This window comes from Cibotium barometz, chromosome 43 (assembly GCF_041138505.1).
Source record: "Cibotium barometz isolate CiBa-2024 chromosome 43, ASM4113850v1, whole genome shotgun sequence".
Taxonomy (NCBI): Eukaryota; Viridiplantae; Streptophyta; class Polypodiopsida; order Cyatheales; family Cibotiaceae; genus Cibotium; species Cibotium barometz.
The window spans coordinates 32,704,728-32,848,906 of NC_141088.1; the positions used below are offsets into that span (position 1 = coordinate 32,704,728).

General features: G+C 43.0%; 2 protein-coding genes across 2 annotated transcripts; both read right to left on the reverse strand.

Moving 5' to 3' along the window:
- Positions 1-15,159: 15,159 nt before the first annotated feature.
- On the reverse strand, positions 15,160-76,513 carry LOC147613833 (uncharacterized). The gene is made up of 4 exons (XM_086781802.1): positions 76,093-76,513; positions 17,356-17,409; positions 17,038-17,097; positions 15,160-15,545 (listed from the first exon to the last, which is right to left on the reverse strand). The coding sequence occupies exons 1-4, from the start codon at positions 76,444-76,446 to the stop codon at positions 15,384-15,386; spliced, it is 630 nt and encodes a 209-aa protein (XP_086637928.1). The 5' UTR covers positions 76,447-76,513; the 3' UTR covers positions 15,160-15,383.
- A 43,297-nt stretch (positions 76,514-119,810) lies between these two features.
- LOC147613834 (uncharacterized) lies at positions 119,811-120,886 on the reverse strand. The gene is made up of 2 exons (XM_086781241.1): positions 120,596-120,886; positions 119,811-120,454 (listed from the first exon to the last, which is right to left on the reverse strand). The coding sequence occupies exons 1-2, from the start codon at positions 120,845-120,847 to the stop codon at positions 119,978-119,980; spliced, it is 729 nt and encodes a 242-aa protein (XP_086637367.1). The 5' UTR covers positions 120,848-120,886; the 3' UTR covers positions 119,811-119,977.
- Between the last annotated feature and the right edge of the window lie 23,293 nt (positions 120,887-144,179).

Sequence of the window (144,179 nt, forward strand, 5' to 3'; positions counted from 1 at the left end):
TAATGGGTGCTTGCACTATATTGTAAATCATGTCATTTGATGAGGAAATCACCCAAATTACTCTCCCAAGTATTGAGCTTCAAAGGATAGACAAGAGGATCTTGATTAGTTGGCCAAACCATAGAGAAAAGCCTTGTTAACTATGTTTTGGCCTCGGGGGGTCACTTACTCCCGGGCTCAAGCTCAACGGATTGGTAACTTCCCATGACACGTTAGGGTGAGCTTAACAATATCCCACTCATGCATATTAGATCTTTGTGTGTGGCTTAAAAATGGGTTCTAAATTGAATGAAGATACAATGTGTAATGACATTATCTCAAATTGAATGGAGATATAATGTATAAGTTATTATCTCAAGGGTGTGAAGGTTTTAAGAACCATACATGGAAGACATATATATGGAATAAGGGATAGCATGGATGGAGCAAGGATTAATGTGTTTGTTTGTGTCTACATAAGTAGAGGATTTAATGACCATTATATTATGACAAACTTCTAGCAATTGAGGATAACCCCAAAAAAAACACCAAAGTGCCTTGAAACTTTGAAACACATTATGGGGTGAAGGGGGGGAAGAGAAAGGGGCTTGGGAGAGGTATGTTTAAAGAGCTTTAAATACTACCCCCCAAAAAAACACCAAATGCCTTGAAACTTGCAAACGTCTCGTAAAGAAAATAAAATATATTTAAAATTTTAATTTTTAAGATTACAAATATTTTTAGTTTGAAAAACTAAATGATACCCAAAGGCTCAGAATGATCATTCTGTTCGATTTGAGTACAAATTTGACCACATTCTAATACTGTATAAGAAAGTTATGGCAATTTGAATTTTGGCCAAAATAACTTGAAAAGAGACCCCATTGATGCGGCCTCATTTCAAGGCATTCCTGCGAAAAAAGAAAAAAATCAAAGTGCCTTTATGAGGCCTATTTTCAAGCCATTTGAAAACAACTCTTTATATGAAGCTTGTTTTCAAGCCATTTGATAAACTTTTTAAGTGATAACCTTTTCATAAAATTTTGGAATGTGGTCAAATTTGTACTCAAATCAAATGAATGAAGCATTTTGAAATCATTGGTTCCATTAGAGTTTTTAAATTAAAAATATTTTGATGTCTTGTGTGTGTGTGTGTGTGTGTGTGTGTGTGTGTGTGTGTGTGTGTGTGTGTGTGTGTGTGTGTGTGTGTGTTTCAATTTTCAAGCCATATGGAAAATTTTTGGGGACGTATGTGAAGATCTTCTTCACATACCTCCTCCTCCACCACTCCTTTACTTATTGGTGCTCATCTTGTCCATCTACATGCCTTCATACCCATCTTTTATTGAAACCCATATAGATAGATGCCTTGATACCCATATTGTTCTTAATGAGTTGGAAAAAAGCCATATAGATGCCTTGATACCCATATTGTCTTTAATAATGAGCTAGAAAAAAGTGGCATCTTTTAAAGCTCTTGGGGATTTTTTTTAAAAAATCCCTTGATACCCCTTATCTTTATATACATGCCTTAATTCCATAAGGCCTTAGTGTGCATGCCCTTCCTCCCCTTCATGCATTTGATGCCCATCATGCTAGGGAGGACCTGGCTTCCCATCCACAGGTGTCTTAGCTGTAGATTACTCTATCAGTCCTCATTAAGGAACTCGAGGACTACCAACACAAATACTAGGGTTGGGGAAAAGGGAGCGTGGATCCTCTCAAGGAAGTATACCCGCCAAGGATGAGTCGATCTCACTGGCTAGACATGCAAGACCTATGCTCTACACTATCTACCGTGCTCTTTGACCACACCTAGCACCACTATATCCCTATAGGCCTCTCGCTCGCACCACTGTATCCCTATAGGCCTCTCGCTCGCACCACTATATCCCTATAGGCCTCTCGCTCGCACCACACCCACCACACTGACCACTCACTCACCTCATGCACACCCCTCACTCTCACACTGACAGATAGACAAAACTCACTCACATTGAGAGATCAACAAAACCCCACAAGAGCGCAACGTTGTCTACTAAACTGTAGACAAGAATGATACAAGAGAGATTGTGCTCCAACACAGAGAATGTCATACAGTAGAGAATGTGCTTTCTGTCGAATGTGCTAGAGTGAAGGTGATACAAGAGAGAGTGGCACCCACTGCCGAGAGAGTGCTCCCCTTAGGTGTCCTCCGCGAGTGTCCCAACCCTCATCATGTAGTGTAGAGGGAAGATCTTCCATTCGGGAAAAGGGAGATGGTGCTCAAGAGGATCTCATCGTGCCTCTGGAAAGGGAGAGGGGTGTTGCTTCCATGAGTGCCATCAAAGTTGGCCATGCACGTCAACGATGTCAGAGGGCACTGACAGTGACAACGGTTGGAGATGTCGAAGGGCACCGACGGTGATGGCGGCCGGAGATGTCGAAGGGGCACTGGCGGCGGTGACAGCGGTCCAAGCCATCAGAGGGTACTGGATGACGGTCAGAGCCATCGGAGGGCATCGGCAGTGAGATGATGGCAGTCGGAGATGTCGAAGGGCACCGGCAATGATGGCGGTGCCGGCATTCAGAGGTGTCGAAGGGCACCGGTGGTGATGGCTGTCGAAGCTGTCAGAGGGCACCGGCAATGATAGGGCGGCTGGAGTGCACCGGTAGTCGAAGCAGCCGAATATGTCAGGGGTGATGGTGGGAAGCTCTTGGTGTGGAGTGTGGGGGACATGGCTTCCCATCCACAGGTCGCCTACTACTACTCAATTCACCATCCCGGTGAATGGCATAGAAAAAACACAAGTGGTTCTATGGAAAGATAGACTCCGGGAAAAACATCTGGCAGCAGCCGGGCTCCTAGACATACCTTATATAATGATCTTTCCAGGAAAAACCTACTAGAGAGATACACAAATAATAAAAATGATTCAACTAGGCTCCTGGGCAACTTCATCTAGCAAACAAGCTATGGGAAAAATGATCGATTGAGAGCTCCTGGGCACTTAATCAGCAAGCTATTTTGCTCCTAGGCACTTCATCCAACAAGCCATTTTTGAGAGCTCTTGGGCACTTCATCCAACAAGCCGTCACTACCTGTATTACCACTGTCACCCCTGGGCAAAGCATCCAGCAGGAAGGTTACTTTGACACCAACAAAAGCATAAAACCAACTAAACAATCACTAGCCACTTTGTCCGGGTAAAACTTCCGGCACGAAGTCCAGGCATACAAAGATACAAAATGAAACTTGGCCATGGCCAGTACATAAAAGATCCACTTTTCAATAACAGAAAAGATCCACTTCTCCCAAGCATCATTAACATGTGCCAAAGCAGCCTCCAACATAACTTTTGCTACAGTGCCAAGACTGCTCATAAATTACCATGGAGTGGCCATCCCAAGGGCTTTGCAGTCAAAGGGTTAAGAAGAGCTACACATGTTGTGTTATGGTACTTCATAGCAATGAAGAAAGGACTATACCCTCGGGAGTTTCTCTGCAACCTGTCGGCACCCCATGCTAGAATCTTTGGTAGACATTCAGTTGACCCTCCTCGGTCTGCAAAATGCAAAGGTGTGTTTCCAAATCCAAGGCTGCTTCTTCAAGATTATATGAAGGCAGGGGAGGTGCCCACTGTTTGCAGTGTAGTGCTTGTGCAAGTCCTCCCATAGGATGCATCAAATATGAGGACATTAGCACCCCCTTCCACCACAGCTCACTGCAAGCTACTCTTCCATGCTTGCAAAGAAAACATCAATGGTGTTTGGTTGTGATGAATCAAGGCATCCCCCATAGCCCCATTCTCCAAAACCAACAAAAGCACATTAGGTTTTGGTCATGGGAAGCTGCATATGGTGGAGAGGAGAGAGGGGGGTGGCATGAGTGAGAGAGAGAAGGGGGGGAAGTGGTCAGTGAGAATGGCTAGGTGACTAATGGGTCTTGCCACATTAGCGTGGCGTCACGTTCACGACCTAGCTCTTCATGTTGGACAATGCCCTGGATGACCCTAAGGAGCTGGGCAACAATCCGGCTACGCGACGGGACCTTCGGGGGAGGCACAACCAGACGATTCTCCCCTTATCGCTTTCTTTACTTAGTGGTTGTCAGGGAAAAACGGGGAACGTTGGTGTTGAGATGTGCTTGCTTAAATATCGATGGTTGTGCGTCTTCTCCTTGGTTGCTTCATGCTAGTGGTGGTTTTACCTTGTTACCTTTGGTGCACTGGTTGCATAGTTACAGTGCCGATTCTCTGCAATGTGCCTACTTTTCCGATCAACAACTCCATTTTGCTGCAGAGTGTATCTACGTGTAAATTGTCTCTGAATGCCATAAGAATTCAGAGAAATCATTAGAGAAGTATTCTCCCCCTCCATCTAACCTTAGGCACTTCACATGCTTTCCTGTCTGTTTTTCACTCTGAAATTCTGAAAATGAATGAACACTTCACTCTTCTCCGTCAAATACACCCACACTTTCCTCATGTGGTCATCAATGAATGTTACGTAAGTAGTACCTGTAGCCACCCATAGATATAGTCTTCGCAAAGGATACCATACATCTGAATGCACAACAGCTAGTACATTCCTGCTCACATTTCTGTCATGTGAAAATACATGCTTTGTTTTCTTTCCAAATTGACATGCTTCACATACCTTCAACCTTAAACTTAGGTAGCCCTGTCACGATTTCTTAAGTTTGCATAGACTTCATTCTTTGCACATTTACATGCCCAATTCTCTTATGCCAAATGTCTGTATCTGCAACAACTCCTGAACCATTTGCAAACATTACAACCACTCACTTCAGGTATATTTACATTCTATGTAAACATTATGCCCACTCTGTTGCCTTTTGTAACCAACCTGCACTTATCTTTAAAGTCTTCTACATAACATCCACATCAGGGTTAAACCGGACTTGCAAACCCTACTCAATCATCTGGCCAACTGAAACCAGATTCTTTGTAATGTTCAGAACATGAAGTACATCTGCAAGGTACTTAACCTTACCATCCTACATAGACAATGGCACATCTCCAACATGGGCAATCGGATAAGAAGTGCCATCCCCTCTTTCAACAAAAGTTGGTCTTTCAAGACTCTTCATTTCCTAAACCACTCACCATGACTTTTCATGTGGTTCAGGGCACCTAAATCAACATATCATACATCATCCTTACATGCTGCTACATCATTTCCAGACACAGCGTTAACTACATGTTACATAACAAACAACCTCTCATTATCCTCATTATTTCTGCTAGATAACGCATAGTTATTTTGCTTCACTTTTCCATTTCGCATGTCACTCTACTTCTTATAACAATCTACCTGCACATGTCCAGGCTTACCACAGTAAAACCAGCCTCGTGTATCATTATGCTGCCTTTGCCAATTACGACCTCTTTGACTCCCCCTGCCTCTAAAATGGCCTTTTCCACCTGTGTGTTTTTGTTGTGAATCTTGGAATTGTTACTACTGTTGACCATAATTCTGATTACCTGTTCGGCCACCACATTGGCCCCACGTCCATGACCTCTACCTCGTCCTCTACCTGCACTTCTGTAGAAGGCCTGCTGCTTTGAACTGTTTTTGTTTTGTGAAGACTATTGATCTTCACCCAAATTCTTCTCTTCAATGATCGACATTGACACCAAATCTGTGAAGTTGGGAATGTTCTCCTATCATGTTTGAATATAGACATCTTGAACGCCTTGTATTATGGCCCGAGACTATGTAGACACACTTCCACCTTATCATCATATCAATAGAAACACCAATTGATGCAAGGGATTCCACAATGCCCTTGATCTTCAAGGCATAATCATTCGCAGACATATTTTTCTTCTCCACGGTATGAGGCTTATTCTTCAACTAAATCTTTCGTGCCTTAGTGTTGGTTTCATACAGCTTCACCAAGGTGTCCCATGCCTCCTTAGGTGACTTGGCATCCTATATATGCCTAATCATGGTGTCATGTATACTAATAGAAAGCCAATACATGGCTTTCCTTGCTCCTTGATTCCAATCCTTGAATTCTTTTACATTTGCAGCGTTGGATTAATCTCCAGTATCTCTGGTGCCTCCTCATGTTCACCTTCAATGTAGTCCCAGTAACCTTTTCCCATCATGAAATTTGTCAATCTAAACCTCCAAGCATGGACATTGTTCTTGTCAAGCTTCTCTGCAACAATCTGGTTTATTCCATGATTTGACATCTTGTCTGCAACACAAGAGCATGACATGCCGCCCGGATGTGCTCCAACGACAAAATGATGATGAATCCAACGTAGGCAAATCTGGCAGAGGAGCTGAAGGATCTAGAGGAGCTGGAGGAGCTCAACAATCTAGTTATATTCAGCAGCAGCTAGCCAAAGAAAGTACACAGAAAAATTAAGGGCAGTCTACAGGAAAGGCAAAGGAGACCAAGCTGGCCCATCTGAAGATCTAGCGCTAGCTCAACTCCGAATGCACAAGTAGAACAATTTAAAAATGAAGCTGAAGCATTAAAGATGGAAAATCAACAACTAGAGGAGTGCAATGCTCAATTGGAAGATTTAGCAGCTCAAGATTTGGCCAGAATTAATAAATTGAAGGAAAAATCTGCATCCACTAAAGAATTAAAAGACCGTAAGAAGTTAGATGAATACAAGATAGATCTATAAAGACTCCAGCATGAGTATAACAAATATGTCAAAGAAAGTTAAGAGGTAAGATAGAAGAACTCCGGGGATCAATGCAAGTGCTGGAGAGGGAGATACAGAAGTGCTCACGGTCAGTAGTCTTCTAGAGGAGCAACTCGAGGACAACGCCGAGCAAGATAGAAGAACTCCGGGGATCAATGCAAGTGCTGGAGAGGGAGACACAGAAGTGCTCACGATCAGTAGTCTTCTAGAGGAGCAACTCGAGGACAACGCCGAGGTGCCATTACCTAGCTATATGGTAAGGATAACCAGTCGAAATAAGAGGCGTAGACAAAAGATGAACAAGAAGCTGGCAATCCAGATAATTTGAGTTTTCCTTCACATTCTTTTTCAAATTATTTACAATCTCAATTTCACTCTTATAGGCAAGCACATCCATCAGCTCATATTATAGATATAAATTTTAGAAACCCTTTAGATAGAACCGGATTAGGTTTTTAGGAGGATTTCTTTGAAGAAGTTACAGAATTCGGTTTTACTTTTATCTATCCTCATCATCAAGTGGGTTCTACTTTCGTCCTGCAGGGCGGACCGCCCGCCAGGTGTGCCAGGTGTTAACCTATAGTTTTATCCTTGGTCATTCAATACTTTTTTGCCAAATAGCTACGAGGATCCAACCGACATACTGAATGTATGTGATGCTTTGTTACTACACCTGTTAGCATCTTAAGGCGCAAAGCGCACCACTTATAAATTCATTCTTTCATTCATTCAGAGAAGCAACAATATACGCATGCACACTGATGGTTTGTTGATTACCTATCTTTCATTTACTTGTTTGAACTGTTATCTTTTGATGTTTTGTATATGTTATACATTAACATGAGTATTTGTGTATATTGGCTTTTCGTCAACAGAGCCGATAGCCTATATCTGGACCGACCAATAGCTCCAACGCGATATATAAAAGCGCTTCATAATTCTGCAACAATAAATACATCATATCATTAACAATCGTCAACAATCAGTGCTCCACTCCCTACACAACAACAGTAGCCTAGATTGAACACACATCTTCATCAATTCTACTACTACAGCAGTCGGCTACACATTCATCATTGCATCCTGCAGAAGCAAGCAGCCCGACAACCTCTTGCAGTTCATCGTCTCTATCTTTAGCATTGTGTCTGTTGTACCTACTATGTGCAGTACTCCTTCATCATCTTCAACAGTCTCCTGTTGCTACATGCTCATCTTCAACTTCTGTGTTTTTGCTCATGCGCAGTCCTCTGGCAGCACCCAGCCATGCACCCCTTAGGTACAATAGCACCCTTGTCACCAAAGTTTGCACCCCTCACATACAGCAACGCCCTTGTCACCAGAGCCTACACCAGTGTATTTTTTCTGCCCACTATAGACATCTACTACCTCAAAGTGCCACCGCATCCACCAACACGAGCCTTCAACACCAACCACCTCATGGAGTGCCACTGTTGTCCTCGATGTGAGCCTTCGTCGTCACCAATCGAGCCCTTTGCTTCGACATCATCTTTGCTTCTTCATCAATCTACTAATCCACCTCACATCAGAGGACCTCTTGTAGTGGATTTCATTCAGCATTATACATACACTCATTCTTCATACATTTCATGCTATGTTGATTTTCTATTCTCTCTCGCACATTTGGTCCTTTCATCATTTTTCCCTCACATGCTATCAGAGCTATCATGAGCAGGACTGAAGACCTTGAGAACACACAACAGCAGGACTGAAGACCTTGAGAACACACAACAGCAGGGATTGTCTACCCATGATTCCAGAGGACCAACCTTTGTCACCAAATGTTTATTCGCCTTACTCAGATCTAGACCACACGGAGGATGGGACTTCTTAATCTTTGGAGAGCCATGTTCGAGATCTTACATTGGGAGATGACCAGCCCATCTACACCTATTCAACCTCTACACCCTTGGCATCTCAACCTTCATCTTCGATCTTATCAAACTTTGCTTCTAAAGGAGGATACATGCCCATAGCCAGTGTGCCAGTATTGGACCCTGGTATCCCACCTCATCTGGAGAGCCATGCTGCACAGTCTAGCCGACAACCTGGACTTCATTTTGATTCTTTCTGTCAAGGAGGACAAGTACCACCATGGTCGTCCACCGAAGATCCATTGTCATCAACCCAGCTTGAGACCACATCAAGTTTGTATGTACCTTTGAGTGCTTATGCTCCTAATACTCCTTGGGTATCTTCTTTTGCAACATAGGTTCAACATATGGTACCAACTACCCTCGATCCCTGGAGTAATGTGAACCCAAATAGAGAAGGGTCTAGGAGCAGAGTACACTCCCATACTACTGGTGTACAAGGAGGTAACACTGTTTTCTCTTCTCGTTCATCTTCTATTCCTGCTCCTAATGTGTTTTGGAATAATGCACAACCACAAGCACAAAACCCTCCCACCCAACCCATGTTTCTTCCTGCTCTTACTGGTGTTGGTATGCAGCTATTATCGGCCGCACCTCCACAGGGACCTCTATATGGGTTTTCCCCAACACAAGGATCTCTCGGCACTATGCTCCCTGGCACACTGTCACCACCTAGCATTCCGAGGTATTAGGTAGTTTACCAACCCATCACAACAGGGCACTACACCAATACCAGCTTATGCCAGAGTTTCATTCACAACTCCAACAGTTTCCCTATGTCTCTAATAGATGGGCACACCTTGCAAAGAGATATGCAGCACGTGGTTGTACACATCACATTGATCTTGAGCATCAAATACAAATATTATCTATCAAAGAGGGGGATGACCTAAACGTTAAGGTTGGTGAGTACCGATGCCTTAATGCGGAGTACGCCACCACTGGCTTCGCCAAGTCTCAGAGGAAGACCAGGTCATCACATTATGGAACAAGTTTCCACCTAGTTTCTTTAGTTTTGTCAAACGAACCATTATTTTAGAACCTATGCATAGCCTATATGAGTATGAGTGCCAACTCCTGCACTTCACTTAGTTGCATGACCAGTTTCACCCCAAGGAATCATCTTCTTTCTCCTCTAACTCAAGAGGAGGCCCTTGTGTCCAATACCACCTCTACTCACAAAGGGCAACAAGGGAAGGGGAAAAGCAACCCAAGTAATCAAGGCAAACCCCAAGGCAACAACACTGATCCCAAAGACCCTACCTCGACACCCACTCATATTGGTTAAATATTCCCAAAAAGAATAGATATTGCACTCATTACCAGATGTCTGGACATGACGATGAGTGCGGCATCAAAGCCATGGAAAACAGAGGTAACAACCCCAACACCAACAACTCGAATCGCCAAGACAACCAAAGCGGCAGCAATGCCTCAAATTGGCAGTCGAGAGGGGGTAATACTCCAACACCTACTCTGCAAGGTCCCCCACCAGGGAACCAGCAACAAGGCACTGATATGAATTAGCCTAGATCTTCTCAGTGGCAAACCACTAGTGAGGTTGCTCAAGGTCCTCCCTCCTAGTCAGTGTCATTTGTCACCCCGGAAGGGATGTCTAATTGGTCTTCTCTTACACCTCATCCCGACCCCTCAATCAATGTCTCTCAAGCCACATCTGAGGTTGACTCTGGCCACTCTCCCGAAAGGAAGAAGAAACAACGAGCTAAATGAGGCAGTCACGAAGTGGAAGCTTCTACCCTCGTTCAGATTTGTCAATTACTTGATGATCCACATGTGCCCATCGTCGAAGCTCACCCAAGTCTTCCATGTGGCCATCTGGTCACTTGGATAGTTGGCAGTGGAGCTACACACCATATAGCACGCAATGCCAACATTTTCATCTCTCAGCGTCCTGCTAAGGGTGAATTTTGATGGCAACAATACCCTCATGCCCATCAAATCTGCTAGCACCGTTTTTTTTAACACCAACACAAGCCCCAACCATGTAACCTTGGACAATGTCTATCTTGTTCTCCTAACTTGGGCCTCAACTTACTTTCTGTATCCCAGCTGACCCAACTCGATCATGGAGTTTACTTCAACAAAGCGAGTTGTCGAGGTGATTGATGAGACTACCGGTCTCGTTGTTGCCTAAGGTCAAGCATAGAAGGATGGCTTATATCGGATGTCTACCTTTCTATCTGAGCCATCTTCCGAGGGTTCTGAGTTTCATCGGGTTTGTGCCTATGTGACCAAAGCTCCTTTGGACAATGAATGACTATGGAACTATCACTATGGTCGCATGCCCTATGACACGCTCTAGTTGTCTAGGGACCAGTTGGTTGAAGGCATACCCTGCCTCAAACTAACCAAGGATGTCTACCAGCCATGTCAAATGGCTAAGCAACCTCGTACACCATTCCCACAGCATGCTACTCATAGTGCTAAGGCTACTACTCATCATGCTGAGGGTATCCTCAAGTTGATTTACTTCGACTTGAGTGGGCAATGCCCAACCACCTCCTTGATGGGTCACAGGCCTACAAAGTCTTTGATCCACGATCGAACATAGTCTTCGTTCGTCGAAACAGTGTCTTTGATCAGCAGGACTTACTTCGCCTTCCGCTACCCATACCATCCAATCAAGAAACTCCAACTGTGCCACATGAACCAATTAGTTGACTATTACTCCACCACTTGAGAAGCCTTCCTCCTCCCGACAGCCACCCAGGGACCCTTTACCCCGCTAGTACCAACAAACCATGTGGGATTCAAGCATGCTTCCCCGGCGATACCCCCTTGGACGATCCTCATCGGTCCACTAGGCTCACTCCTCGTGCCTCAGTTGCCTCTGAATTTTCAGCAGACTATGTGGTGCATGATGAGCCAACACCGTGGAAAGAGGAAATCAAATAGCCCACCTGGAAACAAGCTATGGAACAAAAACTCATATGGCTCACAAACTCTAGACCTAACATTTCCTATCGCACATCCATCTCAAGTCAGTATTTCAATGCTCCAAAGGAGCCACATCGGAGTTCAGCAATCGGGGTTGTTCCCTATCTAGCGGGTACCTAAAATGTTTGCACTTCATTACAGTCATGGAATCACCCTACGTGGTTACACGGACTCCGTCTGGGCCGGTGATATCGATTCCCGACGTTCTCATGGTGGTTATTTGTACTCACTTGGATCTATCCCTTCTCTTGGTCTAGCAAAAAGCATGATACTATTGCAGGTTCTTCAGCTGAGGCCGAGTAGCGTGCCCTTTATGATGCCACCACCACTGAGGCTATTTATCTCCGTCAGTGTCTTGAGGATATGCCTGTTCCGATGGACACCGCTTCTACCATGTTCATCGACAGTCCATTTTTATTTTACCAGGGAACAGGTTGAGCTTGGTACTATCAGGCGCGAGTAAATTCCTACGACGGACAACCATGCTGACATCCTTACAAAGTCCATCAACTGGCCCATCCTCAAGCGTCTTCGTGCGGATCGTTAGCATCAGCCCTTCACCATCACTCTCATCATCTTGAGAGGGGGACCATCCTCTCCATTAGGATTATTTATCATTGTAATGGATGCATAAGTCAGTGAAAACCCCATGAGGGCACTGCTCGTGTGAAAACCCACTGCATAGCATTTAACATCTTGCATTCCCTTTGCATAGCATTCTGTTTTTGGTGTTTGGGACGCATGTATGTTTGTAAACGCAAAATGGGCATTCATGCATGTGAAAACCCTTGCATTGTGGCATTGATCTAGTACAACCCAAACTCAAGAGACTCTACAAAAGACGAAGAGCACATGATCTACACCCGCAACAACCAACCCTAGCCAAAGCCAAATATTTCTTCATGATCCTCTTCACCCAATTACCATCTTCCACATCTTCTTTTACGGTCCTTTTTGGCCCAAGAGGGGGTGTGTGAAAACCTGCCCAAAATTGGCATTTAACCAACCCAAAAAGGTATTTTATGTCGGGCTACTGGACTGCCTGTATCTGGCCAACCAACAGCTCCAACCCCATATATAAAAGTGCTTCATAATTCAACAATAAATACATCATATCATCAACGATCATCAACAACCGGTGCGCCACTCCCTGCACAACAGCAGCAGCCCGGGTTGAACACACAGATCTTCATCGATTCTACTAGTGCAGCAGCCGGCTACAGATTCATCATCGCATCCTGCAGCAGCAGCCCGGTAACCTCCTGCAGTTCATCGTTTATCTTCAGCATAATGCCTGTTGTACCTACTCTGCGCAATACTGGTTCATTATCTTCAACAGTCTCCTGTTGCTACAATCTCATCTTTAGCTTCTGCGTTTTTGCTCCTGTGCAATCCTCTAGCAGCCGCCCAGCTCTGCACCCGTCAAGTACAACAACACCCTTGTCACCAGAGTCTGCACCCCTCAGGTACAACAGCACGTTATCCTCGACGCGAGCCTTCATCACCGATCGAGCCCTTTGCTTCAATATCGTCTTTGCTTCTTCACCGTCTACTACTTAGAGTCACCTCACATCAAAGGGCCCCTTGTACTAGATTTCATTCACCATTATATGTACACTCATTCATACATTTCATGCTGTGTTGATTTTCTCTAATCTCTCGTCGACCAGCAGAGAAGAGGATAGCATTGTTGTACGGCCAACACTGGAGCAACCAGAGGGAGAAAAATCTAGCACTATTGTCAACCAGCCTAAGGGTGACCAGCAAAAGCAAGGACAGTACTGTTGTTGACATGTTCAAAGACAAGAGAGAGAGAGAGAATTTGCTATAGTCAGCATGTGTCTTTGTGCGCATGTCAACAAAAGAGCAACCCTTTCTTCTTTTCAACAATTCAGCCCTAGCCTCCTTTTAGCTGAGTCAGCCAGCTTTAAAAATATGGCCTATGCTTTTCCTTTTTCCAAAAGCGGTTTTGCTTGCTAAACATATCCAGGATTTTGCTTTCTTTAGCCAAGGACTCTATAAATGACAAAAGTTGGCCTTTTTTTAGTATCCATGCTATAAAAATCACTCAAAAGTGGGCGCCTAGCTTTATTGTCCTTGTGGGCCCAACAAGCTGGCCCACATGTCTATGCAGGGCAGCCATGAACCCTTTTTGTGATAATTGAAGCCCATAAAATCCCCTATTACGTGCTCAAGGGCTTCAAATATCAATTTAAGCACCTCACATCTTAGAGAAATGCTTTATCCTTTAGCATCTCTCTTCTTTTGTGGAAAACCCCCGTTTTCACCTTGGTTTCGTTTTGTGTGTGGACTTCCTCCAAAACATTGATCAGAGGTGGTAGAAGGCCAAATGGTGACATCTCCAAATGTAGATTGCTCTTGGTTGTCTACATTATCTTGTTACAATTAGTCTCAAAGCAGCTCTTGCATTGTATTAAGCACAAATATGGAACATGCTACAATTCTCATGTGTTGTTGATTTAAAAAATCTCTGAGACACAAACTAACCCGTCATGCTCTCGGCGATATGTCAATGAAGCTAGACTATCCTGAGGAATAGTGCATAAGAGGTTCCTATCTCTACTTTTTGTGTAGAGAAAAAGGAAACAAACATACAATTGTTATGTTCTGCAGTTTTGAGCTCTTGATAATGAGCACAATTATTGAGAGACCTTTGGGTCCAACAATGCTCAAACATTGGTGTAAAGGCTGGTGTTCAAATTGAGAGGTTACTGAGTTTTATATGCAAAATTGAATTCAAAATGAAGTTTGGTTTTGATTATAGACACATGGCATCAATGAGTGACCAAGTGTGGCAATAATTTCTAGATAGAAATAGCTTGCTTTGGGGGTGACAAGGCTTCTAGATAGAGAGAGTTCGGATTTTTACTTTGGATACTGAGACGAGGTTTATTTCCAAAGAGAAACGGTCATTGCAAAGTAATGATAGGTTTGAAAGCATGTGAGATACATGGAGTCAATGATTAGTAAAGATAACCTAGAGGGGTTGATGCAATTGGCTTTGTCTCTATGGAGATGAGCTCTAAACGAGGGAAGTATGTTACATCCTTGGCATGTATTGGCAAAGGGGTATAATTAATACTCCATGTGTCACCCAAGGTGCAACGTGGATAAGCAATATGCTTTCAGTGAACTGATTAAAAATACCATTATGCGCAATTAATTGTTGAGCAATATGCTTTTAGTGAACTGATTAGAAGCACTATTATGCACATAGTTAAATGTTGAGCATATATTGTGCGTTCGGATGCAGGTTGGCCCTAGAGCCTGCTCAAAGGGTGTTATAACAGGGAGGGGGTTTGCAAAAATGGGTGGTGAACAAGTATGAGATAATTAGTATGACCTAAACCAAAAATTATCTTACTCAAGATAGGTATTATGTTTCATGACTTGGATGTACCAATGGCCAATGACCTCAGACACCAGTCTTGTTTCGTTTGGAAGAGTACGTACCCAATCAACTAGGCTGTGGGAATAGCCCCCGTGTGCTTCTCATCCATGATCTCCAAAAGCATTGGATCACTCAACCATGTCAACTCCTTGAATCTCCTCTACCACAAGAACTACACAGAACCTAGACCAGAAACATAATTCTCACCATAATTTCAAGACTTTCAGCAATACGAAGAACAAAATTTGAGGATAGTTTTGTGTTAATTAAGCTTCTCTCACGAATATATATTAGAGACCAGACTCTCAATGCGGCCGGCAGAAAAACTTCTGCAAAACATGTCTCATGCTAGAAAACAGAATTTCAGCATTCAGGAATCAGCAGGTAATTCAACCACAATCTCTTAGTGTACAATAAACTTTTACAGATTTTGTGTCTGGCTGCCCCCTGATTTCCAAAGCCTGCCTTTCTTTAGGACGAATTCTCGTATTCATAAGCAATATCCTCATCGGCATCAGCAGCAGGATCATCGAAACATATACTCAGGTTTTGCATCTTAAACCCCTCTCCCTGTATCGCCTCCAGTAAAGAAGAAGCCTCACCAGTTGCTTGAATGGTTGTCTGCTTTGCCAGCTGCAGATCACCAAGCAAAGAACAAGAAAACGTGTGTCACTTAGACTTTCACATGTAGAGGTTCAATTTCATGCATCATTCCATACAAAACCGACAAGAATAGATGACTTTGAGGCCTTCAATACACACAGTTACAAGTGAGCCAAGCCAGAGAAAAGGATTGTTTGCTTGCAGCAACAAATACACTCCTATATTGAAATGCGCTTTCACTGATGGGAACCCACAGTCATGCCTACAATCTTCGGACAAAATCCAGGAGCTTGTCTTGCCTTGCAGCCCAAAAAGTGGCAGCTGGACATGCCAGATTCAATAGAATCCTTCTCGTCTGAAAAATGATATAGGCTATCAAGAGACCTTTGATCTTGATCTCATGTGACATCTTGAACAACAAATGTTGCTTGCGTCCATAATTTATTAGTCTGTGGCATGCGCTGTAGCTTAGCTTGAGTAGCTTGAGTGAACTGGCATGCAGACAATCTGGAGTGACTAAGGACCCCACTGAACCTTGGACCGGTGCCATTCATTGAGTGGCAACAGTTGCCCAGAGAAAAAGCCAGTAGTGCATGTTGGGAATTGTGTAGCAAATACCAGAGTGTAAGTCATGGATTTCTTGAAAATTAAAGTGCATTGTGCTAACTCCTCCACCATGTGGACCTGAGCTTGTATGCAAAGATGGTAACCTGTTAAGAGGCTGCTGGTATAGCGCATGTAAAACTTATATCTCAACAGCTAGCAGCATCCCTTACTTGAGCCTGTAAGCTATCATTCAATTGGTGGAACTCCTAAACTTCTGTTAGGATACTCAATCCTTTGTAATTGTCTAGCAAGGCTTACGCTTGCAATAGATTCCCCTACAATGATGTTGGTGTCTGTCTGCCTGCCGTAGTCTCCGTCATTGTTTCGGTTCAAGAAAGAAACCTCATACCTCAAACCAGAAGTAATTAAAGCCCTGGTGTGATGGAAATTACACACCTACTTAGTAAGAAAAAATGGAGAAAAGGAAGGGGTAAAAATAAATAGCTGCAGGCAAGCAATACCAGACACAAGACACACCGACACGTGAAGCTCCACAAGAAATGAGTGAATATAAACCGCAAGCAATCGGGCTCACTGTGGAACTTCTTCTAAGAGCTCACCCACTTGCTAGTGCAAACCCTTCACATCAGTAGCCAGTGTCATGTTGAATGACTCTGTGTGCGCTTCTCACCTAAAACTAGATCAAACTAGCCAGGCACCCATGGCAAAACAGCTAGAAGTAGGAAAACACCCAACTTACAAATACTTGCATTTACTTCATTGTACTCCTAAACTCTTCCAAAATTGACTCTCATAAAAAAAAGGGGAAAATTTGCCAGACAAAATAGCTGTGTAATAAGTTCCTATTTTCAAAACAACCACCTTTGATTTTTTCAAGTGGTAGACACGAAACTTGTTGAAAGGAAACTCAACCAATGTATATTTTTGTAAAGAGTCCATGTGGTTAGGGAGTGACCTCTACTGTTGCAACTCCCTCAGATGTATACACCTTGAGATTGGAAACACCCTGAATGTTCTGCATAATATTTTGACAAAGTTAGAGGTAGAAATTTTATTGTCCTTCTGTACCTCAAAAAAAGTGTAACACACACACACATGCAAGCGCACTACCACACACGTGCACACACAAGAGTCAAGACTGCCTGCATGAATGCGCGCGCGCGCACACACACACTGTTAAGACCATATCACCATAAGTAGGTTCCATATGGAAAAGAATGTATTAAAGGAAACCATTTGCAAAACCTTATTAGCAAAGAGAATAGGGCATTACCTTCAATGCCTCTGTAACCTTGGGGATCAAGGAATCTGCAAGAGTACCTTCTACCTGCAAAGATCAACACCCTTTGCGACATCATGTACACCACCAAAGCAGTAGACAAACAGCAATAAGCTTGTAAACCTTTCCTCCCAACATTCTGAAGGACACAAGTATGTTGCAGGTTGATTAATAGAGATAAACAAGAGAGAGAGAGAGAGAGAGAGAAAGAAAGAAGAAAGAAAGATATATTAACGTCTACGAGAGGCCAAAGTCGGCCTATGAGACAAAAAATAATACAACTGTGTTCTTCCGGTCATCGGAAGAAAAGGAAAAGAAAGAAAAGAAAAAGTGTGCATGTGTCTGGATACAACTGTGAATCATCATGGATCGGTGGAGCCCATATACAAACAATATAAAGGGGGGTGGGGATGTGGATGGAGTGCTAAAGCCTAAGACAAGATGCATCTCTATATGCTGAAGGGGTAGTACAAGCATGCTATGCAGATCTATGTCTAACTCCATCCAGTGCCATAAGAGGGATATAAGATATCATACATCGCCGATGCTGAGGCTGTGAGTGGCGTGAACATGTACCCTGAGTCTGAATGAAAGCGAGCTAGCCTCTCCTGTGTCTCCATCTGGTGTCTCATCCGGATAGCTGCTATCTCTCGGTGACAGAGTCGGGGTGCTCTGTGTCCAGTCTGTCTAAGTCTCCTCCTGGCTCTCAATTCCTCTGCTCTCTGTGCGGTCACCCCACGTGGCACATCAGCTGGCACTGGCCTAGCTCTCTGGAAGAAATCTGTGAGCTGGGACTCTCTCCCACCCCTAGTAGGAGCGGGTGTCTGGAGGAGTCTCTCTCGAGAACTATGAAGCTCTAGTAGTAGTCTGCCAAGTTGTTGCTGGTCCGAGGCCTCCATCAAATGATGTAGTGAAGAGTGCTCCTCAAACAATCCTGCATAACTATCTCTAACCCCCTGGTGGGCTCTACATCTACATACAAAGTGATCCTCAGTCTCCACCTCCTCGTGGCACAATCTGCATATCCGCTCGGCTCTGGGAACCCGTGCCACTCTCCCAGCCTCTATCTCTAGCTGATGTGATGAGACTCGTTGCTGTCCAATAGCAACGCGAGAGCTGTGTGGCATGTATACATCCATATACCGCGGTCACTGTATAAACCCATCCCCTGAGATGCTCATAAAGTGGTCTCTGTAATACAGCATCTTCGGTGGTAGTGGGCTCTGTGGTGCTGTCCATGTCTCCTGTATGTAGCGTTGCCATATGTCCTGTCTCATCACTCTGTTCCTCTCATTGAGAGAGAGGTAACCCCGTGGAGCAGACTGATCATACTGAAAAGGTGGCAACCGCTCAATGTCTATCCCATGATGTGAGAACCACTGTAGCATCTGTGCATACCAATATCCAGTGTGTCCAGCCTCGGCCAGCTGTTTGGATGCCTCAAAAGCTCGGCGGGATAATCTCTCCGTGGGCATCTCCCTCATCCTGTATATAAAGGAGATCGTCTGGAACAGTGCCTCCGCTGCCATAGGTGGTGCAACAAACTCAGCTCGAACAATGTCGTGCGGGACGGATGGTTTGTTGCGTATCATCCTCGAGAGCATCAAGATCTGTGGTCTCTCCAACTGTACCCATGTGGAGGCTGCAAGCCCTGGTGCCCAAACCGATGCTGCATACATCAAGGCTGGTGTCACTAATGTATCAAAGAGCCACCCCTTCGTGCGGGGTTCCTGAAAATGTGCCTGATGACACTGACGCTCAAGGCCAGCAAGAGCTGCATACCCCCGGGTCACTCTGTCTCGGACTGCCTGAGCCATGGAGAAGCGCCTAGCTGAGCTAGTAAATGTGATGCTAAGGTAAACATAAGAGCTCACCACCTCGACCCGCCCTCCTGCTAATGTGAGAGTAGTGTGGCTCCTGACTGCGGGTGAGGTGTGGAAGATCATAACCTTGGTTTTCCCAAAGTTCACTGTGAGACCCTGCTGTGCGCAGAAGTCATCAAGAGCCACAAGGTGTCTTTGAAGCCCAACCTGCGTGTCGGATACCAAGACAATGTCATCAGCATAAAGCATAGCATGGACACTAATACCTGATAGCTCAACCCCAGAGCCTACTCCTTGTGTGATGTAATCGACCACCTCATCAATATAGAGCCCAAAGAGCGTGGGGGAGAGCGGGCACCCCTGCTTCACACCAATGGTGCTAGCCACTGTGTCGGACAAGCCTCCTGGGCATCGGACTCTCCCAAAGACCTACTCATATAGCCTGTATATGCCCCACATCATGTCTGAGGGTATGCCTAGTGTCTGTAGTCGCCGAAAGAGGCGCTCTCTTGGCACAGTATCAAATGCCCTGCGGAAATCCACAAAGCAACAATAGAGCCGTTGCCTCCGTACCTTGGCCTGATCAATCAGGCACCTCAATGTAAAAATGTGGTCGATGGTCGGAAGGCTCGTCGGAAGCCTGCCTGACCTGCTGCTCTCAATCCCGCATGAGTGCTCAGCTCTGCCTCCAAAACTGCCCCGTGATGGGGAGAAACCTGGCAATTAGGGTTTAGAGTTCATTCATGGGAGACATACACAGAGAAGCAAGGGAGAGAGAGAGAGAGTTGTGGGGATAAGTCAACTCATGAAAAGCATGAGTGTGTGACTCCCCTATCACACATGTATATTGCACTAGTACACATAGTGCACTTAGTACATTAAAAGTACTAAGTGTACTATGTACTATAACTTATGGGCTTGTACACACTATAAGGGTGGGCATAACGCCTTTACCCCAACAACCTCCCACTTAAAGGCAAAGTGCCCTTAAGTAAAGGAAAAGAAAAAATCAGCATGTACATGATAATATACAAAGCCATATCAAGGCTGAAAATGGCCTCATCCAATGCCCATCAAGTGTCTGCAATGAGCAAACCGCTCCGGAGGCAAACTCTTCGTCAACAGATCAGCCGGGTTGTCATCCGTGTGAATCTTAACAAGCTGAATTTGCTTGTTCTCTATCACCTCTCTGATGAAGTGATACTTCACATCCACATGCTTCGTCTTTGCATGAAAAACAGGGTTCTTTGCCAACTGAATGGCACTCTGACTGTCACAATGCAACAATGGAATATCCCCTGTATAACCCAAATCAACCACTAACCGAGATAGCCATAATGCCTCCTTGCAAGCCTCAGTGGCTGCAATATACTCGGCCTCTGTAGTAGATAAGGCAGTGCACTTCTGCATCCTGGATATCCATGACACAGCACCTCCTGTGAATGTAAATACATAACCGGTAGTAGACTTCCGGTTATCTGGATGACCGGCATAATCCGAATCCGTGTAACCATGCACTAATGCATCCTGTTTGCCAAAGCAAATGCACAAATCCTGTGTGCCCTTCAGGTATCTCATGACACCTTTCACTGCTTCCCAATGCTTCTTGCCAGGGTTGGCCATGTATCTAGAAACCACTCCCACTGCAAATGCAATGTCCGGCCTAGTAGCAACCATGGCATACATGAGACTGCCACAAGCTGAAGCATACGGAATCTTGGCCATATCAGCCCTGTCTCTATCTGACTGTGGGCTGTCCATAGCACTGAGTTTCACATATGGAGGCAAAGGAGTACTAGCTTTCTTCCCCCCGTCCATATTGAACCTCTGCAAGACCTTGCCAATGTATTCCTTCTGAGACAAATACAACACATGCTGATTTCTGTCCCGAAGTATCCGCATACCCAAGATGTGATTTGCATCACCCAAATCCTTCATATCAAAGGTTTCATGCAGCCTCTTCTTCAAAGCATCCATCTCTTTACGAGATGTCCCGGCAATCAACATATCATCAACATACAAAATGAGAATCAAGAGACTGCCATCCAAGGCTTTCTTGGTGTACAAGCAGTGATCTATGTCACTTCTCCTGAATTTCTGAGATTTCATGAATGTATCAAATTTATGATACCATTCTCTTGGTGCCTGTTTGAGCCCATAAAGACTCTTTTTCAGCTTGCATACAAGCTTCTCCTTTCCACTCACTGCATAACCCTCTGGCTGCTGCATATATATCTCCTCATGGAGATCACCGTGAAGAAAAGCAGTCTTCACATCCATCTGAATCAAGTCCAGATCATCATGCGCAACCAAAGCCAACACAGCTCTAAGTGTGGTCATTTTGACCACTGGAGAGAAGATCTCATCAAAGTCCACACCATATTCCTGCTTGAAGCCCTTAGCCACTAACCTGGCTTTGTATCTTGGCTTAGCATCTGATGCAACTTTGAGCCTGTATACCCACTTGCATGGCAAAACCTTCTTGCCTGCAGGCAAAGGCACCAACTTCCAAGTTCCATTTTTGTGCAGAGAATCCATCTCTGACTTCATGGCACGCTCCCATAGAGCTTTGTCTGCCCTCTGTAAAGCCTCTTTATAACATGAGGGCTCCCCACAGTCAGTGAGCATCAAGTAGTCAACCCCTGGAACAAACCTGTCAGGGACTCTGGAGGGTCTAGTGGACCTCCGTACCCAATGACCATCATTTGCAGGTTGCTGTCCAGCCTGCATATCACCCATTGGTGGCTCCTGTTCCATGCCATAAGGCTGAAATATCATGCCCGGTATATCCTCCAACTGTGGTATATCCATAGGGATATTTTCTGCCATGTCTGGCTGTCCATTTGGACCATTTTCAGCACCATTTAAGGGCTGGTTTTCCTGCTGTAATGGCTGATTTACAGCCCTTTGTTGTTGTCCATGATGTCCATCATCATCAAAGATGACTCTGCCAGGCTCCTGTTGCCTTGCAGGCTCCTTATACATGCATGTTTCATCAAAAATGACATCATTGCTGCGTATGATCTTTCTATTCATGGGATCCCAAAGTCTATACCCCATTTCACCTCTGTCACCATATCCTAGGAATATGCATTTATGAGACTTAGGATCAAGTTTGGTGCGCATTTCCCTGCGTATGTGCACGTACGCAACGCAACCAAACACTCTCAAGTGCTTGTATGACGGAGGCTTCCCTGTCCATACTTCTTCTGGCACTTTCCCACCAAGCCTCGTGTTAGGTGACCTGTTTATAAGGTGAACGGCTGTCATAACAGCTTCAGCCCAAAAACCATGAGGTAATGCAGCATGTGACAACATAGAACGGACCTTCTCCTGTATGGTCCTGTTCATCCTCTCTGCTGTCCCGTTTTGTGGAGGATCATAAGGAGTAGAGAGCTCCCTCTTGATGCCTTTAGCATCACAAAAGTCCTGAAACTGTTTGGACGTATACTCTCCACCATTGTCGGAACGCAAAGCCTTCAGTGTTTTGCCAGTTTGATTCTCAACAAGAGCAACAAACTTCTCAAACACTGAGAATGTATCACTCTTCAAACGAAGAGGATAAACCCACACCTTGCGTGTGGCATCATCAATAAAAGACACAAAGTACTTTGCCCCTCCCAAAGAAAGCTGAGGCATCTCACATACATCTGTATGCACAAGCTCTAACTGAGCATCTTTCTGTCCAAGAGCTTTCTTGTGGGGGCACTGTAGTTGCCTACCATATATACAATGCTCACAAAACTGAAAACTTGAAAACTTTAGAGAAGGCAAGTAACCCAAACGAGACAATTGCTCCATTCCTTTGACACTCATGTGTCCCAACCGGCTATGCCACATAGAAATTTCCGGCAGCTCGGTTGCATTTACATTAGCATGGTGACAAACACCTGCATGCATAAAGTAAAGAGTGTCCACTTTAGAGCCTCTGGCAACAACCAGTGAGCCCTTACTAATCTTCCACTTTCCACTACCAAATGTGGTAACATAATCAGCATCATCAAGCTGTCCAGTAGAAAGCAAATTCTTCTTGATCTCAGGCACATGCCTGACATCATGGAGCATAAGCTGTGAGCCATCTGAAAATACAAGCCTTACATCACCTCTGCCAAGAATTTTGCATGCATGGTTATCACCCAAATAAACAACTCCTTCATTGCCAGCAGTGTACCTGACAAACAAGTCTCTGCAACCTGTGACATGAAAGGAGGCACCTGAATCAATGATCCATGAGTGCATACCATGACCACCTGTAAGAAGTGAATGGGCATCAAGTGAAGACGTAAAGAGGACCTCATCCTCACTGCCACCTGCATGTGACACATTGATTTCTTCGATCTTGACTCCACTTTTGCCCTTTGGCTTTGCATCTTTGGCTTCATCTTTCTCTTTGTCTTTGCCTTTTCCCTTTTCTTTCTGATCATTTTTCCATTTGTAGCATTGCTTTTTAATGTGTCCCTTCTTGCCACAATAATGGCATTCCAAATCCTTTTTGGAGCGAGACTTGCTCCTTCCCCTTTCTTGGCTTTTACCCCTTTGCTGGGATCTCCCACGTGCATTCATTGCATTGGACTTTCCAACAGAGTTGTTCTTCCTGTTCATCTCTTCTTGAAGAAGAGCACCCTCAACATCTGCATATGACAGCATAGCATTCGAATTGCTAGTGGCTGTCCTGAATGTGTCCCAACTCTCTGGCAAAGTGCATAACAAAAAGGTGGCTTTGAACTCATCGTCCATTGCCAACTTTTGATTAATGACCTGGCTGACAATACCATTAAACTCATTGAGATGGGCTGTCATAGAAGCCCCTTCCTTCATCTGAAGGCCTATGAGTTTCTTCAACCAATACACTTTGCTTGAGGCACTTTGTTGGGCATACAAGTCCTGCAATCTCTGCCACATTCCCCAAGCTGTCTTCTCTTCACGAATGTTGAAAAGTAATGAGTCTGACACAGACAACATGATAGTAGATCTTGCCAGCTCATCCATATCTTCCCACTCTTCAGCTGTAAGAGAAGCGGGCATCACACCCCTTTCTTTGATAGGCTTGTGCTGCTTTTTCTGGAGCAACACATTGTAGCACTGGGTTTGCCAAATATCATAATTATGCGAGCCTTCAAGCTTCTTGATGTGAAGCAATGAAGAGCTCTCACCTGTGGTTGCCATAGCAAAATGCAACCTGTAATGCCTGACTCCCTGCAAATGTGCAAACACTGCACCCAAGATGTGCAAACACTGCACCCAAAGCACACAAAGTGCTTACAAATGTTCTCCCAAGCTTTATCTCCCACTGCGGAAGCAAGAATGCAACTTTTCTCCCACTTTTTGTGATGAAAACACCAAAATCTGGTTGCTGCAGATTTTGGACAGCACCTTAAATGTCCTCTTTTGCCCTTCCAAAGTACTGTACAGCAGTACTAAGCGCTCTCCAATGATGTACCAAACCTGTACCGGCAATTTCAGCAGCTGAATTTGAACCTTTTGATCACTCAAAACAGTGTACAGCCATGTTAAAACATGCACAAAGCTGTGCCAAATCTGTACCAGCAGGTACAATAGCAATAAATGCTCTCCTGGCTGTCCAAATGAGTGAAAATCAGACTTTTACAGTCCTGTACACTGCATAAAACAGTCCCGAACAGAAATTGGGCAAAAGCCCCTTGACTGCAAGCTGATTTTTGAGGATTCAAGGCATAAAAGTCTCGCCTGCTGCTTTGCCAAGCTCAACAAGCATACAAACTTGAAAAGCCCCTTGATTTAAGATCAATTTCTGATCATACATGGTACATTGACGCACATGAAGGCATCCAAAGTGTTCACGATGCTTCCCCCTGGCCACATATACATCAAATACATGAAAGCCCCTTGATTTACAGGCACATTGAGTGCTTGTAAGGCATCAGCACATTAACCACAGCATCAAATGCGATTGCCTGCATGCAAATCAACCAAATCGGCACAAAAGCCCCTTGATTTGCACTGCAATTTGCTGTAATTTGCTGCAATTTTGCCCAAATGTGCGATTTTTCACATCATACAGCATGTATGAGTGCTTAATTGCACAATTACATCAAAAGCCCCAAATTTCGACATCCAATTTCCTGCAAATTGATCCTGATTGTGACCAATGTCACCCAATTTTGCCAATTTTGCTCAAAAATTGAGCAATTGGGCACCTGTACCTGCTCAATTGTTGATTGTACTTGCTCAATTGCAAATCCCAAAAAAAATTGAGGCAAATACCTTGTAATTTCTGATTTTTGTTGATTTGCAGGCGAATTTGGTGCTGATGCTGATGCTGATGCTCCTGCAGCTGTGTAGGTAGGGGGGGGGCACTTCTAATGCTGGTGAAACAACACTAGGCAGACAGAAAACAGAGGCGATCTTCGAGACTTCAGGGGAGCTGCTGCCGAATTAGAAGACTCTGACAAACCAGACTCAGCCACCCGCTTGGGAGTGGCATTTGCTGGCCGACGCGGCATGTTGTGTGATGGCACTTGGACAGGAAGTCCTTCGTGAACTCGGGAGAAGAGAACAACTCCAGCAATTCGATTTCAACCTAGCGCGTCTACGCCCTTGCAAGCGTGCTCGCTACCTTCGCCTTCGCGCTAGTATTCGATGGAAATCTTTGCTTAGCGCCTTGTACACGTCGACGGGCTTCTTCGCTTATGTTTCGCTCCACGCTTGACGCCACGCTGCTTTGGCTATGCGCCTTCGCTTCACTCGCCTAGCGCCTATACGCCCAGCGCTAATGCGCTTTGCAGCCACTGCTGGGAGTTCAGTGGTCTGCGCTATTTGTTGCACAGAACCCGCTTATGCTGCCTTGGCTCACGCCTGAAATTGACGGTTTATCCTCTTCGTTCGCTGGCCCTTCCTTCAGCGTGAGAAACGAGCACCTGGCAGAAGCGTTTGCTTTGCTGCTGCCTTCGTTCACGCCCAGCACTCAGCTAACAGAGGTTTCTTTGCTCGATCAAACAGAGAGGACGGGTCTGCTCCAGCTCAAGCTCTGATACCAGTTGATGGGGAGAAACCTGGCAATTAGGGTTTAGAGTTCATTCATGGGAGACATACACAGAGAAGCAAGGGAGAGAGAGAGAGAGTTGTGGGGATAAGTCAACTCATGAAAAGCATGAGTGTGTGACTCCCCTATCACACATGTATATTGCACTAGTACACATAGTGCACTTAGTACATTAAAAGTACTAAGTGTACTATGTACTATAACTTATGGGCTTGTACACACTATAAGGGTGGGCATAACGCCTTTACCCCAACACCCCGTATAGTTTGGCCAATATATGGCCAATCATGATGGTCCTGTAGTTCCCGGGGTCTAGTACATCTCCCGCTTTATGGATCGGCACAATAGTGTGCATCGTCCACTCAGCCGGAAACCCCTCTGACAGAGCTCTGTTGAAGAGATGAGCAAGAAATGGTGCCAATGTATCAATAGCATAGATGAGAGGCTCTCCCTGTAATCCTGTATGATCTGTCGCCCGTCCATGTGGGAGTCGGTATATGGCCCTCCTAACCATAGGTGGGGTGAAGAAGGTGGAGACTGTGGAGCATGGCTCTGTGGGCTGTGGTATAGGGGGCTGTGCAGGCACATCATAGAGTCTCTCTGCATATGTCTGCCAGGTCTGAGGATCGGTAATAGGTGTGGGAGGACGGGGTTCTCTGAGTCTCCTCCAAGCAGCCGCAGCATCTCTGCTGATATGTGTCCCATACTGAGCCTCCTCATAAGCTCGCCGCTTACGGCGGGTGAGAGTATGCATCCTCCTGCCTGCCTGCTTGTCTCTGGGCGATCTCCCCGCGAGCCCTCTGCACTCGGAGACTGCAGTAAAGGTTTCTGCACTCATCATCATACCATCGGTTCTGGGGCATGCTCCCAGATGTAGGTGGCTGTCCTGTCTGTATGTGGTATGGAAAACTCCTCGCGGCTGCGGGGTGCAGTACATGTGAGAGCTAGGAGGTGAGCATAGCCATGGGTGCCGATGGGTCTAAGGAAAATAGCTGATCATGAACATGATAGGCATACACATCGGCTAGGTCCTGAGTGAAGTGGAAAATAGTGCGTGGTGGCTGTATGATGGGTGGGTGGGTCTCCAGTAAGCTCCTGAAAGTGAGGGATAGATATGTATGATCCGCCCCAATGGGGCATGGTGGTACGGTAAAGTGAGACACCATATCTGCTGCCTCCGAGATCCCATCACATAGTCCACTGTACTGCTGCCACCCCCCACTAGAAAGCAAGTCAACCCACCTGAATCTGGCCACTAAGTCATCCCGTTATAAATAACGAGATGGTGTCGGGCCCCAAGCTCTAGCAAATGTTGCCCATATCCAGTGCTGTCAGCTCCTCCGTCAACGGAGATCCGAGTGGCCCCTGTATCCTCTGTAGCTAGCGGCTCTAGTCTCAAGGGATCCTCAAAGTCATAGATCTCGCATTGTCTGCTCTGAGTCCGTGCATTGAAGTCCCCCATCAAGAAGACTTCTCCTAGTGTCGAATAGTGTAAGATCTCCTCAGATAAGACAGAGTATGGAGACTCACTAGCCTCTCCTCCACCCGGCTCCTCGGTGGTAGCAAACCGCGACCCCTTCGGAGGAAAGTAGCAAAGGGCGATATAAATCCATCTGGTCTCCGAGAGGCGTAAGCTAATCCACATGTATCTCGCCTCCGAGTCTCGTGCTACGACTCGAACATGCTCATGTAACCCAAGTTTGAAAAGCACTACAATACCTCCTGAACCTCGAGAGGTGGCCTGTCTCATCCCCTATCGGTGAGCTGACTCCCACTGATAACCCTCAACCCGTGGTAAGCCCCTCTCCGGGCTCTCATGTGTCTCTGTCATCAAGATGATATCCCGGCCCTCCATCACCTCCTCAAGTCTCCCTGGATGTGTCCATAGGACTCCATTATAGTTCCAGACTGCTATGTGTATCTCTTTGTCTTCATGTTGTTTCCTCCGTGTCTCATAGGCCAGATGGCGCTATTCGACCCTCTTCCCATCAATGTAGATGTGACCATCCCTATAATGTGCCTTCTTCTCTTCTTTGTGTGCCGCCTTGATCTTCGGCATGCATAATCTTCTGTGCTCCAGCTGCATCCATGTGAGGTCATCATCAAAGTAGATGGGGTCCCCTGGCAAGCTCCTCAAGATAGCCCGTCTTCTCATAAAGCTCATCCTACTCTCCTCGTCCGGGAACTGTAGCACTGAGGCCTTGCCTTTGGTCGAGTCCTTTGGGGTTATCCTCCATACTCTAGTGAATGGGAGCGGCTCATCCTCCTTTAGTCCCAGCTTGGTACATAGGTTCCACCCGTCAATCTCGGGCGTGGAGGCAGTGCTCTCTGGTATCCCTGTGACTCGGATGTTTGGGCGCCGGATCCGTCGCATCTTCTCTTCATCAAGAGTAGACTACATCATGTGTACATCTTCTTGTACCTCCTTCTTGATGTTCTTCTTCATCACTTGTACATCTTCTTGCACCTCCTTTTTGATGTTCTTCTTCATCACTTCTACCCATCCTTCGCGGGCCGCCTCCATTTTCCCCTCGATTGTGTGGGTGAGGGTTTTGGTGATCTCTTCTTTGATTGCCTCTCTGTCCACCTCAAGAGTCTCTCCTTCCTCCCGTGGACGATCGTGTAAGGATGCCACTTCGCCCTTCAAAAGGTTGATTTCCTCCTGCATATGGCGAGCTTTTCCTTCTCCCACTCCTCTTGCATGGTAAGCTTCTCTTCCTTCCATATCTCCGCTTCAGCCTCCAACTTTCCCATGCGCGTCAATAAGTCCTTGATGGCGGTGATGGTGTTGTCCAATGTCTTCTTCTGATCCTTGATAAGATCCCTAAGGATATGATCAAGCTGGCTGATTTTGTCATCTACGGACCCTCCCATTGTAGAGGAAGGGAATGTTTGAAAGGAGCAGGTAAATATGTGGGAGAGAAAGAGAAGAAATGGTGAGATGAAATAGGGTGGGATGAAATAGGGTGGGGGGTTCAAGTCCCCATTAGGGCCCTAGGGATGGTGATCGGGGTTCACAGGCAGGGAGGGGGGGGGGGGGGGGGGGGGGGGAGCAGAAAAATGATGATGAAGGAAGGGAAAGAGGGAGAGAGAGAGAGAGAGAGAGAGATGGAGGGGACAAAGGGCGGGGTGCAGGCGGGCAAGAGGGCGCACAGGCGGGGAGGAGGGGAGGGAGAGATGCGCAGGAGAGAAAGACGGGGGGAGGGCAGAGAGAGAGCGAAGGGCAGGCAACGTGAGGGGGGGGCGCAGGCAGGCAGCAGGAGGGAGGGGCGAAGGGCAGGCAACGGGAGAGAGAGCCAAGGGGGGCGCAGGCAGGCAGCGGGAGGGGGAGGGTGTCAAATCCCCACGGATCCCCTCGTGATCGATCTTGGTTCGAACTCGAATCCTGCAAACAAACGAACAACAAACAAGCAAGGGGGTGCAGGCCTGACTCACCTCCCAACCATGACAGCCGTGGGCAAGCCCACAGTCTTGGCTGTCCCCACCGAGCCACGAGCTGAGCTAACTAGGATGACGCACCGACCAATCTCCTCCTTGCGACGTCCCATACCGCCACAAAGCTGCCCTCGCGGGCCTCGAGATTGCTGCCGGGCTCGGCTGCATAAAGCAAGTGCACGTCTGCACTAGATCCAGGCTCCAAGACCATAGAGCTCTCACAAACTCGCGAGACTCTCTATATCAATAACTAACCTTGGCCACCCTTTTATAGGCTCTTGGCCCGTCATCGGGCATCCACACTTGGCCGCCCGCCCGTCCAAACTTGGGTGCCGCCCGTTAGTATATCCCTAACTCAGCTCGTCAATCAGCCTGCCTAGTTCCAAGCTTCCCCAAGCCTCGAAACTAGTCTTGCATGCGTATAGCACACGGTAGATACCCACTGTGCACATGACATACTCCCCTTCCTCTAAGAGCTCCCTCCTAAGCTCACTAAAAAGCCAGGGTAATCTCTCTGAAGAGAAGTCAATGTCTCCCATGTAGCGTCCTCCTCAACACGATCCTTCCACTTGATCTTGTATTCCGTGATAAGCGTATGACGCAATCTTCGTTCACGAAAGCCAAGAATCTTTTCAGGTTCGTGCGGAACAAATGTCATGTCTTGGACATCTATAATTTCTTGAGTAACTAACTGATCTACTCCACCCAGTACTTCCTTAAGTCTACTGACATGAATACAGGATGAACTTTCACATGAGAAGGCAAATCTAATTCATATGCAACTGAACCAATCCGTCGTGTAACACGAAATGGTCCACAGTATCTAGGGGATAATTTCGGAGATCTACCTGTTCGTAAAGTCTCGGAATCTTTTGGAACTCGCAAATACACCATCGTTCCTTCAGAGAACTCTCTGGGTGAACGATGTCTATTAGAATAAAACCTGTCTCGGTCTTGAGCACTTCTAATAGATTCCTTTGCAACTTGTAACATTTCCTGCATATCTTGCAAAAAATTACGTGCTGCATCATGCTGAAGTCCTGAGAATCCTACTGTAACAGGTGATCTTGGTTGAAAACCATACATAAGCATGAAAGGACTAAACCCTGTACTCGTATGCTTAGTACTGTTATATGCAAATTCTAACATAGGAAGATAATCCTCCCATGAACTCTGTCTTTTGGATACATACGCTCGAAGCATATCTTCCAAAATCTGATTCACTCTTTCAGTCTCGCCATCAGATTGAGGATGATCTGAGGAACTCAAATTCAAAGTTGTTTCCAACTTCTCAAAAACAAGTTTCCAAAAATCACTCGTAAACTTAGAGTCCCTATCACTAACTATGTCCTGCGGTAACCCGTACAGTCTAAACAATTGCTCGATAAACTGCCGAGCTAATTGCGTAGCTGTAATAGTCTTCCAGGTCGGTAAAAATCTAGCCATTTTTGTCAAGCACTCTACCACAACCCAAATAAAATCGTGGCCTTGATGTGTTCTTGGCAATCCGGTAATAAAATCCATGGAAATACTTTCCCATTTATTACTTGGGATTTGCAAAGGATGCAACAACCCAGCCTGTCTAAAGCATTCAGCTTTATTTGCCTGACAAATCTAACACTTGAGAACATAATCTTCTACATACCCTTTCATCTTCGGCCAAAAAAAAGTGTGTTTCACTAATGATAGCGTCCTATGTACCCCAGGGTGTCCAGCAGAAGGGGCGTCGTGACACTCCCTCAGAATCTTGGACCTAATGTCCGGGATCTGTGGTACACAAATTTTGTCATTACGGAATAGTAAACCATTCCGAATCATCCACTGACCTCCTGCAGCCTGAATAGTAGACTGCTCAGTCACCGAGTCTTGGTCAATCAATGAGCTCCCGTCTTGGATCTTCTGCCAAAATGGACCAAAATAACTATCAGTCCTGCAAAGCCCTCTCAATGACTGAAATAAGTCAGTAAAAATCTCGGTGAACGACAAAGTATTCACCTCTCTAATCCGACTAAGCGCATCTGCAATACTATTCATGAACCCTTTCCGATAACGGATCTCAAAATCAAAATCTTGCATTAACTCCGCCCAACGAGCTTTCCTGCCTCTCAAATCATCCGCATCACACACATACTTGATTGACTGATGATCAGTCAATACCACAAACTTGGAGCCATATAAATAATGTCTCCAAACCTTGAGAGCATGAATCACAGCATAAAGCTCCTTCTCAAGGGTTGGCCAACGAGATTGAGTGTCGTCTAGCTTTTTACTTTCAAAAGCAATCGGTCTACCATCTTGAAATAAAGCAGTCCCGATAGCATAGTCACTGGCATCAGTTTCAAGAACATAAGGCCGACTAGGATCAGGCAATGCTAAGATAGGTGCTTCCTTGACTTTATCTTTCAAAAGTCTGAAGGCCATATCCAAATCGTTATTCCAAGTGATAGGCTGATTGAACTTACGTCCACGACTTTTCAATAAGTCGGTCATCGGTAGTGTGAGCTGAGAGTACTCCCGTACAGATTTCCGAAGAAAAACTACAAAACCGAGAAAAGAACGAAGTTATTTCACTGTTCGCGGTATAGGCCAGTCCAAAACCTTCTGAACTCGGTCATAGTCAATGCTCAATCCATCTCTAGTGATCTTGTGTCCCAAGTAAATGATGTCGGTCATAAAAAACTCACATTTACTCAACTTAGCATATAGTCGATTCTATCTTAAAATAGCTAAGACAATCGTGAGGTGTCTGACATGATCCTCAAGAGTACGGCTATATATCAAAATATCATCCAGGAACACCACCACAAATTTCCCCAAATGTTCACGAAAAAGATCGTTCATCATTTGCTGGAAAGTGGCTGGAGCATTGGATAACCCAAAAGGTAATACGAGAAACTCGTAATGGCCATACCTAGTCCGAAAGGCGGTTCTTTCGACATGCCTTTCATGAATACGTATCTGGTGATAGCCAGTACGTAAATCTATCTTCGTGAAATATTTCGCTCCTGCTAACCGGTCAATTAGGTCATCTGATCTAGGGAGAGGATAACGGTTCTTAATGGTCAACTTGTTCAATCTTTTGTAATCTATACACATTCTCCAAGTATTGTCCTCCTTTCTCCTAAGCAACATGCACCCCAAGGTGATTTACTTGGACGGATCGGGCCCATCCTCAAATAATCTTCGAGTTGTTTAGCCAACTCATCTTCCTCAGCTTGGCTCATCCTATAAGGTGGAATACTCACAGGATGAGCACCAGGGATCAAGTCAATACGATGATCTACCGCCCGTTCAGGTGGTAAACCCGATGGCAGTTCCTTAGGAAATACGTCTTGAAACGAATCAAGTATCTTCTGTAATTCTTTGCTTTCAAACACACTTAATTCATTCACATCCATGGAAGGGAGGAGGAAAGAAGAAAGTGGAATCAATACACAATGGAAAGCGGTATACAAAGAAGAATCCATTATATTTCCAAAATCAATTGTATTTACAAGAGGTCCCTGAGAGGGATGGATACAATCACCTAAAATACTATACTTGGTGTCCCTATGCTGAAAAGAAAAAATATGACGAGACCAATCTATCTGGACATCAAGAGTCTTAAACCACTCAATCCCTAATAACAAGTCTACATTTTCCAGATGCATAACATAGCATTCCAGAGTATCTTTGTAGTCCTGAATCTGGATTGGAAGCATCTCCACCTTGCGATCCCAAACTTGTCTGCCCGCAGGTAGACGTACCTCATAGGTATGGTCGCTGAGTGTCGTATCAAGACTCAATTTCTGCACAAGTTTGTAGTTAACAAAGTTATGCGAACTGCCAGGGTCTAAAAGAATGTGAACCTTATGGCCCTTCACTTCTCCATAAACGCGGAGAAGATCATGCATGCCAAATACCTTAGAATTGAACAGACAATCAGAACAAGTACTAGGGCGAGAAAGTACAATAATTGACGTACCTGTCAAAGACAACTCGTTAGCTGCTTTGGCTTGGGTCCTGCGTTTGTCTTGGAACCCTTTTGCTTCGGGCACTCATTACGCATGTGTCCTTTTTCTTCGCAGATAAAACAACGTCCTTCCTTCTTGAGCTTTAAAGCCCTAAGGAGTCGTTTCTTCTTCGCTGGTGTCAAACTTGAATTCTTCGAAGGTTGGTCCGAAGACTTGCCTTCATTCGTGTTAGCCTTAGGTGCGGAGAACTTTCTTTTATGCTTGTTCCCCTGCTCGGTAACGGGTTTTGACTTGGAAGAGACCATCGTATCATCATAGATACGAGCTGAATGAATGGCCTCGTCCAAAGTTTTACATTTGTTATTTTTAACCTGTAATCGGTACCAGTCGGGTAAACCAGCTACGAAAAATCCCAAAAGAGTAGTGGGATCCATCTTTGGTGCTTTCATCTGCAAGTCACGAAACTTCTGGAGGTAGACCTCATTAGTGAGGTGCTGCGAGGTCATGGTCAAAGCTGAAAACCGGACAACAACATCGTAATCATCCTCTTTCTTGAGGAATTCTTTTTTGAAGATATCTTCAAATTGTGCCCAAGTCGTTGGCTTAGGGTTAAGTTCCTTCCACCAAAGAAAAGCTTTGCCGGACAGAAAACCTGCTGCTAACTGGATCTTCTTTCTATCATCATATGGATGATGGAAAGTGAACTTGCCACTTGTGTAGCCACGTGTCCACGATCTCCTTGGTTCGTTGCTTTTGCTCGCCCCTGAACGGTTCCGGAGTAATATTGGGGCCTAAAGCTGAAGCCAAGGTATCCATTCCCGAGAAAGTAGAGAGGGTAGTGGTCAAGAGAGCGATGGAGTTCTGCAAAGCCTGCATCTGGGCTATGATTTGTGCCTGACGTTCCGTCGAAGAAGCTTCGAGAGCTACTTTGAACTCTTGGAAATCTGTTTTTGACACAAAATCGTCAAAAAGATCGGCATCGGTGCCTTCCGTAGCCGGCAAGCCTTCGCGTTCCACGAGGGGCTCCAACTCTGATTCTTGGGTCGACATCGTGAAGAGGGTACGTGGAGAGAAAATTCGGTCTTTGCACAATAAAAGTGCAAGCGAACTCGAGAGCTTGAGAGCTTGAAAACTTGAGAACTTGAGAACTCGAGAGATGTGTGGCAAGAAGCCCACTTGAGGGAGTTTATAAAGGTTTCCCAAAAGCCAAAAAATCTCGAAAAGCTAGGCTTAGCTTTTGCTTTAGCTTTTGTGTTTTTTTTTTCTTGAATATATATATATATATATATATATATATATATATATATATATATATATATATATATTCGCTTTTCTTAAAAAAATAAACACCTTTGGAAACCTTGGAGAGGGGAGGACTTTTAAACCTTTTTAAAAAAAATTTAAACTCCCCTAAAAAAAAACAAAAAACGAAAGCACTAAAAAAAAACAAATGCTTTCCTTGCGTTTTGTTTTTTCGCTTCCCTCCTGGATTAGCCCGATGCTGTCTGCTGACGTGGAGAGCTGGCCGTCGCTGCTGTCGTCATTGCTGCCGACGCCAGGACCTTCGCACCAGCTTGCGTGTGCGCCTGCGCCAGCCGGATGTGATTCCTGCGCTGGGCCGCCTACAGGACCCGGCTGGGCGCCTGCATAGGCCTGGGCGCTGCCCGCCTGGCGTGGGTACCAGCCCGCCTAGCCTGGGCACCAGCTCGCCTGGCGTAGCCTAGGCGCCTATGTGGCTTGGCTGCCTGGCCGCCTGGCGTAGGCCTGGGCTCGCCTGGCTACGCAGGCCTGCTGGCCTGCCTGGGTAGGCCTGGCCGCCTGGTTACATGGCTGGCTGCCTGCGTACAAAGCCTGACAGCCTGCCTGCGTACAAAACCTGCCAGCGCACAAGTCTTAGCCAACGGTACCCTGCGCATACCACAGCAATCGATGTTCTCCTCTCTCTCTCTCTCGTTCAATCAACGAAAAGCAAACTTACTTTTTCGTTTTTCTGTTTCTCTCCCTGCAGTTTATGCGACTACACACACAAACATGTTTCTTCTTTGCAAAAGCTATCAACCCTATTACACTACCATCTCCCATCAACATGGGGTTCTTTGATGAAGAAAAAATACATACTAATCTGAAAACTGCAGTATGCACAGAAAAACAGCAAGTTTTTAACACATACCGTTCTTCGTCCTCTTCTTCTCTACCTACCGACTTGCTCGTTCACGAGGTATGCTCTGATACCACTGTCAAATCCCCACGGATCCCCTCGTGATCGATCTTGGTTCGAACTCGAATCCTGCAAACAAACGAACAACAAACAAGCAAGGGGGTGCAGGCCTGACTCACCTCCCAACCATGACAGCCGTGGGCAAGCCCACAGTCTTGGCTGTCCCCACCGAGCCACGAGCTGAGCTAACTAGGATGACGCACCGACCAATCTCCTCCTCGCGACGTCCCATACCGCCACGAAGCTGCCCTCGCGGGCCTCGAGATTGCTGCCGGGCTCGGCTGCATAAAGCAGGTACACGTCTGCACTAGATCCAGGCTCCAAGACCATAGAGCTCTCACAAACTCGCGAGACTCTCTATATCAATAACTAACCTTGGCCACCCTTTTATAGGCTCTTGGCCGGTCATCGGGCGTCCACACTTGGCCGCCCGCCCGTCCATACTTGGGTGCCCGCCCGTTAGTATATCCCTAACTCAGCTCGTCAATCAGCCTGCCTAGTTCCAAGCTTCCCCAAGCCTCAAAACTAGTCTTGCATGCGTATAGCACACGGTAGATACCCACTGTGCACATGACAGGGAGCGCAAGCAGGCAGCGGGAGAGAGAGCGAAGGGGGGCGCGGGGAGGGAGGGGGCGCATGCAGGCAGCGAGAGAGAGGAACAATGCTAGAGAGAGTAAAGTACACAACGCAATGATGTGACATTAGCTTGTATTACATGTACTTTTATAGGTTACAAAGGTTACCATTGCTTATGTCATAACAAACAAAAATGTAGATATTATTTATACCCCCTCTAAGAGGTGGTTCGCACACATAAACACATAAGTAGGTGTTACTTCTTTGCTAGAGGATGTTCACACATGCACACATATTCAAGCTTAATAGCCATTCACACAGGACCACGTTTAATGGCCTTACACAGAAACATACTACCACACTTATACACACAGGTAAGACCTTCCCAACCCCCTCAAGGGATTACCTCATACTGTGTCAAGGATAAATCTAGGCTCATGGCTCTAGTTTCTCGTGCTAGTTATGGGATCCCAAGGGTAAAGTACACAGGATCAAGTCAGACTCACAACAGGAAACAACATACAACTGGATAGAACATAACACATATTTTGGACTTTAAAAAGCCTTTGAACAAGCACACAGACATTTGACATACATATGACAACACCCATTTGTGCTCTGTGGCACCACATTTATCATCACCACCCCTTGATACCAACTTGGCCTACTCATTTGGTGGCTCGGAGGTTATTACATAGAGCCGATTTTTCATCTTATGCTCCAGAAAAATTAGGGTTTCTAGAAATCAGGGTTTCCCAAAAAAGGGTTTTTTGAATCTGATGCTATAGGAAGCTGCAGCAACTCTCCAACGCTGGGTATATGCCCTCAATTTTGAAAAATGTTGAGAAATTAGGGCTTAATGCTCTGATTAAACAAGATCTGTAGAAAATTTGAAAAAGCCCCGTATTGGTTTGTACTTTACTGTCAGATGCTTCAATTTGTGCTTTGAAAGTTGCCTCATTTACTGTGCTTCTGCTCGTTGATTTTCTCTTCCCTTTTTTTGTTTTCTGATGACGATTTGAGAACCCCTTCCTTTTTGAATCAGTTGCTCTCTTGCTCTGTCACGGATGTGATTAATTGACTGTTTGTGCTGATTGAGTCAGCTGTGCTGGTCAAGGATGACGAGCTGAGACTTGATGGCACAACAAAGGGGCAGATACAGCACTGCAAACGTGGACAGAATGCTTTGATGTCGAGGTGTTGAGATTCTGCATAAGACAGTTGCTGTCGTGGGACAGCAACAATGGGGCGCACCTTGCTGTGCAGGCTGATATAGGCACAGGTGACTGTATGTATAGGGTACAAGCACAGAGGCACAGCGTACAAGGCTGTGTGGGTATAAGATAGGGTGCAAGGCTGTGCAGGTATGTGGATAGAATTATCTGATACTAATTGAAGGACACAGGTAAGAGCTATGGTTTCAGGCAGCCACGCCATAGGGCCTGTGTTGGCATTATCATCTCCAGATTGGGCATATATGTTCATATTTCATGCTGTATCTGGCCAGATTTATGAGGCCATGCATTCATCTTATTTTAGATATTTTTCTGCTATTTTTGTCTATTTTTTAGACATTATTCTAGTATTTTTTTGCATAGTCGGCCAGCCCACTGTTTTTATGCTGGCCGACCAGCTCTTGTCCAACCTATAAATAGGTGGCTTGGGTTAGCATCATGTTGCTGTTGGTTGTATGCACCTACGGGCAGCCCTCGTGCTCTACTTCAACAAATAACAAGTTTTCTACTTCAGTTCTTTTGCACATGTGCTTCTTTGCAAGATCTATTTGCTGTTTTTTCTGTTTTGCAGCCATTCTTTCATGGTATCAGAGCCCAGTGTTGCAAAGGGACTTGCGTTTTCTACATCTACTACTACTGCTCTGTAGGCAAAGATCCACCGCATCTACATCTTCAAAGGAGCTGCGTTTTCTGCTGTGGACCTGCGTTTTCCATTGAGGAGCTGCGTTTTTTACATCTACTGCTCTATAGGCAAGGATCCACCGCATCTACATCTTCAAAGGAGCTGCGTTTTCTGCTGTGGACCTGCGTTTTCCATTGAGGAGCTGCGTTTTTTGTTGAGGAGCTGCGTTTTTTGTTGAGGAGCTGCGTTTTCAACCTGAGATCTGCGTTTTCAGATCTCAGCCCCGTATTTTGGTGCTACAACAGGGTTTTAACCCAGGGGAGTCATTTCTAACCTCTCCTTTTGGTTTCCCACCCTCCCATCCCTTCTTCTCCTCACTTCTCTTTGCTGCACTCAGCTTTCGAGGAGGAGTTTGCTGATTTCTGATCAGCTCTGTTGAAGAGGAGGATTCTGCTGCGTTATCCGAGATATGGCTTCTGGTCATAGTCATTCTTCTCACTCGGGGATTCTCTTTTCTTCTCCCCGATCCCAAGCCCCAAATTCAGAAGGATCTTCTTCCCAGCTTCCTGTTTGTCTACCTTATTCCCAGATTCCTGCTTCTTTTCCTTCCATATTTCCTACCACCACCACTTCTCTTGTTTCTCCCCTCCCACAAACCCTCATCCCAACCCCTTCCCATGTGCCATCCTATTCACCCCCTCAAGTGAGTGATTCCATGAAGCTGACTGCTACCAACTACCATACTTGGTCGTTTTATACGCAATTGCTTCTTGAAGCAGCAAGTGTGTGGCCCTCTGTCACCACTCCTCACTTGGTGGATCCCGCGTTTCGTGGAGTTCTGGATGCACGGGCCTGCCGTCTCATCATCATCCATTGTATGACACCATCTATCCAGGCACAATTCATATCTTCCCGGAGTGATGCCAGTCAGATATGTGGAATGAGATTGAGAGGAGGTTCAGGAGAGTATCTTCCGTGAAGATTGCTAAGTTGGAGGCGGATCTTGAGAAGATTACCATCAGTGACTCAGATAATATCATTGATAAGATTGGGGAATTCACAAGGATCAAGAGGCAACTTGAGGAGTATGGGAGCTCGATCAACAACCTGATCCATAAACTGCTTGGTAAGCTGCCATCATCCTTTGACTCTTTCAAAGATCACATCTACTTCCGTGAGCCTCTACCCTCTTTTGAGGAAGTTGTGACTTACTTACATGACAAATGTTTATTGAGAGGCAAAGGGAAGACAGATAGGGCAAGTTTAAAGGAGGTAAAGGAGGCAGAAGCAAGGATTCTAAGGAATCCAAAGGTTCCATAGAAGAGGAGTGTGCCTATTGCATAGTGACAAGGGGACGGTGGGACGCCCACGTGGGACATGGGAACGCCGTCCCGAAACAACGACACTTGCGTAACGGCGGCGGGATGGCCTGGGGGACGGTACGGACGGGACGTGACCAGGGGACGCCCGTCCCCACCCGGGGGAACGGGGGGACGTTGTCATTTGCGGACGGGGGGACGTCTGCAGCGGCTACAATCCAGCTGTTTTTTTTTTCAAATAACGGCTACTAGCCGTTGGCGGCTGGCCGAGAGAGAGAGAAAGAAAGAAAGAAAGAAAGATTTTATTAACGTCTTCCAAAAGACCGAACTCGGCCTATGAGACAAATCGGAGTACATGTATGGGGTATCCTCTGTCATCCCAACAAAATGAAAAAGTACTGAATAAAAAAGCTGAATCTGGGTGTGCAGGGGATGGAGCTCTATTACTAGGAGAATGCAAAGCTATATGCATGGAGTATACAATCATGATATGCAACCTAGCTAGCTCCATCCTGTACCATACTGGGGGTATAAAATGGTATACATCAGTGAAGGGGGTGTCCACAGCTCCCTGAAGAACATGCCTGGGTGTGCTCTGAAGCGAGCCAGTCGCTCCGCACCCTCTCTGTGAAATTGAGCTCTGATCTCTGTCATCTCTCTCTGGTATAGGCGTGGTGTCCGAAAGCCAGGTGTCCTCTGTCTCCTGCGGGCTCTAAGTGTCTCTGCTCTCTGGAGAGTAATTCCCTGCCGTGTAGAGGCTGGGAGGGGTATGGATCTCTGAAAAAATGTAGTAATCTGTGTCTGTCGCCCCCCCTCTGGAGCTGTCTGAGCCTGTAATAATGTCTCTCTGTGGCGTTGTATGTCTAGAATGTATCTCCCCAGTATGCGCTGGTCTGCTGCCTCAAAGATCTGGCGTAGGGAATGTGGCTCTCTGAATAAAATGGGATATCTCTCTCTGATGGCTGTATATGCTCTGCATCTGCATACATAATGCTCCTCACTCTCCACCTCCTCTCTGCACAATCTACATACCCTCTCCTCTCGGGGGATCCGTGCTGCTCTGCCAGTCTCAATCTCCAATCGGTGTGATGAAACTCTGAGCTGACCAATAGCCACTCGGGAGCCGTGTGGTAAAAAGCCCTCCATGTATCTAGGCCTCTCTATAAATCCATCATCAGTGATACTCATGAAGTGATCTCTGTAGTATAGCATCTTCGGTGGAAGAGGCTGTGTAGGCGATATCCATGTCTCTCGTGTATAGAGCTGCCATAGATCCTGTCTCAATACTCTGTTCCTCTCACTATGAGAGAGACGGATATGTGGTGCATCCCTGTCATACTGGAATGGTGGTAGATGATCCATGTCTAGGCCATGCTGTGAGAACCAATGTGTGACCTGTGCATACCATGATCCTCTGTCTCCTGCCTCAGCCAACTGTCTAGATGCCTGAAAAGCTCTGTATGATAATCTGTCCTGTGGCATCTCTCTGAATCTGTCTAGCAGGCATATAGTCTGAAATATGGCCTCTACCATCATAGGAGGCGCAGCAAACTCTGCTCGGATAATGTCATGAGGTACTGATGGTTTGCTGCGTATCATGCGTGCCATCATGAGGGCCTGTGGTCTCTCTATCTGTGTCCACCAATGGGTAGCAAGGCCTGGCGCCCATACTGCTGCTCCATACATCAATGCCGGTGTGACTAATGTGTCAAATAGCCACCCCTTCGTCCGGGGCTCCTGAAAATGCGCCTGGTGGCACTGTCTCTCTAGCATAGCCAATGCTGCATATCCCCGTGTCAATCTAGCTCTGGCTGCTGAACCCATGGTAAAGCGTGTGGCTGCTGCAGAGAAGGTAACCCCTAGGTACACGTATGATGTCACCACCTCCACCTGGCATCCTGCGAGAGTGAATGTCAGCTGACTCCTGCCCTGTCTCGATGTATGAAAGACCATAACCTTGGTTTTCCCAAGGTTCACAGTAAGACCCCTCTGTGTGCAGAAATCATGGAGTGCATGTAGATGCTGCTGTAGACCACCTGGGGACTCAGACACTAATACAATATCATTAGCATAGAGCATAATATGTACTGAGGTACCTGCTAAATCAACTCCATCTCCGCCTCCCCGTGTAATGAAGTCAGCCACCTCATCAATGTATAACCCAAATAGCGTGGGGGAAAGTGGGCATCCTTGCTTCACACCAATGGTGCTAGCAATAGTCTCGGACATACCTCCTGGACATCTGACTCGCCCAAAAACCTGCTCATATAATGCATAGATGCCCCATGTCATATCTGCTGGTATGCCAAGAGACTGCAGGCGCTGAAAGAGCCTCTCTCGTGGTACTGTGTCAAATGCCTTGCGGAAATCCACAAAGCAGCAATAGAGCTTTCTCTTCCTCACTCTGGCCTGATCAATCATACATCTCAAAGTGAATACATGGTCAGTGGTAGAGAAAGCTCTCCTGAAGCCTGCCTGCCCTGATGAGCGTAAACCTACTCGCTCAGCATATAAGCTAAGCTCCTGCTCCAGCACTGCACCATAGAGTTTGGCCAGCACGTGGCCAACCATAACCGTCCTGTAGTTGCTCGGATCGAGCATATCCCCTGTTTTGTGAATCGGCACAATGGTGTGCATCGTCCACTCCGCAGGCAAACCCTCTGCTAGTGCCCTGTTAAACAGGTGTGCAAGAAAAGGAGCTAAAGAATCTACTGCATATATGAGATGCTCACCCTGCAGGCCCATATGGTCGGCGGCCCGTCCATGCTGTAGGCGGCGGATAGCTTCCTGTACCATCGAGTGGGTAAAGAAGCTAGCTGTGGTAGGTCGAGGCTCCTGTGGCTGAGGTATAGGTGGCTGCTGTGGGGCATGGTATAGACCCTCTGCATATGTGTGCCATGTCTGTGGGTCTGCAATAGGTGTCGGGGTCCGGGGCTCTCTGAAGTGCCGCCATGAGACAGGGCTATCTCTACTCATGAAGAAATGAAAGATCTCTAGCTCCTGTATCTCTGCGAAGGCCCGCCTTTTGCGGCGAGTAAGTCTCCTCATCTCTCTCCTCGACTCCTGCTCTGTGATGGCTCCCAAGGCTCTCTGTATGCGGAGTCGTGAGTATAGGGCTCTGCACTCGTCATCATACCATCTGTTCTGGGGCATAGTCCCAGGTCTCGCAGGCTCTCCTGAGTGTACACGATGTGGGAAGCTCTGTAATGCAGCCGTGTGTAGGAGTGATGCGAGCTGGGCTGTAATGGTATCCATAGATGCCAGAGGATCCATGAGTAGGAGCCCATCCTCTACTCTGCCAGTGTATATGTCTGCCATGTCATGTGTGAAGTAGATGGTAATGTGTGGCGTCGGTATGTGGGGGGCTGGTGATACTGGTGATCCGGCTAGTGAAAATGCCAAGTATGTATGATCTGCCCCAATAGGACGAGGTGGAATGGAGAATGAGGTGACAAGCTGTGATGCCTCCAAAGACCCCATAATGTAGTCTACCACCGTGCCTCCGGTCCGTGTATGACCCCCATGTGGGTGTTAAAGTGAGTATCTCATGTGGAAATAAAGTCGTAACTAACTAAGTCGGCCATTTCCATTTTGAGGGTATATATACCCATGCCCACTATTGTATCTAATCATCTATTCATTGCTAATCAAGGTCAAGCGTTGTTCGTCAACTTTTCTCTCTCTCTCTCTCTGCGTCAACTTCTCTCTCTACGTGTATTCAAACTTCCGCTGGATCGATTCTGACATGGTATCAGAGCTGAGTGCTCGTTGATTCTTGGGCACACGGAGGAGTTGGAGAAGGTGGCTGCTGCAGCGTTTCAGCGTGGCAGAGCACAATAGCGAAGGTGTTGGCGGCCGGTTGAGGCGAAGGTGTTGGCGACCGGTTGAAGCGGCTGGATGGTGGTCGGCTGGTGGTGGGATATTCTGGGCAGCAAGGAGTGTTTTTTTTCTTGGCGGGGACTGCAGATGTTACGTTTTCGGGGACATTACCATACCCAGCGCTGAGCTGGACAACTGCCTCTTGGCTCGATTGTGATCGGAGCACGCCCTGCCCAGCGTTTCTTAAAACGCTACTGCTCTCTGTGCTTGGCAAACTTTGGAGCAGGCAGACCGGGTCGACTGAGAAGAGGTGGACGGAGTTTTCGAGATGGGACTCCCGTGTTCGAGCAAGGACGACAAACTGAATGGCGACAACTATGCGCATTGGAATTTGATCATGAGGCTGTGGTTTAGCAGAAAAGGCTTATGGGACATTGTTGATGGCTCGGAGGAACGTCCCCGAAGGGATAGCAATCGGTTCACACGTCTTCAGGAGGAGGAGTTTCTCAAATCTCTTGTGGATTGGGATGCCCACAATGCGAAGGCGATGTCGGCGATTGCAGAATCTCTCACCAAGGAAATTTCCCCTGCCATTCAGACTTTAAAGACTGCCAAGGAAATGTGGTCAAAGCTTGCAGGAATGTTTGATCGAGACTCAACAATGCGAGCAGTAACCCTTCTCGGCCAGTTGTTTTCCATCAAGTTTGAAACCGGGACCTCTATGCAGTCACTTCTAATGAAGGCAAAGGTTATCCATGATCAGTTATCGGCTATGAATAGTGCATTAACTAGTACCCAGTTAGCTGCCTTGGTTCTTACGAAGTTGCCTGAGGAGTACGAGATGGTCTCGAGGGCATTACGCTTACAAGTCACGAAGGAAAAGCTGGAATTTGATGATCTCAGCTCTTTTCTCATTGAGGAGGAAGCAGTGCTCATTTCCCAAGGCAAGATTCGGGTTCCGAAGGATGTAGAATCGGCACATGCTGCATCGGAATCCAATAAGAAGTCTAGGAGCCGTTGTTATAAGTGCGGAAAGCGAGGGCATTTGGCTCGGGATTGCACATCCAAAGCTAAAGCTCAAGGCTCGACAAATGACAAAGGCAAAGGCAAAGCTGACGAGGATGACAGGGACAGTGATTCTAAGAGGGATGCTACGGCGTCTGCCGGTGTGGCGAGGACTTCACTGGCACATGCTCCAGCATTCTAGCTTGGTGGATGGATGCTACCACGTGCTTCAGCCAGAGAGAGGCATGTGAGTGGCAGAGAGGGGCAGTCTGTGCTCCCGTTTTGGTGATTTGGACCCGTGTGTCGGAGTTCAAGGCACATGCATCTGGCATGGAACAGCTTGACAAATCTATGGACGTGATGTGTTCGTAGTTCATTGGTAGTAGACTATGGATGGGATGAGTTCCTTGTTCATTGTGTAGCAGAATTTTGGGCGTCGTGTCTGACAGTTCAAGCATTCAGAGATTTTTGGACGTGATGTGTTCTCAGTTCAACGAATGGGGGATCATGGATGTGGAGTTGTCTGCAATTCATTATTCTATGTGGCAGCTAAAGCTCAAGATGGCATTTTCTTGAGGAGACATGTTGTTTGGTGCATTTTCCGAGGTGTATTCGGTATCCGGCCGGTACTGAGGTGTCCATGGTTGCATCTACATCAACTTGGTTTCTTCATCTATGTCCACTATGAGCTACAGAGAGGGTGTTAAAGTGAGTATCTCATGTGGAAATAAAGTCGTAACTAACTAAGTCGGCCATTTCCATTTTGAGGGTATATATACCCATGCCCACTATTGTATCTAATCATCTATTCATTGCTAATCAAGGTCAAGCGTTGTTCGTCAACTTTTCTCTCTCTCTCTCTCTGCGTCAACTTCTCTCTCTACGTGTATTCAAACTTCCGCTGGATCGATTCTGACAGTGGGAAGCATGTCAGTCCTCCTGATCCCGGCCACTGTAGCATCCCGTTATAAATAACGAGACGATGCCTGGCTCCCAACTCTAGTAAGTGGTCCCCATAATGTCCTCTGTCTGGTCCAGTGTCCTCTGATGCCCGACTAGCCCCTATCTCCTCTGGATCCACAGGGTGGAGGATCTCCATGTCATCATAGTCATACACCTCACACTGTCTGCTCTGTGTGTGGGCATTGAAGTCGCCCGTAAGAAATACTTCCCCTAGTGTAGAATAATGCATAATCTCCTCTGACAGACAAGTGTATGGCGAGGCTCCTATCTCCTCCTCCTGTGGCATGTCCTCTGTAATGACATAGGAGGATCCTGATGGAGAAAAGTAACATAGAGCTATGTATATAACCCTGTCCTGTGAGAGCTGTAAGCTGATCCACATGTATCTGGCCTCTGGATCCTGTGCTACCACTCTCAGTCTCCCCTGTAGCTCTCGTCTGAATAGGACTGCTACTCCCCCCGACCCTCTCGAGGTACCCTGGCGTGTGGTCCTCCTGTATGCTGACTCCCACTGGAATCCCTCTACTCGAGGTAGCCCTCTCTCTGGGCTCTGATGTGTCTCTGTCAGAAGTATGATGTCTCTCCCCACCATAACATGCTCCAGTCGTCCAGGCTGCACCCATAGTGAACCATTACAGTTCCATACTGCTATGTGTATCTCTGTCAGTGGCCTGGTCTGTGTCCCATAGGCCCCAAACCGCTAATCCATGGGCCGGCCATCAATGATGACCCGACCATCTCGATAGAAGGCCTTCTTGCCTTCTCTCCTCGCGTGTAAGACTCGTGGCATGCAAGTTCTCCTATGCTCAAGCTGCATCCTCGTGAGATCATCATCCAAGAAAATAGGAGCTCCCTCTAAACCCCGTAGTGTAACCCTCTTCCTCATGAAGGTGACCCTCTCCGTCTCTCCTGCAAACTGTAGGATGAGGGCTCGCTTGCGTGTTGAGTCTTTCCCGGCTCTCCATGCTTTGGTGAAGGGGAGAGGGTGCTCTTCCTTGTAGCCGAGCTTCATGCATAGAAGCTGTCCATCTTTCTCGGGAGTGGAGTCGGGTGTCTCGGCTATACCTGTGACTCGAATGTTGAGGCGGCGGGCATGCCTCATCTTCTCCTCCTCAATGGTGGTGTGAATGATTTGGTTTTCTTCCCTTTGAGTTTCCTCTCTCACTTCTTTACGGATGTTCTTCTTCACCACCTCGACCCATCCTGACTGCTTGGCTTCGAGCTTTCCTTCCATGTCCTTTGTGATCTCCTTGGAGATCTCTTCTTTGATGGCCGTGAGAGTGTTGTCATTGATCTCCCCTTCTTCCTTCTCAGCATTCTTGATGGCTACCATTTCCACTTTCAATGCACTCACCTCCTCCTTGAGTGCCGTGTTCTCTTGTTCGAGGTTCGTGACCCGTGCTTCGAGAGCTATGATGTGCTTGTGTAGTTTGTTTTCCACCTCATTGAGGTTGGAATCGGATGTCTTCTTGTTCTCCTTGATTAATGCCTTCATTGCCATCTCGAGGGCCTCGAGTTTCTCTTGGAGACTCGGGGCCATTCCTCCAAATCACTCTGCAGTCCTTCCCACAGGCAAGGAGGAGAGAGAGAGAGAGAGTTATGTTTCTGCCTTGGGGGCCTGAGCAAGGGTGGGTGGGAAAAGGGGGCACAGCGAACTGGCGGGCAGAGAGGCGAAGTGGCGAACTAGTGGGGAAAGGGGGCAGAGAGGCGAAATGGGCAGCGAACTGGCGGGCAGACAGGCGAAATGACGCCTAACGCGAACTGTGGGAAAAGGGGGCACAGCGAACTGGCGGGCAGAGAGGCGAAGTGGCGAACTGGTGGGGAAAGGGGGCAGAGAGGCGGAATGGGCAGCGAACTGGCGGGCAGACAGGCGAAATGACGCCTAACGCGAACTGTGGGGAAAGGGCGCAGAGAGAGAGAGAGAGAGAGAGAGAGAGAGAGAGAGAGAGAGAGAGAGAGAGAGAGAGAGAGCAAGCTGCCATATTCTATATAATGGGCTGCAAGCTACTCCTCTTCTACTCAAGCCTTCCAAGACTTGAGTTCCTCTCCACCATCTCCCTCTCCTACTCAAGCTTTCCTCTCCACTATCTCCCTCTCCTACTCCACCACCTTCCTCTCCACCCTCTCCTACTAGACTACTTCAATCTTCCCTCTACTTCTTCTCCTACTCTACCCTCTAAGCTCTCTCCACCCTCTTCTACTAGACTACTACTAAGTTACTAACTATTCATGGCATCCTCTTCTCGTGCGGGCGGTAGGAGTAGAACGGATGGGTGGTCATGGTGGGATGAGGTCAACTTTGAGCCTCCTACTCATGCGGGGGGTGCACGTCCATGGACATGCAAGCTTTGCCCATATAAGCGTGTGGGTGGGGCCAATAGAGTGAGGGCCCATTTGTTGCATGAGCCCGGTCATGAGGTGAAATTTTGTGAGTGGGTCACACTGGAGATAAGAAAGGAGCTTCTTGCAAAGCTTGCCGCCCATCAAGCTTTGAGTGCAAGCCAAAGGGTGCGTGCAGTGGATCCCAACACTTCTGTCACTCCAACCCAAACATTAGGTTCATCGGGTGGTGGTGCATCTTCATCTACCCCTCCATCACGTCCTCCTCGTGGCACTACTCGAGGCTTCACACAAACCGCCCTCTCAATGCCGCAACCTAGTCCACCCTCTCTCTCTCGTCGGCAAAGTACTCTTGAGGAGAGTTGGGATCCCAAAAAGGAGGAGGAGTTTGATGCCGCGGTGGCCCGGTTCTTTTTTCATGACCACATTGCTTTTCGTGTGGCACGGTACGTATTTCACTCACATGATTTCATCATCATGTCTCACGAGTCACGATTCACGGGTCACCATTTTGCCATTCTAATTACTTACCCTCTTTTTTTTTGAAATGATAAATAGGTCCGACTACTTCAAAACGATGGTGAAGAAGATTGGCGAGTACGGTCCTCACTACACACCTCCATCCTCCGAAACCTTGCGGACCACTATGCTTGACAAGGAGAAACGCCTTGTTGAGCAAGCGGCGGCAAACACAAAGAGACAATGGGCTCGCAATGGAGTCTCTTTGATTGCAGACGGATGGAGTGACACACGGAAAAGTTGTGGCATACTCACGGGGGGAGATGTACTTTGTCTCCTCACATGATGCTTCAGGGACGGGAAAGAGTGCGGATGTACTTGCTGTTGAGTGGAGTAGCGCTGTCGAGATTATCGGCCCCGAATGTGTGATCGGTTTCGTCACGGATGGTGAGGCGACAACTAGGGCAGCGGGAGCTATTCTTGAGAGTATGTATCCTCAAATCACCGTCTCTTTTTGCATGGCACATTGTCTCAATAATCTTTTGAAAGATATTGGGAAATTGTCATGAATTGAATCGGTCATTGATGATGCATGTGCAATTGTGACCTTCATCAACAATCACACATACCTTCGATCCGAGTTTGGGAAGAGGTCCACAAAGGTCCTTCTCAAGTACTCGGACACTCGCTTTGCATACAACTTTCTTATGTTGCATCGCTTGAAGGATTGTCAGGGTGCCGTGCGGCAACTATTCATCAGTGATGATGAGTTTTGCTCCTCATCTTTTGCACGTACACAGGTAGGGATTTCATGCGAGAAAAAGATCGACGATGCTGATTTTTGGGAGGATCTCAAGCGTACTGACACCATGGTGCATCCCATTGTCCACTTGCTCAGGATTGTTGATGCTATGCAGCCATGCATCGGCAAAGTATATGAAGCCATGGACCGGATGATAGAGAGTCTTGAGAAGCTTGAGCCAGACGTAGATAGATATGAGGAGATCCACTCGCTTTGTGTGGCGAGATGGAGCTCATATTCCTCTCCTTTACATGTAGCTGCTTTTATGGTGGACCCAGAATTTCAGGGAAAAGGGCAGGAGGGTGATAAAGAGGTGAGCAACGGTGGGAGACTCATCCTGGATCGCCTCACGCCGGATGCAGAAATCAGGTGTAAAATTAGAGACCAACTCTCTAATTACAGGGCATTTCAAGGCTCATATGGATGTGCAGATGCGCAACAGGACAGATTCAAGGTTGGTGCAGCATTATGGTGGGAGGACTTCGGATCAGATGGACCAGAGCTACAACAGTTGGCGATCCGGATCTTGAGCCAATCCGTTAGCTCTTCTTGCCTAGAGCAATTATGGTCCTTCTACAGTCACATTTCATCAAAGAAAAGAAATCGGCTTGGGGTGGAAAGAGCTAATGATCTTGTCTTTATTAGCGCAAACTTGCGCATGCTTGGCAAGAGTGCAAGATGCAATGCCGATACTTTTACACAGTGGGAGATGGAACAAGAGGAGGCAGCTACAACTATTGCACAGGAGGGTGGGACAGATGGTTCTCATCATGAGCCTTCATCGGATGACACAACCCCCATCCACACTTCACGCACTCATGATCATGAGGCTAGCACCTCTCTCATTGGGAGCGCAGAGTATGAGAGCGAGTGACTTATATTTTGTATCGCCTAGGCCCCAACATCTTTTGAGTATATCTATTTAATGTTATCAACTTTAAAGTCTTTCTTTTCCGACTTTGCAAGTCTTGACTCTTGACTCTTGCACCTCGTAGCGTAATTTAATAATGTAATGTGTATCATGATTCATAACTTTTGGAGTTAGAAAGCTTGTTGTTATTGATTGATTAATCTTGATTCTTTACTCCTCTAAAATTAACAATTTTGAGTGCCGTCCCCACCCCCCCGTCCCCGTTCCCTACCTTTAGCCGTCCCCGTCCCCGTCCCCGTCACCTAGTAACTATGGCCTATTGTGGCAGGCTTGGCCATACCGAGGCTCGGTGTTTTGCAAAGCGTAATAATTCCAAAGCCACCAAAGCCAAGGACACCTCCAAAGATGCTGACAAAGATTCCAAGGACAAAGGCAAGGACAAGGTTCCAGAGGAGGGCAATGCCAAAGTGGCATACATGGTAGTTACAGATTCTCCCATTTCTTCACAAGATTCCTTCTTTGAAGTCTCAAAGATCACTTCTGATGCAAAGGTGAGTGCCACACATGAAGAAATTGAGTGGATTGGTGATAGCGGCGCTTCGGGACATATGACCAAACATTCCCACATTATGGAGGATTATTGTCATGACCCTGTGAAAGTGGAACAGCATGAGTGTCAGCATGGTGGTTGGTGAGCAAGATAAATATTTAATGATTCATACTTGGGTGCCCGAACAAATAGTAATATGTGTGGACATCCCCAAGTGTGAAGGGGGACCAAGGGATTTATTATTTATAATGTTTTAACCTTGGGTGGCCCCTAGGCATAAGTGGCCCTTAGAAACTTTAATGAACATTAAAAAGGGACCTAAGATATTTATGGAAGGAGGGCCACTCCACTTTTGGAGGTACACGCCTCTCTCTTCTCTCTCTCTTGCTTTTGGGGGAGAGGTCGTGCAAGCTGGCTACGTGAAGGAGAAGGGAAACACAGGCGGGTTGGCTGCGTGGAGAGTAGCCGTACAGAACAGCAGGCCGTACAGAACAACAGCTAACAGGTTGACTGGCGGCTGGTACAGGCGGTGCTGGCGACCAGGGTACGGACAACAGGTACAGTCAGGTACGGTGCAGTCCCGTACAGCTGGTACAGGCGGCGGCTGCTGTATGACAGCTGGTACAGGCGGCGACTGCTGTACGCTATCTGGTCCAGGTGACTGCAGGGCGACCAAGCGCAGACCTATACGGACAGGTACTGCAGTCCTGCCCAACAGGTACAGGCGGGACTCTTCAGTCCTGTACAGCTGCAGGCGGCGCATCATCAGAGTACAGTCGGTGCATAAAAAGAACAGCTGCTGCTGGTACAGTTCTGAGGTGGCTGCTGGGAGAAAAGTACAGACTGATACACACGTGCTGCAGAATTGCTGACACAGGCGGCTGCAAGTACATATTGGTACGGTCAATCCCTCCGGAGAAGAACTGCGCATAAAATTTGGTAAACTCTGAACATTTCTTTCTTTCTTTCTTTCCACTAGCTTATGTCTGCTACAGAGTTGTTTCTTCTGGCCCTTTGTGAGAGGAGGGGTATGGCAGTTTGAAGGGTGGAAACAAAGATTGGACAGTGGATTTGTATTCAAGCTGAGTTTGAAGCCATGTTCATGGAACAGCCAGATGTATGCTCAAGGCTGCCCTGTTGAATTGTCTTGGTTGATCAGAGGAAAACACAGTGTGTTGCTTTTGTGGGACACAGATCTGTATGTGAATCCTCTATGCTAAGAGGTCTTGAGGGCTGCCAGATTGGACATGCAGGTTTACTTTCTTTCACTTTTTGGGGCATATTGTGTCTAAGCATGGAGTCCGATCGAAAGTGGAAGTAATTCTTAATTGGCCAGATTTGAGGTACGCAGCTTTTTGGGATTGTGTTCCTATTATAGGCGGTACATACGGTATTTTGCTGAGATTGCTTCGCCATTGTGTTTGGAGACCTCTGGAAGCATAGACTGGTCATTAATGGCAAGAAGAGTGAGTTCCTCTTGGAAGAGATACACTTTTTGGGACATATTGTGTCTAAGCATGGAGTCCGTATGGATCCTTCGAAAGTGGAAGCAATTCTTAATTGGCCAGATTTGAGAACCGTGCATGATGTACGCAGCTTTTTGGGATTGTGTTCCTATTACAGGCGGTACATACGGTATTTTGCTGAGATTGCTTCGCCCCTTTCATGCCTTAACAAAGAAGGCAACTCCGTTTAGATGGGCTGATCAGGAAATTACAGCCTTTAAAAAGCTTAAATAAAAGCTTACTTCAGATCCCGTGTTGGTATTACCAGATCTCCGAAAGGCTTTTGTTGTCCAGTGTGATGCATGTGGAAACAGCATTGGGGCAATTCTCATGCAGGAAGGACATGTGATAGCCTATGAGAGTTGTATATTGCAGAATGCCGAGAAGCATTTGCAGGTTTATGAGAAAGAGATGTTGGCTGTAATTCATGCTCTTTCTACATGGAAACACTATTTGCTTGGGGCTGATTTCACTGTGCAGACTAATCATCAGACCTTGCGTTATTTCCTCACGCAAACTAAACTTTCTGAGAAGCATATGCGATGGGCCAATTTTTTGTCTATGTTCCACTTCCAGATTGTGCATGTGGAAGGCAAAAAGAATATTGTGGCAGATGCTTTGTCACCCAAGCCACAGGTCTCAGCAGTTTCACTTGCTTATCATCATGAGCTTGATGAGATGAAAGAGCAGTATGCCCATGATGAGGACTTTGGAAGGCTGTATGATCAAATGTCTGAGGGTCAGCGGCATGATCATTATACTCTCAGAGATGGTTTTTTGTTGATGCATGGTAGACTCTGTGTTACCAGGCAATTACGACTCAAGGTTATGATTGAACGTCATGCTCCACCATATGCAGGTCATAGAGGTATTGATGCCACGGTAAAAGCAATTGAGACTTTCTTTTATTGGCCAACCTTGAGAAGAGATGTTGATGCTTTTGTTAGGCAATGCATCATATGTCAGAAGGTGAATTTTGACCGTCAAAAGACACCAAGGTTACTTCAGCCTTTACCTATTCCAAATAGACCATGGGAGAGCATTGCCATGGATTTTATATTTGATCTTCCACGGACCCAAACGGGGAATGATGGTATTTGGACTATCATATGCAGGTTCAGTAAGCAGGCTCATTTCATTCCCGTGCGTAAGACGATCAAAGTTGATCATATGGTGAAGTTGTTCATGGCGAACATCTTCAAGTATCATGGCTTGCCTTCGTCTATCATCAGTGACCGTGATCCACGGATGACGAGTTTATTCTGGAGAGGATTGTTTGACAACATGGGTACAACTCTCAAGTTTTCATCTTCGTTTCATCCACAAACAGATGGTCAATCGGAAGAGGCTAATTCTACTGTTGGGTTTTACGCTGTGTATGCACCCAGAGGAGTGCTAGTGATCATCAGTAGATTACTGGGGCACTTTTTACTTCAGTTAGTGGAGGTTTTTTCCCCCAGTTTAGCCTAGTTTCACTTATATTCAGTTTATAGGTGTTTTGGTCCACCCGGCACATTTTATGGCCGGACATGTGAACACATATCTTTAGGGTCACTATTATGTGGCTATTGTACTCTATACAGGCTTTTTGCACAGTTTGGGTGCAATAAATTTGGGCATTTTTGGGGCATTTTGGCATTGTGTACGCCATTTGCTGCTCTACTCAGTCATTGGTGCATTGAGCTGCACATTCAGAGGATTGAGAGTGCAGGCATACTTGGGTGAACTGTATTCAGTGGAGTACAGTTGTTTTCAGGGTTCTTGCTATTGGGTTTTTTGATACACAGGTACAACATTGTGCGTAGGCATAATGGCAAATCAACAGCAAAGTGATGTATTCACGTATTTGTCTAAGGAAGACAAATTGGATGGCACGAACTACTCCTTGTGGAGTTTTATGCTGAAAAATGTGCTTGTGGCAAAAGGTCTTTGGGATTTTGTTAGTGGTGATGAACCACGTCCAGGTCCATTGGCTCCAGATACTCCTCCCCAAGGGGGTGCTCGTGGACGAGGACAACAGGTACAGGCTCCAGGACAGCCATTGCCTGTTCAAAGAACAAATGCTCAAAAGACATGGGATGCCAGGGATGCACAAGCTTTGTCACTCATTGCATTGTCAGTACAGAGGTCCATTATACCCCATATTCGTTCAGCTGGCTCTTCACAGAATGCATGGGTGACTTTGGAGCAGATGTATGCTGCTCGTAATGAGGCTAGGATCTCATTTTTGAAAAGAGAGCTGGAAAATCAGAAAATGAATGAAGGAGATGATATGTCTAGCCACTTAAACAAGCTGCAGGATTTGAGAGAGCAACTCACCAATGTGGATGAGATTATTCCTGAGACACAGCTTGTGTCCACCATCTTGCACTCTTTGCCAAGATCTTACTTGGCTTTTCATACCTCTTTGAACCTCAGCATGAGGAATGCTGTTGAACCCCTCAAGTATCAGGAACTTGTTGCTCTCTTGCTACAAGAGGAGCAAATGAGGAAGAATATGAATATGAACACAAATGCTGAACAAGCATTTACTATAGGTCAAAAGGGGAAAGGAAAAACTCAGCCAAAGAGTTCAAATCAAAATTCAGGTGATGGTGGTTCTTCACAGGATACCAAGAAAGGTGATGGACAACCCAAGAAGAAGGACAAATGTCATTACTGTAAGAAGCCAGGTCACTACATCATTGAATGTAGGAAGAGGATTGCCAAAGAGAAGGCAAAGGAAGCTGGGATGTCTGTTAGTGATGCTTCTAAAGCTCCTCCAGAGACTGCTTCTTTTGTTGAGGACAAGGATTACTGTTTTTATACATGCAGCCATGATGCCTCTTGGTCTTCACAGGCACTCAGTTTGACAGAGCATGCATGTACTTGGTATTTTGATAGTGGTGCCTCAAAACATATCACATCTCGCAGGGATTTGTTTAGTCATGTTGGCCCTGCCCCTGTTGGCAAAACTGTTCAGTGTGCCAACAATGCTTCATATCCAGTTCGTGGCATTGGGGAGATTCAGCTTACAGCCATTGATGGCTCCATTCTCCGCCTTACAGATGCCTTATATGTACCAGGGATAAAGAAGAATTTGTTGTCCATTTCTTCTTTAGCACATTGTGGTATGCAAGTTCACTTTGATGATGATAAATGCATGGTCAGAGACAAAGCTAATGCCTTGACCTTGATGCTTACTGGTACATTATGTCATGGACTTTATCAGTTGGATGCATTTCAGCCAGTGGATCAGTCTGCTTATAATGCATTCACACTTACTCCAGCTATGGTTGATGCGGAGTTATGGCATGCTCGCATGGGGCATGTAAATTTTGGTAGTCTTATGCTTATGCAGCGACATAACATGTTTACAGATCTACCTCTCATGGAGAAGCCTCCAGATCACATTTGTGAAGGATGTATATTGGGAAAAATGCATAGGTTTTCCTTCCCACGTGATCAGGCTCTAAGAGCAACTGCAAAGTTGCAGCTTATACACAGTGATCTTTGTGGTCCCATGCAGACGAAGTCATTAGGTGGTTGCTTCTATTTTGCAACATTTATTGATGACTTCTCTCGTATATGCTGGGTCTATCCTTTGACACAGAAATCACAGGTATATGATGCATTTTTGGCCTTTGTAGCACTTGCTGAGACAGAGTCAGGATGCAAGGTCAAGACTCTCCGTTCTGGCCGAGGGGGGGAATATATGTCACATATGCTGAATTCCTTTCTTGGGAGTAGAGGTATAAAACATCAGTATACTACTCCTTACACTCCACAGCAGAATGGGGTTGCAGAAAGGAAGAATCGGTCACTCATGGAGATGGCCAGATGTATGCTAAAGGCAAAAAGGCTACCACATATCTTTTGGGTGGAAGCTGTCATGTGTGCTTGTCATATTTTGAATCGATGTCCCACAAAGGCATTGGTTTCTATTACTCCTTTTGAGGCTTGGCATGGCCGCAAGCCTTCTGTATCGCATTTTCGTATCTTTGGGTGTCTTGCATATGCACACATACCCAAAGAGTTGAGGAGGAAGCTGGATGATAAAGCCACAAAATGCATTTTTGTTGGGTATAGCCGTGAGAGCAAGGGCTACAGGTTATATGACCCACTATCCAGGAAGATATTCACTAGTCGGGATGTGATTTTTGATGAAAAATCAGAAATATCCATGGCTGGTTATGAGGCAAATCAGGCTGAAAATGATGTGTTTGAAGGTCTACTACCTATGGAATTTCATTCCACAGTTGGTGATCCAACTAATGAGGGTACAGGACAGCCAGCAAATGATGTAGGTGGTGCAGAAATTCAGCAACAAAATGAGCCAGAAGCTGAACCAAATATGGGCCAGCAGGCACCACAAGTCAGACACATACCTAGATGGTATTTGAGGACATTACAGGACAGCCATTTAGAGGGTCCTCTTGCTGGTCGTACTCGTAGGGAGACAAGGACCAATGAGCATGCACACATCATGGATTTGAATCTGGTTATGGCAGCCAGTTTACAGGATGATGATGAGCCTGATTCATTTGTGGATGCACGAGATAATGTGCATTGGAACAAAGCCATGCAGGATGAGCTTGATTCTATTAAAAGGAATCAAACATGGGATTTGGTTGATCTGCCCAAAGGCAAGAAAGCAATTGGTACTAAATGGGTCTATAAGTTGAAAAGACATGCAGATGGATCCATTGACAGGTACAAAGCCCGTCTAGTTGCAAAGGGCTATGCACAGAAGAAGGGCATTGATTATGAGGAGACATTTGCTCCTACATCCCGTATGTCGACACTTAGGTGTGTCATTGCATTGGCTGCACATCGTGGTTGGGTTGTTCACCAGTTGGACATAAAGACTGCATTCCTACATAGGGACCTCGAGGAGGAAGTTTATGTATTTCAGCCCATGGGTTTTACAGAACATGGTCATGAGGGGAAAGTATGCAGGCTGAAAAAGGCCTTGTATGGTTTGAAACAAGCTCCACGAGCTTGGTATGCAAAAATAGATGCTTTTCTACTCACTCAGGGATTTGTGAACAGTCCATCAGAAGCCACTCTGTATGTAAAGAAAGAAGAGACAGATCTACTGGTCATCAGTCTTTATGTGGATGATCTCTTGCTCATGGGATCAAATGATGACAAAATTGCAGCTTTTAAGGAGATACTGCAACAGACATTTGACATGTCTGACTTGGGGCTTGTACATTACTATTTGGGCATACAGTTTGTGCAGGATAACAGAGGCATTGGGTTGTTGCAATCATGTTATGTTACTAAACTTCTGGAGAAGTTTAAATTTCAGGATTGCAAGCCTATTAGTACTCCTATGGAGCCTGGGATGAAACTGTCACTACAAGATGACAGTGTTTCCTTTGATGCCACTACATATGCTCAAGCTGTTGGGTGCCTTATTTACTTGTGTAATACAAGGCCAGATATTCAGTATGCAGTCTCTCAGTTGAGCATATTTATGCACAACCCGCGGTTGTCACATTGGCAAGCTGTGAAGCGTGTATTCCGTTATTTGCAGGGTACCTTGTCTCTTGGATTGCTTTATCCTGAGGGGGGTGACATGCAATTATACGCTTACAGTGATTCAGATTGGGCTGGTGATTTTAATCCAGACATTCCACTAGTGGAAATTGTTTCTTTCTTGGCTCTTCATGCATTTCTTGGCTATGCAAGAAACAGACCACAGTGGCCACTTAGTCTTGTGAGGCAGAGTACAGAGCAGCCTACACTACAACTGTTGAGTGTGTTTGGCTGCGTCGTCTCATGACTGATATGGATATTTCAGTGGAGGAGCCTACACCTATCTATACTGATAGTCAGAGTGCCATTGCTGTGGCCAGGAATCCTGTGTTTCATGCTCGCACGAAACACATTGAGATTCACTATCATTTTGTTCGGGAAAGACTCCAGGCAGGAGATATCAGTCTGATCTACTGTCCTACAGATCAGAATGTGGCAGACATCTTCACCAAGGCATTACCACGTCCGAAATTTGAAGCATTCCGCAGTGCTTTGAATTTGTTTCCTTTTGGTGGATGATGTACAGTGATCACATATCACTCCAGGGGGGTTTGTTGGGTTTTACGCTGTGTATGCACCCAGAGGAGTGCTAGTGATCATCAGTAGATTACCGGGGCACTTTTTACTTCAGTTAGTGGAGGTTTTTTCCCCCAGTTTAGCCTAGTTTCACTTATATTCAGTTTATAGGTGTTTTGGTCCACCCGGCACATTTTATGGCCGGACATGTAAACACATATCTTTAGGGTCACTATTATGTGGCTATTGTACTTCACTTTTCATCAAGCATAATACTGAAGTCGTGTTCTCCCTCTCTGTTGCTCTCCACGCTTGTTTGCAGCATCTCCAAACCCTAACCCTAACACCTTCATTGCCTTCATCTACAGTGTTAGATCTTCTTAAGTGTTATGTGTCAGAGCACAAGCAACAATGGGAAAAGTATCTTCCTTTGGTGGAGTTTGCTTATAACAACACCGTCCATACCTCGACAGGCAAGGCGCCTTTTGAGATTGTGGAAGGAGGGAAGAAGGTACCACCTATTTTGCACACAAAGGATAAGATCTTTGAGGCTGATCAGTATGTGGAAAACATGGATGAAGCTTATCGGAGAGTTAAGTTGGCACTCCAGAAAACTCAGCAAAAGCAAAAGAAAGCAGCAGACCGTCTCACAGACGTGCATTAGAGTTTGCATTGGGTGATTGGGTTCTTTTGCGATTTGAAAAAGCTAGGCTCAAGAAGATGAAGGGTAAAGAGCGCTTATTCCCTAAGTTGAGCATGCGCTATTATGGACCTTAGGTATTGGAAAAGATTGGTGAGGTGGCCTATCGCTTGAAGCTACTAGATCACTGGAGGATTCACAATGCATTTCATGTGAGACTACTTAGACCTTTCCATGGGATGTGCCTGAGGATGTATCAGATGAGGCTCAGCCGGAAGTTGAGGAACTTGATAAGGTTCTTAACTTCTATGATATATGTGTACTAGTCACATTGGATGTTGTGGTTGTGTATGGTTCACAGTGGTATACAACTTGGACTACTACTACACCATTGGTTTGCAGTGAATGTTGTTACATATGCATGGCTTAGAGAGATTGGGACGCTGATCTTGCCATATTGTACATTTCACTTCGGATATTTTGCTGTATCACCAGATTGCAATCGAGGACGCTTGCCATTTTTCAAGAGGGGGGTATGTCATGACCCTATGAAAGTGGAACAGCATGAGTGTCAGCATGGTGGTTGGTGAGCAAGATAAATATTTAATGATTCATACTTGGGTGCCCGGACAAATAGTAATATGTGTGGACATCCCCAAGTGTGAAGGGGGACCAAGGGATTTATTATTTATAATGTTTTAACCTTGGGTGGCCCCTAGGCATAAGTGGCCCTTAGAAACTTTAATGAACATTAAAAAGGAGCCTAAGATATTTATGGAAGGAAGGCCACTCCACTTTTGGAGGTACACGCCTCTCTCTTCTCTCTCTCTTGCTTTTGGGGGAGAGGTCGTGCAAGCTGGCTACGTGGAGAAGGGAAACACAGGCGGGTTGGCTGCGTGGAGAGTAGCCGTACAGAACAGCAGGCCGTACAGAACAGCGGCTGCAGGTTGACTGGCGGCTGGTACATGCGGTGCTGGCGACCAGGGTACGGACAGCAGATACAGTCAGGTACGGTGCAGCCCCGTACAGCTGGTATAGGCGGCGGCTGTTGTACGACAGCTGATACAGGCGACAGCTGCACGCTATCTGGTACAAGCGACTGCAGGGCGACCAGGCACAGACCTGTACGGACAGGTACAGGCAAGTACTGCAATCCTGCCCAACAGGTACAGGCGGGATTGTTCAGTCCTGTACAGCTACAGAGGCGGCGCATCATCAGAGTACAGTCGGTGCATAAAAAGAACAGCTCTGCTGGTACAGTTCTGAGGTGGCTGCTGGGAGAAAAGTACAGACTGGTACACACGTGTGCTACAGAATTGCTGACACAGGCGGCTGCAAGTACAGACTAGTACGGTCAATCCCTCCGGAGAAGAACTACGCATAAAAATCGGTAAACTCTGAACATATCTTAAAACAAAGATTGGACAGTGGATTTGTATTCAAGCTGAGTTTGAAGCCATGTTCATGGAACAGCCAGATGTATGCTCAAGGCTGCCCTGTTGATTTGTCTTGGTTGATCAGAGGAAAACACAGTGTGTTGCTTTTGTGGGACACAGATCTGTATGTGAATCCTCTATGCTAAGAGGTCTTGAGGGCTGCCAGATTGGACATGCAGGTTTACTTTCTTTGACTGGCTTTGTTGTACTCAGTTATACATTCCATTGAATTTGAATAAAGAAATACCGAAAGGGGCGCCAAGCTTTCGGGCCAACAGGTGTCGATTTCCTTTTAGTTCTGGAGCATTCTAGCTCCTGTTAATTTGTTATTTGTTTGGACTACAATTGGAAGGGTGACTGCTAGTCTACCGCACTTTGGTTTCTACCAGAGGCCGGTTTCAATTACAAGCCACTTTCTTCTTCTGTACGCATTGGAGATGACTCCTCCTTACCTGTCCATGGAGTTGGTAACATTTCTTTTGGTTCCTCTTCTACTTTACATGATGTTTTACAAGTGCCACGTATTTCGAAGAATTTGTTTTCAGTGAACACGGCTGCTCAGAAGGGACTTGGCATTTATTTCGATGATGAGGTGATTGAGGTGATTGAGGTGATTGACTCTTACGGTTGTGGCTAATGGTGTTCATGATGAAGGCCTCTACAAGATCACCAACTTCTCTTCTCAGATTTCTTCCTTGGAATCTCATCTTCATCAGCTTTTCTCTCCCTCCCATGCCTTAGTTTCTAAGGTAGATACTTCTTTGTGGCATTCACGTTTTGGTCATGTGCCTATTGCCGCTCTGCAAAAGCTTCATTCCAAGCAACTTGTTAGTGGACTTCCAGAGTTGAGAGCTCTCCCACACATTTGTTCCTCTTGCATGATGGGGAAACATCACAGGGAGTCCTTTCCAGAAGAGGCTACACATAGAGCTACTTGGAGACTTGAGTTGATCCATGCAAACTTGGCTGGCCCTATGGAGGTTGAGTCCCTTGGCGGGGCCCGTTATTATATGCTCTTGGTGGATGACTTCACACAGAAGGTATGGGTGTGTTTCTTGGCACGCAAATCTGATGCATTTGCCAATTTCAGGTCTTGGCTTCCAATGGTTGAGAACCAATCTCAAAGCAAAGTTTCATTCTTACGAACTGACAATGGTGGTGAGTTTGAACCTTTTGATGAGTTTCTTACTTCTAAAGGCATCCAGCGGCGGCAGACGACTGTTCCTTATACTCCTCAGCAAGATGGAGTAGTGAAGCGGAAGAACCGAACAGTGAAGGAGATGGCTCGATCCCTCTTGCATCATGCGAGTCTTCCTCCCTCTTTCTGGGGTGAAGCTGTGGCTACCTCAGTTTATCTCATCAATCGCTCTCTCACAAAGGTAGTCGATGGGAAGACACCAGAGGAGTCGTTTTCTGGACATAAGCCCTCCGTCTTGTGTTGCGTTTGTACATGTGCCAGGTCAAAAGAGGACACCACTTTCCCCGAAGTCGAAGAGGATGATCTTTACGGGATATAGTTCAAAGTTGAAAGGATACCGCTTTTGGGATCCTGCGTTGAAGGACATCATCATATCTCGTGATGCTGAGACCCTCTTTGGATTTGATTCCTCTTCGCCCATGCAGTTTTCTGACGTGACTTCGACAGCGATTCAGCCCGCTGTTGCTACTGTTTCTGCTGTTTCCAGCCCCATACAGAGTGCTGGACCATCTTCCGGAACTTCTCAGCCAGTATGAACAGCCTCTACATCATCTCCCACACACTCGGACGTCCCTTCTTCATCCCCGGCTGCCCCGGGTGCGTCCATTGCAGCTGCAGATACTTCCTCTTCCACATTTGTGAGGAGGGCTGGTCCACCCCGTTGGGTCCAGCAATTACTTCGAGATTCTAGCCTTTCTGACAGTCAATTGCATGACCAGGTCTCTACTTCATCATCTGGTCTGAGGAGATCTTCTCGGGTTCCCACTCCCACAGTGAATTATGCTCTTATGAGTACTTTGCATACGATTGATGAGCCCGAATCTCCAGAGGAGGCCCTTGCCCAACCACAGTGGCGACAGGCTATGGAAGCCGAGATGTCCTCTATTGAGAGGAATCATACATGGGATTTAGTACCACGGCCTTTACATCAACGAGTCATCGGTATCAAATGGATCTTCAAAGTCAAGTTTCATGCAGATGGTCCTTTGGATAAGTACAAGGCCCGTCTTGTTGCTCGTGGATATGCTCAAAAGGCCGGCGAGGACTTTGATGAGACATTTGCTCCTACAGCCAAGTTTACTTCCATTCGTCTTGTTTTGGCTCTAGCTGCTCGTTTCAAAAGGCCTGTGTTCCAGATGGATGTTAAATCTGCCTTTCTGAACGGTGATTTAGAGGAGGAAGTTTATGTGGAGCAGCCTCCTAGTTTTGTGATTCAAGGACATGAGGACCATGTTTTCTTGTTGAAGAAAGCTCTTTATGGTCTCAAACAAGCACCTCGTTCTTGGTATCACAAGATTGATGCTTTCTTGTTATCTCTTGGTTTTGAGAGGTCAAATGCAGATCCAAACCTCTATGTGCTTCTTTTTGATGGGGATATATGCATCATTGTGCTTTATGTTGATGACCTCATTCTTGCAGGCTCACAGATTGAGTTGGTCACTCAGGTTCACTCTCAACTTTCCCTCACGTTTGAGATGACGAACCTTGGCTTACTTCATTATTTTCTTGGTCCGGAGATTTGGCAGAGAAATGATTGCATCTTCATTTCCCAAGAGAAGTATGTGAAGAAGTTGCTTGCAACTTATGGTTTGACAGATTGCTCTCCTCTCTCTTGTCCTATGGATCCCAATGCGAAATTGTCTAAGGAGGTAGATACACCTTTGGTGGATTCCACAGAATACCGGCAGTTAGTTGGCTCCTTGCTTTATCTTGTCAACACCCGACCGGATCTCTCTTATGCTATGAGCGTACTCAGCCAATTCTCTTCAGCAACTCGGAGATCTCATTGGCAGGCAGCTTTGAGAGTGCTTCGGTATCTTCGTGGCACATCAAATTATGGCATCACTTATTCTGGTGGTTCTTCTTTGGTGGGCTTTACGGATGCTGATTGGACTGGTTGCATTGATACTCGGAGATCTACTACAGGATATTGTTTCATGCTTGGTACAGGATTGGTCTCTTGGAAATCTCAAAAGCAGAGGACAGTTGCTACTTCTTCTACCGAGGCTGAGTACAAATCCTATCTTCTGTCCGCAACCGAGGCATTATGGATACATCAAATTTTGGAGCATTTTATGTTGTGCGGATGATTCCCTTGTTGTCATCTTCTCGGATTCTCAGAGTGCCATTGCTTTAGCTCAGAATCCTGTGATACGTGGCCACGCCAAACACATTGAGCTTCACTATCATTTTGTTCGGGATTGGATTGAGGTTGGTCTTCTTCGACTTGAGTATTGTTCCACTCAGGACAATCTTGCTGACCTCTTCACCAAACCGCTCCCTCGAGCTTCTTTGGAGGTCTTTCTTCAGCGTGCTGGAGTCGCTCCGCCCATCTGGCGCTGAAGAGGAGGTGTTGGCATTATCATCTCCAGATTGGACATATATGTGCATATTTCATGCTGTATCTGGTCAGATTTATGAGGCCATGCATTCATCTTATTTCAGATATTTTTCTGCTATTTTTGTCTATTTTTTAGACATTATTCTAGTATTTTTTGCATAGTCGGCCAGCCCACTGTTTTTATGTTGGCCGACCAGCTCTTGTCCAACCTATAAATAGGTGGCTTGGGTTAGCATCATTAGCACATCATTATTCAGCTATTGCTGTTGGTTGTATGCACCTAAGGGTAGCCCTCGTGCTCTACTTCAGCATATAACAAGTTTTCTACTTCAGTTCTTTTGCACATGTGCTTCTTTGCAAGATCTATTTGCTGTTTTTTTCTGTTTTACAGCCATTCTTTCAGCCTGGAATAGGAACATCATCATGGCATTTGGTTAACAGAGATAAACGAGAGAGAGAGAGAGAGAGAGACAATGCTAGAGGGAGAGTAAAGTACACGACTCAATGATGTGACTTTAGCTTGTATTCTTTCAATGAAGTACATGTACCTTTATAGGTTACAAAATTTCTCTTCTAACATCGTTGCTTATGTTATAACACACAAATATCTAGATATCATTTATACCCCCTCTAAGAGGTGGTTCACACACAAACACATACGTGGGTGTTTACTCCTTTGCTAGAGGACGTTCACACAGGCGCACACATTCAGGCTTAATAGCTGTTCACACATATGACCAATGTTAATAGCCTTACATGAAACATACTACTACACTTATATGACTGGGTACACACACATGTAAGACCTTGATTCCCAACATATTCAATGCATAGAAGAATTTTGAAGTGGTGCATTGTCACAAAACTGAAAATCGGATCTTTCTTTCTTAATTGAGATTAGAGAGCAATTAAGTAAAATCAAAGATTAAGGACTATGTTAGATGCCCAAGGAAAGCCTAGAAGTCCTTATGTGAAATCTTTTCAAATGGAAAAAGGAGAAAGTTACTTTTTGGAAACTAAGAGAAGTTAAACTTTCCAGCTCATCCCCGAAGGAGTTATTGAAGATTAGCAACCTACTATAACACTCCAGAAACCTATTAAAAGACCGGCCTTGCAACCAGAATCTGTGCCATTGTCTGCTGATGCTAGATTTGCATAGCCTCCCAATTGAGTCTTTGTTGGAACTCTCGATGGTGCTCGTCTTCCTCATACTTGCGTGTGGCTTCCTTATCCCTTTGTTCCTCCCACATCTCTGTTCTTTATTTTTTTTCTTCTTCAGCTTTTCTTCTTGCTTCTTCATGTCTTTCGTAGTCTTTTCTTCTTTGTTCCTCCAGACCGAAGAACATTTTTGCCAAATCTGACAAGCCTTCTTTGGACTTCTCTTTTTCGGTGGCAAGCTGCATCTTCATTTGCTCCATCATTGTTCTCAAGAGCTCTTGTGTGCTTGGCAGAAGCGTACTTTCTTTTGGTGTGTCGCTTTGGAAGCTTTGTGCCTCCATAACTTCCTGTTGGTTTTCTTCTTGATGCAATGTCTCTCCCGACATGGTGGAGACCAGGGTATTTTTTCCGGACCGCAGTTTTACCATCCACCACATGCTCTCACTTCTTTAGGTAGCCAGGTCGCTATATTGCTCTACAACCCTAAGCCTGATTAAGAACAAGATGCTAAATAAACATGATTAAGATAGAGGAGAGAGAAGAAGAGAGAGATTGGTGTCAAGGTATCTGTATTTAATATGGTACAAAAAGGTGATTGAAAAGTATGTACATGGTTGGGCCCTTGATCAGCCCCAAAGGGGTTGACCTCTAGCCCCTACATATGCTTAACTGATGAATTCTATCATGAATGCTGAAAGGTTGCATGTGCAGAAGCCTTGCCGTACTGATCCACATTCCTAAGCCTGATTAAGAACAAGATGCTGATTTACACATGATTTAGACATAGGAGAGAGAAGAATAGAGAGAGAGAGAGAGATATTGGTGTCAAGGTTTTTCTTGTATTTAATATTGTACAAAAAGGTGGTTGAATATATGTACATGGCTAAGGCCCTTGGTCAGCCCCAAAGGGGTTGACCTCTGGCCCTACATATGCTCTACTGTCTTATGAGAATGCTTAAATGAATGAATGACTCAATGCTTATGCTGAATTGTGAAGGATGCTTATATATATGCTGAGAGGGGCTGGTCAGCCAACTTAACTGCAGTCGGCCAGATTCTGTATCCCCTAACATGAATTATTTGACATAAAATGCCAAATGCTTAACCTAAAGTACAGATAAATGCTGTCGACTGTGAATTGCATGCTGCCAACTGGATATGATGCTGCCAACTGTAGATGTGTGTTGAAATACCACTGCCGACATGATGCTGTCATGATAAAGATGTTGATGGTGCTGAAACTGATGATGATGCTGATGGTTTTGATGCTGATGCTATTGATACTACTAAATGCTAATGAACTAAATGCTGACTTAAATCAGGAATTAATGTTGTTCATGCCGAAGATTAGCCATGGCACTGGCGTGCACGTGACATCCCCTCTTGCTAAACTTGGTGATGGGGTGGACACTCTATCATCCTTCCTCCCTGGACTACTGACTTTGACTTTGACCCGCTACTTTAACTGACTTTGACTTTGACTTGCTACTTTAACTAATATTTTTGTCTGAACACCTTCCACTCATGATCTCCACTTCCAAGTCTTACTGAAGAACTGAGCATCTGTTCCACTGCTGTCCCCATGCCTGCTTTTCCTTAACGCTTAACATAGCGTTGGATCACTTGTCGAAATCAATCATGCCTGTTGTTGCTAGGCCTTTGGAACTGAACTGAGAGCTTAATGATGTACTAGTTATGCGTATATACCCTTAGAGAATGCTTCCTCAAGCTTCGCATGTTTGCAAACCACTCCATCTACTACCCTACTGCATTCTTCTACTAAACTCGTGCACCTCCTTGGGACTTATGCTTAGTGGCTAAGCTTGAATGCTTTGATACCCATGTTGCATGCGCGGAAGCCTTGCTGTACTGATCCATAGCCCTAAGCCTAATTAAGAACAAGATGCTGATTTAAACATGATTAAGACATAGGGGGGAGAGAGAGAGAGAGAGAGAGAGAGAGAGAGAGAGAAATGAAATGAAATGAAATGATATATTAACGTCTTCAAAAGGTCAAAATGACCTATGAGACCAAAAAGGTTACAACAATTGGTGGATCTGATACAATGTCTGTGTAAGAAAAGCTAAAACAACTAAACAACTAACTGAAACTGAAACAACAACTATGGGAAAAAGTAAGGTACTAGAAGCTCCTAATGGATAACGTTTGGGAAGGAAAACTCCAGCAACAAAGGTAAGCATCATATACATCACTAGCCAAAGATGTCTCTCATCGGTGTATATGATGCTTGGTGTCAAGGTTTTTCATGTATTTAATATTGTGCAAAAAGGTGGCTGAATATATGTACATGGCTGAGGCCCTTGGTCAGCCCCAAAGGGGTTGACCTTTGGCCCTACATATGCTCTACTAACTTATGAGAATGCTTAAATGAATGAATGACTGAATGCTTATGCTGAATTGTGAAGGATGCTTATATATATGCTGAGAGGTGCTGGTCAGCCAACTTAACTACAGTCGGCCAGATTCTGTATCCCCTAACATGAATTATTTGACATAAAATGCCAAACACTTGACCTAAAATACTGATAAATGCTGCCGACTGTGAATTGCATGCTGCCAACTAGATATGATGCTGCAGACTGTAGATATGTGCTGAAATACCACTGCCGACATGATGTTGTCATGATGAAGATGCCGATGTCGATGCTCCTAATGCTTATACTCACGCGAATGACCTAAATGCTGACTTAAATCATGGATTAATGCTGTTCGTGCTGAAGATTAGCCATGGCACGGGCGTCGGGCGTGCACGTGACATGAAATGACTAACTTGAGAGTGATGAATTATAAGTGATGCTTGTGTATATGTTTAGGAGGACTGGTCAGCCAGCTTAGGTGTAGTCGGCCAGTTCTTGGACAAATAAATTCATGTCATGCTTAGATAAATGCTGCGCTTAATGCCAATGTTTGCCCACACTAGCTGGCCTTTACACAACTGCTACCGATTGTATGTCTCCATCCCCCATGGACTGCCGACTGCTGCTGGTGTGCTCTGGATGGCTGCCAACAGGGTTCCCAAACTCTCCATGATGGTGCTGATAGTGACGCCGATGATGATGATGAGATGATGCTAATGATGCTCTAAATGTTGACTTAATCAAGGATTCCACTGTTCATGCCGAGGATTAGCCATGGCATAGGTGTGCACGTGACATTAGACACTGCTTAGGAGAGTCTCCTATGTAAGAACTCGCTTCATGGCTTCATACCCAATAGAAAATTCTCAAGAGATGGTTTCCACACTTTGCAAATGAAGGTAAAGTTCATGCTCATGAAAGAGTTTCTGTGGGGTATTGTTAATGAAAGAGGTCTATGTCCTACTGGGGGAGATAAGGTTTGGAGTGAGAGAGATGAGAAAGCTCTTAGCATCCTTGCTTTGGGCCTAGAAGATAACATGATTTATCACATAGCAGGAGCACTTCTAAAGAGGCACAGGAGGAGTTAGAGAAAATGTTCGGGGCTACAGGGATTTCTTTAGAGAGAAAATTCTTTGGTTTGGATATATCTCATCATGAAAATTTATCCACTCATTTTAACTTTATGAAGGGTTACACCATTTTGCCTTTAGGGGTTTACAAATGGGTAGATTTTACAATGGGGTTGGCCGTTGGCCTTGATGTTTTAGAAAGCCCAACCATATTGGACCATGTGTGCCTCTTTTGAGCAAGAGGCCTTGCCACCTTTGTCTTCATCGTCACCTACAAAGTTAGCTTGGGACTGTGCCTTCTTCTTGAAGTAGCAATCCTTCTCGATCCGGTTGTTCCTGCCACAAAAGTTACACTTTATGTGAGGATTACTGTTATTACTTAGTATTTCATCCACTATCTGTGTATTTAAGACTGAAACTGAAAGTAGACTTGAACACAGATGTTTGATTGATTGATTGAAATTGTGATACAACAGGCTCCTTATATAGGAGTTCAAGAGACACGAATGAAAAGACACATCCCATGACCAATAGTCATGACTCTAGGCGAAGGGACACATCCTTTGGACGAATAGCTGCAACCATTGGATGAAGAGTTGCAACCCTAGAGCGAAGGGGTGTGACCAGTCGTCGAAGGAGTGTGGCTCTTGATGAAGAGGCATGTCTCTAGAGCGAATAGTCGTGACCATCCAAGTGTAGGGGTCCTTTGTAATCATGTCACTTCAGTATCTGTAACCATAAGGAGACTGTGTATAATGAACTAAGTCACAATCGTGACATTCCCTCCCATTTAAAATAAAACCCAGGGGTAGTTGTTGAGACTCTGGAAGAAGGAAAATGATTGTATTGCTTCTGCATCCAAAGCTCTAGCTGCTAGATCCCATGTCATGGCATTATTGTTGACCATAACAATCTTGTATATACCAAACTGAATATTAACTGCATCTGCAACTTGTCTCGTCTTTACCAAAAGCATGAGAATCATATCTGTAACTTGAGTAGAACTTTTGTTAACATCATTGGTAACTTCGAGCTTTGTCCAAGAAAAGATTGAATCTTTATCTGCTTCAAGTGAAACTATTGGTAAATTATGTGATTGTGTCACCACGCTTTCCGGCTGAGAGGCGACAACCACCTGTTGGATGTCTGAAAGGGATTCCACTGATTTTTCTGGAACACAAAAGTCTTCAAGTGTTGTCGTAGGTTGAGAAGAAATATCTTCCATATGCTTTTCTTTGCTCAGAAAGTTGTTCTCGGGACAAGTTATGTCCAAAGATTCATTTGCACCACTGAAGGTAAGGACTGGAGTCTTCATTTTTGAAGAAGAATCATCATTCACCACGGCGTCAGGTATCTGGTCAGAGGCAAAGACTCCGTTTTGCATGGGCGGTGACGAGGCTATTGCTTCTGCCTGAGTCACGGCAAGAAAAGGGGTTGTGGACATTGTATCTGTCACACATGTACCAGAATCTTCTGAATCTTCAGCTTTCTCAGCAGGTATTAAGGCTTCCAATGTAGAAGGGGGAGGTTGAGGTTGTTTGCGCCTCTTAGACCTCTCAAGGATCCTCTTGCACAACGTGAGAATGAGTAAGTCTTCAACATTGCCACCAACAGCTTGCAAGGACTTGAATGTAGGGCATTGCTCGCGAGGGGAAACTTGTCCAACGTCGCGGCGTTCACGACCGAGTACTCGACTAGGGTCGGACACACGTGCCACTAAGTAAGCCCATCTTGATATGGCTGATTTCTTTCCAAGATGTGATCCTTTGGAAGCTTCATGTTGCTGCTTCTGTTGCTGATGATTCCAATAAGAAGTTGGTTGCTTAGAACCGTAACATTTCCAAGAATATCCATGTTGAGGCTTGCGTTGCTCGCACGAAGATACTTTGTGTCTAGTTGTCTCTGAAGAACCATGCTGAGGGTGAGAAAATTTTTGTTGAGAAACATGTTGAAGCTCATCGATACAAGCTTTTGGTTGTTGATGGAACATGGCTTCAAACCGCTGGAATGCAGCTTGTTGGAGAAGAAGCGCGAAGGTCGTAGTCGTCAAGCCGCGGAAAACACCATCATAGACCGCAGGAGCCTAGCAATGAAGAAGGCTGCTTTCGAGGAAGGGAGGCGGCAGCAAGTTGGCACGCAGAAGACCAAGGCAGGCGCCATTTCGTAGGAACCCGTAAGTGTATGGTTTTTTTTTTTTGAAAAGACGCTGGTTGGCTGTGTTCGCTTCCTCTCTTTTTTTTTTTTTTAAATGCTGAAGGCTGGCCGTCGGGTGCTGTCTTTTTTTTTTCCTTTTTTCTTTTTTTTTTAATGCGCAGGTCGTTGGCCGGCCGTCTCGTCTTTTTTTTTTTTTTAGTGTGCGCTGATCAGCGGCGGCTGGGTTTCCTTGCGCTGGCGGGTGGCCGTTCCGTGCTGGCTGCCGCCTGCTCCACGTACGTATATAATAAGGCTTATAATTAAGCCTTAAGTTATAAGGCTTGTTGTTTTTTTTTAAATTTTTTTTGTGTGTAAAGGTGACGCGTCGCCGACTGGAAAGGGTGCGCCGCTTCGAAGGTCTATACGCGTCGCCGACTGGATGCGAGGAGGTGCGCCTTTTCGAAGGGCTGGATCACGTCGCCGACTGGAGGGTGCGCTGCTTCGAAGGGTGTGCCACCAGCAAAGCGAAGAGGCGGGCAGTCGCTAGTCGGCTGGTGAGCTCAGGGTCGGACGCTGCATGTATCAACGAGGACTTAGGACCGGCAGCTGCTTCTAAGCAAGCAAGGGCTCACGCCTGCCAACACGACCACGCCGACCCTCCAAGACATTAAGTGAGTGCCCGTAGGTGTATCGCCACGGGTGGAACTCGCCTAGAGGGCGGCCATGCACGGAGGCCGAAGGGCAACAAGGACCCGTCTAGACACGAGGCGCGAGAGCAGTGACTCCGGGTGCACGAGGCGCGTTCACGGGACCACCGAGGGCGCTGGCAGAGGGGGACGGCTGCAGGAACTCCATCAGGATGGGACGGGGGAAAAAAATAAATAAATAAATTTCAGCGAGGCTTAATCTTTAGGCATCTGCTGCGGGTGAGAAGATCTTTCCTCCGCCTCCATACAACACCGGGTAGGGGAGTAGAGCGGAGAGGGTGAGAGGCTCACAACCGTAGGCCCGGGAAAAAATTTTGCTCTGATACCACTGTGAGGATTACTGTTATTACTTAGTATTTCATCCACTATCTGTGTATTTCAGACTGAAACTGAAAGTAGACTTGAACAAAGATGTTTGATTGATTGATTGAAATTGTGATACAACATGCTCCTTATATAGGAGTTCAAGAGACATGAATGAAAAGACACATCCCATGACCAATAGTCATGACTCTAGGCGAAGGGACACATCCTTTGGACGAATAGCTGCAACCATTGGATGAAGAGTTGCAACCCTAGAGCGAAGGGGTGTGACCAGTCGTCGAAGGAGTGTGGCTCTTGATGAAGAGGCATGTCTCTAGAGCGAATAGTCGTGACCATCCAAGTGTAGGGGTCCTTTGTAATCATGTCACTTCAGTATCTGTAACCATAAGGAGACTGTGTATAATGAACTAAGTCACAATCGTGACACTTTATCTTTTCTTTTGTTGGAAGGTTCTTGAAAGTGGAGACCAATGTTGGGTAGGGCTCCTTGTCAACACTTTTGAGGACAGGAATGGCTGTAACATGCGGAAGCTTCAGAGTAGATCGGTAACTTCAATGCTCAGAAATCAACAATCATTCACGACGAGAATAATGCACAAAACTGAAAGTAGATGCGTAGAAAATAGAGAGAGAGAGAGAGAGAGAGAGAGAGAGAGAGGGAGAATAGGACACAGTATTGGGTCCCAAATACCCTCTGTAGGGCCCCCACCACGAATGGTGTATTTGCTTTTATTAGAATGATGCAAAATCTGAAAATAAAAGACTGGACTTGACCTGTTTTGGCTGAGATAAATCTCTGCCCTTGACCTTCAACCTTGCGTTAGCTTCTCCCTACCTAGGCTGTCCAGGCCCTTGAGTAGCTGCAGCACTTTGTGAAATATGAGATGCTTGACCTGAATTATGGCTGGGCTTTATATACCCCCTCAGGTTGCTGGTCGGCCAGTTCTACTGGAGTCGGTTTGCTGAAAAAGCTCACGAAACGACCAGCAGCAAATAGCATAAAATGCTTGAAAAAGGTATTCACACTTCTGTAAAGTGTCCTGACCATTTGCGCAAGGGCCATGGGCTGCTGGACAGCCTGTGGGGGCTGTCCCACCACTGGCCGACAGCCCCTGTAAGGCCTAGGCCCAGTCGGCTGGCTGTCCTATGGCCATAGGGTTGGCCGACATCCCCTCCTAGCCCATCTCATGGCTGGTGGGTACAGCCGGGGCCCTCCTAGCCCTTGGGGGTGGGTCTACACCTCCCCCAAGTCCACATGCATAGTCTTGGGGTAGCCCTATAGGCTGGCCCCCATTTCTACATGCAAACCTACATGTTCTACACAACTGTCTGACATCTGGTCACAGACCAAACACACAAAGCAACTGACATCATTCCAGAGGGAGACTCACAACGCGGACTCGCACCATAGTTCCAAACATTCATTGGCATTCGTCAAACGTCTTGGAGAATGAAAAGTATGAAAACATTTGACTGAAGTCTCTGTGGAGTATCATACGTGGCCTCCCAAATACCTCCAGTTTGAATGGTCAAGCCATAGGCATGCTGTAATTAATACAAAGCACATGCTGAAATTCATACATGCAAATTGCAATGATGCATGATCTTGGAACTTGGAATTTGGATTTCATACATGCTGAAAATTGAAATTCATAAAAACCTCATGTCAAATGATAAGCATTGAGATATGACAAGCTGAAATTCTGATTTCAATAAAAATGTCATGACATAGACCAAGACTCAAGTCCCAAGTTCCAACATGAGTTTGGAAAAAACCAAATCCCAACAATAAAGATATGAAGCTACAACAAAACTAGAAATGACAGGTACGAGAAGTGATGAATCATGACACTAGACTCCTAGAGTATCCTGATTCTTGCTCCTCTTCTCCCACATGAGAGGGAGAAAAAGCACCATCATCATCATCGGAGTCATCATCCTCCTGCTCTTCAACATCAACATTCACTTGAGCATTAATGGTTGCATTCCCCACAATGTCCTCATCATCCTAAGGCTCTTGAAGTTCTTGCATAATAATCAGCCTTTCATCATCTCTCTTTGTTGATCATCTCCATGGTAGCCTCCATTTTCTCAAACCCTCTTGCCTTGATTTTAGAAATGAGCCTTAGGTTTGTGTGTATGTAAACCAACTTTTTTGTGTCGAAGGGCTTCAATCTATTCCTTCTTTTTGTGTGTATGAGAGAGAAAGTGCTCCAATTCCTCTCACATGGAGATGCACAACTTCCTTGAGAAAGCACACGAAGAGCAAGCTACTGCAATTTTGGTGTACTTGCTCCAAATGACTCCCACCATTTTATTGCTTGGTGCATTCTCTTCTCTTCCTTTGAAATTTCATGAGCGAAGGAGGGCCCCCTCAAATCTATATGCATCCAACTCATCTATAAGCACTCCTTGTTCTTCCACATTGTACCCACTCCAACGCTCTATGACAGTCATCCATCCATTTTGCACCTCCCCATCAACTTCTTGGCCCTTGCCTCTCCAAATGGGATGCAACACAAAACCTGCAACATGCAAGGGTGAATACAACATATCCCATCGATCGACACAAACTCTTGACTTCGGTAAGCTTGTCTGCATCAACACCATCCAAACTTCGAATCTTCTCCACCATGCGAACTGTGAGCTCGTAAATAAGCCCCATGGTTGCACCTTCCCTATCAGTTGTTCAGAGAATCTTCAAGATAGGTGCACATATCTTCACAATCAATTTGGCATCTTGCCAAAAAGAGTTTCCCAAGATGATACTAGCCACTTCCTCGGCAACTAATGTGCATGAAGTCTTCCATGAGACCCAACCACCAACCTCCTCAACCCATTGTAGCCCCTGTCATCTAACACATTTGCCATCACTATAAACATATATGCAAACCGTGTTTGAGCTGGCTTAAGGAGCTCCTTCGTACTATGCTTTCTAAACATAGCGAGTGCCTTTTGCTTTCTTGTGATGAAACTAACAATCTTCTTGCCTTTCTCTAAGACTGGAGCAATCCAATCCAACTGGCCAATGTCCTCAAATAAGAAGTCCAAGCAATGGCATGTGCAACGAGTATAAAAAATGCTTGGCCACTCTTGCTCTACAAGCTCTTCTGCACGCACAGAATTGGAGGCATCGTCCATGCATACCTGCAAAACATTTGTAGACCCAACCTCAAGGACGACATCTTTCAAGATGCCAAATAGGTACTCCCCTGACTTGTATTGGCCACTAGTGTCCATAGACTTCAAGAACATTGTGCCATGGATGGAAGAGGCAAGTACATTGATAATAGGCCTTCGCTTAGTGTCCGACCAACCATCACACACAATAGAGCAACCATACCTCTTCCACTTATCCCACACCCCCATCAAATCTTTGTCCACACATTTGACTTCATCTTGTAATTCTTTTTTTCCACTCCAAGTCCTGCACCTTCTTGTTCAAATATGTCTACGTAGCATCCAAGCACAGAATGCACATGACTGGCATCCTCATCTGCAATAGGTGCTCCAACGGATGAGACTTGAAGCATTAAACTCTATGTGAAAATCCATATAAATCTAGGGGACCTAGAAAGATGGTGAGTCACCAAAATAGAGATCAATCCACATATACTGTAATAGGCCGCTATTACTTGGAGGGGGAGTTTGTTGAGAAATGCCAGCAATACCCACACATTATGGGGGAGCCACAAAGCCAAAGGTTGTAAAAGCCTATAACCTTGGAGTTATTCAAACCATGTAAAATGTCCAAGTGAATATCCAAGAGTCAAGTAGAAAGGAGTTATTGGAAATCTCCAAGAGTCAAGTAGAAAGGAGTTATTGGAAATCTCCACCAAATGCAAGTGGCCAGACGCTCACATGGAGCCAAGCCCACATGAAGCCAAGGCCACAAGTCAAACCTAGATCCACAAATCTAGGGATGCCTTTTTGCACCTAATCACATCTCCTAAACGTGCTTAGCATGGGATAATCATTGTACTCCTTGGCCTATTTAAGAGGCATCAAATCAATGAATAAGGTGTGAAGCATTTCCATCATTTGAGTTCTTGCCATTATGCTAGTGTGATTAAAACTAATCTTTTTTATTAATCCAATGGCTCTAATCCACTTTGAGCCTCCATAATTCCATTACATTAATTGGAGATAACAAACTAAATACATGACTAGTTCCTCACACCCCCGTAGGGTTCAGAGGAGTTTACCAAGCCAAACACAAGCAACTCAGACCCCGAAGAGTTCACAGGACGATGTGAATTGGTTGCAGTGGGATTCTTCGCATGGAAAGTGTACCACCAATAACGTGCAGGTAGTAGGTGCTACCAAGAGGTTGAATAACCTGTGTTTGTTGAGAAAATTTTGAACAAATATTAGGTTTCTACAAATGTTAGGGTTTCAAGTAGGCACCCATCTAATATGAGAGAGAGAGAGGGAAAGAGTGGATAGACGTATGGACTTTTACAGGCAAGAGAGACCTCATTGAGCCACCCCTCAAGTGGCCACACCTCTGCCCAAGCACGTGCCAGGTGACCCAATGGCATTTTCTCATAAAATTGGGTAATTACAAAATTGGGCATTTAGTTGGGATCTGAGAATTCTCTCAAAGGTAGAGATGATGGTTATTTTACAGACATTGAAATAAAAATGCATGAAAACACAATAAGCAGGTATTTTTATTCATTGCACAGAAAATCAATGATGGCAACGGAAAAAAAAAGGAGGAGGGGGGGGGGGGGGGGCGGGACAATGAGAAACACTCACGCACGCGCGCACACACAGAGAGCACTTACTTTGAGGTTCATTGTCAAGCCGTCTTCTGACCTGCGAGCTCCCATTCCATTCCAAGGGGAAGACAAAGGCATAGTGGAAAAAGAAGACCCACCATAGAAGCGACTGGATACTAAGCAGCAGCTGCCGTAGCCCACAACGGATGAAAGAGAAGAAGAAGAAGCAGACCGGAGAGACAGTGAGTTCGTAAATAAAGGCCTCTGGCACAGACTAACTGCTGCCATGGCTACGCCTGCTGCCTTGCTTTGCGTGTGCTCTCGGCCCTCGCTCTCTCTCTCTCTCACGGACGCTCTCACTTTACGCACTTTACTTTTCTCACCCAATTCGAATTCGGTATGCTGCTGTTTTGAGTTCATGAAGGCACAAGGACACACTCTCAAATCCGATCATGGGCGTTCACAAGGGCAGTGTGATCTTTGGGTACACTAGTTGGGAACAGTGCTTTGCATGTCTTTTGAGGTTTCCAAAATCCAAACCTCCTCTTCCCCTTCCCGAACTTCCAAATTCTTGTCACACGGCAGTTTTGTGAAACTCTTCCTTAAGATAACTAGTTAGAAACTGTGCTTTGCACGTCTTTTGAGGTTTCCAAAAAACAAATTCTACCCAAACCTCCTCAAACCTCCTCCTCCCCTTCCCGAACCTCCAAATTCTTGCCACATGGCAGTTTTGTGAAATTCTTCCTTAACATAATATATATATAGAGAGAGAGAGATAGAGATATAGATATAGAGATGGAGCCCAAGCACAAACCCTCCGTGCCAATTTGAGCTAGATAAGGCGATATGTTTATAGTCATCTCCACACTATTATTCTCACTATTCTTATCCTTGCCAGAGCATTCACCACGCTTTGTGGCCATCTTATTTTGCCGTGTCGCAGGAGTGTACAAGGTGGTGTAGTAGCAACAGAGCGGGTCCTCACTAGTCTATCTTAAGCAATGTTTTTTTTTAGAAAGGATATTTTAATATTAAAAATATTTAGTTACAAAAGGATGAAGCTGTCGCCCATGTACAACAAGCTACGTTCTGAGAAGTTGACTCTTAGTGCTATCTAGCAGCTCATTTTACTAAAAGGGCCAGTTAGAATGTTTAGCTCTGCTATACAAATGCTTCCACCTTCCACTCAGGGCGTTGTATATGCTGACCAACGACGGAAGACTAAATGATTACTGTGGCCATCCACGGTTGTTGCAACATAGAGTAGCGGATCCACGACCATATGCATGCTAAAGCTGGGTTAAGGAACTTGGTGTTCTCCCAACATTGCATGTTTCCATGTGAATTGATGTTCCATAGTGCCTAACCAAATGTGCAGGCCCGAAACACATGAAACGCATCTTCCTTATGGGTGCAACCAGAGAAAGACGTTGATATACGAGGGGAGGGAGTTGTTGTCCACATTGCCTTCGTGCGTCAGGCCCAGGTTCCATTCGAGCTTGGGGTTTTCCACGGGTTTGGGGTGCATATATGTCGGCTCCTTTCATATCTAGGAGTGCTTTCCCTTTGTTAGAGGCCCAATTGGCAAGCCGGTTGTCGCTCTTCAGGCATAAAGCTGTTGGCCAGCGGGGTGGGAGGGCATCTACAACAGCTTGCATAATAGCGAGTGCAGGGTTGGAGAGTGCAAAGTTTCGAGCAATGACATCCCACTCTAGACATTGGGCCGTTTTGTTGTCCCAAAGATCATTCCATATCTGCACTCCCTTCTTATGGAGCTTACGAGCCTAATTGACATTTCCAAGTGCATGTGACTTGCCTTCTTCCATATTGCATAGCGACTACCATATACTCTCGCCCAGAGCCCCACCACTTGTAAGGGGTCGTTGGCCATTCCATCTCAGGCTGGCGAATAGTTTCTACCACCTTGCTACCAGTCCATGCACAAGGGTAGATTGCTTCACTATACACTTGCCCAATGTTGCAAGTCTATGTCTCCAAGTCAAGTTTGGCCATTGACATGGTAGGCCTATTGCTTTCTGAATGAAGTATTTGGTGATTGCACCCCATGGTCGCACCGTTTTTATCCTCTATAGCCACTTGAGTGTGAGTGTCTTGGCTCTCATCAGGTTAGTGATGCCCAAGCCCCCTTTCTGCTTGGGGGAGCAAACTTGTGCCCATGAGATCGCGTGCTAGCTCTTACCCTTGAATCTGCTCCACAAAAAGTCTCTAAAAAATTATCCACTTTAGCCCAATCCGAGTTGTTGAGGGCGAAGTATGAGGCATGATAGGTTGTATAGGATAGCAAAACATGCTTGAGCACCACCAGCTTTCCGACGAAAGATAGTTGTGCTTTGATCCAGTGAACCATTTTGCCTTGTAGTCTAGGAAAGAACCGGTCACGAACCTCTACTTGTTTGCTAATATATGTTTTGATCGGGCAACCCAACAACCTAAACGGAGTCCCATGAGGGATCCATTTGAAGTCATATTTGAGGTCCCAAGGTTGTCTTTCGCCTTTGTCAAGCAGTAGGGCCTTGGCCTTAGCAATACTGTTCACCAAGCCAGAGAGTTGACAAAACTCGTCTACTACCTATAGGAAAGTATCAATATTAGTCTCATCATAAACCAGAATAGAATTATTGTCATCCGCAAAAAACTGGGTAGTCATCTCATGGTTTCCTTCAGGGAGGGGAGACCTTTGATCAAGCCCCTCTCTTGGAATTAACGGACGTTAGCCGATATAACGGTCCGTAACTGCGGCAAAAAGGAGCAAGGCAAGCGGGCAGCCTTGCCTTACAAAGCTCTACAATGCATACTCTCCTACATTGATTATAAACTATGAGTTAGCATTAAGCAGTAGAGCATGAACCATCCCAATCAGGGCTCGTCCAAAGCCCATCTTTTCTAGAACGGCCAGCATGAAGTCCCCACCTGACTTTGTCATATGCTTTATCTAGGTCAAGGTTAAGAAGCATATATGGTTGGTTTAGAGCTAGGGCATAGTCAATCCCACACAAAACATTCAGGATCACTTCATGAATCTGTCGGCCGATGAACAAAACAAAACTAGTTTGGATCAACCACCCCAGGCATAATGAACTTGATTCGGAGGGCACTAGCCTTGGCAAAAACCTTGTATGAAGTGTTAAGCATGGTTAGGGGATGCCAATCTCCCAGCCTGTGAGCTCGCTTTGGGATGAATTTAATGTGCCCTCAGTTTATCTCCTGAGATAGCTCTTCTCGGTAGCATGCATCATTAATCATGGCACATAGATCTGGGCTAATAAGCGGCCAGAAATGCCAATATAAATTCTATAGGTAATCCATTCGGGCCGGGTGTCTTTTCTTTGCCCATTTTGCTAGCAGCAGATTTAAGGTCATCCTTTGTGAAGGCCCTGCTTTTTACCACTGCAAGGGATGAGAGATCTACTATAGCTATCATCCTTGACAAGAAATTTTCCAATATCTCTGGGTACCCAACATCTATTGAGATGAGGCCGAGCCACTGATAGATGTGAAGTGAAAAGTGAGGCTATCTCGCTCTCATTTTCTATGATTGAGCCATCCATCTTCGTCAATCTACTAATTCTTTCTTGCTTGTGTCTCTCCCTAAGTCGTCAGAAAAAGAAACTAGTTGGAGCATCCCCGTTGGCTAGCCATCGTGTGCGAGAGCAGATCTTGAATGCTTCATCTCTAGAATTCGCTTACATTTGGAGATAAGAATCCAGATTACTGATCAACGTGGTGCTGAACTGTGGTCAGGACCTTCTTGTTGCACTGCTTGAATGAGATTTTCCCTTAATTTTTCCACTATAGAGAGTCTGGCCCTCTCTACCCTGGCATTCACCTTAACATACTACTTGCAGAAATTCATTATATACCCGATGCATCTGTCTCATCTCTCCTATGGGGGGCCACCTTGGCTCTAGCTCCCCTAGACCTATGAACTCTATTGCTTCATGTTGGGATACTGGTGCAGAGGAAGAGGCTAGAGTCACCAAGACTCATGTCTAATCTCGAAATAATGTCTTCTGAGAGCTCTTCTTCTTGGGACACCTCTTGAATGGGGCCAGGGTCCACCAACTCCACTATGTCCACCATATTGCATTGGAAACCCTCATAGGAATTTAACCAATTCCATAGAGGTTTTGCCACCTCTCCTTCTGAGCCGAATGGATCCCAAGCCTCATCCACTGGTAATCCTTGCCATTCCTCCTGCTCTTCCTTGTCAATCATCACTGGGTCCTTCCTCCCGAATGGGAATCATCTCATGTAGGGCAGTGCCCCTTGCACTCTCATCGAGGCCTTTTCCAAGGGTAAGATCACTGTCCCCCCGGGTTAGGGATATGCAAGTTGTCTTGGCCCCAATCATGGATCACCTGAGCTGCCCTCAACCAAGGGCTTCCGATGAGCAAAGCTAGAGGCCCCTCTAGCTGGTGGGAGGTCTAACACCACAAAATTCATTTCAAATAATAATCCCTCAAAAGTGAGTGATGTTGGGAAGCTCTTGGTAGAGTGTGGAGGACCTAGCTTCCCGTCCACACATAGGAGTGGTAACAGCGTGGGAAGTAGAGTTATCTTGACAACCTAGAAAGAAGGTCTCTCAAGAGGAGTCATCGGAGGTGCCTATAACCCCTGCTAGACGTACCCGCAAAAGGAGCGTCAGGCAGAGCACTTCAGACTAGGGAGGAAGCCTTGCTAGTAGAAGACATACCCATTGGGACTGGACAGAGGAACGTATTGGTGACTTCCCTTTGGACATCACCCCCACCCATGACCCCTTATCTCTCCATCAAGCCGCTCAGCACCGCTCCTCTTCCACCACCACGAGGAGGTGAGAGAGCTGAACCTGGGCACAGCAAAGGAGCCATGCCCCATCTTGGTGGCAGCTTGGGTTTGGGAGGACCCTTCCACTGAATCGCCAAATTTTTCAAAGAGCACCAAGATGTGTTTGCATGGACTTACAAAGGATCTCCCAGGGATAGACCCAACAATTTGCACTCACAAAATTCCACTAAAAGAAGGCATTCGACTAGTTCAGGAAGGGAATTTATCGCATAAACCCAAAATATTCAGAAGTAGTGAAGAAATAGCTGGAAAAGATGGAAGAGGCCGGTATCATTGTTTCCATTGAGCACTCGTAGTGGTTGTCACCTATAGCGGTGATTCCCAAAAATAAGACCAACAAGATCAGGATATGTCTAGACTTTAGACCCCTCAATCGGTGCACAATAAAAGATGGGTTTTCCTTGCCCTTCATACAGCAGGTTCTGGAAGATGTGGCTGGCCATGTTCTCTATTCCTTCATGGATGGGTTCAATGGCCACAACCAGGTAGTGATCGATGAGAAGGATCAACTCAAGATAGCATTTATCACACAATGGGGAACATATGCCTACAGGATGATGCCCTTTGGTCTTTGCAATGCCCCAGCCTCCTTTGAGGACCGCCACCAAGATTTTCCAAGAGTATTTGAATGAATTCTTATGCATCTTTTCGGATGACTTCTCTAACTTCAGTGGGAAAAAAGGCATGCTAAGGTTGGTGGTTCTAGAGGAACACCTGCCTTAACTCACTTTGGTGGTTGTGAAGTGCAAGGTATCCAGTCTTCGCCTTAACCTCTTCAAGTGCCACTTCCTTGTGGGTCATGGTGCCTTGCTGGGTCACATTATCTCAGTCGTCGATGGTCTTTTTTTGTATCCCGACAAGACCATTGTTATTCTCAGATTAGGCCCTCCATCCAATCCTAAAGGTGTGCAGGAGTTGCTCAGGCATACAGGCTACCAACGCCGGTTCATCCACATGTATGTAGATATTTGTTTTCCACTTTACCGCTTTCTCTCCACTTGGATGTTTGCTTCCATTGGGGCCCCGATCAAGAGAGAGCCTTCACTTTTCTCAAGCACATGCTGGTGTACGCTCCGATACTCATCACGCTGAATTGGGAATTGATCTTCCATGTGCACACGGATGCCAGTGCAATAGTAGTAGGAGCAGTGCTAGCGCAGCTAAATGTAGAACAGAATATGGAAAGGCCTATTCACTATGTAAGTAGGCAGTTCAATCAGCTCAAATCGAGAGAAACTACTCCACCACAGAGCGGAAGGGTTTGGCCATAGTAGACTCATTTCAAAAATTCAGACATTATTTATTAGGGCATCACTTTGTGGTGATCACGAACCATCAAGCCCTAAAGTATTTGTTGAATAAAGCTCAAGTGGCCGGCAGGATCTGGAGATGGCTCCTTCTCTTTCAAAATTTTGACTTTAAGATTATGGTCCCCCCAGGGAAGGACCATGTCATGGCTCATCATCTGTCCAAAATCCCAAGTGGGGAGCCAGCCCGTGAAGATGGGATTTGTGATGATCTCTGGGATAGCATTTTGTTTGCAGTGGATGCCACCCCTACTTGGTATAAGGACATTGTGATGCTATTGAGCACAGCTAGGTTTCCCCATAATGCCAATTTCAAGGCAAAGAGGAGGCTTTTACTTAAGAGTAGGCCTTATCAACTCATTGAAGGACAAGAGGGGCAAGGATGAAGTGTTGAGAAGATGTGTCAACCCTCATGAGGTTCCCCTCATCATGGAGGATGTGCATTCCGGACCAGGTGGAGGTCATTGGCCTGGCCATGTCACCACCCGGAAGATCATGCAATTTGGTCTATGGTGGCCCTCCTTGTATGTCAAAGGTCTGGACCCAAACCAGATAGTAGGCACTACTCGCCTCTCCATGTTTCCCCACCCTAGGAACCCTTCGAGAAGTGGGGCATTGATTTTGTGGGCCCCATCACCCCAAAGTCCCACCCCACTGGGCGCGAGTACATTTTGGTGGTCAATCACCGATTATGTGACCAAATGGGCCAAGGCCAGAGAGGCACTCGGGACAACACTGCTCTCACAGTGGCCAAGCTCCTGTATGAGAGCATCTTCACCTGATTTGGTGGTCAATCATCGATTATGCGACCAAATGGTGGGCCGAGGCCAGAGGCACTCGGGACAACACCGCTCTCATAGTGGCCAAGTTCCTGTATGAGAGCATCTTCACCTGATTTGGGTGTCCCATAGAAATCTTCAGTGAGACAGAGGGAAACATTTTGTGAATGAAGTCATATACCCTGCTGGCACGTTATCAAATCTTCCACCGAAGGTCCTGTGCTTACTACCCCAGGGCTAACGGAGAGCACCAATAAGGTCTTGTGTAAGTCCCTACTACGGGTAGCCAAGGAGCACTCTCACTAATGGAATCAAGCCCTCTTAGGTGTATTGTGGGCGTATCGCATAGCTTACAAGGCAACCACCTCGCATACTCCATTCCAACTTGCTTTTCGGCTAGAGGTCATATTACCTTTTGAATTTAATGTAGGATCGTCCAAAGTGGGGCAGGCCAAGGCCCCCACCTATCACCCTGCATACTCTGCTCGGCAGGAGCACCTCGAGGTATTGGAAGAGACCCGCCAACTCGGTCGGAGGGCCACAGAGGTGAAGCAACTTCGACGTAAAGCATGGCATCATCGACACTTGAGTCTTCTCCAATCCTCTGAAGGTGACTTGTCTTTGGTCTACAATTCTAAATATTTAAAAAAGGCTTGGAAGTTGGTGTATGCTTGGCAGGGTCCCTTCAGGGTAGTGGAGATCTTGCCCATGGGTGCAGTGCAACTAAAAACTCTCCAAGGTGCCTCCCTTCCATTGGTGAACAGCTCTAGGCTGAAGAAGTATTGGCCTCCTCAGGTGTGACAATTCGGCAAGCGCTCGTGGGGGAATGACACAGGTTGTATATATTTTTTATATTTTTAAAAAATCGTCTTTACCACTTTATTGGTTTTCTTTACATTTTTCTTTTTCTCCTTTCTTCTTCTCTCGTGGGTAACATGGTGGCCTCAATCTCCACCCATCATCCTTTTCCCTCCCCTTTCACTTCTCCCCTCGGCCTTCCTCATCGACCAAACCAACCCCCCCTTCTCACCGATCAAAACTCAAATAAAATAAATCCCCCCCCCATGTATTTTTTTTCAAAAAAAAATCCCCCTTCATTTTTTTTCCAAGAAAAAAAATCCCCCTAGTATTTTGTTTTTTCTTCTTCTTCATAAAAAATCCCCCCTTCGTTTTTTTTCCAAGAAAAAAAATCCCCTAGTATTTTTTTTCAAAAAAAAAATCTCCCTTTAGTAGTTTTTTCCAAATACCTAAAAACCCCCTTCTCTCCCGCGACCCCCAACCCCCCCTCTCGTCGTTCGCCAACTCACCGCCTTCGCCCCTCTTCCCCATTGTCAACCCCCCCGACCCCACACTTCACTCCCCCCCTCGCGGGCACTCACCCGCACCCACCTCTCGCCGACCACCCCCCAGCTCCTCTCTCTCCTCACCCCCCACCAACCAACACCCCCCCACTTGCTCACTCACCCGACCCCACACCCCCCCTCTCCCCCCCCCTCACCCTATCACCCCCCTCCTCCTCTCGGGTGCAGCCCCCCCTCACTCGTGCGTAGCACTCCCCCTCACTCTCTCGTGCGCTGACCCCCCCTGCACACCAAACCCACCAATAAAAGAAGCACAAGAATCCGGCACACCAACTCAAAGCCTGCATGACCGCAAGCTACCCTCACATGCCAAGAACGGTTGCTCAAGCCACCGATTAACCCACACTATCTCGCTGGCAAATTGGCAACCCCTCCCCGCAATGCCGCCAGCACAACAAGCATCTATTGTTGAGATATCGATGGACTTTGATGACCCACCTGGGTGATAGCTTCCACATCTACACCACTGGCATGGTTGGTGAGATTATGGGTGATATGCAACCAGTGGGATTACAGGCTGTGTGACAGCCATTTTGGATTACTAGAGACTGGCATAGTTATAGCGCCAGCTCATTTAGTCGGTTCACATTATGGACCGACCCTTGTATGTTGTAGTAGTTGAGTACTAACCCATATAGTGTGTACTCTTATCTTTATCTTATGTTGGTTGAGTAGAGAAGAAGAAGATAGAAGAAAATTCCCTCTTGTGTCTTGCTCTCTCTTGTGTGTGTGTGTTTGCTTGCTAGGGTTTGAAGCTCTCCCTCTCCCCCACATTCTCTTTATGGTATCAAAGCCTGGTTCATGTGAGAGCTAAGGAGGCAAGAACAAGCAAGGAAGGAAGTGGTACTACACGGGTAAAAGCACCATCATCTCTTTCCCCTTCTTGGTTTAGGTACAACACCCCCTTAGTAGCTCTAGGAGCTACACATCTCCGATTGAGGAGCTATCTTTGTGGGAGCGGAGCTACAAGGTAGATATATTGTCCTATTGGACTAATTTTTTTCGACCATATTTGCATCTCGGGCGCATTAGGGGCCCCGTTTCGTCACTGCAAGGTATTTTCGACGGTAGTGTTCTAGAAGTTCTGGTAGAGAATTGTTTCTGCTCAAAATCTGGTTATTACAGTGCAGCATTGCATTTTGGAAGTGCAGACAGGGTTTGCACATGTATTGTTGTATTGGGTGTATGTACAGGTACTCTGGTTACATTTGGTGACACACAGGCTGCTGTGCTGAAGTATCGCTGTTGTAGCAGGAGATACTGGTGTATTATAGGTTGCATACATAAGTTGTTTGTTTGCAGGTTATTTGATTGCTGCAGGAAAACATGTCTGACGGAATTAATCAGATTATTAGTGAGAAGCTAGATAAGAATAACTTCCATGCCTTCAAAATGATCAATTTCCTGATGGGTAAAGGATTTTGGGATTATGTAGAAGGAGACAATGAGGAGCCTCTAGAGGTATCTGAGGAGAATGCCACTCCTACACATATAAAGGCATTCAAGGATTTGAATCATGGTGCAAGAAAAGTCATGTACTGGCTTTCAATTAGTGTCACAAACAATATGATGATAGGACACATATAGGATGTAAACACTCCAACAATTGCATGGTAGAATCTGGTTCAGATGTTCCAGACTAACACAAAGGCAAGGAAGTTACAGTTAAAGCAAGAGTTGCATACTATGGAAAATAAAAGCATGTCATTAATGAATATGTCTTAAAGATCAAGGGCATTGTTGAATCCCTTGGGTCTATCAATGTATCAGTGGGGGGAGGATGATAATTTGGTGAGTGTCTATCTGAATGGGCTTGGCAAAGAGTACAAGCCATTCAAGACCTCCATTGCAGTTAGGGAGAATATTCCCAACTTTCGGGACTTGATATCTATGCTAATCATAGAAGAAAAGGCTTTAGGTGAGGATTCTTCTTCACAAAGCAAGAACACATCGAAACAGGCTTTTTACTCTAATTTAAGTAGAGGAAAAGTCGTGGTCGAGGCTAAGGTGGTGGCCGACAAGGAAATTAGAATTCTGGACAACACAACAGTCCAATGATTCACAGAGCAACAATCATACACAGGTGGAAGAGGCCAGTCTAAAGGCAGGGGGAGCCAAAGAGGCCGAGGTGGTTGGCAAAGAAATTAAAATGCAAATAGCATAGAGTGCTATTACTCTGGTAAACCAAGACACATGGAAAGCAGAATGACATTAAAAGTGGAAAGTTGCAACAAGGCAGCTATGCATCATCTAGCAAACATGGAGGTGATGACAGAAGTAAGCAGTTGTTTATGATGCAGCACATGCTTACTTCCATAACAAGGGATGTGTCATGATCTCAAGATATATGGTATGTGGATTCTGGCACCTCTAACCACATGACCAATCATGTTGAGTGGTTTAGAGATATGCAGAAAATGGAAAAACTAGGTCATGTAGAAACAGGTGATGATACTACGCATCCCATTGCGCATGTTGGTAAAGTGCCATTGTCTATGTAGGATGGCAAAATGAAGTACTTGGCTGATGTACTTCATGTTCCAAATATTACAAAGAACCTGGTTTCTATTGGACAGATGGTTGAGCAGGGCCTGCAACAAGTGAGGTTTAATCCTCAAGGATGTTTTGTGGAAGACTTCAAAAATAAGTGTCGCTTGGTTGCAAAGGGTAATAGAAATCGCAGGATGTTTACTTTGGATGCACATAGAACATGTCATTGTAGATATTTACATATGGCACAAGTGCATTGGTCATGTGAATGTACAGTGTCTGAAGTCTATGCAGGCCCAAAATATTGTTGTTGTAGGTTTGCCAAAGTTTAAGGTTGACGGTATGCATAAGGTATGTGAAGCATGCCAACTTGGTAAGCAGGCCAAACATGCTTTCCCACATGAAAAGCATGTCAGTGCAAGGCCACTGGATGTCATACATTCAGATGTATGGGGACCGACCAAGACTGCAACAATTGTAGGTTGCAGGTACTATATGTTACATTCATTGATGACTAGGAAAGTGTGGGTTTATTTCATGAAGGAGAAAAGTGAGGTGTTTGCTCACTTTCAGAGATTTAAAAACTTGGTCGAGAAGAAAAAAGGTATGCAAATAAAATGCCTAAGATCATATGGTGGGGGAGAATATTTCTCTAATGAGTTCAGCAATTTCCTAAGAAATTAGGAAATCAAGCAGAATGGTGTTGCAGAAAGGAAAAACAGGCACATTGTAGAAGTGGCACATTCCTGGATGGCTGAAAAGAATATGCCACATTACTTTTGGGCAGAAGCAGTAGCAACTGCTGTGTACATTATGAATATGACACTCACTGCAGCTGTTCATGGTATAACTCCTGAATAGAAGTTTACAAGCATAAGACCGGATGTGTCTCACTTGAAAGTGTTTGGGTGTATTGCATATGTACATGTTCCTGATGAAGTAAGAACAAAGTTGGATCCAAAGAAGGCAGAGAAATGCATCTTCATTGGTTATGCTATGGAGCAAAAAGGTTATAGATGCTATGGAGCAAAAAGGTTATGCTATGGAGCAAAAAGGTTATGCTAGGGTTATAGATGCTATAACCCTACCACTCGTGAGATGCGAGTAAGCAGAGATGTTTTCTTTGATGAGATGAGTTTGGGTGAGCTGCGGTATTTCTTGGGCATAGAGGTGGTGAGATCACCTCATGGAATTTTACGATTGGTTGCAGAGGCAGTATGGCTTGGACATGTTGTCCAAGTATGGTATGATAGGCTATAACCCTATTTCAGTGCCATTAGAGGAGTAGAACACAAAGCTTTCCGCTACACATACATGCAAGCTTTTGGAGGACCCCACTACATACAGGCGTATAGTGGGTAGTTTGATCTACATGACCATTACAAGGCCAAACTTGAGCTATGTTGTTGGACTTATGAGTCAGTTTATGTAGGCCCCTAGGAAGCCACACTTGGATGCGACTAGACAGATCCTCAGGTACATAAAGTCCACAGTTGATTGTGGACTTTTCCATGAGACTGGTGCAGAGATACATTTGCATGGGTACACAGATGTTGATTGGGTTGGTAGTATTGCAGACAGGAGATCTACCGGTGGTTTTATGTTCTCATTTAGGAGTGTTGCTGTGAGTTGGAGCAGTAAGAAGTAGCCAACAGTTGCCTTGTCGAGTACAGAGGTAGAGTACATGGGTGTTGCTATGGGCAGCTTGTGAGGTAGCTTGGTTTTAGAAGCTACTTTAGTGACATGGGAGAGCCCGTGGTGGATAGGGTAGTTGTCATATATTGTGACAACATGAGTAGCATACAATTGTGGCCACAGTAACCTAGTATATAATGCTAGAATGAAGCATATTGAGATGCATTATCACTTTGTGAGGGAGAAGGTTATAGCAGGAGATGTAGATCTGGTTTATGTCAGCACAGAGGATCAGGTGGCTGACATCTTCACGAAGGCATTGGGCACAGAGAAGGTCCACAGGTTTAGGTGCTTACTTGGAGTGCAGTGTGTGGAGTTGAGCTCGATGATGAGGAGTGTTGAGATATTGAGCTCAACTAGTGTTACGGTGGACATTGATGACCCGCCTGGGTGATAGCTTCTGCATCTACACCACTGGCATGGTTGGTGAGATTATGGGTGATATGTGGCCAGTGGGATGACAGGCTGTGTGACAACCATTTTGGATTACTAGAGACTGGCGTAGTTATAGTGCCAACTCATTTAGTCGGGTTCACATTATGGACCGACCCTTGTATGTTGTAGTAGTTGAGTACTAACCCATATAGTGTGTACTCTTATGAAAATAAGAAGATAGAAGAAAATTCAACTATCCATCTCTCTCTTATGTCTTGCTCTCTTTTGTGTGTGCATGTTTGCTTGCTAGGGTTTGAAGCTCTCCCTCTCCCCCACATTCTCTTTATCTATCGGCAAGCTCAAAGCATTTTCATTGCATAGAATGCAAGTTAGCCAATCAAATCACAGTCATTGAGTGGACCAAGAGAGTCCTCATCCACCAGTGGTTCTGTTGATAGACCATGGAGTGGCAGGTTGCATCATAATACGAGTCCTGGAAATGTAGTTGGTACATCACATAAAGGTAAAGAGAAAGTGGTTGAGCCCCTTGGTATGCTTGATATTTTTGTAAGGCATTCTCTTGTTTTGATGGAGAGTCTAGTGGCTTGGAGATGAGCCTTGATGGAGGAGCTTGGGATTCCAGCAATGAGGACACCTGGTGTGAAGAAGGATATGGAAGCCATGAATGCAAAGTTACGAAGATCTGGAAGAGTCAAAAACCCTATGCAGAGGTTGACTTATGATGGTTATGTGGCACATCACTATGCTTATATGGCAAAAGTTGTGCTGGTTGTAGTACCCACATGTTTTGATGAGGCTATTGGAAATGTGTGTTGGGAGAAAGCTATGGATGCATTGCATGGAAATAAGACATGAAATTTGGTGCCATTGCCTGAAGGCAAGAAAGCTATTGGTTGTAACTGGGTGTATAAGGTGAAACATAACAGTGATGGTAGCATAAGCAGGTATAAGGCTAGATTGGTAGCTAAAGGATATGTGCAGACACATGGGATTGATTATGAGGAGACATTTGCCCTAGTTTGCAAAGATGGCAATTGTGAGAGTTGTGATTGCAGTGGCTGCATCTAAGGCTAGTTTTTACATCAGATAGATGTAAAAAATACGTTCTTGCATGGTGACTTGTAAGAAGAAGTGTATATGGATTAGCCACTTGGTTTTGAGGATACAGGTCACCCCCCGGAGTATGTATGTAAGCTTCGTAAGGCTTTGTATGGGCTGAAGCAAGCTCCACAAGCATGGCATGACAGGATTGCTGAGTATGTTGTCACTGTTGGATTTCATATGGTAGATGCGGATCACTCTTTATATGTGCGCAAGAGTGATAAGGGTATTGTGATCATCTCACCATCTATGTAAATGCTCTTGTTGTTGGGGGTGACAACTTGGATGAGATTGAGAATGTGAAAAGCCTTCTCAAAAGGCAGTTTGAGATGAAGGATTTGGGAGATCTGTGCTACTTTTTGGGAATTGAGGTCATTCGCACACCTGATGGTAGAGACAGTATGTATTGGACATGTTGTCCAAGTATGGGATAGCTGATTGTAAGTCAATCTCAGTGCCATTAGATCAAAATGGCAAGCTTAGTGCAGATGCATGTTATGTGTTGGAGGATCCCACTACAGGAAGATTGTGGGGAGTTTGATCTATGTCATGATCAGCAGGCCACATTTGAGTTACACTATTGGCTTAGAAAGCCAGTTTATGTAGGTTCTGTAAACCACATATTGACAGTGTGCGACACACACTTCGGTATTTGAGGGCCACTATTGATTATGCATTGTTTTATGCAGTAGGTGTACCATTGGAGCTATATAGATACACAAATGCAGATTGGGCAGATAGCATCTCAGATAGGAGATCTACCAATGGATTTATGTTTTCATTGGGGAGTGTTGCTGTGACATGGAGCAAAAAGAAGCAACACATAGTTGCCTTGTCGAGTATAGAGACAGAGTACAGTGGAGCTACGGTGGCAGTGTGTAAGGTAGCTTGGTTATGCAAGATACTGCTGATTTGGGGTTGCATGTGGACAGAAAGATTGTCATATATTGTGACAAGATTGTCATATATTGTGACAATCTTAGCAGTATATAGTTGGCCCCAGGAACCTAGTTTTCCAAGTGCGAACGAAACACATTGAGGTACATTACCACTGAGACAGAGTCTTAGTAGTAGGCGACATCGACTTGGCCTACCTTAGCACATAGGATCATGTCGTTGACATCTTCACAAAGGCCTTGGGAGCTAAGAAGCTCCGTTGCTTTTGAGATATGCTTGGAGTTCATGAGCTAGAGTTGAGCTTGAGGGGGAGTGTTGAGATGTCGAGCTCAACATGAGTTGAGCTCAACATCTCAACACACGAGGCACTGCACGAACGTTTGACATTTACATCACTGTGGGTGAGTTTGGTAGTTGGCACCAATACATCTTAGCCAAAGATTCTACAGCTGGACTACACTGACTAGTCCACACCTACCCACTCCACTTAGCTTGTTGTTATGGCTCACCCTAACCCTCCTTGAAACATATCCAAAAAGAGACTACCTAGTAAACCACAACTTTTGTGTGAGGATCTTTCTAATGGCCGAGCTCATAACCCTTGAGGTCTCCAAGCTCTACAACTCCTTTGAGAAGCAAATCCACCACGTCTCCCGTGAGTGTTGTCACATCGCCGCCGCGTTGCACTACGGGTCCTCGTCCCTCCTCTCACCTCACTTCACTCACACACTCACTAGCATGCATTAGGGGGAGAGATTAGCAAGAGCAGGACTCAATTGCACAATGGGAGAGTGTGTTGTTTTATGAGAGAAATTCACTTATATACTCTGGAAAACACCCCTATTTGGAGGCCCGTATCTAGTAAACCGTATATCCAATGAAGGCCCGTATATCCAATGAAGGCCCGTATATCCAATGAAGGCACTCTAGGACTCATCGAAAAGCTGACATTGAGCTTTTCGACTTTGGATGGTCATTTGAAGTCAAAATAGATCATTTTGGCTTTTGACCAAAAGTCTTAAAATTTGACTCAAAAATCAAGGCAAAAAATAACCTAAAAACCATGAAAAATCGTAAAAAAACAGCATGAAAACGACGAGCCATAGTCCGGCTACTTTTTGAGGGTCTAAACGACAAATTCATGGATGACTCAAGGAAACAAAGTTGTAGTACTCCAAAAATACTACAACTCCCTCATACAAAGTTTTTCAAAATTCTTTTTGGAACACCCTGCGACGCAGGGAAAAAATTCTCAAGAAAAATTCTTCGTCTTGAGACTGGTGGAAAATAGGTTTTAGGACCTCCTCTTCCATCTGGGAAGTCCTAGCATACGCTTTTTCCGAAAAAATATATCTAAAAGATCATTCATGTGCGTATAACGCCTAAGCTAATTGGGGCGAACAAATACCCATTTGACCTAACGAAGAGTACGCCAAGCCTCTTGAGGCTGTAAGGGCCATGGGAGAATATAAAATTCAACAAAAAAAAAGAGAAGAAAAGAAAAAAGAAAAACTGTGATTGCTCATTAAGGAGCATTTTAGGCACTCTGACATGGCCACAATAGAGGGGATTCCAGGAATCACATAAGGACTGAACCCAATGATGACTGACATCTTCGAGCCATTGAGATCTATGCTGCCAATTCACCTCCCAATGCCATTGGCCATGCCTATAACAAGCGTGTCATTGGGTTTTACACCCCCTATGACTTCGATCCCACCAGGCTTTGGTCCCTTGCCTAACATTCTCGCAAGTCCTATAAGTACCAACCCTTTCCTGGATACCTACACCTTGGACATACTGATTAGTCTAGGAAGGGGGGGGTGGCCCAAGGACTCACTAAGTTTCTTCCAACAAGAGCACTCACATATGGCCTTAATAATTCATACAAAAATACGGCCGTACAAATTTCCAAAATTATGGGCAAATATGACGGAACAACAGACCCTATTCAATTCATTCAAATGTTTGAACAGAGATGTGAAGCCTTAAATGGAAATCCCAATTGCCCCACTAAGAAACATGCATTGAACTTATGCTTAGAGGGAAAAGCTAGTCGATGGTTCATCGCATTGATGCCAGCAATCAAGACCAACTTCAAAACCTTGAAATCAGCCTTTATACATGGCTTTTCCAGACAAGGTGATTGATGGAGTGCAGTAACAGAACTCTATTCAATTGAGCGTCAACCAAATGAAACCATTAGAGACTTTATCCTTCGGATAAAACTCTTGCACTCACGTTGTGAGTCATGGGAAAAATTAAATGATGTTCAATTGAGGAGACGTTTCATGATGGGCTTGAAAAATAATAGCTTATACAACTTGATCATTGTATCCAATCCGGAAACATTCGATCAATGTTGCAAAGAAGCAATATGTTTAGATGACAACATGCTAGAAAATGATCATGCTACGAGGTGTTCCTCATCTAAACCAAGGGAAACAATGTCAAAAGAAAGATTGATCTTGGAATTAACATTCCCAGAATTTTATACAGCCTTGCTCAAAACATTATGCAGACATCTATAAGAGAGGATGAAAACCTTCAAAACCAGACATCCTTAATGCCTCTCAAGGTGAGGAACGAAATGCCTTGTGTTGAATGCAATCACTATGACCATCCCAATCACTATGATGAAATGCCTTGTGTTGAATGCAATCACTATGACCATCCCAATCCTCATTGTGCATACAAGGCACCTGTTCTTCTATACTGTATATATTGTAAAACCTTTGACTATGATACTAAAAAGTGTCCCACTTCATCCACAATGGACTCAAAACCTCCATCTCCCGCGCACCAAAACAGAAATAGTCCAAAGGGTAGAAACTGCTCAGGAAGCAGTCAATCGAACACTTCAGTGTTTCTATTGTCATGGACCTCACAAGGTGGCAGACTGCATAGTTTGGAATACTTCCATGCCCATTGTCCACTGACACCTTACACCCAATGTGTGAATGATGTGGCATTGATCACATGTTCCAAGATTTCCCAAGACGAGTTGCTTCAATGCAACTTGTCTCGCAAAATACAACTCTTAACATCTTAAGTGTACAAAACGGGCAATTGTCCACAGTGCCATTGAATGTGCTTACATTCTTACAAGCCACGGCACGAGAAATAGTCAAAAGGAAAGCAAAAGACAATACCTCAACATGGGTAGAAGAACATGCTTTAAAACAAAACCTAAAAGAGAAAACAAAACCTTCTAAACCAAAGAAAGACAAGGGACAAAAAACTATCAAAACTAAGGTCGAATTAAAAGACAGGGAAAAGGAGCCTGTAGAGGACATAAACCCAAAAGGGGACACAAACACAAAAGAGCCAAAAGCTATACATGATGCAGAAGCATCCACCTTAAAGGCTATACATGATGCAGAAGCATCCACCTTAAAGGCCACCACATAAACCTCGACACCCATAAGTGTGACACAGGATACAAAAACCCAAAAGAAAATTCAATCTCGTTGCATGGGTAAACATAGTGAAAAATTGACAAACCAAAGAAAGTCAAAGAATGAAACAAGTTCTAGCACATCACTAAGTGAGGATGAAACAAGTTCTTACTCTTTGCTCAGTGCACCACATAGACCAATCAAGAAACTAGAACCCACCCAACCACCCCAAATGGATAATAATGATCACATGACGTATGCTGAACATAAAAAGCAAGCTCAAGAGAGCATACTTAGCTTGGTTGAATGTCTTACAGGATCACCATTTTGTGATTGAGCCTCATAATGCCAATCTTAAAAGATTATACGAACTATAGGCTTGAGAAAGCATGTGAGGAATTCGATAATTTCCTTATAAGATTAGAACAATCTCTCAAAACCTCATTTGGAGGAATGCTCTTCTCTCATGATAAAGCCAGCATCACATCAGCACTTGCACCTTTAATGGCTCAACTTGAGTTATACAAGGACATAACAAACCCTCCATAAAACAGGACTATGATGATTTGCAAGTTTCCAAACAGCCCTCATTAAGAATTGTCAGAGGGCCAAGTGTGCCAGTTTATGCATTGGGTACTTTTGAAAAAGCTGAGACCCAAACAAAGGATGAAAGTGAATGGAAATATGAAATAGACACAAGATCTAAAGCTGAAAAACAATAACCAAAACACCCATGGTTCCTTTGGAAGGTTCTATCATGGTAATGGTTGGATTTCCCTACAGGCAATGATGTTCAGGTGCAAACATGCATTGATTAGCCCTCGAGCAAGTCATAACATCATGACAATAGACACTTGGGTGTCATTGTTGGGACAACCTAAACTCATCCCTACAAGCAATAGTCTTACAAAAGAAACCAATGAGCAAAACATTGAAGTTCCAGGTTACTTTAGATACACTACTCAAACCACCGCCGATGATGGCGATATGGAATTTACATTTCATGTTACCCTAGATTCCCTTGAGTATGATGTAGTCTTTGGTGGACCTTGGATAAGTGAATCGATATGTTCACTAGATGAATCCATGCAAATAGTCACCTTGAACACTCGTCCTGTTGCAATCGATATGTTCACTAGATGAATCCATGCAAATAGTCACCTTGAACACTCGTCCTGTTTGCAGGCAATGTACAATTGCTATTAACGGGAGGAAGAAACCTTGCAGGAGATGGAACTTCCAACATATCTTACTGAAAAGATCCCTAGGATTTTCGTTGGATTGGAAATTTCAAATAAAATCACTACAGCTCATGCACAGCTTTATCCAACACGAGAACACAATCTCATGATCCTAGAGCTATGGGATTTGTTAGGTCAACCAACACTCATGGCCCATCCTGAAATTCAGGTGAGAAATCATAGGGAGGTGGAGAGAATCAAGAGCTTTAGGTGCCTCCTTCTCATGAGCCTATAAATTCAGGGGTTACTACTCACACATTAGAGAGATCTAGCGATAGCTAAGTGGAGAGTATAGTGCCCATACTTTTTTATGTACTTGCTTAGTGATCAATGTACTAAGTGGAGAGTATAGTGCCCATACTTTATGTACTTGCTTAGTGATCAATATACTAAGTGGTCCTTTGTGGAAATACTCTATCGTTTCTCTCTTCATTGGCATTTGTCTATGTGATGCATTTGTGGGGTGTGGTGACCTTAAGTATACCCCATTGCTCAGTGGTTACACTTCGTTAACATCTAAGTGGTGGCATGTGTTGCTTTAATGGTGTGAGATTGTTTATGTGATAATCTTGTGCATTGCTTGATTCATTCAATAGCTAAGCTCACACCATGTCTTTTAACATAACATATCCCCCTTCCTGATGTAGATTTCATCCTCAAAATATGTCAATGAAGATTTGTCGAGGCATTTGTTGGATGCATGTTGACGTTGGAAATGTTGGAGGTCTTGGAATATCAGCAAGACAATATGGTACAACGAGTAAGGTGCTATCTTAGAAAATATTAAAATTCAAGAATAATGCAAACACCTAATCAAGCAGTGAGGAAATATTTTTGCGACTGGTCAAATTTTGTAGTTAAGACAAATTTGAATTTAAACTAAGATGGAGCAAAAAGCATGCATTGGGTTATGACCTTAGTCTCTACACACTATCACTTTTGGTGAAACCATCTCTAGCTATTATCTAGCCTCATAAATGAAATTGCTAAGTGATTATTACATGCGTTTGGTTTGATTCTTTAATTTTTATTTTTTATTGAATAAGAAGATAAATATAAACGTAGGACGCCACCCTCTGTAGAGACCCAAGCAATGGGCCTAGAGACCTCATACAAGAGTACCTAAGTACCTCTACAACAACGATGGTTTTTTTAAAGAAAAATTCCTTTATTGATAGGTTTTTAGCCACAAGGTCCCATCCCATGGAGACCAAGGCTACGGTCCCAAAGGCTCTATATTAAGAGCCATAAGTCCTACCTAGATTGCACATGGCAATGGTTATTTTCTTGTAGGGGTTTTTTTTTGTTTTGTTTTGTATTTTTACTTTATTTTTTATGTTTAAACTACTTTCCCTTTCACAATTCCCCTAGAAGCCTCTATTCAAACTAAAGAGGGCACACTAAGGAAGGTGGAGTTCTAAGCATACTCCTATGGCATACTTTAAGGCCTATCTCATGAAGGATTGAACTAGGACCAAATCCTAAATGGTTATCCAAGTAATAACTAGAAAAGTGATAGATGAGTCACATAACGATGCAAGAAAGGGCTCAAACAAACAATAAATGGAGAATCATAAAAAAGATTGAAATTGAAAACAATAGTTGAGGTTGGTTTAGAATACACCTAGCCAAGTGTGAAAATCTGGTCCATATCAAGGCTGGGTTGGGTTAGGTTTGGATTTTCACACCTGACCAAGTGTGAAAATCTAGTCCATATCGAGGTTGTACTTCATTCTCTTATATTTGACATGTGCTCTTTCTTATCATCTTTTTTTATTTTTTATTTTTATGGCTAGTTAGATTTTAAGTATGTGTATAGTTACTATATTGTTGTACACTAATGTGGTCAAGCTATATTGTCATGGTGGGTTAGCTTTTTCCAACAAGTTTCTTCTTGATATGGACATGAATTTTGTCGGGGAGTAAATGTGGAGGGTAAAAGTAATGATATTAGCATAAGTCCCCCTTCTTGCTTTCTATCATACCTTGAACTTGTGGAAGGTATTGTAGGTTTTTTGTAACCATTCCTTCCAACTATGCTCCATTAGTGTTTTTTTGGCTAGGAGCGCCCTTTGTTACTTGTGTCAATTTCCAGCTTTAATGGTAGTAGAATACTCTCATAAGACCGGATGGAGCTTTTGGGTTCGCCCTTATAGATGAGCAATGAAGTTGACACTTGCATAGTGGGTCGCTCTAGGGAAACCAATGGGGTTGGGACTTGGATAGCCAACAATGGTTTTGTAACCTTCAGTGATGTAGAAGCTTCACCATTAATCACCATGTCTCATGTGATAGGGTTTCTCTTTGGGATCCAAACTTGTTTGGGCATTGGTGGTGAAGGTTCTTTTACAATAGCTTTCCCTTTGATGGCATTTGATCTATTGAAGCTTTATCTATCACTAAGAAGACTTGGGAATTTGTAAGCGACAATAATGACATTAGTGATACACATTTATGTTTTGGTGTCTAAATACAATGGTTACCCTCGTAGTAGCCTTGAGCTGTCAATAAGCGTTTGGGGATCCATTTTGGGGTAACTTGTAACTTGGACTTCGTACATCGATTCTTAGGGTACCTTGTAACTTGGACTTCGTACATCGATAAGCGTTTGGGGATCCATTTTGGGGTAACTTGTAACTTGGACTTCGTACATCGATTCTTGCTTGGTCGGTTGAGGTGGTATAGATGGAGAAGTCTTGGGAACCCATTTCAAAGTAGATTTGGGTAGCCACTTTATAGCTTGTTGTATCTACTCGTTATTTTGATATGCAAGTGTTTGTTGTATGCAGGTAAAAGAACCTCTTTCAAGGTAGATTTGGGTTGCCACTTTATAGCTCGTCGTATTTGCTCGTTATTTTGATATGCAAGTGTTTGTTTGTGTATGCAGGTAAAAGAATCTAGAGTTTTTTGAATAGTGGACGCTTTAGTGGAGGGCGTTTCCATTAATTTTGTGGTAGGGGTTCATTGAGTAGATTGTTCAGCTATGGTTTCACCCACAGAGACACAAAGACACACCCTATCGACAAGTCCATCATACATCTTTGTGGTTTTACCCACAGAGACACACCTTGTCGACTAGTCAATCATCATACATCCTATAATCTTCATCCATGGACGACCAAGTATTACTAGTTGTTAAGGTAATGTTCGCATAACTAGGAAGTCTCCCACCAGGTGCTTGATGCCATCACAGTATGTCTCTATTTGTAATAGCCCAAGAACCTCGGTATTTCTACCATGGATACCTTTAATCTTTAAGGAGATATCTACAAGTTGGGGTTTTCCCAACTTGTTCCATGCATTAAAGGAAATTAGATTGTGACTAGCTCTCATATCAAGTAATGAATTATAAAGCACTTTACCACCATAAGGGCTAGGAAATTGAATAGAGGTGATATGTGCTCCTCTATGTCTCCTTCAACTTCTCCCATGAATGCTTGTGTGGATCCCAGAATAGCTTCTTGTCATTTCTTGCTGTCAGCTTTGCCTTTCTTTAGCCTCTTGTTGAGCTTGAGCTTTCTTTAGTTCTGGTTTCTCCTTGGCTGCCTCCTTATCATGTGTGACCTGTAAGACTTCCTTGGTAAGAGGACCATAATAAATTTTGAATTTACCACCATTAAGAAAGTCGACAATTTCAACTTCATCACAAGAGCCTCAACATGCATAGTACCCTGAGGTGTTATTTCACTTGAAATGATCCTTTACCAGTATATTCTAGTTTCTTTTTTTTGTTGCGAGCTTCATACATAAGTACCAGCTCTCCCTTCTTAATTCCCTTATCAAACCATTTTTTTCATTGATTCTTTTCTGTTAACATAAGTACCAGCTCTCCCTCCTTGATTCCCTTATCTTGGAGAATATTATCAAACCATTTTTTTCATTGATTCTTTTCTGTTAACATGTTCTGCATATAACAAATTGTCTTTCTTCCTCGAGTTGTTCAAGAATGAACAATCGATCAACCAACATGTTACCCTCCAGTCTCTCAGTCACTGTGCCACCTTCAAGCTTGGTATTGTTGAAAATACAAGTGAATAGGGTGTGTGTGGGAACAAGCTCTTGGATGGAGGCTGTAAAAGAGGAGATGTAATTGTGAAAGAACCTATGAAAAGGTGAGAAGAATCTACTGGGAGAGAATAAAGGGTAGCATGAGAGAATTTAGGAGTGTGGAGTTATTCTGGGAGATATTCAGGGAAAAGAGAAGAGGTGGAGAGAATCAGGCAAGAGGTGGAGAGAATTAGGCAAGAGGTGGAGATATTCTAGGAGTGAATCATGGAGAAATCAATGGGATTTGATGCTTGATGTAAACTCTATAAATTGAGGCATAGCCCTAATGAGAATTTGCTGGTTTTTGAGTATCCATGCCTACATTAATCTATTTGTTAATTACCCACTAATTACATCTTAATTATTTGCTAATCACTTTGTTAATGATGTTGATTCTAGTGTATGATCCACCATAGCTCATCATTATGCTCAAATTTCAACATGGTATCAGAGCCATGCCTAGAATCAATTAGGTTTATGAGCCTATTAGTTAATTAATTAGGATTAGTAGATAATTAGCAAAAAATCAAATTTTTAGTGAGTTTTTCACTTCCCCCTTCACCCCCAGCCAGTGGAGGACTCTATTCTCCTTGCACACATAACATTAGGCTAAGCCCTTTTAGGTACTTATAGTAGACTCATAGGGCTACACACACCTCAAATCTTGTGGCCCAATTCAATGCAGAACGCCGGCGGGAGCTCGATTACTGGGCACCGTTTTTCTGAGGAATTTTTGCCATTGCTGCTTCATCAAGTCAAATCTTTCTAATTCCTTTTAGCCCAAGGTGTAATCAAGCATGCTCTACAAGCTGGTGAAGACAGAATTGAGTTTCATCAAGTCTACAGTGAGATCCAAGCTCTTCATCAAATCTGTAGTAGGTGACTTTGGTAAAACAGAGATTAAGCTTTCAATATTTAGTCAAATCTTGTGTTTCTTGGATTAATCCTCTACTAGACTCATTGCTATTGATGCCTTTGAAAGCATTTGAGCTCATTTGATGTGGAAGGCACCAGATCTGGACTCCCCGCATACTCTGTTTTTTGCACATAAAACAGAGCATTAATTTGCTAATCAGTACTAATCACTATATTTTGGTGCAATTGAGGGTTCAAATTAACCATTAGGTATATGATACAGATCCCTATAACTTCTAATTGCAAATCGTAGTTGGTTTGATACTCTAACCATCCCGTACAAATTGGTTACCCTTGATTTAATGGTAAAATTGTGCTGATAAATTTGTGAAAATCATCATTTTGCATTTAACCTTTGGTTAATGCCTATAAATCTCACTCAAATTCAAGATTATTCACAGCAAGAGTTGCATTTGGAATGTGCATGAGAATGAATGCTATACGCATTATGGATTGGGCACATTGCATCAGTGCAAAAATGGGAACAGACACTGCCCTTGTCCAGAATAAGGCAAGAGGTAAGACCTCCCGCATAAATTTGGGTTTGCATTGCATAATGATAAAAGATGAACATCAAAAGCCCAAAGGAACTGTCAGCAAAACATTGAAACATGTTGCTCACATGGAGCAAAATGACCTGACGGACGAGCTCATGGCCCCAACCATGAAAGAAGAAGAATATCTGTTCCCAAGAAGAGGATCCACACCAAGAAGAAAAGCTAAAGGAAGACATGGACACGAGAAGAGAAGCTGCCCCAAGAAGACTGAAAGAAGAGACGGACGCGTGGAGAGATGCTGCCACGAGAAGAAAACTGAAGAAAAGAGAAGATGTGAGGCTCCAAAGAGTGAGGAGCCATGTGAAAATCTCAGAGAGAGAGAGAGAGAGAGAGAGAGAGAGAGAGAGAGAGAGAGAGAGAGAGAGAGAGAGAGAGAGAGAGAGAGAGAGAGAGACCCCACAACCCAATGTAACCTGCCCCAACAAAGTAAAACCACCTCTGAGCCACCGATGATGTAGGCCACGTGGTAGATGTATGTGTGAGCACTTTATTTAAGGTCACGGGCACTTATAGTAGCCTTGGACACATAGAGAGAGAGTGTGTCAAGGACTATGGAGTTTAGGGACTTGAGGCACTGGTTGCGGACTGTCAAGTAAGAAAGAAACTTGATACAGGGTCCAGGTGTGCTGAGATAACTTGAGGGGAGGAATAGACACTGGTCGCGGACTACCAAGTAAGAGGAGGCAAACTTGGTATAGGGGCTAGGTGTACTAGAGGTATTCACTTGAGGGGAGGTGTTGAAAATACAAGTGAATAGGGTGTGTGTGGGAACAAGCTCTTGGATAGAGGCTGTAAAAGAGGAGATGTAATTGTGAAAGAACCTGTGAAAAGGTGAGAAGAATCTACTGGGAGAGAATAAAGGGTAGCATGAGAGAATTTAGGAGTGTGGAGTTATTCTGGGAGATATTCAGGGAAAAGAGAAGAGGTGGAGAGAATCAGGCAAGAGGTGGAGATATTCTGGGAGTGAATCATGGAGAAATCAATGGGATTTGATGCTTGATGTAAACTCTATAAATTGAGGCATAGCCCTAATGAGAATTTGCTGGTTTTTGAGTATCCATGCCTACATTAATCTATTTGTTAATTACCCACTAATTACATCTTAATTATTTACTAATCACTTTGTTAATGATGTTGATTCTAGTGTATGATCCACCATAGCTCATCAAATCATTATGCTCAAATTGCAAAAGGTATCATGAATTCCCAGGGCATTATGGCCTCAACCCCATATACCATCTTAAATGGTGTGCAATTAATTGTAATTTATAAGAGTTTCGATAAGCCCATAAAGTTATTGTGAGCTTGAATTCCCAATCATTGCGTTGAGCTTCAACAATTTTTATTAATATGGTAATGAGGACTTTGTTGGTGCTCTCAGCTTGACCATTTTCTTGTGGGGTATTAAGGTGTGGATTTGCTGTGTGAGATCATGAACGTTGTGGTTGGTGAGCTGTTAGATTACATCATTTATAAAGTGTGTACCTTGATCACTCACCAGCTCAAAAGGACAACCATTTGGTTACATAATCTCTGGCAACAATGATGAAGCATGCTTGTATGCCACGTGCACAATAGGACAAATAGGGCCAATGAAATCTAAGCCCCATTTTTCAAAAGGTTGGTTGACTCTGACAGAATGCATTGGCATCATGTCCCTCTTCTGTGGCTTTGCACAACGTTGGCACTCGTCACATTCTTTGACAACAAATAGTGCACAATATTTGAAGAGCACGGGTCACCACCAATACCCCGATTGGAGTATTTTTCTTGCCGTAAGATCGCCTACAAAGTGTCCACCAGCCACCCCTTGGTGTGCTTGTTCGATGACGTATAAGTATTCATCCTCCCTAGGGAAGCATCTTTATATGTGATCCTGACCACGTCTATAAAGAGTTCCAACAATCAATTGGTAAGGTTCTGCTTCTTTAAGCAACTTCCGAGCTAGATATCCCCTTAAATTTTTTGCCTCTGGAAAACCATTAGCTAGAAATTTAACAATTTTCTCACTTCATTCTAGAATAGCCGCAACCTTGAAAAGTGTAGCATCCAGTATCTCATCACATCAACTCCAATTGGTGCTTCACCATTAGGTATGCGAGATAGATGATCCACCATGACATGTTTTTTGCCAGGCCTCACAGCTACTGTAAAATCAAACTTGAGAAGAATCAACCACCTTGTGATCCTTCCCATGGAGTATGGTCTGTCTACCAGATACAACAAGGCTTGATGATGATCAACATAGAAAACAAATTTGTTAGCAAGAAGGTAATGCCAAAATCTCTTTACAGCATAAACCATTGCTAACACTTCATGCTCAGGTGGTGTAATTGATTTTAGCCTCATCTAGTTTACTGACTTGAAAAACTAATAGGATAGTCCAATTTGTGTTCCCCTAGCTGTGCTAGGACACATCCAATTGCAAAATTAGAGGCATCAATGTGTACATGAAACATGAAGGATGAGAACCCAATTAGGTGTTCGCAAGATTGGAGCACTAGCCAAGGCTTGCTTCAGCGCATCATAAGCTTGTTGACACTCCTTGGTCCATATAAATACAATCAATAGCTTGTACAAAGGATGAGCTATTTCTACATAGAAAAGAAAAAACCGATGGTAGTAGCCGACATGGCCCATGAATCTTTGCACTTCCTTGTAGTTTATTGGTGGGGGTAATTCTGGGATGACCTTGATTTTTCTCTCATCAGTGGAAATCCCATTTTTGGACACTATATGCCCAAGAACAACTCCGTGTTTCACCCAAAATTGGCATTTGTAAGGGTTTAAGGATATGCAATAAAATCAACACCTTTAAAACACCCTTTTTAGTCACACTAGGTTCTCTTTCCAAGACGAATGAATGCACAAATTATCCAAGAAATCTTCGAGAAAATTTCTTAAAAAGTATTTAAAATTAGTATTCATAAGTCTTTAGAATGTGGCCGGTACATTGGTTAACCGAATGGCATAACTTTGTAAGCATATACACCATGCTCAGTGACAAATATTATTTTGGCTTGGTCCTCAGGTGCAATCAAAATTTTATTATAGCCTAAATATCCATCCAAAAAACTATAGGCCTCCTCGCCCAACTTGTTCGAGCACATGTTCTGAATATGGCAAGGGGGGTAGCAATCCCTGTGTGTGGCAGCATTCACTTTTTGAGATCAACACACACTCTAAGTTTTCCATTCTTCTTGGGCACAACCACAATGGGTTAGACCCATTCTGAGTGTTCAATCTTATAGATGAATCCACACTCAATGAGTTTATCGATCTCTTCCTCCTTAACAATGCTTGCATATTTGGGATTCATTGGATAGGGCTGTTGTTGGATTAGTTTAGCATTGGGTACCATTGGGATGGTGTGTTGTACCACCTCTGTGGTAATTCCCTTCATATCATGGTATTTCCACGCAAAGAAATCCCTATACTCCTTGAGGAGATCTACAGTTTTAGTCTTCTCAACCTTATTTAAGTCCTTGGCTATGTAGATAGGCTTAGGATCTTCTCCTGGTTGAAACCAAGTCTACTTCTTTGACCCCATCATAGGTTCCTTCACTCTCACTTATGGGATTACATTTAGCATTATCAAACACTAACTTGCAATCCCCTATGGTGTATAGCTTGTAATGCTTATGTGTGCAGGGTGCAAGTTAGGTGTTGGCTCTTGATTTTCTTCATCTGCCTTATCTGTAACTTCTGCTTCCCTCTCTTTTTGGGCCAACTCTTTGTTCTTCTTTTGCCTCGCGGAATGATTAAGTTTTGGTTCATCTTCTGCGACATCAATTTTGGCTTTTAACTCAATGGAAGGACGTTTGCAATAAATAACTTTTTGTAACTTCTCTCCCAAAAAATATAGCACATAGGGATAATAACAAAACACTAGCATGTGGCTAAATAAATGAAGAAATTGTGCATGATATCACAAATGATATGCTATACACAACCCTGCACCCATGTGATGTCCTAGTTCGCTCTATTATTATGCTTGGTCCTATGATGCATAGTCCTTTTTGGAAGAAAATATATCGTTCTTTATATGAGTATTCACAATTACGAATCCATTTACAAGTTATTTTTCATTGAGTTCCAGGGCTCTAAAATTCCAGATCCTACCCATAGGAATCCTTCATGGCTTCAAAGGGGATAAATTCTCTATGGCAAAGATATGATTGATGCTTGTTCTTTTATTTACACCATCACTATGTTTTCCTCATCAAGTTAATATTATATCATTGGTGGCTGAAAACTTTGAATAAAATTGTACATTTAAAATCAAGGGTTAAGAAATCAAGTGTCTAACACTCTGTTGATTAGTCTTGATTAAGAATTCAAAACCCATAAGATAATGTTTTCGAATCCTAAGAGCATATACTACAACAATTGACTCTTTATCATTGTACTATAGTTGCACTCTACTAGTTTCAACTTGTGGCTCTCATAAGCTAAGGGATGGCTATCTTGCATGAGGATTTCCCCAATCCCATAGCCACTAGCATTAATCAAAACTATAAATAATGGTTTAGAAAAGTTAGGAAGTTGTAACACAGGGGCATGTATAAGAGCTTATTTCAAAGCTTAAAAGGATTTATCATGTCTATGTTGAGATATCGAGCTCAACTAGTGGTGTGGACATTGATGACCCTGTTGGGTGATAGCTTCCACACTTATGCCACTGGAAAGGTTGTGAGATTATGGGACCAATATGCCACCCATGGATGATAGGCTATGTGACAACCATATTTGTACTACTAGAGTATCGCATAGTTATAGTGCAAGCTCATATAGCCGGGTTCACATTATGGACCGACTATTGTATGTTATAGTAGGAGAGTACTTTCCCTTATAGTATATACTCTTAACTCTTTAGTTTATGGTTGTAGATAAGAGAAGAAATTCATCCATCTCTCTCTCTCTCTCTCTCTCTCTCTCTCTCTCTCTCTCTCTCTCTCTCTCTCGTGTGTGTGTGTTTGCTTGCAAGGATCTCAATATCTCCCTCTCCTCTGCATTCTCTTTCTGATATCAGAGCTCTTGTTCATGTGAGAGCTAAGGAGACAAGTAAAAGTCAAGAACAAGACAAGCAAGAAAGTGATACATGGGTAAGTGTATTTTCACCTCTTTTCCTGTTGGATTTTGGAGCAACACCTTTGGTAGTTGTTGTGAGAGCTATAGGTAGACAGAGAAGTCACTGCTCAGATTGAGACATCCTCCTAGTTGAAAAAAGAAGCCCACATTGTGTGTAGTTCCCTACATTAACTGGGTTTTTTCACATTTTAGTGCAATTCATGTGCATTTTGGGCCTCATTTAGCTCTGCAGATTTCCATAGCACTCTATGAAAGTGTCAATTTTGATTCTACATGCCTAATTTTAGGTTGAAGAAAAGTTGCAGTAGAACTTTGGTTGTAGGATAGTCTATACAGAGAATCTAAGTGTTCCAGGTGTTGGTGGATGTATGTTTATATAATTGGTTCACATACAATGGCATTATAATAGGTTTACAATTCCATTATTGAAGGTTGCAAATTCACTGTAGTTATAGAAGGGTTTTTTTGTAAGCATTGTTTGCTAAGTTACTACAACTAAAGATGCTTGACAGTCTTATCTGGATTATGAGCAAGAAGCTAGACAAGAATAACTTCCAAGCATGAAAGTTACTACAAGTACTGTTTGGTAAGTTACTACAAGTAAAGATGTCTGACAGTATTATCTAGATTATGAGCAAGAAGCTAGACAAGAATAACTTCCAAGCATGAAAGTTCAAGATGACCAATTACCTTATGGAGAAATTATATTAGAAGTTCATTACACAAGTGATGAAAAGGAGCTAGAGATTGGTGAAGAAAATCCCACCCCTCAGCAAGTGCAAGCATATAAAGCATGGCATGAAAGAGCTAGAAAGATAATGTACTAGCTGATAGCTTCTTTGATTGTGTATATATAGGATACACAAGTGCCTAAGGAGGCTTGGGACACCTTGGTAAAGATATATAGCATAAATATCCAAGCTTATGAGCTACATAATGTGACCAAAGAAAAGCTGAGTATAATTGGTTACTCAGTGAAGGTTAAAGGGCTTGTAGATGTACACCTTGGTAAAGATGTGTATCTTGGTGCAGATCTACACCTTGGTGAAAATGTACATCTTGGCTTGCAAATGTACACCTTGGTAAAGATATACATCTTGGCTTGTAATGTTCACCTTGGTGAAGATGTACATCACAAACACTTAAGCTCGAAAGAGACGTAGATAAAGGAGGAGCTGCATAATGTGACCAGAGGAAAGTTGAGTATAAATGACCAATAGATGATGATGATATTGTTTTGGTGACCTAGAATGATATTGGCAAGGAATATAGCTAGTTGAAGACCTCCATTTAGGGTGATAACTTTCCTGATTTTCAAGAATTTATTGCTCTTCTGATCTATGAGGAGATGAATATTGGGGGAGATCCATCATCTAGAAATTCAAATAAGCAGGCCTTCTACTGAGATACATGTAGAGGAAGAGGAAGATCATCATCTCTAGAGGCCGAGGTGGAGGTTGTTTTGGAAACATAAATCACGAGGGGTAGCAAAACAACAATGGAAATCAAATGTATAAATTAAATACGTTGAAGAGGCCACTTTAGAGGCATGGAGAGCCAAAGGGGCCAAGGTGGTTGGCAAAGAAATCGAAATGAAAATAGTATAAAGTGTTATTACTGTAGAAAACTAGGGCATATGGCAAATGTCTACTATAAAAAGCAGAATGATACTAAAGGTGGAAAGTTACAAGGCAACTATGCATTATCAAGTAAACAGGGTGATAATAAAAGTGAGTAGTTATTTATGATACAACACATGCTCAACTCCATGATAGAAGATGTATCAAGATCAGGAGATATTTGGTATGTGGATTATAGTGCATCTAACCACATGACCAGTCATGGTGGTGAGTGGTTTAGAGATATGCAAAAAATGAAAAAACTAGATTATGTAGAAACATGTGATGATATTCTTCACCCCATTGTGCATGTTGGTAAAATTTCACGATCTATGCAGCATGGAAAAATAAAGCACTTAACAAATGTACTTCATGTTCCAAATATTATAAAAAGGACTTGGTTTCTATTAGATAGATGGTTGAGCAGGGTCTACAAATGAGGTTCAATTCTCAAGGGTATTTTGTGGAAGACTTAAAAAATCAATACCTTTTGGTTGGCAAAGGGTAACACAAATGGTAGGATGTTTACTTTGGATGTGAACATACCCGAGGTGAAGGCAACCATGTTTGCACATAGGATATGTGTAATTGCATATATTAACATAAGGCACAAGTGCATTGGTCATGTGAATATATAGCCTAAAGTCTATGTAGGCCTAAAATATTGTTGCAGGTTTGCTGAAGTTTAAGATTGATGGTATGCATAAAGTATATGAAGCATGCTAGCTTGGTAAGCAGGCCAAACATGCTTTTTCCCACATGAAAAGAATTTTAATGCAAGACCATTAGATGTTATACATTCGGATATATGGGGACTGACCAAGACTACAATAGTTGAAGGCTACACATATTATATTATATTCATTGATGATCACACTAGGAAAGTGTGGGTTTATTTCATGAAGGAGAAAATTGTGGTGTTTGCTCACTTTTATGGATTTAAAGCCTTGGCCGAGAAGGAAAAAGGCATGCAAATAAAATGCCTAAGATTAGATGGTGGGGGAGAGTATTTCTCTGAGTTCAATGATTTCTTGAGAAAGCAAGAAATCAAGAGACAGTTCACATGCAAGTACACTTTGCAATAGAATGGTGTTGCAAAAAGAAAAAATAGGCACATCGCAGAAGTGGCACATGCGTTACTGTCTGAAAATAATATGCCAAAATATTTTTAGGCAGAAACAATAGCAATAATTGTAGTTGTTCATGGTATGATGCCTTAATAAAAGTTTACAAGTATAAAACTAGATGTGTCTCACTTAAAAGTGTTTTAGTGTATTGCTTATGTGCATATTCCTGATAAATTAAGAACAAAGTTGGATAAAAAGGCAGAGAAATGCATCTTCATTGGTTATTCTTTTGAGTAAAAAGTTTTTTGTATAGTAGGTTTATAAGAATCCAAGTTGCACTTACACCTAGGGGGAGTGGATTAGTAAGAGCAACTTCTTATATATACAAAGGTTATGTAGGGATGTGATTTGAATGGCATGTATTTTGTATGTGCGTTAACTGTAGAATACATTGTGCCATATGTTTTGTATAGTAGGTTTATAAGAATCCAAGTTGCACTTACACCTAGGGGGAGTGGATTAGTAAGAGCAACTTCTTATATATACACACACATGAACCGAGAAAAGGGTGTGTACTTATATGTCTTAAATTAAACACACATGTACACACACAAAGGGTAAGCACCCAAATGTACAATTCCAAACACCCATGTACACACACAATGTAATTGCAATTATGATTTTTGACACCTATACGACGCATATAGTAGTTAAAATTATGATTTACACACACACACACACTTAGTATTCATGCATCTACTTACTTATATGTATGTATGTATGATTGACAAAGATGGAAGAGGTGACTTGCATTTTTTTAGCACATGAGGAGCACTCTTTCCTTTGAGGAAAGGGTGAATTTGGTTGCAGAGTTTGAGCGTCAATTTTTTCATAGTCCAAGTTGGTTTGGGCTATGCTGTTAATAATTGGAATGATGTTTATCAAATTACTATATGTTTAGATGTAGAAAAATTAAATGAAAATATTACGTTCATTAATATAAAAGAAAGCCTAGGCTTGATTGATCGTTTTATGAAATAGACTATAATGTCCATGGTGATAGAGATCAAGTACGACAAATATTTGATGAGGTTATTAAATGTATCCAAAGCATAAGCTCCTTAAAAAATAAATATGGTTGTGTTCTTCTTCAGTGAGATGATGACCATTGTTGGTGCTAGATTTCTTTTGGTATTTTTCATTCTTTCTTCTTGTCTCTAAATATATAAAAGATCATGATTGTTATTAATGTATAGTTTTATTATGTTTTCTGTAGAGACATGTCATTAAATATCTAAAAATTGACCTATGACAATAATAAATTGTTGGATACGATCTTCTTTTAGGAGATGCCATAATTGGACTTTTTTGGATAATAGCGTAGCCCAAAATAGGAAGTTCTTGGGTTTGATGGGTGGGATGATATTAATCCTCAGAATATTTATATAGTCTTAGACCCTTATAGGCTAGATGCTAATCTCAATCTCCTCTTAATCAAAGAGGCAGTGGGATTACTAGATGGCTTTTACATTGTGGTGATAGATGTAGGAGCTCTGAGGAAAAACGCTTCATTTTTAGGGAAATATTGAAGTACATTCCGTTAAGGAAATTGGTAAAGATAATGTGATAAGCTCTAAGATTATTGATGGATGTCTCTTCTCTCTACTCTTGCCCTTTATTTTGTATTTGGTGTGAAATGTAGCTAGGACTGGGTGACAAAAATAGAGAGATTATAAGTTTGTTATTTTTTGGGCCTCTGTGTGTGATTGTGTAGAAGCAAGCACAAGGATGATAGAATCAAAGTTGATGCTTTCGAGTACAATTCTCTCTTCAAGTTAAGGTTGGTTTTTTTGATGCCCTTTTTATCCCTATCTATTTTTGTGTTTGTTGTCAATATGGGATGCATAGATAAAAGAATTTTTTTGTTTGTATGTTTGGTTAGCTAGAGAGAGAGAGAGAGAGAGAGAGAGAGAGAGAGAGAGAGAGAGAGAGAGAGGAGTGTGCACATCAAAATACTCTTTTTATCTCTTTCTATCTTATGAGTGTTTTATTTATTGATAATTTGTATTGCAAATGCTAGTATAATATTGATATGCTTGGCTGCCTAAGCTAGAAACATTTCATTTTTTAGACTACTGCCTTTGAGATTATACAAAATACATGGGTCTTAGAGAATATAGAAACCATATTAGCCTTAGAGAATATATGCATGTAGTAGTGTTATATTAACTGAGAAACGTTCTTAAAAAATCAAAAAACTTTTTTATAGACAATTATATGTATCATTGTGCACTTTTTTTTATAAGGCGACATCTACTTGTATATAGTGTTGGTATATATGTAGGTTACTAGGGTTAGTTATATGTTGGTAAAGATACAGAGATATTTGTAGAGCCTTTAGATATTAATTTTTAATTTCAGCAAATGGAGATTCAAAATGATAACAACCGCTCCAAAGCTGTAGTGGATGTGAATGATTCTTCCAATGAAGAAGTAGCTTTGTCTACCCCACCTGAGTTGATGAATGTTCGAGCTGCAAAACACCTTGCCCAGTCAAGGTCTCCATCTGGACAACCAAACTCTAAACATCTACAAACTTTGTGGATATATGTGAGTGCACTGAGAAAAATCAGGTTGCTTATTGCAAGGGAGTACTTAGGTTCCGTTTTGTTAGGACATCTAACATGTTTTGACAAAATTTTGTGCTGCGGGAAATTTTTGGTTTTGGTCATTTTCGAGTAATTGCCATTTTCGAGTAATTGCCATTTTTGTGGGTGATTTTTGAATAGGTTAGTGGAATTAGGCGAAGTTTTATATGAGAGAGTTTTTCTGTTTTGTACATAGAACAACTTTGCTCAAGTGAAATCTTTGTGATTCACATTATTTCATATCCATTTGGTGACTCCAAAGTGGGTTTTGAGTGGTTTTGTGCTAAAATTGTGCCTAGATTTTCGTGAACATCCACAAAGTGATGGACAGACAGAAAGGGTTAGTCAAGTCCTAGAAGATATGCTTCGAGCATATGTTAATTATAAGCAAAATAATTGGGATGAGTATCTTCCATTATTATAATTTGCTTATATTAGTGCTAAACATTCTGCTACCGGTTTTAGTCCATTCATGCTAATGTATGGATTTCAGCCTAGAGCATTCATAGTAGTTAGGTTACTAAAAGAAAAATTGCAGAGTTAAAAGACTTTCTTAAAGACATGCTAAACGTTGCAAGAATCAATGTTAAAAGAGTGCAGGATCGTTCTCTTAGTTATAAGAAAGGTAAACAAATTTTGAGGAAGGTGATTTAGTTTATGTAAAAGTTTTTGAATAGTCAGAAACTTTAAAAAGTGACAAAGTTTCAAAGTTAATTCTAAGGTATTATGGTCCTTATACAATACTAAAAAAATTTGAAAGTGTATCTTAAAAGGTAGCTTTACCTGAAGGGTCCAGAGTACATCCTGTGTTTCATGTTAGTAGATTGAAACGCAAGATGGAAAACAATGGCAAAATCATTGGGAAAAAAGAAATAGTTGATTTTACAGAACCACCTATTCTTCCACATGCGATTGAAAAGATTCTCGAATATCGAGAAAAAAAACTAGACATTCTGTGTTTAAAGAATGTTTAGTAATGTGGAAAGATAGACCAGAAGAAGGATCACACTGGGAAAGAGTGGCTACACTAAAGAAAAGGTTTTTCTAGTTTGTTTTCAAGGACGAAAACTTTTCTTTCAAGGGGGAGGAAATGTTATGAGACTGACAGGAAACATTGAAAGGTAAGACTAGGAAAGAATATTTATATGTAAAAGGTTTACATTTCACCTAAGCAATGGTTTAATAGACATTAAAGTTAAAGTAAAAAGGGAAGTAAATGGTGCACAATGGAAGCCCAAGGGACATAGAGGTGGGTGCCCCCTTCTAGGGGTAGTTGAAGAGGCATTGGTGATTTAAAAGGTAATATTTAGCCAATGAAAGGTCAAGGGGCTAAAGTTGGAAGGGCATTCACCACTTAGGCCTATATAAGCATGAGTTTAGGGTCTATTTGGGATATGGTTTGGTGGAGAATCAAAGTACTAGTCTTACAAGTCCTCAAGCTTATAATGCAAGGAGCATTACAGGCGACACTATGTCTCTTGCATATAAGGTGCTCTACCTTAGGAAGAGAAAGTGTTGGGCCTTCTTGTTGCGCAAAAGGTGCCTTTCACCCTTAGCAAAGAAGGTTCTCTAGCATAGGCCCCTTGGATGCCTTCCTATTACACCATAGGTTACCTTTAGTTTTTCATTTTATTTCATAAATTTGTAATTAAATCCGATCTAATGAATTATTATTTTTATCAGCTTAAGATTGAAAATGTTGATGGGTTTCTTGGATGAGCTGGTACAAACTGAGGAGGAAGAATTGCCAAGGACTCTAAGCTTGGTCATTATATGTTGGTAAAATGAACAAAGAAATCTTTGCCATTTTTATTGTAAACACTTTGATAGCCATGAGGTTGCATTATTAGCACTTAAGACAATTACAAGGTATCTAGGTTGGTCTATTGTCTCCTCAAATATGGATAGAGTTATACTTGTAGACAAATATGAAGTTATTAGGATTTTTGGATATGCACTTGGGAGTTTAGGCTATAAGATCATCTTTTTAAAAAATTTACACCGCACATGCTTTAGTGGGCTACTAAGATGGATGCAAATCTCATAGTAGGATGTACAAAATAGAAGTTTTTGAGATGTAGAGGTGAGATTAAATCTACATCTACTGAAGAGCCGTCAACATATTCAAGCAAGCTCAAAGGAAAAAGAAGATGCCCCGAAAGAGGAATCATCTTCTTACCAACATACCACAAGTGTTTAAACTTTATGTAATTGCATTTAGATGTATAAGTTCCATAAGACTTAGTTTTTATGATGATACTTGAGCTCCTAATTTATCATTTGATTTATAAATGGTGATCATTAACAATATATCTTGGAGGAGTAGACTTTACCACCTTTTACTCATACCTAATTTCTATTCTTTTGTACCACCACTGAACAAATTGCCTCATTGGATTAACATCATGAATTCCACCTCCATGTGATGTTTCCTTTTAAAAACTACATTGGGCTTTCCAATGAGATCATTCCATGCCTTGAGAAGACAAAATGGCTAAGCTTCCCTCTTTGGCAAAGTAAGGTCCATAATCCTCCAAAATGTGCTGCAAAGTAAGGTAGATATTATAAGTACCATAAGCCTCCAAAATGTGCTGCAAAGTCTGGTATAGTTTTATACAAATTTAGAAAAACTCTTACCATGTAGTGGATGATGCTACTATAACTCCAAGCTTCTACCATTGACTTGTAAAAGATTATAATGTTCAATATTCTTGAAATTTAGTACATCATTTTTTTGCAAAAGAACTACGAACTAGTCAAGTGCATCCCATATGTTTGCCTTTTGGATCCAAGTAAACTGTTTTTCCCTCACACGTTATAGGCACGATTTGGGACATCCTCCTTTCTTGTCTTTGCAATCCAATTTTTATTTCCATCCTTTGACTTTTTATAGATTTCATGCAATACAAGCATGGGAATTCTACATTAGATCCACACGACACACCAAACATGCAGTTTAAAGTTTTTAAATCTCCTACAAGATGCCAATGTACACTGTCTTCACCAAATTCATATACTCATCGAACTTCTCTCCTTGTTTTATGTTCAATCACATTTAATATACTCATAGGACTTCTCTCCTCCTTGTTTGATGTTCAATCACATTTGATATACTTATCAAGTTAAAGACAACCTTTAATATTTCATGGTCTTCTTTTGGGACTTCAAAAGTTGCAAGCCACCATATCTCATTTTCTGATTGAGCACTAAAATAATATAAATTTTTGTGATGTCTAGACTCAAGGCTCTATTCGTCAAGGTCGAGCTTACCCTCTCTAACTTCTATCCTTTTTTACAATCTCACATTTTAATACAAACTTCACTGTACCACCACATTCTTGCACTATCATGTTATAGAACTTGGACAATTGCACTTTGCAACTTACATACATCTAGCACAAAATTGTTAAATTTTATCAGCTTAAATATAACCTCTAACTTAAATTTATGCGTATGGCATAGATGTATAGGCCAATCAATGAGCTCCATAACTTTACCATCCAGCAATTGTCATCCTTATCCTACATGATATGATTTTGGGAGAGGCAAAATCATCTTTTTCTTCATAACCTGCTTAAATCCTTTGTCTAATTGCTTATAAATAGCAACATATGGTCTTGAGGCAATCCAAGATTTATCACATATGCCTTGGACATCCTTGGCTATGAATGTCTTGCTCAGTTTATGCATCTTATCTCTTATTATATCTTCTGACTTGCATTTAACTTCTTGTCTTGGAGTGTAGACCTTACCATATCCTTTGAGAGTACCCTAGCAACTGAGCAATCCATCTCATCATTTTTTGTTGCAAGTAGGTGTTAAATATTCTTACAAGCCCTAATTCATCACTTCCACTATCCACCTCTGATGACCAACCTATCCATTGGTTTTAGCTCCTTCAGAGACGTACTCTTGGCCCGAATGCAATGTTGTTCCCCAACATTCTTTGCATCTTCTTATTCTCTTTCCCAAGAACATGTACCTTCTCACTTATTTGGGCATTATGTACTTCCATAGTATGCATTGCACCCCTACAAATTTTCACATTCCTTGTATTTCTCAATCAGTGATTTTGAGAGTTGTGTTATTATTGCTTCCTTACTCGTCAACATAATTTGGACTAATGTGTAAATATAATGTGTTCAGTTGAAAAGCCTTCTTGTATAACTAAGAGACACGCATGACCATCACATACATACTTTATAAAAGAGGTTAATCTTATATCGATTCCTCTACCCATAAATCCATATGCTTTTTCCATGCATCTCTATTCTCTTGCATTATTGATTATTGAATCAAGGCAACCTCTATCCTCTTATACATAGATGCATACTCAATATCAAGTTAAAGGTGAATTTCTCTTTTCTTACTTTGTGTATCTTACAACTAAGTTAAAATCATTAATATAGATAAGTAATTCATAACAATAATGACTCAAAATCAGCTACAATAATCAAAACCATTAAACTTTTAAAAATAACTTTTTACCTTAAAACATTGATAAAATCATTAATATTATATATCATTAAACAAAATATTTTAGCAAAATATAACATTTGAATCTATAAGATTTAAAAAATATAGAATATTAACCTTTGTTCTCCTTTGAACTTATAGTATGACAGGAAAGATCAATGAAGAGTAAGATGGTTTTTTGGTTTCAACTCTATGGCACCAGAAACCAATACACTCTTCATTTTTTTTTTCTACCTAATCTCTACATCTATCATCATTGCTGTGAGAATGGATAGAAAAGAGAGATCTACCATAGAGAAAAGAGGAAAACTATAAATTCATAGTACGAAGTCAATAGTATTTCAAAACACAAAAAAAATAGATTATTAAAAATAAACCTTGCAATCAAAGAATACTCAGAATTGCTCAAACTATCAAAAATTTAAAATCCTAAGCTAGATTGTATAAATTGTTTAAATGTCACTAGCATCAGAAATTAGATTTCGCCCTAGACTTGGTCAAGGTAAACAAAAATAATAAAATATTCTGATGAGACTATTATAATATTAGTAAAACATGGTCCGAGAGAGAGAGAGAGAGAGAGAGAGAGAGAGAGAGTTGTATTAACGTCTTTAAAAGGCCAAAATGACCTATGAGACCAAAAGGTCACATCATATCCATGAGGTACATCATCCTGGGTACAAAATAGTAATAAAGAAAGATAACAAAAATCTAGAACTATAAAATCTGATCTAGGTACATGAGCAGAGAGCTCTCATATCACCCTAATACATCCCTAATGGGCCACTGTGACATGGTGCCCAAGGTGGTAAAACCGAGCCGGTGTGAGAAGGTCCTGCGATGATGGGAGATGATGGCCCAAATTCTCCTGTGGTGGCATGGTCGTGGGTGAGGGCCATGGGGTCTGGGAAATCTCTTATCTATGTGGAGACGAGAGAGAAATCTCTTGGATGGCTCTTTTTTTGCTGGAAAATTTTCCTAATGACTACAATACTATATTGCATGCATAAAGCACATCAACGCTTGATGAGAGGAGAGGGAAACATTGAGAGTCGGATGAATTCTATATCATCTTCTCTACGGTTTAAGGAGTCTCAAGCTACATGATTTTTTTCTCTCTCAGAGGACAATGACATCAATCCATCATTGATTTATTGTTGTAAAGGGACAATCTACCTAATTATGTGGCAAGCAATATCAAATAAAAGCTTAGCAAATATGCCAAACAAAAGACTTACAAAGATATTCATTTAGGCCAATGTAAGATAATAAAGAAGGAATGCAACATTGGCTAGTGGATCGTAAATGGAATTTGTAAGAAGATTCTTTTCTATATCCACAAAGAGAGAGATATATAATATGCTACATGATATATAGACAAAACACACAAGCTCGAAATGCATGCATCCTAGACTAAGCCCATTTTTGAACTTTGCTTATTGTGTGTGCTTAGGTCATGAAATCTCTCCCATCACTCCCTCTACCCTATAAGCCAATGGCATTACCAGCTACACAAGCACAATGACCAACTCAACTCTAGGACCTATCATAAGGAATAACCCAAAAATGGGGATACTAAAGGTGTCTAAAACACCCTTAATTTCCACCTAAACCCCAACATCAAGGATCAATCCAATTGATCAAGTGACGATAGCTTAGGTGTAAGGCAATATGAACATGAAGCGTAAATACTCCCAAAATTCTTGCCACACAAGGTGCTTTAGGCAGCCAAGAAACCTAGAGCTCAAACCTCCTTGCTCAAACATGCTCCTGCCCCTGTTCTACATATTGGGTTGTCAAGGTGATCTTCTTATGTGGGCAATTTTTTTCAACAACGGCGGCTAGAGGAGAGGGGGTTGTTTTTTACAATCCAGACAGTAGTGGAAGGTGTTTTCTTTGCGTGTGGTGCAGCTTGACACGCAGTTTCAACGGTCCTTTCTCTTCTCCCTTCTGCTGGTTGGGTGTTTTCCAGTGAGTTTTTGGCACTGTTTTGCTGCTATCCAATCCCTTATCCACCTCGGTTCTCAAAAAGGGCTCATTGGTCCTTGAGTTTGTGCTATTGGACAGCGGTGGAGAGCGATCTTGGAGTGTTGAGATTCAACGTTTTCTGGCGATTTTCTTGCAACAATGGTGTTTCTTTTGCCATGGATATGGTTCCCCGTGTATGACAAAGGAGGCCAACCTTGTTCTGACAAATATGGTCTCCAAAGCTTTGCGATGCCATGTCACTACCATACCAATCTTTTAGATTTTGATAACCTAATCTCCCTTCTATTGGAAGAGGAATCAATCCTCATGACGCAATGTAAGTTAAAAGGGTTTGTCATTTGATCCGGATCATGCCTTAGCATTAGTGCAAAAGTATTTGAATCATTGTCTTGTGTCTTATCTTTGTCCTTCTTCGGGGATGAATACTTGCCCTTGCCCTTCTTCTTGGACAAGAAGCCCTTAGACACCAAATACTTTAGAGAATAGTGTGTGTTGGTCCTTCAAACTTCTCTTTGGAGTCTTCCAATGCCTTTGGTAATCCTAGAGTCATATTCTAGGCTTCGCAGACAATCACATTTGAAGGAGTTGTATATGTGCTTGTGTCCCTCTTTTTACATTTCTTGGCACTTTGACCAATTGTACAACCTCTGTTAGGATACTCACCTTGACCTTCAGGGGTGTGATGAGCTTCACGTGGTGCCAATGGTTCATTTGTCATGACAAACAAAACTACAAGACCAATGAACATTTTGAAGACCTCAAGGTTTATACCTTTCGTGTATGACCTTCAAACACACAATTGGAATCACCAACTCCTAGTGTGTATGATAAAATCTTAGGGAGTCCCTGCATACAAGAGTCTAAACTAATCCATGACTACAAAGCCGAGACCAAACACTACAGATCAATCTCCACACATCAAACAAGCTACTCAAGTGTATGATTACAAGGATCCAAATAAGCTTTAAAGCCTACAAGAAATACTTGGTAATCATTTTTAAGTTTCAAAACATAATTGTTTAGATTTTAAAATGTTCAAGGACATTGTGTATTCATTTGAAGTTTGAACATGACTCTTAATCAACAACATTGCATTTAACTAACAAGATGGTAAATCTAACAATGGATATTGGGTATTCATATTACCAAAAGCTATTTCAACCCATAATTGGATATCCAATATCTATCATGCACTTCAATTCATAAAACCCAATCACTTGCTCGACTTAAGCTATTTTAATCCATAACTATCCGGATACCCAATATCTATCATGCATTTCAATTCATAAAACCCAACCACTTACTCATACCCATCTTATAGCGAATACTTCTTTAAGGATTATGGTTTAAAAGCATAAGCTTTTCTTTAAAAAGGTTTTCGTAATTTTAGACACTTGAGATAAGCTACAATATCTCTACACTTGTGCAAATAGTACAAAGTCATTGGCACATCACGAAAACAATTTGTGCTGCGTACTAATGTGGAACCAAAAGCACAAAGAAGTAGATATGACATCACTCTTCCCAGCCAAAACTAAACCTTAGACAAGTGTAAAGTCACGGCTTTCTTGCAGAGTTTTCCCAAAGCAAGCTCAAATGATAATTTTGATAACTGTGGAGACTTAAGAGCACTAGTCCTCAGCACCATGGATGGTGTGAATGCCAAGGGCTTCCAAGCAAGCAAGATCCAAACATAAACATTGAAGGTGGATTGCTTTCTACCACCATCCTGGGTTCCCACAACATGATTTAGGGTGCAAAATATACTCCCCAAAGGAGACGATAACTGCCTCTAGGTCACTTCCTTTCAATCCCTTGACAAAGCTACATACAAATCCTTTTCACATAGCCTTAGAACATGATTTAGTCAAAAGGAAACCATATGTTAAGTACCAAGCATTCAGGAAACATACATGCATTGTGGACTCATCACACCCTATATAGCTGTGTTGTATCTGTGGAGACTTTCTTCTTTGACAGGAGTTTACGCTTATTTGGAGGAGAGCAGTGAACTTTTCAGGCAAGGAGACTACAAGGGAGGGCCGAAAAATCTCATCGTGAAATCTCGAGGATACAAGTTCTGCGTGTAAAAATCTGGCCAATCATTGCCGCCGGTTGATGTCATGCGCACCACCATCCTCACACTCAGACCAGGAAACAAAGCTCGGAAGAGTAGCTCATAGTCAGCTTTACTCATGGTCCCTCCAAACAGCTCATCATCTTTCATTGCATCAATGGCAAACGCCATGCCCACCAAGGACCCATTCCATGTACGGCGAGGCATGCCGGAAATTGCATCCCATGCTGTGTGGGCATTGGCAAGGGCTTGGGCAAGGGCATCTTGGTTATCGACAAAGAAGCGGTGGCCATCACCGCACCATGGAGGGTCTTGTTTGGAGTCCGGGATGGTTGCCTCGAATTCGTAGACATTGGAGAGAAGCTCAAGCATAAAGGTCTTATGGCATGTACCGGCTTGGGATTTCTCAGATGGTTCAAGGGCATAAACCTTCAAAAAAAAGAAACAAGTGATGGTTTTCAAGAGGAGAGTACTGATGCTTGCCCATTGCCATGAGGGGTCCCTGGGGGGTTGGATGTGTGTGTGTGTGTGTGTGTGTGTGTGTGTTTAATAAAATTAGGGCACACTGACCTGCTCCTCCTCGTCCTCGTCCAGCTGCGTCGAAATCCGGGATGCCTGCACTGTTGCTCCGCCGCCGCTGCGTTGGCCGGCCACTACTTGCGTCCATGGGCTGCGTACGCCGCCGCCAATGATGTGAAAGCGAAGGCTGGCCACTCCTTGCCTCTGCGAAGAGATGATGTTTGCAGCAGTATCAATATCAGCGTGAGACCCAGGCCCAGGGCAGGTCCGTCCTCCCGCCGAAAGTGCACACACACGCAGCATCTCCAGACTGCGCAATAGGATTTTGCATTTGAAACCTTACACACGGTTTCGGGGTATATACATATATATATATATGTGTGTGTGTGTGTGTGTGTCTGTCAATTTGATTGGTTAGAAAAAAACTTTTGTCCCAACTAATTTATTTATTTTTTTAAAGAGACGTCTTCCCCATGCTGGTTCTTGGGTCCAAAATTTACACATAAATCGATTTTATAACTACAGTTTTAATCTTTAATTTTACTTGCATGTATAAAAACAAAAGGCTCATCCTTGTCAACCGCCAATTAGTACAGTACAAAGGAGAGAGGTTGTTGCCCAAGAGTCCCAAGATCATTAGTTCAAGCCCTCATTGCGCAAACGGTGACACACATGGGTGTGTATGTTGTGTTGCACTTTCTAATTCCAGCCAATTCTATTTTATTTATTAAAAAAATCCTCGTCGTCCTCCTTGGAGGGTGAGTAGAGATAAGCCTTATATTTGAAGCCCATGACGGACCTCATGGTTTTCAAATTGCCAACCTATGCTTACCATATATATCCATGTAGAAGCTCCTAAAGCACTTACATTTCTTTGAATAAAGCACCAAACTTGGCATATAAATATACATCTAGCATTCCAACCCAATCTTAACACACTTGAATACGGCTTTAAAACAATCTTCAGGCAAGACTCCATCTGAGAGGGTTAAGGGAAAATATCATTTTGTCAAGGGAAACTTGTACTATAATGAGAGACTTTGTGTGCCTAGTGAATCATCTTAAGCCAAAATTCTTCATGATTATCATCATGCACCATTTTCTGGACACATTCGATATAACAAAACGTATAATAAGGTCTGAAAAACTTACTTTTGGCCTGGTTTGAAGAGTGATGTCCAACGTTATATTAGAGAATGTTTGCATTGTCAGCAAGTGAAGATTGAACAACATAGAATGCCAGGTCAAATGCAACCTTTAGACATTCCTTCTAGGAAGTGGGAATTAATTTCAATGGACATTATCACTAAATTGCCCACTGCTAGAGGAGGATATGATACTATCTTTGTAGTTGTCGATCGTTTGACGAAGATGGCTCACTTCTTTCCTATGAAGAAGACAAATGGTGCTCTTGGAGATAGCCAAGTTGTTTTTTGCTTACAATAGTTCATGGCATAGTTCCATCCAAATGACACTTTTCGAGGCTGTTGGACAAAACTATTATACACCGGTGAACTTTTCAGACCCAAAGAATCGAGTTGAGGTTTCCAAAGAGATGCTTGAGAGGATGGACGAGGAAGTCAAGACTATTAGGGAGTGTATAAAAAAGGCTCAACATAGACAGAAACTATATTATGTTTCTTATGACAAGAAGCATGCACCTAGTGAGTTCAAAGTCAGTCCTATGGTATTTTTGAAAGTCATTCCTAAGAAGAGTAACTTGATTCTTGGGAAGGATAGGAGACTATCACCCCGTTTCGCTGGTTCTTTTAAAATCTTAAAGAGGGTGGGAACATTGGCTTATGAACTAGAATTGCCTAGCAATATAAAAGTGCATCCTATTTTCCATGTGAGTTTATTGAAAAGTTATGTTGTTAATGCTTCTCATGTTTTGCAGGACAAATTTAGGATTCAAGAAGATGGAAGTTTGAGGGTAGAACCTCAATTCATTTTGGATAGAAGAACGAAACAACTTAGAAATAGGACTATAGTAGAAGTTTTCCTTAAGTGGGATGTATATACCTTAGAAGATGCTTCATGGGTAGACTTGGATTCATTGCATGCAAAGTTTCCTTTATTTAAACTCTGAGGACATCGTTCTCAAAGAAGGTGCGATTGTGATGCTTCATAATTTCGTATAAATATTTTTCATAAATTTTTGTTGTAGAAAGTGTGTTTAATATTTTGTTAGGACATCTAATTTGACAAAATTTTATGTTGCAGGAAATTTTTGGTTTTGGTCATTTTCAAGTAGTTGCCATTTTTGTGGGTGATTTTTGATTAGGTTAGAGGTGGAATTAGGCAAAGTTTTATATGAGAGAGCTTTTCTGTTTTGTACATAGAACAACTTTGCTCAAGTGAAATCTTTGTGATTCACATTATTTTATATCCGTTTGGTGACTCCAAAGTGGGTTTTGAGTGGTTTTGTGCTAAAAATGTGCCTAGATTTTCGTATCGAGACATTATAAGTCCTAAACAGAGATCAAGAACAAAGATTTAGCCTTGGATGAAACAGAGATCAAGAACAAAGATTTAGCCTTGGATGAAAGTCCTAAACGGAGGTCAAGAACAAAGATTTAGCCTCGGACGAAGAGATACAAAGTCGAAGAGGAGGATGGAATGTTCGAGATGAGCTATTAAGCATCCTCATCGGATCACCGAGGCACGAATGGCATATCATGGAAAAGGGTTGTTTTCCTAGTGTCAAAAAAATGTAATCTCATGGGAATAATGACTCATATGAAGAAAGCTTCCGAAACAAAATTTCCCAAAAAGGGTGACAAAGCCAAAAATATGGCACGTAGATCGAGAAATCTCCAAAAAGGGCTACTTTATGCTTTTGGGACGTGAAGAAGAAGACAGAAAACAGAAGAGGAGATTGAGAGTACATGTGTGAGTGTGAGTGCGAGTTTTTCATGTGAGAGTGAGAGTGCGAGTGAGATAGCTCGAGGATGGTCGGGTGGTTCGAACTCTTTCCTCCAAGAGTGCTTCATATCAGATTGTTGTAAGATTTCTTAATTATATACAGAATTGTTCTCTTTCTACCTTAAAAAATTTATGCAAAAATCTATTTTTCTTGAATTGTATTGTGATTATTGAGTGGGAGAGTCACAAGTGGTATTGTAGCGGTCGCATCCTTGATCGTGCTTGAAAGATGGTTGATAATAACGTAATTCAGCAAAGGTTGGCCGAGCAGGCTTAGCTTATTGAACGATTGCCTACATAATTAAACAAAGCTAAAGGAAAAACAGTCCAGCCCTTCAAATCAGAACGAGAACGATTCAGGTGTTGCAAGGATTTATGTAGAGATTCCTCCCGATGTTAACCAGAAAATAAAAAAAAGAGCCAAAGCACAGGAAGATATTCCTAAGACAACATTTAGAACTTGGTATGGGCATTATGAGTTCACCGTTCTTCCTTTTCGGATTGACTAATGCACCTACTACTTTCATGTGTTTGATGAATAATGTGTTTTGTGAATATTTGGATGATTTCATTCTTGTATTCATATATGATATTTTTGTGTATTTAAAGAATGGAAAAGATCATGAAATTCATCTTAGAAAAGCACTTCAAAAGTTGTGGGATCACAAGTATGCAAAGATGAGCAAGTGTTTCTTTGCTAAGGACAAGATTGTGTATTTAGGCCTTGTCATTTCTAAGGAGGGTATCCACATAGATCCCGAGAAGATTAAAGTGATTATGGAATGGCCTAGACCCAGGTGTGTGACAATTGTGAGGAGCTTTATAGGATTGGCACAATTCGAGAGAAAACACATTAGAGACTTTTCTAAGATAGCATCTCCATTGACCGATCTCACCAAACAAGAAAAAAAAGTTCAAGTGGGATGAAAGGTGTCAAGTAGCTTTTGACACTTTAAAAGCTAAGGTTGCTGAGCATTATATTTTGAAAATACCAGAAATGGGGAAACTTTTTGTAGTAACTTACGATGCTAATGGAACACAAATTGGGTGTGTTCTCTCTCAAGATGGACAAGTAGTAGAATATGAGCCAAGGAAACTTAGGAGACATGAAGAGAAGTATCATACCCATGACCTAGTTGGCCGTAATTGTGCATGCCCTTAAGCATTGGAGACATTTCCTACTTGGTGTTAAGTTTGAACTTCGCATTGACTATCAAAGTTTAAAATATCTATTCACTCAAACTTTGTTAAACAATAGGCAAAGGAGGTGGATGGTTCCTATGCAAGTATGATTTTGAGATTAAATACATTGAGGGTAAGGAGAACAAGGTGGATGATGCTTTGAGTAGGCGACCCTTGATTAATTCCTTGACTGTCATTTGGTCGAACATAATGGAAAACATTAAAGCTGAAATTGAGAGAGATCCCTTTTATGTGAGCATCCTTGGTGGATCAATATTTGAGGCGAATGGTGTTTGAATAGACTTGTAGACAACAAATCGAAAAAAATATGTATTGTCCAGTACCTATGCACCGAAATCTAATTTATCAGGCTTTTCATAGTCCACAAACATTACATGTACATGTACATGAAGTTGATCCGCAATCTTAGATTGTAAATTCCAAGGAACCCAGAGCTCTCATTGTAAGTGTCTCGACCATACAAACCTAGCAATAATTTGGGTTCTAAAAAATAAAGATATTCCCTATTGCAAAAAGAATGTATCAATAATAATATAAATTTATCAAATAAAACACAAAAAGCTACATAAAAAGCAAGTTTGTATATATACCATAAAACACCGGTACTCTCTAATAGTTCAATAATTAGAGATGTTGTTACATGGGTCTACAATTGAGCCATGAATATTAAATATATTTTGAAAAACAATAATACCTATATTATATAGCAACCGTTAAAAAAATTTACCTTCAATATCTTGTCTATCACCATAAACAAATGAAAATGATCTCCTTGTTGCCATATCCATTCTAAGCAACATACCCCTGATATTAAATATAACACTCTTGGTCACTAACTATATATGGCAATCCATACACTTTGTATCTTGGTCATTAACTATATATGGCAATCCATACAATTTGTATAGATAATGGATAAACATTCTAGCCAATTCTGGTGGTTTTACTTCTTTCTTAGGTGGTATAAATTGTACCAACTTGGTTAACGTATCCACTACTACTCACATTGAATCACACCCTCTACTTGTTCAAGGTAGTCCTACTATGAAATCCATAGAAATACTTTCCACTTACCCTCAGGTATTTGTAGTGGTTGTAATATTCCACCTACTTTTAGGCACTCAGCTTTATTGACTTGGCACTTAGGGTATTTTATAACATTATTCTCGACGTCCTTCTTTAAACCTGCCTAATAAAACTTTCTTTAACAAGTGCATAGGTCTTAGAAATTCCTGGGTGCCTCGCACTTGGATTGTTATGACATTCTAGTAAAATATTCTCACGAATATTTTCTTGTTTGGGTACACAAATATGCGACCTTTATATAACAAGTACCCATGAGAGTTATCTTTTTTAATCAAGTAATTCCAAACTACTTGATAGCTAGGGTCATTAGCACGTTTTCCTTTTAAGTGAGCCAGCAACTCACTTTCTAGTTGAGTAAAACTCAACTCATTTACCATGGGTGCTTGACTTATCTGCCATGACATTAAATTTTTCTTTTCTATATCTGATTTGAAAATCAAACTCTTGTAGGATTTCAGCCCATCTAGCGTTCCTACCTTTTAACTCCTTTTGAGTACTTAACCATTTAATACTTTCATGGTCAGAAAATACTTAAAAACTTGCACCATAAAAATAATGATGCCACTTTTTAAAAGCATGCACAATTGAAAATAGTTCTTTTTCAACCTCTCTTGAATAGTAGCAAATTACTCTTTTGTTGTTAAATACATTTTGAGTGTAATTTGTTGTTTCCTTAAATAAGACACTGAGGGCCTTTGATGCACCAACATGATTTGTTTAAATCTTTGTCTTAAAAATAAATTATCTTAAAATCCATCCAATCTTCAATCATCTATGCAATAGTAGCAAGAAAATAATCTTCCCTAAGGAGAACATTGTTTGTATATCTGATAGAAGCAAGGCAAAGTCTTTATTCTAAATGATGGTAGATGCATGGCAAGTTCACTGATCTTTCTAATTCCTCTCGAGGGGCGACGGACTGACATTATCCTCTCAATTATTATGCTTGCTTTGAGTTATGTAATGTCAAGTCCTTTATTAATCTCTACCTCAACTTTAAGCTCTAGAGGATTCTCTATCTCATCATCTTCTACTGCATCTCCAATACATACCTTAGTTTGGAGCAACATGGTGGAGTCTTTTTTACTGTTACTATTGTCACCTCCATCAACTTTCAAGTATATGTAGCACATTAGTGTAATGTCGTCTCCAATAGAAACCTACACTTTCTACCTCCATGTGTAGTATATATGTATGTATGCGCTTGACATCTTTGAATTGAATTCTCTTTGGTTGTTGACACAAAATCACTAACATGCAAAAGGCTTAGCTCTCTGGCTTCTCCTTTTGTGAGACCCCTCTACCCCCTCCGCGCACCGGATTCCCGGTTGCTAGTAGCAGAAGTAGCTCCCTCTTGCGCGGGGCAAGGTTTCCCACTCGGGGCCTTGCCCTCGAATTTTCGAACACGAGACTAATCTAGTGGTCATTCTGAAACCGAAACCAGGAACATTTTCCTTGCCCAGAAAACGGGGATGATTCCACCTTTTTGATTTTCTTAACGAATTTTCTAACGGGTTCAAGAGATTAAACTATCCTTCACCCTGAATAAACCAGATAGAAGGAAAACTATCACTGACTTAATTTAAAGAAATCAATGCTTTTTTCTAACCGAAATCAGGCACAGCCGTTGATCTAATCATCTGAGGAAATTAACGCTTTTTTTCTAACCAAAATCAGGCACAGCTAATTGATCTACTCATTTGAGAAATTCTTCAGGGTTTTATTATTTAACTACTCGAATTCTAAGCGTATTCAATTTAATTATTGAATGCCTTTCTTAACTTTTGCTTTCGAATATAGATATGCACACACTCCTCTTTAAAACTTTAACATATAAAATAATCCATTGACAAACAGTCATTTCGTCCATCATACATATCTTCCACGACATACGCATGGGTGTCTTAGGCACCGCGAGCCCGTGCATCGCCTGATCAGAACCCTCCAAGATCCTCTTTAAGTGTCCTGGCACTTCACTCAGGGATCGCTTCGTCGGCCCTCGCCCATCATACCAGAAGCACACCATTTTTCAACCATACCGAGGCTGGGCAAGCTTTGTCGTATGTGAACAGGGTATCTAAACTCCTAGACCTACGTACACTTGGATCACTACCAAGTGTTTGTAAAATAGCCTTGGTTCTCCTTGCACCATAGGATTAACCGCTAATGGAATTCCAAGCTCCTCATCAAGGCTCTTCTCGGAGCCACTAGAGTCACCATCCACATGACTAACCTGCAGAGCACAAAAGGTTGATCTACCTTTTCCTTCTACATCTATTCTCAACCTGCTTGACCATTGACTAATATTGGATCCATTGTTGAAGGACTCTCCAAGTCCATTATGCACCTATGATTGATGCTCTACATGTGGGGGGGCAACATCATTACTTCTTACATCCGCATCTTATGTTGCCTTCACTGGTGCATACAAGCTGCTTATCTCATTAAAAATAACATCTCTTCTTACTCGCATCTCAAGAGTGGTAGTGTTATAACATCTATAAGCTTTCTACTCTCAAGCATAATCAGTAGAGGAGGAGAGCCTTATGAAGACATATTTGTGAACTTTGGGCTTGGTGAAGAAGAAGAAGAATGGTGCATCATGAAGACTGTTTATGTGGAGAAGAATGAGTGGGCGGTGATAATATATGTGATAAATCCATGTAAATACTACAAATCTTGAAAAGGAGTAGGTGGTAAAAAGGAATCATGACACTAAATGGTGAAAATACCATGCACATGATGCCAAAAGTTTTTGCAAAGGGGAGTGGGCATTGAACAGGATAAATCGTACTAATTCTATGCACATGCTACAAATCTCCGTGTCGCATTGTGTACATAACAAACGATAAAGTGGAAAGATTACCAAAAAAGCATTCTACCTTTTACATGCTCCAAACCAAATTTCTTTTTCCTTTTCGAACTCCAAACCCTCTATGCTTTCCTCTCAAGCCCACAATAGGTCCCAAAAGCATCCCTTCAAGATTTCTTTAAGCTATTCAAGCCCACAATAGGTTCAATGGAAGTGCAAGGTTCCCTTCAAGCTCTTCAAGCCTCTAGGTCTGTTTTATCTCTTATAGACTAATATGTTATGCATTAAAGCATAAGTACCTTGAAATACAATTTGGGAAAAGCAACATGCCTAAAAAGCTCATATCACATTTCAGGGTACTAAGCAAAGGCGCCTAGTCATTTTGAAGTGGTTACTTCCTATGGTTGCTCTCTCTTCATCTCTTTTCCCTCTTTGAGAATGGGGTAGCACGCACTATCACTTTGTAGACCCTTCCTTGCTTTGTTCTTTGTGAAATCATGGGGTAATGATTGCCTAAACAAAACTGCAACACAAGAGCACTTCCGTGCCTCCATCCCTCCTCTTCCTTTAGGGCCTCAGGAAAAATAACCCAAGGGCCCTCCTCTTCCTCTAGGGCCGAAGGGTCCTAGGGTATGTGCCGTTGGGCACTCACTAGACACAAAAACCTACCCCATCCTCCTAGAAGTACCTTGAAATACAATATAGGCAAAGCAGCATGCTTAAGATGCCTATATCACGTTTTAGGGTACTTATTCATTAGTGCGATCAAAATATTCATCTCACTCTGAGATCCTCGATCCTGATTTTTTGCATACAGTTGTGAGCTTCATACCTCGATTTGAGTTTCTACAGGCACTTTGGAGGTCTAAGTTCCTATCTCCATTAGAGCTTTCCTATCCTCTACTTGTCCTCTCCTACCTCACCAAGAGTTCTCTGAAATTCAAAAGTGTCTTAAGATATCAGATTGGGGTGCACCCAAATGTATGCAGGGTGATGTTGAAGTTACAAAAGAGCTGAAGTATTTCGCATAACATCCATGAGGGTTGAACCTCACTTGTAGACACTCATCAATCTTTTGCATAATAGAAACTAGGTTCTTTGTTATGTTTGACAAATGAAGCACAACAACAAGATATTGTAATCTTGTATAGACCAAAGGACTTTCCCAACATGTGTAATAGGGTGCACTATATCATCACCTGTTATGTTTGACACATAAAGCACAACAACAAGATACTTTATTCTTGTATAGATAAATGAACTTTTCCCCAACATATGCAATCAGCTGTGCTATATCATCACATGTTTCTACCAATGTGTGCAATCACATATGTACCATATGTGAAAACATTATAGCCTTTACTCCAAGCAACCTCCAATGTAAACATTCTGCCAACAGTTACTCATTTCCATTTGCTAACTAAGCGGAATTGGTTTTTAAAATCTTTCACATAACATTCCATGAGGTTTAAATCTCTCTCACATAGACCCTCCTCAATCGTTTTCACAACACAGAAGAAGGTTCTTTGTTATATTCGGCACATGAAGCACATCAACAAGATGCTTTATTCCTATATAGATAAAGGGACTTTCCCAATATGTACAATAGGGTACACTATATCATCGCATGTTTCTACATAACCTGGGTTTTTCAAATCTCTTAGTTCTATGAACCATAATTGGCCATGTGGTTAAATACACCCAAACCAATATATCATACATCATCTCCTCAATTTGATGCATCTAGAGTTGTGGAACTAAGCATATGTTGCATCACAAAAAGTTGCTCACTTCTTTCTTTATCCTGCTTACTTGACAATCCATTGTTATAACTTGATAATGCATAGTTCCCTTCTTTCTTTAACCTTCTTACTTAATGATGCATAGTTCCCTTCTTTCTTTAACCTTCTTACTTAATGATGCATAGTTCTCTTGTTGTTGTAGCTTCCCACTTTCTATGTCACTCCATTTTTTATAGCAATCCTTTTACTATATGCTTTGGTTTACCAAATAGTAATAGTACTTTTCCATCCACCTTGGTCTCTTTGGATCCCCATGTCTCTAGAGTGGCCTCTTTCACTTGTTTACAAATTGGAATCTTGTTGTTGTTGTCCAGGACTCCTGTTTTTATATCACCCTGCACCTCTCGTCTAGATGAAGATTTACGAATCAAGGATAGACTCTCAAACATTGTTACATGCAATAGCAAATGTGCTATTCTATAGGCCAAATAGAGCTTGTAGTAACTTCTACATTCACAACTCCCACAATCTCTAATAATATATTGTCTATCAAATACATACACAACTATCGGCGGTATTGTAAACCTATTATGAAAAAAAATTATATGAACCAATCACATCAACATACATCTTCCATACATGTGCAAATCCCAAAATCTCTATAGGCACTTCAAATCAATCATTATGCACAATAGTCTGTGCAAAACATGCACATAAAAACTACACAACTCAAAAATTATCATTGTTGACACTTCCACAGAGTATCTATACAAAAACTTTGCATGTCCACCAAAATGGGATTAGAATTGACTCCAGATGGCCAAAATAGTGCAGTAAAATGGCCCTTGGGCATCAAAGACAATATACAACACTGTGCTTTTGCTTCATCAAAGAGGGCTCCCCAAGATATGACAATGTCTCATCTTATTGTGCCTATCGCCCACGCCGCCACCCCGTTGTCACCTACGTAGATTTTCTTTGGAGTCACAAGGAAAGAGATGGAGTTACCCTTACCTATGTACCGCTTCCTATTCTTGCCTCTTGAGCTCATTACGTGAGAACCGATGCTCTGATACTATGAGAAGAGTATAGGGAAGAGGGTGAGCTTCAACTCCTTTGCAAAAGAAAGAAAAAGAAAGCTTGTGTATAGGGAAGAGGGTGAGCTTCAACTCCTTTGTGTGTGCATGTGAAAAAGAAAGCTTTTTCACATGCACACACAAGAGTAGACAAGCATACAAGAGAGAGGAGAGAGATGGATGGCTAAATTTTCTACATTCTTCTTACTTCTTTGTAGCCATAACATAAACATAAGAGTATACTATAAGAAAAGTACTCTACTACTAAAACATATAAGGTCCATAGTGTGAACCCGACTATATGAGCTATCAATATAACTATGCCATAACTCTAAAACCAAAGTTGCTATCATACATCCTGTAAACCACTAGTAGCATGTCAACCATAATCTCCCTAGCCATGCTAATAGCATAAGTGTAGAGGTATCATCTTAGCATATCATCCATATCCACACTAGTTGAGCTCAATATCTTAACATTTCTCAAAGCATATTAAGTAAAAAAACTAGCAATCCTAAACTACATAAATCCATCTATGTCTCTTTCTTGATTCTCAAGTGGTATATCTGTATTATCCCTCACCTAATCAAAATGCCATTGAGTGTGTAAACACACTTAAATTCTATCACATGAATGTCTAGGTCTTTCTTCCTCTTCCCTATAAAATGAGAAAAACACACTTAAATTCCATCATATAAGTGTCTAGATCTTTCTTCCTCTTCCCTTTAAAATGAGACAAGGAAAGGAGGAATGGAGGGAAGCTCAACTAGTGCTATGGACATTAATGACCTGCCTGGGTAATAGCTTTCGCACTTATGCCACTAGCATGATCGGTGAGATTATGGTTAATATGTTGCCAGTGGTGTGATCGATCATTGTATGTTATAGTAGGAGAGTACCTTCCCTTACAGTATGTACTCTTATCTCTTTAGTTTATGGTTGTAGAGAAGAGAACGAAAATTCAGTCATCCATCTCTCTCTTGTGTCTTGATCTCTTATGTATGTGTGTTTTCTTGCAAGGAACTCAAGCTCTCTGTCTCCCCCGCATTCTCTCTATGGTATCAGAGATCTCAGTTTGTGTGAGAGCTAAGGAGGCAAGCAAGAATAAGGAAATCAAGAGGAGGCAATAATAAGGAAATCAAGGAAGAAGTACACAAGTGAGGGTATTTCCATCTCTTTCTCTCTTTTGGTAGCTATGAGATCACAGGCAGACAATGAAGTCACTGTCTCAAATTGAGGCATCCTCTAGGGTGAAGTATGTTAACAATCCAAAAATGGGATTGATCATGTGGTGAAGGACATAGATTAAGCAACATAATTAAAGTTGGATTAAATCACACTAAAAACTCCATGAGAGAGAGAGAGAGAGAGAGAGAGATTGCATGATCAACATAAGTTCTATTCTATTGCATATCACAATGAACCATACAATGATATAGGCCCTCTAGCCTTATCCCACTTTACACATCATCATCCATGATGTGGCACTCCCTTTTCCACTTCATTTGGTCAACACTCACACACCATTCAATATTACATGTGGCATTCTTATCTTGCCACAATATCTTGCACCTCTAGGGTGCTTTCCCACATAGTACACACAACACCACGATTACATCTCTCAACACCCCCTCTTAATTAAGGTGTTCCACAACTCACCCATCATCCATCACCCATGTCAATGTAGCATTGCACAAAGGCAATCGTTACCTCTCAACACTCCCCCCCTCAATGTTTCATTGGAGTGTCCATCAACCAATCATGTGTGCGCATGTCTACCATCTTAGACACCAAGTCCATTTTGAGCCGACTCGCTCACAGCGAAACCACTGAGTCCGATTTGAACATGGAAGTTCGGGTGGGAACCATCCCATGCGAATGCACCTCACACATGTGCTTTCTTCTTGCTGCAGTTAAGTTTGCCTCCTTAACCTCCAAGTTGAGGTTTTCCACATAGCCATTGACATGGCCTCTATGAGCTCCAAAATTGAGCGCCATGATGTGTATGCTTCATCCCCACACTCCATCTTCAAGGGTGCTTCTTCAAAGTGGTTTCTCATAAAAACCAAGGTGCATAAACCATTGTGAAAGTTCCCACAGATTTCACAAATTTGCTCATCTCCTTGAGCAATATCCACAAGTGCATCCTCTTCTTGATGCACACACATGTGAACTCCATTGAGTCCACCATCTCACTTGCCATCATCTTGGCAAGCATGCACCTCCACAAGAGCATTCTCCCATGCTCAATAACCAAAAACATTGAGGCAAAACTTCACAAATTACCTCCGCAAACTTCTTGGCAGCTTCCTGTGAGAAAGAAGAGATGAGAGAAGAGACAATGTACTCAAGAACTCATCAATGAACCACTAGCCACAACTTGATTAGAAATGAACTACAATGCCTCATATATATAGGCACAAGATGAACGGATCTCTAGAAAAGTTCCTCCACCCTTTCCTCCACCCAAAAATGTGTAAATAGGAAAAAATGAAAATGAATGCATAAATCCCAAAAATACCTAGAGGCTAAAGAGTGTGCCACTAGCGTGACACCATCTGGAGATGACACCTATCCAACACCTCCTCTTCAGGTCCAGATGGGAGGACCAACGCCCACGTGCTGAAGAAGATAATCCAAGGTAGGTCGAGGAAGAGGCTTAGTAAACAAATCAGCAACATTATCTTTGGTAGGACAATACTCAAGCTGAATGCGACCTTCAGAAATCCAATCACGAACAAAATGAAAATGAACATCAATGTGTTTGGATCGTCCTCGAATAACTGGATTTTTGGCTAAAGCAATAGCACTCTGTGAATCTGAGTAGATGAGTGTCGGAGTAGATGAACATCCAAGGTGATTCAGAATTTGCTAAAGCCAAAGTGCTTTAGAAGTGGCATCAAGATATGACTTGTACTTTGCTTCTGTCGATGAAGAAGAAGTAATTCACTGCTTTTGACATTTCCAAGAAACAATTCCTTTACCAAGCATAAAGGAATAGCTTGACATGGAACGCCTAGTATCAATACACCCTGCCCAATCAGAATCTGAATAACCAATAAGTGTATCTCCACCTGCATAAGAAATGCCATACTCAAGAGTTCCATGAAGATATCGAAGAACCCTCAAAGCTGCCTGCCAATGAGATCGACGAGGCTGTGAAGAGAATTGGCTGAGAATACTCATAGCATAGGAGAGATCTGGCCGAGTGTTAACCAAATAAAGTAGAGAACCAATAAGTTGGCGATACTCTATAGAATCAACCTCAGGGGAATCATCATCTTTGGATAATTTTGAATTAGGATCCATGGGACAAGTGAATGATGCACAATCATGCATGCCATATTTCTCAAGCAACCTTAAAGTATACTTCTTTTGACAAAGAAAGATGCCCACACTTCTAAACCAAGAAAATAATGGAGTAGTCCAAGATCAGTCATGGCAAATGATGTTGTGAGTTGAGTTTGAACCCATTTGAGTAGGTCCAAATTAGAGCCAGTGAGTGTCAAATCATCCACATAAAGCACAAGAATGCATATATCATCATCCACAATAAGCACATAAAGATTAGGATCTGCATGAGTCCTCTCAAAATGTAGAGAAAGGAGAAAACTGTCAATCTTCTGATACCAAGCTCGAGGAGCTTACTTAAGACCATAAAGAGCTTTCTGTAATAAATACACATCATGTTCATGACCCTGTGCAATAAAACCTTTAGGTTGTGCCACATAAACTTCCTCCTCTAAATCTCCATTCAAGAAGGCAGATATAACATCCATTTGATATATAGGCCAGGCATAGTGAGAAGCAAGAGAGCAAAAACAACACGAATAGTAGAATATCTAGCAGTAGGAGCAAAAGTTTCATCAAAGTCTTCACATTCTTTTTGAGCATAACCTTTAGCAACAAGTCGTGCCTTGTACTTATCAAGAGTACCATCAGAATGAAACTTGACTTTGAAAATCCACTTAACACCAATGACCTTTTTATGTGAAGGTCGTGAAACTAACTGCCATGTGTTATTAGATTCAATAGAAGAAATCTCTGCTTGCATTGCTTCACACCAATGTGGTAAGGAAAGAGCTTCCTTAACCGTTTCAGGCTCAAACACATCACCAATATGAGACATCAAGGCAATATTTACTGAAGGGTGTATACGTAAGACACGTGTAGTAGATTGTTGAGCATCTGAAAGTGATATACCTGAATCTTGAAGTAGAGAGTGAACCCATTTTAGAGGACCAAAAGTCCGTGTAGAATCCAATGAAGTAGTAGGTGTCGCAATCGAAATGGATGAAGGGGATGAAGTAGGAATTGATGGTGTAGATGAGGATGAGACTATAGGGAATGAGAGAGGCTCAAGCTCAAGAGATGGAAATGGGTCTGAGAGAGATGTAGAAGGTGGTAACTCAAGAGATGGAAATGGGTCTGAGAGATATGTAGAAGGTGGTAACTCAAGACCAAAAACATGCTCATCAAAGATGGCATCACGTGAAAGAACAATATCCTCACGAGAAGGATCCCAAAAACGAAACCCTTTGGAGCGAGAAGCATATCCTATGAATATCATAGGTTTGGACTAAGCATCAAGAGTCCTCCTCTTAGAAGAAGGCACATGCACATGAGCAACACAACCAAAGACATGAAAATGAGAAACAGTAGGCTTGTGGCCTGTGAAAGCCTCCTCTGGAGTCATGCCGTCCACTGCTTTCATAAGAGAGCGATTGAGAAGATAAACTAAAGTAGCTATAGCCTCACCCAAAAGGAGGAAGGTAGCGTCGCATGATGTAAGAGGGAGCGGGCCATTTCCGTCACCATTCTATTCTTTCTTTCAACCACACCATTCTGCTGAGGAGTGTAGGGTATGGTGGTCTATCGTTGTATGCCTTTTGAAGCTAGAAAATCCTCAAATGCTGTAAACTCACCTCCATTGTCAGTCCTGAGAAAAGATACCTTTTGACTTGCTTGATTCTCCATTTGGGCAAGCCAAAACCTTGAAATGAGAAAGAGCATTAGACTTCTTAGGTAAGAAATAAACCCATGATTTGCGAGAGAAGTCATCCACAAGAAGCATATAATACTTGGATCCACCAAGCGATCGTACTTCCATAGGTCCTGCAAGATCAGCATGAATAAGCTCAAGTATGTGTGTGGCCCTATGAGTAGCCTCCTCTGGAAAAGAAGCCCGATGTTGCTTTCCTTGAGCACAAGAAGAACAAATGTGATGGCGAGGTTTCTGAAGCTTTGGTAGACCTATAACCATGTCATGTGAGACAAGATGTTGCAAAGTAGCAAGAGGAACATGGCCAAAGCAAAAATTCCATAGATCACTATCTTCATTAGAAACAAGTGCTTTAGGAGAAGCAAATAATTGATGAAGATGAGACTCATGTGGTGGCAACTGTGCTGTAAAAGAGCATATATAATAAAGCCCAACATTTTGATAATCATGTGCCACACAAGAAAGTGACTGTCTATCAATGATTTCAATCACTTTATCATCAAAGTAAACCCCAAGACCTTTAGAAGTAGCCTTAGAGATAGAAAATAAGTTGGCCTAGACATCTTAGGCACATGCAAAACATCATGTAAGATAGCATCTCCAAAAGAAACATCACCAATACCAATCACAGGGAGAGACGAAGCATCACCAATGTGTACTGATGAAGAGATAGACTTATGGTTTTCCAATAAGGAAGAACTATTCGTCATGTGAGAGGTAGCACCACTGTCGGCAATTCACTCATCCGCAGTATGTGTATCAAGATCTTTGATTACCACAAGTGATGTGTCACATGAAGAAGTAGAAGACATAGCAACATATGCAACCTTGGCGTTACCGTCTTCCTTCTTGTCTTTGTCTTTGTCGTGAGAAGATGATGTAGAAGAACCCTTAGATTTAATTCAAGTTCAGCTTTTACCTTCTTGGATGCCGCCGTCTTAGCAAAACAACGATCCTCCGTATAGCCACTACGACCACAGAAAGTGCACTCCTTGGAAGAATCCTTTGATTTGTCCTTGTCGCCTGTGGTTGAAGAATCTTTAGCATTGGAATTAGAGCCTTTGCGTTGATCATTCCCCTTGCTTTTGCCTTTGCCCTTGCCTTGGCTTACAAAAGCCGAGTCCTTCTTGTTTTGCTTGTGCAAGTAAGGCACTTATCATAAAGAAGACCCATAGTCTCTTCAAAGGAAGGAAAAGGAACTCGAAGAAAGATGTTATCTTTGAACGATTCAAAAGAAGAAGGCAATTTACCAAGTAGCTTGTGGACCGGATTGCTTACCAATGTACCAAACTCTTCAAGTTGCCGCTTGATTCGATTGAATTCTCCAAACTTCTCCACTATGTTGTCGGATTCGGAGATAGAAAGCTTATCCAAATCTTCTTCCAACTTAGCCATCTTAATCGTTGAAAGTCTTCCATATTGCATTTGTATAGCGTGCCATAATTGTTGAGCCATACTCCTTGTAGAAAGAAATTGAGACACAACCGATGTAGACATGCCATGCACAAGTAAAGCTTTGGCCCGTGCATCCATATAGGTTTGATATTGAGAAGGCACCATATGAGGAGAAGTGATTATAGACCACACCCCGGCGCTTTCCAAAAGAAGTTGCATAAACAAGGACCAAGTGTGGTAGTTGTTTGGGGTAAGCTTTTGTGAATCGGAAAGACTTGGAAGGCTCAAAGATTGAGTTAATGGGTTAAAGGGCTGATATGATTGAGTGGGGAGAGGAGTAGTAGTGGAAGTAGTAGAAGGAGGAATCATAGTAGATGAAGTTGCCATAAAAGGCATAGATGATGTAGGGGCATATACCATAGAGGACATAGAAGTATGTGGATAGGAAGGCATAAAGGACAAAGAAGAAAGAGAGAAAGGATCCGTAGAAGGTAATGGATATGACGGAAAAGAGAAAGTAGAAGCACCTACCGAAGAAGGAATTGCACCAACTTCCGTTGTAGTAGATGTAGGATCCATAGTATCTTCAAGTTTTCCTTTGTCTTTTGGAGCAGAGGACTTCCGAGATCCCATAGGGAGAGGAGGGTGGGAAAACACAAGGGAAGAAGTGTCGTACCTCCAAAAACGCAGCCAATAGATGGGCTATCCACCAAGGAAGTATCTCCAAAATATGCATAAAGATAGTGCAAAAACGCAGCCGATATATGAACCAATAGACTCCGTTAAAACCACCAAAAGAGGGCTGAGAATGTAGCCTTAGGTAGAAGGAGTATGGAGGAGTTGATTATCCACAAAAACGCAAACACAAAGTGTGTAACAAAGTAGAATTTTCAGCCGGTAGAAAGGTGTAGAAAAGAGGATGAATATGTACCTCAAAACACCATGAAGAGGGTTGAAGTTGATGATGAAAACGCAGCCAAGAAATGGCTACAAATCTCTCCACAAGAAGCCTCCAAGGTTAAAGGGCTAATTTGAAGCCTTTTGCATCATTAAATGAGTGCAAGGATGATGAGTAAGGGCTTCTGCAAAAAACGCAAGCAGAAATTCTGCATGCAGGCAGTCTACGAAGAATAACTCAAAAACGGTGAGGAATTTGCGAAAACTTTCTTCTGCTAAGTTGTAGACCACGATGATTCCAGTAGGTCTAGTGGGCACAATCCTCAAAACGCATTCGTTTAGTAGAAAATCAAAAAATGAAAAAACGCCATTGAAAGCGGGGATTCGTTTAGTAGAAAAAACAAAAAATGAAAAAATGCCATTGAAAGCGGGGTTGTTGAAGAGGACTAGAGGTAGAGAGGAAGAAGGATAAGGAGACTCTATGTGCGCCACCACCTTGCTCTGATACCATGTGAGAAAGAAGAGATGAGAGAAGAGACAATGTACTCAAGAACTCATCAATGAACCACTAGCCAACTTGATTAGAAATGAACTACAATGCCTCATATATATAGGCACAAGATGAACGGATCTCTAGAAAAGTTCCTCCACCCTTTCCTCCACCCAAAAATGTGTAAATAGGAAAAAATGGAAATGAATGCTATAAATCCCAAAAATGCCTAGAGGCTAAAGAGTGTGCCACTAGCGTGACACCATTTGGAGATGACACCTATCCAACACGTCCTTGTTGACATCGACGACTCCATAGCCTTCATACTTACTGAAATCTTCATTTGCAGCTTCTTTGATGATGAGCAGGTTTTCCATGTTGCAAAAATCCCATTTGCAACTCTTGGGCATCTTCTATGCAACCTCCTTGTTGCAAATCTCCTCTCAAACTTAAGAATGGCATCTCCAAATCTCTCTTAGATCCTCACAAATGCAAATCCAAATGATAATATGAGTGCATAATTTTTTTTCATAATAACTCAAAATAATGCTTAATCAAAGAACTCATAACCAAGAAAAACTATACATAAATAATCACCATGACCAAGAGCCCACCCAAGCTCTAATACCATGTTAACAATCCAAAAATGGGATTGATCATGGTGAAGGACATAGATTAAGCAACATAATTGAGGTGGATTAAACCACATTAAAAACTCCATGAGAGAGAGACAGATTGCACACTCAACACAAGTTCTATTCTATTGCATATCATAATGAACCACCATACAATGATATAGGCCCTCTAGCCTTATCCCGCTTTACACATCATCATCCATGTGGCACTCCCTTTTCCACTTCTTTTGGTCAACACTCACACACCATTCAATATTACATGTGGCATTCTTATCTTGCCACAATATCTTGCACCTCTAGGGTGCTTTCCCACATACACACAACACCACGATTACATCTCTCAACAAAGTAAGAAGACTATATTCTACAGTTAGCTATGTTAACCAAATTTTTAAAATTTTCAACGTGATTCGGGCACATTTCGAGCCCCCTTTTGGCTTTTGGTGATAGACATAGGTTAAGCAACGTAATTAAGGTGGGTTATACCACACTAATAACTCCATAACTAGAGAGAGAGAGATTCTACACTCAACACTCAATTCTATTGCATATTACAAATGAACCATACAATGATATAGGCTTTCTAGCCTTATCCCACTTTACACATCATCATCCATGTGGCAAATCCTTTTTCCACATTATTTTATATGGCTCTCACCATTCACACAACTCATGTGGCATTCTTATCTTACCACAATATCTTGCACCTCTAGGGTGCTTTCCCACATACACACAACACCATGATTACAACTCTCAACACCCCCTCTTAATCGAGGTGTTCTACACAATTCACCCATCCACCCATAACACCAATGTAGCATTGCCCCATGCACAATGCATCTCTTGACACTCCCCCTCAATGCGAAATTGGAGTGTTAGCCAACGAACATGTGTGCGCATGTCTACCATCTTAGACACCTAGTCCATTTTGAGCCGACTCGCTCTCATAGCGGAACCACTGAGTCTGATTTGAACATAGAAGTTCGGGTGGGAACCAACCCATGCGCATGCACCTCACACGTGCATCGCTCATGCACACATCACAGCAACCATTTTGAGCTTCTTGGTGAGCTCGAGCACGTCAACCCTCATACCAATGGGTGATTACAAACCTTTCTTGTTTTAAGCACGCAGGCTCGAACACGGTTGCCCATCATCAATTGTGGGTGATAATAAAAATTACAAATTCTTTTGGCTAAAGCAGAGCAAGGAACCATGTGTGAAGATCTTCTTGTGGAAAAAATACAACTCAGGTTTAACACCATATAAACAACTCTCAAAGATAGTGATATTTTGAGTGTAAAACCACCCTTATATATATATATATATATATATATATATATATATATATATATATATATATATGGAGTGTGTACTAAAGGTCTTTTAGAACTTTAAGAAAAATAAATTTCTTCTTGGTGCGCTGCAGTCTCTGCTGGGTGTTTTTATGAGCATCAAATGCCTTATGCCAAACTACTGCTTCGAACCCACCTCACACAAAGTTGTCTTCTTCATCCTTCCTCTTGACTTTTCTTTTGGTTTGACTCTGTGCTATAGCTATCAGCCATAGCTAAGGCTTTAAGTCTTTGTTCGACTCTGTGCTGCAGCTATCCGCCATAGCTAAGGCTTTAAGTCTTTGTTCGACTGTGCTGCAGCTATCCACCATAGCTAAGGCTTTAAGCCTTTCTCTCCACGGCTCTATACTCTTGGCCCATTTCTTGTGCTATTGCCTATTCTGCTTCAGCCCTCTTCTTCTCCTTTGGCTCACTAAGTTTTGTGCAAAAGCTCCTCTGAGCTTTAATGGGACCTTAGGCTCCACAATGCACATGGCTCTCTCCCAATTCACCCATCTATGAGAGCATTGTTTCTACGTCTCCTCCTCTCAGGAGGGCGACTGTAATTCCTGGTGCTAGCTGTCTGCTGCACTTGAAGTTATCCAGCTATGCTGACCCTGATATCCGCACTCGTGTAGAACTATTCCCGTTCTTCTTTGCATGGACTCCATCTGCTCGTGTAGAACTATTCCCGTTCTTCTTCGCATGGACTCCATCTGCTCAGTCACCTACTACTGACGCCCTTGCTAAGCTGAACCATGTTGCGTACTCTGATTTTCTCAAGGCCCCTTGTCAACTATGACATGATCTTCTTCAGCCCAGCCATAATGGCTTCAATACCTCTATTGAGAGTGCAGTGTACTTCTTTTGTCCCTTCACATGTCAAGGGATCTACTCTCACAGATCTCTCCTCAAGAACCTCTGTGTGACAAGCCATCCAAAATGGCTTCCAATGAGCTCTAATTGCAACTCTCTTTGCTGTAAGAGGTATGGAAATCTTAAAAATTGCTATAATTACTAGCTACAATCTATTGCACATCTTCTTTCTCCAAAAGTTTGTATTTGTAGCCATCTTCTTCGTTACCTTAAGCTTGAATTTTCAGTTCTCTTTTGTTGCAATTCTCATCAATGCATCTCCTTCATTTTTCGATGATTTTGCCTCATCAAACCTCTTGAATGAGGTTCACAATGACCACCATCATGGCCACATTAAGCTACCATATTGAGCATGACCCATATGCACGCATCTACCTTGCATCTAGAAATCGTCAAGGGTGATTTCTCTGAGTTTCTCCCTATGAGAAACCATAGGTACATTGACGTGTGAAATTTTTTACGACTTCCACCACTCTCACTCATTTTCTATGAGCGAACACATGTGCATCCTCCTCTTGATGCACAAACATGTGAACTCCATTGAGTCCACCATCTCACTTACCATCATCTTGACAAGCATGCACCTCCATAAGAGCATTCTATCATGCTCAATAACCAAAAACATTGAGGCAAGACTTCATAAATTACCTCCACAAGCTTCTTGGTAACTTCCTTGTTGACACCGAAGACTCCATAGCCTTCATACTTGCTGAAATCTCCATTTTCAACTTCCATGATGATCAGCAGGCTCTCCATGTTGCAAAACTCGTATTTGTAACTCTCCTGGGAAGCTTCTATGCAACCTCCTTGTTGCAAATCTCCTCTCAAACTTGAGAATGGTAGCTCCGAATCTCTCTAAAATCCTCACAAATGCAAATCCAAATGATAATATAAGTGTGCTTAATTTTTTTATAATAGAAATGCTAAAGTAGAAGATATGCTTAATCAATTAACTCATAACCAAGAAAACTATACATAAATAATCACCATCATGACCACCAAGAGCCCACCCAAGCTCTGATTCCATGTTAACAATCCTAAAATAGGATTGATCATGGTGATAGACATAGATTAAGCAACATAATTAAGGTGGGTTATACCACACTAAGAACTCCATAACTAGAGAGAGAGAGAGATTGCACACTTAACACTCAATTCTATTGCATATTACAAATGAACCATACAATGATATAGGCTTTCTAGCCTTGTCTCACTTTACACATCATCATCCATGTGGCAACTCCTTTTTCCACATTCTTTTATGTGGCTCTCACCATTCACACAACTTATGCTGCATTCTTATCTTACTACAATATCTTGCACCTCTAGGGTGCTTTCCCACATACACATAACACCACGATTACATCTCTCAACACCCCCTCTTAATCAAGGTGTTCTACACAATTCACCCATCACCCATAACATCGATTGCAGCATTGCCCCATGTGCAATGCATCTCTTGACATAAAGCATGGCATGAAAGAGCTAGAAAGGTATTATACTAGTTGTTTATTAGTATGATAGATTCTAAAATTGTGTATATATAGGATGCATAAAAACGTCTAAGGAGGCTTAGGACACCTTGATGAAGATGTAGAGCACAAACACCCAAGCTCGAAAGATATAGCTAAAGTAGGAGAGCTGCATAATGTGACCAGAGGAGGAAAGTTGAGTATTAATGATTACTCAGTGAAGGTTAAAGGGCTTGCAAATTCCCTTGCTTCTATTAGATCACTAGTAGATGGTGTACGTGACCTTGAGTGCTCTTTCCAAAGAATCCAACCAGTTTTAGACCACCATAGGTTCATCCTCTTGAAATGTAAATGGATAGGCCTTCTACTCAAATGCGGGTAGAGGCAGAGGTAGGTTGTCATCTAGAGGACGAGGTGGTGGGTTCATTTGGAAATTAACCCACCACCTTGTCATCTAGAGGACAAGGTGGTGGGTCGATTTGGAAATCAAAACCAATAGGAACAATAAGAAAATTAATCTCATACAGGTGGAAGAGGACACTCTAGAGGTAAGAGGAGCAAGAGAGCCTGAGGTGGTTAGCAAAGAAATCAAAATTCAAATAGCATAGAGTGCTATTACTGTGGCAAACCAGAGCACATGGTAAAGGACTACTATAAAAAGCAAAATGATACTAAAAGCGGGAAGTTACA

Coding starts and splice junctions, on each gene's coding strand:
- LOC147613834 (XM_086781241.1), bottom strand. CDS start 120,847: ATGCTGCGTGTGTGTGCACTTTCGGCGGGAGGACGGACCTGCCCTGGG. Junction 120,455..120,595: donor ACGAGGACGAGGAGGAGCAG/GTCAGTGTGCCC, acceptor TTTTTTTTGAAG/GTTTATGCCCTTGAACCATC.
- LOC147613833 (XM_086781802.1), bottom strand. CDS start 76,446: ATGAACTCAAAACAGCAGCATACCGAATTCGAATTGGGTGAGAAAAGT. Junction 17,410..76,092: donor GCTTGACAATGAACCTCAAA/GTAAGTGCTCTC, acceptor TGATCTTTGCAG/GTAGAAGGTACTCTTGCAGA. Junction 15,546..17,037: donor AGGGAGTTGCAACAGTAGAG/GTCACTCCCTAA, acceptor GGTGATCTGCAG/CTGGCAAAGCAGACAACCAT.